The 125,959-nt window shown below is 45.2% G+C and overlaps 5 protein-coding genes across 19 annotated transcripts; 3 read left to right on the top strand and 2 right to left on the bottom strand.

Moving 5' to 3' along the window:
- Window positions 1-5,620: 5,620 nt before the first annotated feature.
- Window positions 5,621-104,744, bottom strand: C15H7orf50 (chromosome 15 C7orf50 homolog). 7 transcript variants are annotated; one of them, XM_048961505.1, is made up of 5 exons: window positions 104,659-104,744; window positions 102,940-103,069; window positions 26,078-26,253; window positions 12,164-12,245; window positions 5,621-8,238 (listed from the first exon to the last, which is right to left on the bottom strand). In XM_048961505.1, exons 2-5 carry the CDS (start codon window positions 103,066-103,068, stop codon window positions 8,056-8,058), a joined length of 570 nt encoding a protein of 189 aa, XP_048817462.1. In that variant the 5' UTR covers window position 103,069; window positions 104,659-104,744; the 3' UTR covers window positions 5,621-8,055. The 7 variants fall into 7 exon arrangements, with proteins under 7 accessions (XP_048817462.1, XP_048817463.1, XP_048817464.1 ...); XM_048961506.1 differs by lacking the exon at window positions 104,659-104,744 and adding an exon at window positions 104,545-104,652; XM_048961507.1 differs by lacking the exon at window positions 104,659-104,744 and adding an exon at window positions 104,013-104,034.
- Window positions 32,451-68,751, top strand: GPR146 (G protein-coupled receptor 146). 8 transcript variants are annotated; one of them, XM_048961479.1, is made up of 6 exons: window positions 32,458-33,046; window positions 39,800-39,951; window positions 45,867-45,908; window positions 54,645-54,752; window positions 56,288-56,360; window positions 63,558-68,751. In XM_048961479.1, the coding sequence occupies exons 4-6, from the start codon at window positions 54,699-54,701 to the stop codon at window positions 64,601-64,603; spliced, it is 1,173 nt and encodes a 390-aa protein (XP_048817436.1). In that variant the 5' UTR covers window positions 32,458-33,046; window positions 39,800-39,951; window positions 45,867-45,908; window positions 54,645-54,698; the 3' UTR covers window positions 64,604-68,751. The 8 variants fall into 8 exon arrangements, 7 of the variants coding, with proteins under 7 accessions (XP_048817436.1, XP_048817435.1, XP_048817439.1 ...); XM_048961478.1 differs by lacking the exon at window positions 39,800-39,951; XM_048961482.1 differs by lacking the exons at window positions 54,645-54,752; window positions 56,288-56,360 and having other exon boundaries at window positions 32,462-33,046; window positions 63,558-68,748.
- Window positions 75,369-81,564, top strand: LOC125700595 (uncharacterized). Its single transcript, XM_048961491.1, has 2 exons — window positions 75,369-75,619; window positions 79,891-81,564. The coding sequence occupies exon 2, from the start codon at window positions 79,935-79,937 to the stop codon at window positions 80,952-80,954; it is 1,020 nt and encodes a 339-aa protein (XP_048817448.1). The 5' UTR covers window positions 75,369-75,619; window positions 79,891-79,934; the 3' UTR covers window positions 80,955-81,564.
- Window positions 84,881-94,008, top strand: GPER1 (G protein-coupled estrogen receptor 1). Of its 2 annotated transcripts, XM_048961489.1 has the most exons (3): window positions 84,881-87,319; window positions 87,865-88,011; window positions 89,274-94,008. In XM_048961489.1, exon 3 carries the CDS (start codon window positions 89,710-89,712, stop codon window positions 90,781-90,783), a length of 1,074 nt encoding a protein of 357 aa, XP_048817446.1. In that variant the 5' UTR covers window positions 84,881-87,319; window positions 87,865-88,011; window positions 89,274-89,709; the 3' UTR covers window positions 90,784-94,008. The 2 variants fall into 2 exon arrangements, with proteins under 2 accessions (XP_048817446.1, XP_048817447.1); XM_048961490.1 differs by lacking the exon at window positions 84,881-87,319 and having other exon boundaries at window positions 87,351-88,011.
- A 2,294-nt stretch (window positions 104,745-107,038) lies between the features above and the next one.
- ZFAND2A (zinc finger AN1-type containing 2A) lies at window positions 107,039-108,643 on the bottom strand. The gene is made up of 4 exons (XM_048961511.1): window positions 108,561-108,643; window positions 108,206-108,357; window positions 107,565-107,654; window positions 107,039-107,143 (listed from the first exon to the last, which is right to left on the bottom strand). Exons 1-4 carry the CDS (start codon window positions 108,597-108,599, stop codon window positions 107,134-107,136), a joined length of 291 nt encoding a protein of 96 aa, XP_048817468.1. The 5' UTR covers window positions 108,600-108,643; the 3' UTR covers window positions 107,039-107,133.
- Between the last annotated feature and the right edge of the window lie 17,316 nt (window positions 108,644-125,959).

Raw genomic sequence — 125,959 nt, 5'->3', positions numbered from 1 at the left:
GTGTGTCTTGCAGAGCTGCTGCGTGGCTGTGTGCCAGGCCTGCTGCTCCCACTGACTGCAGTGAGAGCTGCCAGACAGAGGAGACCAAGCACAGCTCCCACCCCGCGGTGCTCCCTCCCAAACCCGCCCTCATTACACACAACAGCCTTTTCCTGCGGTGAGAGCAGGAGACCGGGAGTCTGGAGAAGTGCTGTGTGTCCCCGCGGGGACAAGGGCTGTCTGTGCAGCTCTGGGCAGAGCGCTGGGAGCAGAGGGCTCTGCTGTGAGGGCAGCCCTGTGCTGCAGCTCCCCTGGGGCTGAGCCATCATTGCTACTATCATTGCTGGAAGGTCTTTGGGGCTCCGTGTGAAGGCGGTGGTGTAGGAGCTGCACCTCCTCACACTGTGACACAGAACCACGTGGAGCCCAGCACTGGGTCCCAGCCCAGCAGAGGAATAGGGGTTACTCATTACCTCCTAGGTGAAGCAAGCCATGGAGGGGGCAAAGCTGGGCACAGATAACAGCATCTTGGATGGAATGCAAAAACACATTCCCATGAGATTTAAGGTTAAAAATTAAAATGAAAATTAATCTTTATCTAGGAGTAAACGAACCTTTTGAAAAGTCAAACCTCCCCGGGTCAAGCAGGGTCACGCAGCACAGGAGAGTCACAGGAAGAGAAGCCCTTACCCGGAGTGCCAACCACCCACCGGCCTGGGAAAGGAAGTCATTACCCTGGTGTTTGCAAAGCATTTGGAGGCTGAGCCCTTCCCAATTAACTGCTGTCTGACAGAGGACCAGAGCCAGCAGCTGAGCTCTCCTGCCTCAGCCCTGGGGCCAGTGAGGGGCAGTGGGGCACAGCGGCCTCATTTTGGGGGTGTCACACTGTAACTGCACAGCAAGGGGCAGGGGAACAACTCACTGCTTGAGCCCTGAGCAGTAGCACTAACACAGAGCCTCTCTGGGCACCCTGCGCCACTGTCTCACTGCCTGTATCATAAAAAACTTTTTCCTCATATCCAAATCTAAATCTGCCTTCTTTCAGTGTGAAACCATTTCCCCTTTGTCCTGTGACACAGAACCACTACAGAGCACATCCCCTTCCCTCCTGCAGCCCTTTCTGTACCGTACACAAACATGACACACAGACACAGGGCAACGACACCAGCAGAACGCAGCCCTGACTGTGGCCCTGCGAGCACGGAGGCAACCAGCTGCCCTTCCTTCAGAAGGAGATTGCCCCCAAACTGCTTCTCTGAGAGCCTTTAACATGGACTCTATTTGATGACTCAGTGCTGCGTTTCCAAACACTATTCCTCCCGTGCAGTTTGCTCTGCCTGTTTGGTTGGGTGGCATCCACACACTGCTTTTACTTTTTGACCCTGTTGCTTGTTTACGACATGGAGGAGCAATGTGGGAATAGAACAAAGCGAGCACAAACCCAAAGGCAACCCAAAGACCATCGATGGCACTGCTGGCCCCTCGGCCCCATTCTGCTGCACATCCCACTTGTGTCTGACTCACCACCACCCTCCCATACCTACTAGTTAAAATGCCAGCCTGCTCCCAAGCTGCCAACCTCGAGCCTGTGGCATGCTGTGAGAGGGAACATTTTGGGGAACACAAAGGTCTATTGATGGCTGTCACCACCGCATCCCTCCAGGCTTCCTTAAACACAGCAGTGGCAGTACTGCCCTACTGAACGCTGCTGTGTCAGCACAGACAGAGGGCCTGCACTGCTGGGTGCTGTGTCACCTCACTGCAAGCAGCCCCGACTCGAAGGGACAACCTGTGAGCAGGGCTGGTTTGAAAAAGGAAACGTTTCCCTGTATTTGCATTCGCATTACTAATACAGTCTGGCGGCCAGGTTCAGGGAGTGGAAACTAGGAGTGTGGTTTCTATTCCCAGCCCAGCCGCTGACTGCTTGCTGCTGCTGGCAAATCTTTTAATCTCCTTCCCTCCGCTTTTCCCTCCCACAGTAAGGGCTGGGCGGCCCCCAGGGAGCCCCCAATGGAACACAGCAAGGGCAGGGTGCCGGCACCACTCTGCGGGGCAAAGCCAGGCGCTCCCATACAGTTGCACTGCTCAGAGATCCCTTCCGCAGAACCACAGGATGGGTTGGAAGGGACCTCAAGGATCACGAATCTCCAACCTCCCTGCCACAGGCACACGCCCTGACACCACCAGCACTGATGTATCCACACATCACAGCAAACCTCGGGGCACTGAGACAACCGCATCCACAGCATCACCGCCTGGCACCTGCTCTGCCCCCCTGGGCAGATGTGCCCCTTCTCTCCAGCACGATTTCCCTCCAGCACCACTGGAGGATCCCAGCCCGCTGTCCCAGCACCAGAGTTCCCTCTGCTCTTCTGGTTGGCACAAGCAGCCATGCCAGGAGGTTTTGGGGAGGGTGTGGGGATCCTGGTGCTGAGCAGGTGCAACACAACGGCTGCAGGTGGGCACACGCATCCTCCTGCCCATCCCTTCCAATGTTAAAATGATTCTTAAACACTCTGTGCCGCGTCAGGTTGTGTGACAGCCCAGCTGCTCACTCCTTGCACAGCCTCTGGGACCCCGCCGAAATAACACACATATGCTTTTGGGGCAGAGGCCAGCATTTATCTTAAGAGGTGCTTTAGGATCAAAACAATCACCACTAATTCTTCCCGTTCACTACTGGGGATTACAGGACCACAAGTGACCTTTCAGATTCTTAGGATGTGGATTACGAGGGGCTTTATGGACTAATCCTAATGACTTGAGCACCCCCACGACCTCAGCAGGCCTGCAGGCACAGTGCTTCCCTCTGCCCACAGAGGAGCTCGGGGCAGATTTTGAACCCATTTCAAGAGAATGTCACATTGGTGCCCCTTATAACGATCCAGTTGAGTTGCAAGGGAGATAAGGTGACCTGGGTAAAGGTCATTGCCGAGTGAATGGCAGGACTGTTGGGATGAGCCAGCTGAGACATCAGCTAGCCTTCTGCTGAGACCACTGCTTTATCACTTTCAAATATTACCAAAAGACCCTGAAATGTTGCAGCACGTTTTAACCCACAGGGCTCCAGTAGTATAATGCAATCTTTGATATTTTCAGATTTCTACAGCAAAATGTTGCACACTATTGACAACACCTTTCCCACCACTGGCTGAACACCTTTCAGCTCTCTAAAAAACATCCCAGAATCAAACTCAAGCCCTGGCAATGCATAGGGCTGCTGACACCAGGGCATGCACATGGCAGCTCCCATCCCCCAGCACGGCAGCCCCATTTCCCATGCCCTCTGATGTCTGCCCACAGGCAATGCTGAGCAGCAGCTGTACAGAGGCTGCTAACAGACTTCTATGAGATGTGGAGGACCCTCACCCCACAGTGGTGCACACAAGGTCAGCTAGGAGCTGCCTCCTGTTGGCAGGATGGGAGCACCAGCAGCAGCCAAAGGGACTGCATCTGTCACAGCCCCTCCATTCCTCTCTCAGAGAAGTGACCATCCATGGCACTTGTGATGGGGACAGCATCAACCCGCGCTCACCTGCTGTGTTTTCATCTTCTGCTGGCACTGAAAATGCCACCCAGAAAGGGCTGAGACCGCCTGTCTGCTCCTCATTAGCTGCGTAATTCAACACAAGTCCATATTTTCTTATTAAACAATGTCAAAGATGTGCTCACCATCTCTCTGTGGTTAATTTTTTTTCCCCTTCCTTTGTCTAAAGACAGCTGAAATAATATAAAAAAGGATTCAGAAAACAAAAGGGAAACCCTTGGGTTTTTTTTTAAATATTTTCTAAGCCTGAACCAATTTCTGGAAGCAATTGGCAAGCTGGCTGCCACTTTCCTTCCAAGGACAGCATCCTGCAGCCTGGGCTGTGCAGAAGAAGATATGATACAACAACCATTGGTGTGCAGCCACACAGAGCTGTCAGACCACGCTGGCCACGCTCACACTCTGGGGCTGTTCGTGCTCCATGACAGTGTCAGCACAGATCTGTGAAATGCACGAAGTCTATTGGCACGTACCGATGCTAGCAGTCCTACGCTGCAGCTCAAGCTTTCAGCACACCCCAAGAGCTTGTAAACCAGCTGTTTGGTCAAGTTAAGCCCACAGAAAGCAGACAAATAAGAGGGCTGTGAGTCTCAACAGACCGGAACCCAGCATCAAGGCAAGGCAGGCGCCAGGCTGTGTGCACACACACTGCAGCCTCCCATCACAAAGCAGAGACGTGCTGCCCTTTGCTTGGCTGCATCAGATTTGGGCAATTTCATGGGGCTTAGGGAAGCCCGTCTGGTACAAAGGATGCTGGCAAAGGCTGCTGTACCTCAAGAAGAGCACACGGAAGCGTGGCCTTTCAACAGCCTTCTCCGGGCCCAATGGAGCTCCACAACCAGTAAGGATTTTGGCAGGGCTGCAGCCAGCCTGGCTATTTATAAAAGCAAATGAGAGGGACATATTCTGTATCCCATGGCTTACAGTTCTCTAAAATACAATGAGACCATAAAGAAAACAGACGTCAGTTGTGACAGCAAGAGGCTGTGTGCTACCTGAATTATCAAGAAACCTTCCAAACAATCAAAATCACTAAAACTGATAGGAAATTGCTGTGCACGGGGGCGTGAAGGGGAAAAACCTTCAGCTGAGCGCTCACATATTTGGGGGGTTTTATGTGTTTGTTTCGAACACAATTCCCCTTAACTCAGCCTCCAGGTTGGAGGCACAGAGAGGTAGGACCAGAATTCTTCTGGCCATGTATCTACATTTCCTGACCTTTCAGTATTTGATTCTGAAACCTATTTACATTTTTGACGTAGGTGTGTTTGTGGGTTTTATTGGGGAATGCCAACAATTTTCTGCATGTAGGAAAGAAGAGAAATCATTAAGAGCGACTGCATGAGTGCTCTGTGTTCATCCCAAGGTCCCTCCCTCCACCTCCCAGCCAAACTTTCCTCACAGCACAAGCTTCTTATTCAGCTTTGTTTGGACAAAGAAAGATAAACCACTGTTTTGCATCGCCCTCCCCCCGTCATTTATACATCAGCTGCATTTAGCATGGTATTCTCCACTCCTCGTAGGAAAAAGAGAAAACATAATTTGAGAAATAATTATTTTTGACCACGCTGAGTTGTTGACTCTGTAAGCTGTTATGAAGAAGTTAAAATAGAACGTAATTATAAATCATTGCTAAGCATCCTGCAAAGGCAAGGACGTTTAATTGTGTCCTTGTATGACTGCAGTCGCTGTACACAACTAATACTCCTATTTGCAGGCACAGAAATAACTGGCTCACTCAGCCATACAGAAAGGAAGACATAAAAGGAAACCAAAGCCCCAACGAGAATAAACCACTGGAAAGTTTTATGTCAACAAAGCTGAGTTTAAATTAAGTAACATCAATTCAGTATTTTGACTGTAAGTGAATCAGAACATTAAAGCATGTTTTGAAGGGAATGCTTGTGATGAAACTTCTGTGACTGGATCCTGCACTAAGTGAAACTAACAGGAAAGTTCCTACTGGCTTCTTCTGCGTAGCACCAAACCCACATAGCAGAGTTACTTTTCCAGCTTTAATGCTCATTCTGAAAATGAGAACAGCAGCAGAACTGGCAGGATAAATGCCAAATAAATGCCAAATAAATGACTTACCAGTTACAAGACAGTGGCAAACACAGCACCAATCCATCATGTTGCATATGAGTGATGAACTAAAATTAAATTCTATAAAGATTTTCCATTCTTATGTTTGCTAACTTTCCGAGTGCTGCCTTTGGAACCGAAGTCCCTTTCAGTATTGCTTTATCTGCTCTGACTCAGCAGCAAAAGTCAAAAACAAAACAAGCAGAACAAACCCAACCAACCAAAGCCCACCAAGCCCCAGTTGAAGTGCATTTCTGTACTGCCTGAAGGGGTGGGAGATAAGACAAGAGTCACCTTGCTTTAAGTGAACCAAAACACAGCAGAACTATTCTCCAGTAGGAGGAAATAAGGAAATAAATTACATGCCCAAACAGCCACAATATATCCCTTCCGAATGAGAAGAGAGGATTCATTGACTCAGTAATTTTACAACGATGATAACAAATTAAAACTGTGGAGACAGTGGAGAGCCAACAAGATATACAACCCACAGCCAGGATCAGTCAAATTAAAGGGAACTTTTCACGTCGTCAGATACTGAGTAATTAGTGCTGTCATTAGAGGCACAATTCCAGCTTTAAGCAATTTTGAGTAATTAATGTTCCTTTATTTTGCCTGGAAGCCCTGACTTCAGCACTCTCTTCAGACAGGATCCTTACAGCTGGAGCTCCACAAAGCAGATTAGCCCAAGAAGACGATCAGAGATGAAGACACAATTAGTCAGACTGTCCATGCACACTGTTACCTCCCGGCTGGGACTCAATTTTTATTAACACAGCAGCCATGGCATGGAAACCCAGACACGATTCTGCCCTGTCTGCAGCCATAAGATAGTCTAGGCTACAAACAACATTAACATCTGCAAACTCTACGTGACCAAAGGATGGAACAAAGTGAACGAAGTGATGGGTTGTGTCTGCCTGCACAGCTCTGAGCAGCTGCAGGAAACCCATAGCTGCAATTACCCACCCCATCATGTAAAAAAATACATGGAGGAAATCCCGATAAATATAATCATCAAGCAATGTAAATTTCTAGATTAAAATCCTAAGATGAGCAGGAAGCAGAAGCGAGAACAGCTCTTCTCTGACACCTAAAACGCAATTATAAAATCCCAACAAGACACTTAGAAAACTTCACCCCTTAGAATTCATCTTCTCTTCTGATGGAGAGAAAAAAGCATTGGTTTCTGCTTGGGCCAACAGCAGGTCTTCTTTGGTTGGAAACCTCACCTTCAAGAAGCACAGATCTTAGGTTATTTGTTACTAGGAATACATTTCATACTTCTGAAAGCTTGTAATAACCTGTGACTGTGAAGGCTGTCAAATCCACTCAAATGCTTCTTACTGAAAAATTAGGCCAGCATATCCATAGATTCTCCCCTCCTCCATCCATCCACATTAAAGCAGTAATTCCCAAAGACAGCCACTCTTCTAAAATACACATTCGATAAAGTTGTTGGTAATACAGCATGAACAATATCTGCAGGAAGATTAAAGAATCAGGTCAAGAACACAGCATTGAATGTAAGTGTTATTAAATCATAAGCCAATACTGCAACATTTGAATGATTGATGTCTTTGGTTCTCACTCGAAAGCCTCACTTTTAGCACATTCATAGGAGATAAATGCCCCATGTCAACGCAAATGAACGCAAATTTACTCTTCTGGACACCAATTACAGAGAAAAATGAAAACAACATTGGCAGGCGGCACTCAAAGTGTTGCTGTGCAGCACTTCTCATCACGGGGTGAGTTTGGGCACAATCAGATGATTTCACTACGCATGGTCAGAAGATCTGAGCTGTTCTATCTGTGCATTATCTGAGTATCTAAACAATTGCTGCAAAGCACTGAAAACCTTTGAAATAGACAAGGAAAACTAACAAAGCTGATGGTATCTCCTGATTACTGCGTGAAGTACTAATAAGGAACTGTGTTATACAACCCGTGCTCAACAGACTGAAAATGATCTTTCCCAAATCCAAATGACACACTTCTGAAGCTGAAAGTGACAGACTGCAGCTGGCTGAGCAAACACTGCACTGTATGCTAATGCTACAAGCTGCCATTGTAAAGGAGCCTCCAGGCTTTCTGTTGGCTGCTCTGCTCTTCTTGTTAAGAACTGCAAAGCTCCTCTTACTGAACAGTAATTAGACAGAGAGTTGGAGAAAAACTAACAAGAGAGGTGTATTTTTCCAAAGATGAGCAGTGAGATTGCTTTTAATCAATGCAGCATGTCTATGGATCATATATGGTGCTCAGTTTTGACTTCATCACCTCAAAACATGATAAATATTTGTAGCTGAAAACACGAGTACAAACTCAGAAAATGCAGTATTCAGATTCATTATCAAAATATGTCTTCACAACGAATTTGAAGTATTGCACGTGATGTTCAATGCTTCTTTCCATCAGAAAAGCACCGAGACACAGAACCGCTCTCAAGAGAGCAGCTGCAGAACTTGGCGTATGCGCTCGCACTTCTCCATCATGGTTGGGTCTTCTGCATCCGATCCATCCAACTCCTGCATCAGAGCTTCAGCTTTCTGCACAGTTGTGTCTCGTGCGCTGCCCTTAAGGCCCTGCAGATAGTCCAGTAAAATGGTGAAATGCTCATCTGGAACCTGTGAAGAAAAAAAAACCACAAGGAATTAAAAATACCTGCTTTGTTTTCTTCTCTTTCAATGTTCATCCACAGTCATGTCAAAGCATTACCTGAAAGGTGGTTAGGTGAACTGCACAGCCTTTTGCATCAGCTGATGCCCACCTTCAAATGGAAGAGTTTCTTGCCAATGCTCAAACTGCTAGGAAGGACAGATTGCAGTGAGAGAACTGTTGTGGGCTCAGATGGGCAAAGCATCTGAGGGGAAATGCTGAGCAGATGTGGAATTGATGATCAGCAAACGCAAACACTGCCTGAGAGAGAGATCCAGCTTGTGAGGGCTGCTGAAAGGGAAGAAGCATACTAGCCAGATCCTAGTTTTGGAAACATGTATGCAAACCTTACCAAATTCAGGAGAACGGCACGAATGCGTCCAAGGAAAGAATTTTGTGCAAGTATCCTCACTCCAACCCAAAACCATTTGTTTGCTACGATGAGATACCACCCAGCAGCACACAACAGATTCTGACTTTGACAGAATGCTTACACAAAGGAATTGGATGTAATTTGAAAAAATTGAGACATATGGAAATCATTTTTAAATCACGCTGACTAAAACTGATGCACTCCTTTAACACATCAGACATCAAAAGCAGTTTAGTTATCTGCTGTCGCCTTACCCCCGTTTTACTTCCTTTCTAATTAACCAGTAAAAGATTAAATTTTAGCTTGTCTGGTGCAACGTACAACTCCATTAAGAAATCCTGGCAATAACCTCACAAAGACTTCTGATGATTCTGCAGTATTTTGAACCAGCTTGCTGTCAACAGCGTTCAGTGCACAGATCTGTTTGAGGCATTTCACCTTGTGTATCTGTGGAACTGGTTGGAGCCAATGAGAGAATATTTTTACCATGAATCAGGAGATGTGACAGTGACCTCACCCTGCAAATATGTTTCTTTGTTTGACTTTACACACACAGCATCGCAAGGCGTACTCAGCGTGAGCAAAGCTGAACACATACGTAAGTATTTAAAGGCCTGGAGTCATTGCACGAGGGCTGCTCCAATCCTGTGCAGTACCGACACAGCAGAGAAGACAGAGCTTCAACAGACACTTAATTTACAGCTTATTTCTGCGGCGACATTTGGCAGCACAACTGTGATCACTAAAACTTCTATCGCTCTCAAAGAAGAGGAAGAAAAAATACTCCAGTGCTGCCTTAATCAATAGGGGATATTACAGAGCAGTGAATCAAAGGTGCAGCCTGCACTCATCTTCGTAACTCATGCCCTATGAAAATCTTTATGGACTTCACACAAACACTGCTGTGCTAAAGAAACAGTACAGATAAAAAAAAACATGAATTTTATAATGGCTAACACTGAAACTGATGATACATGAAGTGTGCCTGTAATATAAAACCAGCACATGAAAAATAATGAAAAACCCCAACACTTTTAGAACTGCTTTTATTCAGGGTAAACACACGCTGCTAACAGAGACAAATGCTGAGATGCAAACAGTGTCAGCATGATGGTCCTCCAGCACAGGTCTCAGCACCGCATGTTTAAAGCTCAGCCACATTTCTGTGCTCCACCTTAGCTAAATTAACTGCATCATTTGTACCCCCTGTGCTCAGACCTCGTGGCACAACCACAGCTCACTGCGTGCAATCACAGTTAGCTGGATTGGTTTTGGGGGTTGCAATGTCAGGGCCTCTTGGTGAGATTGTGGGAGCGCTGCCTGTCTTTAAGCTCCCAACAGGAGGAACAGGCTGAAATCGGGTACTGAGGTGGCCCATCAAAGTGCTGGCAAGCGAAGTGATGCCTACAGGATCTCACTGTGGTTGTTGTAACCCATTTTCCCTTTCTCTTGTTTCTTCTCTCTTGCTCACCCGCCTCGCCTCTGCCTGACTAACTAACTAACGTGACTAACTAACATGCATTGGAGCAGACTAACGTGGAAACAGCCAAACGTGACCCAATAACCATCAGCCCCTGAATGCTCAGGAACTATGTGACACCATGAAAATGGGGAAATGCTAACGAAGAACAGCAGGGAAAAAGCAGGTATCACTTGTCAATTACCCTGGCTTTTCTCATTGCCTTCTTCAGGAGCTCCACAACCCAGGGATGTGCAGCCCAGAGGCCGAGGACAATCGATGCAGTTACTTGCTGACAGTGCTGTGCCAAAGGACAACCAGCAACTGGTGATGCAGCATTCATTCAGTACAGGATGACAAAGAAGTGCACACACTGTAGGTATGCAGTCCTGAGCTCTGAAGCCTTCAGCCTACAGCAGATGGATTTTAAAGGTACTTAAAAAAATCGCCTTGTAAATGACTAGAAAACCTCTCTTTATATCTTACAGAAAGAAGAATAACAGTACAGGAAACTTAATTTAGCTCTTGGCATGGCTTTTCAGTAAGAATACAAGTGACACCAAGAGATCAAAGACGTGGCTTAGGAAGGAAGTCTCCTTTTGTATTGTAGCCATGCTCAGATATCCAACGGATTTTATTCTATAATGGACAGGAAATCAGATTTGGGTATAAAAACACAGGCAAAAGCAGCCCTGCCTTATCCTGACAATGAAAAAGACTTCATACATGCTTGATCATGAGCACTTGAGTGGCTCTGCTCATTGTTCTGAATCTGAATGCAGATGTTAATCATTATCTGTAGCTCATATACAACGCATCTTTGATTATTAAACAGTACAAAATACTGGGAATTTAAATAAATCATCACGCTTTCATCACGTGAAAAAAAAAACAACCCCACAACAAAACTAGGAAGGAGGTTTTCATTTCAGTGTCACAGAATAGGGAATGAAGCTGTGTTTTGATCTGTAACACAAGCACTACTTAGGGTTAATTATTTCCCAGTATGTTGCAACACAAAACCCCAAAGCAAACAGGTAAAAGAGCAAAAATGCCATTCTGCCCATAAAGCAGTTTCCAAGCAGAGTTAAAGAGCACACATTGACTTGGAAAGGTGGATAAACCTTTTAACAGCACAGCTTAAAAATAAAAGGCAATGCAAACAACTAGATACCTATTATCAAAAACGCACTTGGCAGCTCATTACGCTGTGTGAACATTTGTTGCTTTCACAAAGCTCTGCTTTTAATCATAGGGTCCTCTGAAAGTATTTTTAATCACAAAAGCAACACCTTCTGCCAGGTGGTTGGTGCAGTTAGGGTCAGGAAGATGGTGATGCTGAAGGGTGTAAGTGCACACACAGTCAGCCACACCTGACTGAATGCCAATGGAATGAATCAATAAGGAGCTGCTGTGCAAACAGAGATGTGTGCTCAGTTACACAACGGGAACATCAGCTGCAGTGCTCTGCTCTGCACTGCAATGCCCAGATGCTGACTGGAAGCTATGTGGATGTTGTTTTTTAAGTTATGAAATGAATGGATTTGGGTGACGATGAAAGGCTGGCTTCTGGTTACGCTTTCTACAATCAACATGAGGTTTCACTTCTAATGAGAAAGCTATTCTAGCATCTTGGCAATGTATCCGTACATCTTACATGAAGCAGAGATATCTGAAGCAATCCACGAGCTATGGCTCAGAGTCACAGTATCACCAAGGTTGGAAAAGGCCTCTAAAATCACCCAGACCAACCAGCCACCTGTCACCAATATTGCCCACTATTCCACAGCCAGAAATCAAGGATATGTTCAAATCTACCCTCATTAAGTTTCAGGTTTATACAAAGCGTCATTCCTCCTTCTGGCTGACGTGCTGTAGTCTAGTAGTGTCCACGGAACAACCACCCCAAAACAGAAAGGTGAATAGCAAGCAATCACAATGGCTGAGTATTTTAGCAAAGTGCACAGCTAATGCTAGTAACCTTGCATTAATAAATAATAGCTACAATTAACATATCAAACTTTACAACATTACCATTGTGAGAACATCTGATAATACAAACCTTCTCCTTCTCATACATGTGTGAGAGCAGCCAGGTCTGCCTCGTCTTTTGAAACTTCCACTCCTTTGGGTTTTCAGACCAGCTGCAATACATTAAAAAAGAAATAAAAAGCTTAAAATATCGCGTGATCAGAATATTTACTGTTCACACACTATTTCCTATAGGGATTCTAAGTAACTTTGCATGCTTGACCTTGTGTCGATGCACAACGTTGTGTTGGTGGGATATTAGCATGTGTTTTCCTACAAGTGGCAAAACAAGGCTAGATGGCTTTTGTGCAAGAAGTGAAAAGCTCATAGGAAGAGACCATGGCCAAGAGAGAGACCACGGCCAAGAATGTGAAGTATTTCCATCAGAAAGCACTGATTCCTCAGGTCAGAAATGAAGGCCCTCCTCCCCTCCGAGCTGTGAGCGCCATGAGCCCAGCACAGCCGAACTGCTGAGCACAGCTGAGTGCAAAGAACACATTTCTCAGTACGCTGCAAGGCTTTGCATAACCGTGTGAGCAAAGTGCTGAAGTTCACAGGACAGAAAATGCTTTGCTCCTCACTCCCCCCAGGAATTCTGATTTCATTCTTAGTCCCCAAATATCAGCCTGCATCCATGCTGCTGAAAGTGGGAAACGAGTGATTCACATCTGTAAAAGTTCTTTGTTTAGCAATCGAATTTCTAATAGGCAAGATTCTAGCTGGGTTAAAATGGCAATTCTATGTAGAACTTAAATATAATTTTACAACTGGTGTATCCTGCTTCAGGTGAAGAAAGAGGCACTTGGTCCACATACCCAGCTAGAAAACAAATATTAACTTTCAAAGCACGTGCCTGAAAATCAGCACCTTATTCTGTACAACATTTGTTAATGCACTGAAATATCACTGAAAGATCCAGCAGAAAACACACGGAGAAAACACAAAATTTTATACTTGATTTTTCTCTAAGGAAAGACAAGTCCCCAGAGGGAAGTTTGCAAGATGTCTTTAATGCTTCAGTTTGTTTTACACAGCGACAGAGAGCACAGAATCAATTGAAAAGCCAGCTGGGTATGAGAATTAGCATTGTTTAAACACTGTCAAGTCTAATAAAGCAAAAGAGCCTTCATATTTGGGGAATGCTGCACCAGCGAACGCATTGTTCAGCCCATCCAATGGAACAGAAAAAAACAAGACCACAAGTCTGGGAGCCTCCACAGAACTCCGTGCCCCATCCAAGTGCTTTCCTGACTCAGAAATTCAGCTTCAGGAAAAACTGGCAACAGCTCATTAGGGTAATCACGAGCCGAATCCCAAGCCAAAATACAAGCTAAATCGTGAGGCAAACGACAGCAAGCCGAAAAAGGACAAACATAACATCAGTGACTACAGCATAAGATATTTTACAGGATCAGAATCAATGCCACAAATGAAGCATGGGAACAGCTTATGTGACAACCTTTGCGAGGTGGCAAGAGCAAGCTGAACATCAGAGCTGCCTGCAAAGCAGCCCCTCTTCTAAGGACAACCTTTATTCAAGGCACTGCACACTTGTGATTTACATTGGTTGGTTAAATACACTGCCTAACCCTCCAAGTATTTCATCCTCTGCTGATTTTATGTTTCTATTCCTTATGCTATCACCAGAGTGCTAACAGGCACTAGCTTGAAAAACACAGCCTCATTTCCCTAATCTCCTATAAAGCTATATGATGTTACAATATCTTTATTATCCACTTTATAAACAACTGGGACTTACAAATGAGTGCACTGTGAGGTTAATTGCTCTTATTAGCCCATTACCGAAACCATATGCTCTCTTCCACACGTTGAGGCAGCCATCACTGTGCTGCACCCACAGCCACTTCCACTCCAGTGAATTCTCTTGTAGAAATGAACACGAGTTTCACCCAGTCTTCTAGAAAGGCTTCTCTCTGATAATTAGTGATATACCCATGGTAATGAACATAAACAAAGAGTTTAACATGACTGACTGCAGAAACGATGCTTGTGCCCATCACAGCACCAGAGGCTCTCAAACCATTTCCCCCGGTTTGCACTTTGCCCAACTGGGATCAAAGGCTAAAAGAATATGGGAAGAAGTTGCATTTCCCTTGACAGATGATAGAAGTGTTCATGTTTTCTCAAACTGCCATCAGATTTTTAACTGCTTCTCTCTCTTTGGCTTCATCAGTTCCTCTCTCTTGTCCCAGGAACTCGGCCCTTCTCCTGACCTGGTTTCCCCCCACACTGCAGCCAAATCCACCACAATGGATGTGCAACCAAGGCAAATAATGTGGCAGTTGCTCCCTGCAAATGGACCTCCCACGGTTATGAAAGTCTTTCACTGATTCCTATGACCACAGTGGCTTTTTCCCTATTCCTATGACAGCTTTAAAACCTATGGACAATGGCACTCGGTGACAATGTGAGCAGGACAGCCGTTCTTATCAGAATGACATAATTAGTGCATCCTTAGAAATGCTCAGCTTTCAAACCAAAGATCTTAGAGCTCTGTAATGCAGGAGAAGTCTCTTTTTGCTGTTTATATGCAGATAAGCTTTCCTGACATATTACAGCAGCAGAAAAGGACTTTCCCTGGAGTGATTAAATATACACAGTTATACTGTATTACACAACTACATTATAGAAAAAAAAGCTTATTAGAGACAGTAACAATGTCCTTCACAGCTTTGAATTCATTTGGTGGCCTTTAGATATATCCAAATCCAGATCTAATATAAGCTACAGAATTGGGCAGAAAACAGACATGTTTAAAACATGTATTTTTCCAGTGTGCCTAGGGCTAATTTCCAATATATTGTACAAACACTAATTGCCTTCTTTACACAGTTAATGTTTGAGTCTTTCTTATGAGCTCTATCTCATTGAAAAAACACATCAGCTGCCTTTAGTTAAAGGGAGCTTTCGTGTTTGTGCAAACGATCTTCCTAAATGGCTTTGAAATTGAAGATACAGAGGATATGAAACAAATGAATCAAGTTTCCAAAAGAGTTTTACATCTGAGTTTTTGGGTTTTTTTTAGCATCAGAGTGTTATGTAGAAGAGCTGCCCGAAATTCCCATTGGTCTATCATACAAATGAGTTTCAGCCTATACATTAAAATCACACATGGTTGCACTGGGCCTTCCCAGACACTCGCTGCAGATGCAATCTGCCTTTAAAATGCTTAATCCCATCCCTTTCACCACTGTGACAGAAAAAGAGCATTTCTGAGTCTTGGCAGCTAAGCAGGAACACAGAAGACAGCTGGCAGCATGCAGGGCAGAGCACTCCATGGGATGCTGTAGTACAGAAAGGGAAGGGAAAGCAGTCAGATTGGTTCCAGAAGCACAGTCAGAGAAAAACATTATTGTTACCAATTGAATTCAGGAAGATGACAATGCATCTGCTTAGACTGCTGGCCAGGACAAAACACCAGGAAGCTGTCCCAGCACTTATATAATCTCTTATGTGGAGAAAAGTACTGTTTGAGAGCCATCCATTTCACTCATTCAGCTGAAAAGATCATTGGGTCAAAGACAAGTGTCAAGAAATCAAAAAGGAAAGACAGACACACGACAGCCCATAACCAGCAGACAGCAGGAGAGCACTGCTGCATGCCAAACACAAGGACACCTACACTCATCTGTGTCTGCTGCCTGAGATGGGCACACAGCCCCAGCCTCCACACTGCTCCACAGGCTGCACAAAGCAAAGTTCCTGCCCTCGGTGCAACAGGTGCTTCCTCAACCAAGAGCACCAGCACTGAAAAATTCCCTCAAAGACATTTAAAGCCGTGCTGCAGTACTTGGAGCTCTGATTTGCTCTCCTGTGTCACAGTGCAATACATACAGCAGCACTGACTTTAACGCACCGTGTGCTTACATCCAGGTAAGATAACTGCCCTTACAAGGCACGAGTTTGGAAACTGAACAGTCATTTCAGGTCAGTTCAATGCTACATACAGGTGAGCATGGGAAGCTGGCACCTCACAGAGGCTCCCTGGGATTCCTGGAGCATCACGGGTGGAGCAGGAATTTGGCAGAGGCGTGGGAGAAGAGCCAGTGCAAGGGTGGAGCTTTCATATGGATACATAAAATATATGTGGATGTGGGTGCAAGTTTTATATGTGCTCTCCAGTGCACACAGCAAATTAGGAATAATAACTTTTTGTCCAGTCATAACACGTGCACTTATTTGAAGGGAAATGTTAAGGTGTTTATTTTTATCAGGGGTGTTCAGCATTTCTTTTCTTTCTCTCGGGGCATTTGAAACAACTGAGCGTTTAAAAAGGCAGGTTTCACATTTCTTTCATTGCCAGCACCAAACCCATGTACTGCACAGAGCAAAAGCTGCATCGACAGAAAGGGCTCCCAAGGACAGGGGCTGCTCCACAGCCCTGCATGCCAAGAGAGCCAGGCAGCAGCACGGGGCAAGCCTGGATGCAAGGTGAGAGGAAATCCCATCTCAGGTGTCTGTGTGATGCTGATTGCCCTCGTTTGGAAGAAATATCCAAAATTTACATTCTAAATTGATTTTCAAAGGCTTAAGCAGAATGGCTGTAATTAAAATCTACGCACTCATCTTTGGCAGGACCCAAGTACAGATGTAAGGAAGAGTCACAGCCCTTATTTTCAATGCGTTTTTCTCACATCATGGATGATTCTGTTATGTCCCAACTCCCATTCCTGGAAAAGTCAATACATTTACAGTGAGCTCTGAAATACAGCATGGAAGCTAATTAACTTCAAACTTAGAAAAAGGTTTTACTCATTTTCCTGGAAAAGAAGAAGAGACATTAATGGATCTCTTCTGCCAGAAGAAACTGTTTTAAAATTGTCAACAGATTTTAGCAGCAGTGCCACATTTTTGGTAGAAAATCCTGGCACCATTTCTTAATCTGTGGTTTAAAAACAGTTTTTAATGTATTCGTCCATCTGGGTTATAAGGAGCACTGTGACTACAGAACTGGGAAAGGGCAAGGGGAGAAAAAGGCCCATTTTTTTTTTTTAGCTTTCAGTTTTAGTTTAGGTATCACATGAACAGAGGAAGGAAAGAAACATCCTTTTTAGTACCTCATTTTGGTTCTATTGTCTAATTTAAGGACAGATCGTATCTGCACAGGGAATTACACAAATCAGAGAGCTTCCTTAGAAAGTATGTGCAAAGGAAAAGGAAAAAGCCTTTGTGCCTTAAAGCAAACCTTTGATTAGATCTACATTAGACGTTTATCACAGCGTATCCTTTATTATGTGCACTTTTATCACTTGCCATTATTTGTTACACTTTATATTACGCTCGCATCCTGAAGCTTCATCCAAGACAAAAATGCCCTTCCTGCTGCAGCACAGGCACCGCTCACACCCAGCACTGAGCATTCTGCAAGAGCCCAGGGCACAAACAGATGCCACAGGTGATAAGTGGAAGGCAAGTCGACCCAGAAAGCTGAAACAATGCCTCAAAAGCGTAACATATGTCATCAGTAGAGCTCACGCTTCTTATGTATGGTATAATACGTGCAGGGCATCTCAGCTGTGATTCAACTCGTCAGCTTTTCATAGACACCGACCTACCTGCAGCTGCCACCCGTGGTCCAATGGGGAAAAATAACCAATTAAAAAAAAACTAAACCTTTTCTAGCACTATTATTTAGTGGCTGGCATCTGTTTTAGCCTGTCTAGAAGAAAACTGCATTTGATTTGAAAATATATAGACTACGTAGAGAACATTCCCTTGTTTCCAGTAGCTACAGAGGAGCTGGAAAGCAGTAGGCTTAAAAAACTGAAGGTAATAGTGCCGTGCTGAATATGCTTCTTATTTTATACAGAGTTATAAAAAGAAGACAAAGTAGGAGTTGAATTATCACAGAAGGAGAGATTGATTTTGAGAGCAAGGAACTGAAAAGCGCAGCACAGCTGACAGCAGCCTTTTGGGCTTTCCCAATGGAGCTGCAGCGCCCAGCAGCGCCTGCCATGCACTGCGGGGTCCAGGACAGCATCACGCCGTCCTCCCCAGCACCCTGTGATGAGCAGTGTGTCACCAAGGCTGTAAATAACCTGCTTACAGACACCGACCTGCCCATGACTGCTTCCTGCAGGTGGCTCTCACTGCAAGCCGGTTTTATTCATATGAAAGTAATTACTGATACCTTTTGGGGCACCGCTGCATTTATTACTGTGTGAAGGAGACAAGTTTTAATAAGGATCCGGTTTTATTATTTGAAAAATATTGCTTGTTAGTGTAACTGGGGCTGGGGGGCTGTGATGGTTCCCTGGAGCTAACTGATTAATAATCATTGCCAACTGCATTTTAAATTTTAATTTTGGCCTTGGCTGACCTGCCTAAACGATTCCCTACAGCTACGAAACCACTTTCTAGTGTGAATGTTTGGGCACTGTCTGAATAGTTGAAGCGTGCTGGAGGTGCTAATTCTCCTACATGTCAATGTTATGGCACAGAGAAAACACACAGCCTTCCCTCTGCATTTCTGCCAAGCCAGGAGCATGGCCTGAACGGAACGATGTAGGTGATGGGAAATAGGAAGGAACGTCCTCTGTGAGTCCAGGATGGAACTGGTGGGCTTTCTGCTCAGTGAACACACTGCAAATATTTCATTCACTGAAAGGGAACCCGCTCTACAATCTGCTTTTGTTTAAAAGCATCAGCAGGTACCTGCAGAACACCGCCTGGTGATTACAAACTCCTGCTTCCAAACCTCTCTAATACCTCTTACAAGGTTACCAGAAGTCATTTCAGATGAAAGAATATATTAAAGCTGCTTCATTATTTAATTAGATGAAACATCTTTTGTATGATGCTGTGCACAGATGAAAGCAACTATCTAGTGACTACATTTAATAAGCTGTTAAGAAAATTCATTTATGCTAAATTTTATTTTACTGGAAATGAGCGTCATTAAGAAAGGATGCATTACATTTTCTTAATTAGGTTTGGAAACAAAGAAGTTATCTTCCAGGAAAGAGAATCAGGCAGAGGAACCTCAAGTATTTTACCTTGATACTTACAGGCTTAACACCTGTAATCTAATTTTCTCCACCTAAGGAAGCACTTAGACATATAGAAAGTATATGTTAGAAACAAGGGGTGCTCCTGCCCTCCCTGTCCTCTTACGCATAGACCTGGACAAAGACAGAAAGCTCTTTCAGAGTAGCTAGAATGGTCTGGAATATTACTCTCTATATGGCATGTGCACCCAGAAATCAGTGCAGATGTGGCCTTAGGAACATCCTGACAGAACACCACAGAAACAAATCCATGCAAGCTCCTCTTATATAACAAATAAGAAATGGAGATGTCATGTTAATGATGCTATCAAATACTGCACTTCTCCATGAGACTGCTGGAACCAAATGCCCAAGTAAATGTTGTGGCAGCTTTGTTTCACACTGTAAAATGGCAGAGCTGCAGACACAGAAGGTTTCCAAGGAAGACCCTCTGCAGCTCTTACTGAGAAACACTTTGAGAGGTGCCCTTGTGACCTTCAATAACATTAATTCAAAGATTTGGGAGGACAAGTGATTTGATTTGAAGCCGTAAAGCAGGATTAGAGTTTTTTAATCTATTTCTCCCTTTTTGTAAAATGTAGTGAGCATTTATGGAGAGGACAAGAAGAAATCTCCTTCCTCTGCCATAAACTAAATGGGATGATGAGCAGATTTAGCAAGACACAACATCCACGGACGGACAGGAATTTAGCACGGACATGAACCTCCTCCCTTCTCTTCTCCTCTTAAGCCACACGTAAGTGCTGAGCAAATGGGCCAGAAAGCTATTCCAAATCCTTTCCCTACATGAGATAGAAATGAGTTTCTTCAGAATGCTATTAATGGCTAACCCATAAGAGGGCTGGTGCAGGGAAAGACATGCGAGAGCAGCAGCTTTTCCAAAGCTCAGTTTAGTAAGCTGAATCACAAACCTCCACTAATTTTACTGGAACATCACATAATAGTGCATGTTATAATACTGCCTCCTTTTGAATGAGCTGGAAATAAGGAGGAAATATTTGCAGTACCTAAGAATTCCTACTTGAGCTAAACTTACAAGTCTTATAACCTGACATTTCAGAATCTTCAGTCCTCTGTTTTGTCTCCAGAAACCAGAGCTGCTTACTCAGATTTCTCAATACCTACGTTCTTCAAAACCTGATTTATTAATATGGACATTCCTTGCTGGAAATGACTGAAATGATGAAGTAAATAAACAAATAATCTAGCTCTGGCCATCTGGAACATTTCCAGGGCAGAGTTACCAGTACCCAGAATGTATTTCCAGGATTTTATTTTCTTTTTTTTTTCTGCCCAGAAACTCTTGGTAAGAATAGCCAAGATTGAGAGGCATGGCTTCTTATTTCAGATTCACCTGAGCCTTACCCTGGTACTCAACTCAGCTCCAGACCTGAGCCACAATTCCTGCACAGCACGGGGTCACTCTCCCTGCTCAGAGCCCTGCAGCCATCTCCTCACCCAGCACTGCAAGGCTGGGCTGCTGTGACACAGCTGCAGACCACAAATGTGGCCCTGCCATTTCCACTTCCACTTCCACACACAGCCTGCACCACTCTGTCTGCAGAGCTGCAGTGTTTACAGGTAGGAAAAAAAGACATCAGAACAGAAATCTGCAGGAAGTGGCTGAAGTAAAGGTAGATGTTAAAGAGCTTCTTGCAAAGTAGTGGAATTGTTGTACTGGGACTCTAAAAAGCAGTTTTAGAGTTTAACACCAAGGAGTTAATCATTAATGCTTTAAAAGCAGTTCCTGCACAACATGACATCCTGCAGGTGTCACGAGGGGGGTTAGGAGAAGGCTGGCAGGGCTCCAGCACAGCCCTGCACATCACTTGTCCCTGAGACACAGAGAAGTGAATGCAGAAGTCAGTGGATGCATCAGCAATCTTGGCACTGGGCTGCCAGACACCCCAATGGGACAGGCAGTGCTGTGTGCTGCTGTGACTGAGAGTGCAATGTGACTTTCACAGAATCCGAAATGCACAGATTGAATAATCAGATGCTGAGGACACTAATGTTAGGAAATGTACACGGTGAATGCAGCTCTGGAATGGCAGTGTGTCTGATTCGGTCACAGCCAGGCTGAAGCAGGACAAGAAGTGCTGCCTCTTCTACATTCAGAGCAACACTGCCTGTGGGTATGGTTGGTGTGCTCGTGCAGCTGCTGTCATCAGCACAAAACTGACCAATGGACTGGGGAAGGGGAAAAAAGCAAAGGTTTTCCACATGGGGCAAATAAAACACAAAATCACAAGGCGATGTGGCTGAGAGAAAGATGGAGCATTGCAGATCCTTCACTGGAGAGGCAGGGAGATTCAGAACTCTGAAGCAGCCAGGTGCAGGCCGTGCTCAGTGTGGGAAACACTGTGATTTACAAAACCCTGCTCAGTAACAGATCCACAACTGATTACCTTTTCTGCCTCACATACCCTTGCAAAAAAGGCAGCGTGCCTGTATGCCTTGCAGAAGAGCCCTATGCAGCACCAAACCTGGAGAGTGAGAATGCACTCTGCATCCACCCCGCAGGAATAGCTGTGGGCATACTGGCACCCTAAAAATAGCCGAGGTGTGGGTGCTGTGCTGACAGCTTTGTAGGGTTTGTGAGTAATGCTGGGGCTGCTAGGGAACTGCAAACAAACTGACCGGGCTCCAGCAGATGCCACAGGGGGCTGTAGGATGACGATAAGGTAACCCTACTCTCTTAATAAGACAAATCTAATTTCTCTGCCACTAACAGGGACAGAGACTTCCTTTACAATGAGGCAGATCTGTCCCACTGTTAAAATCAATGGGCTAACATTCCCTTTTACAGAGGGATTTGCATGCTCTGATTTAGGTCAAGAGGAGGAATACTGCTCAGAGGCAGGTAGAACTAAAAATCAGCGACAGAAAGTTGGAGCAGTCCTGAGACAAAAGCTCTGTTCTGTGCAGCATGAGGAGAAGTGCAAGCCTTTGAAATCAGATAGCAGCAAACGTCTGCCCAGGTTCACAAAAGCAGCCCAGAACGACGCCAAATGCAAATTTACCCTCTATCTGACTCCTGGATTCGGGCAGCTCCTTCTATAACTAAGGACTGCGAAAGCACACATGAATGCATCAATTACATCCATAGCTAACACTTGCCTCAGAACCTTCAAAAAACAACCCTCCAATAATTAAAGCAAAACCACCCTCCACCACCACAACCCCCTCATCTTTGAGGGAAAGCTGCTATTTCAGGACACCTTCACAGCCCAACTTTTGCTTTGGCTGAGATTTGCAATTCGATCAGTGCTGCAATAGCTGATGAACTTCAAGGTAACTGGTGAGCTCCTACATCGACTGCATCTCCCTGCCACGGGGAACACTCCCTGCCCTGGACTGGTGCTGTGTTTGCAATGAGACATTCCTGCTTGATGCAACAGTCAGTGTCAGGGCTCACAGAGCTCCATCTCACAGGCATTACATAAGACAGTCATTACATCCCAGGGACAATGGCAAATTCACAGTTCAATAAGTAAAACGTCTGCAAAGGAGATACCTCTAACAAGCATCTAGAGCAGCTCAGCAGCGCACAGACCGACGCACTGACACTACCTGCCACTCAGGTGTGTTAAGCTCTGCTAATCTTACATGGGGGAAGAAAAGACAACCTGTGATGTTCAGATTTCCGTGCACTGGTTACTCTTAGTACCTACAAGCTGAAGCCGTGGATGGGGAAACATCAATTGCAACTCTCAAAATGAAAGACACCTATTAATGCCCTTCTGCAGCCTGGCCCAGGATGGTGCTCTGCCTCCATCCTGCAGCCCAGCAGATGAAGGGCTGCCCCAGGCACTGCTCCAGCAGCACTCCTGCACAGTGCCACACCATTTCCCCACTCAGTGCCAAACTGTCTTACTTCTGTGTTCTGAAATGTGCCCTTGCTTTCTATCATTGTGGCAGCCATCTTATTTTTACTTACTTTCTTATTTTCTGAGGAAGTCTCTGACATGCTCACCTAAATTTAAGGCAGCGATACAAAAGCAGGCAGAGGAAACCAGAAAGACAACGCCTGGGAAAACACCCTGGTGACACACAGAGCTGGTGCCATATAAATCATGACAGAGGGAGAAGAAACGCACTCTAGCAGCTTATTTTTCCAATGTGAGCACATGGTAGGTAACATTCTAAGGCTCAGGTAATTCACAGCAATATCCACACAGTGCTGTTATCTGTTCCTTCTACAAGAGATGCCATCTTTGTAATTCCACGTGCTTGGGGTGACATCTGTTCTCATTTCTATTACTTTGACGGGTGATGGAGAAATCCATACGAGCCGATCCACAAAGCAACAACTTGCTGAGCTAAGTACAGCAATAGAAACATTTCTAGAGGAGAGCGACGTGCCAAGGCAAACAAGTTCTGCCATCGTTTCAGCACCACTAAAGGTCAGTTGGGATATAATTACGTCTAATTAGAATTCTCATGAACTGCAACGTCTTTTCACTTGAAGGCACTTACAGCTCAAAAAAGTATGAATTTTATTTCCTGTTTTCTAAGAATCAAAGAAAGGAGGCATTCTGACCTTGGATTCAGATGTGAATCATCCTAAAAGAAAAGAAGCACGTCATTGTTAGAAGGAAAAGGAAGAGCTCTGTGCAACCACCAACACCCAGCTCTTCCCTCCTGCTCTGCTGTTCCTTTCTTCCTGTTCAGTATCATTGTTTTTTGGTTTTTTTTTAAAGCATTATTCCTCATTTTTTTCTCCTTCTCATAGTTACATAACCCTTCTGTCTCCCTTTTTGCTTTAGCACCCTATTTCAGTCCTCTCCATCTTCAGAGCTGCCCGCCTGTTGTTCTTCCACGTAAGATGTTGGTATTTCTCCCTGACGTTACTGCTAGAAACAGAAATCCAGTTTTCTGCTGAAGAATTCCTCTTCATTTCATCCCACAGACCAGAAAAGAAGGCTCTGCTGTCTGAGAGAAGCACTACCTCTTAAAAATGTATGACCTACAAAACAAGCAGAATTTTCCCTTGCATGTCAAAAGTCTGCGTATAACAGAACTCTTTCAGTGAATGATTTTTAACGTTTTCCTTTGAAAGTTATCAAACTTATCAAGTTTGAAACTTTGAAAGTTATCAAACAAATTCCTGTCAAAGCTGAAGCCTCAGTTGTGCTCTCGTGCTGTGAACAGTCAGTCTCTTCACTAATAAAAATGACTGCTTTAATTATTATATGGTACTTCAAGTTCCACCTGTAATGCAGGAGATTCACTTGTCATCAGGGAATTAAGAGGCCACCTCACTTAGCACTATTTAATGTCAGGTTTTCTGCTGTAGGTGGGGCAAATCATAAGTCCACAGCGCCCTTTTGTTTACCTCCCACTGCACTGTGCTCCTGCATCTGTAGGATGACCTTATCCTTCCATGTGTCAGTCACACCTGTAGCCCCACAAAAACACACAGACTGAAATCCCTGACCCACTGAAGTCGTCAGGGCTTTTACAGTGGGCTCCCAAGGACACGAGGAGGCCACAGCACATATGGGGCAAAACGCACCCCATGGTTACGTTCATTTGGCAGTTCAGCATCTTACTGCTATCCCTGATAAGTGTACAAAATTCAAACCATCTGTTGCTGACATAACCCCAGACAACGTGCTGCCATACCCAGAGCTGTGGGGCTCTGCTATTACAAGACCATGCTGTGTAGCCAGCATACTGCTTCAAGGTCATTTGGTGCAGGTTAAACTCTGCAGTCAAATTAGTTCAAATATAGTTTCACTCTCATCTAACAAGGCACAAATCCATACAGATAGAAGCAGAATATCAACCAAAACCCCACAGCTTGTTCCTTTGCTTTCCAAACCTGAAAACCATTATGTCTAGATCCGCCACTTACTTGCACACATACCAGAGTACAGTTGGAGCAGATGGTTCAAAGATAACTTTCAATCCATCTGCAGTTCAAAACAGTGGTGAACCAATCCAGCTGTTTTCCAGATCAAAAATATTATTGTCATTGTGCTATCGCTGCGTGCTGAGGGTTATGTAACAAAAATGCACATGTCCCTCTGCCTGGAATGCAATTAATTTCCTCCCTCCCCACTGAGAGTGGTAAGTAACAACTCAGACAGTCTGCATGCTTCAGTTTTAAGCATGGCCAGAGATGCAGCGATGGAATTATTCCCCGTGGTAACCCACTGCTGGTAACACGCCAGCCCTCTGCAGGTCTTAGAGACAGGGTCTATTCTGTTCAGGGAAAAAACAAATACTACTTTCCTGCTTATACACGACCTCTTACTGTCTGCAGGGTACCATGAATGCTTTGTTTCAGCTATTTTAAACATAGATGTTTCTTTACGTTGGAATTCAAAGTATTCAAAATCAGTGTGCTAGCTAAAGTAATTGCTTCCGATCCGAAATAGGCCACTGGACTCCCTGGATACTTTGGTATGCAGAAGTGAGGCACTGTACACTATTCACTTTAACATGGTGGCACAATCGTGTCTTAATGTACAAATATCCAAATGTCATGCATTAGGTTAAGTGAGGAGTCCATAATGCAATTTGCTTACATCTAGAGAACACCCAAAACTCCTTTGCTTAAAACAGTGCACTTAAAACTAGTTTCCTCAATGCAGTATTTTCTGTAATACACCCTTCATCTCTGTGAGTGCAGCTAATCCAGAGATATTTATACCTGAACTATACGACATTCAGGAGAGGAACTGTCTGTCTATAAAACGTTTGTGCCGTGCTCAACATCCTTCAGTTGTTACTGCGCTATACATAAAACGAGGTGAAAGGGTGTCAACTGAAATGAAGCTTTAGCTTATAACTTAACTGCAGCAGTTTCCTTTAATGCCTTATTTCTTGGGTCAGCTTGTTCAGGATTGCTGGCTTGGTTTACAGCTTGTTTCTGCACGGAGCACCTGCAGTGCTGCTAGCAGCCTTACCTGGTTAAATAGGCCAGAGCCAGTTCAGATCCTGACAGCTTCTTGGGTTCTGCTTTCTTAGTAGAGATTCCAGCTTCCCTCATGAGCTTTTTTTCTTCTTTCTTGCGCTCCTTTTTCAATTTTCTTTCCAATTTCCTCCTTTCCTCTGGAGTAAGATCTTCCTCTTCATCTGCTGCCTGAAACAATAAACATTTAAATAAAGTGATTCTGTTTCTATAGGAAGGTGAACAAGACATTCACAAATGCAACTGAAGGGCACAGTTAATATTTTAACCCAGCAGCTTCAAGCTTCATACTTTTACCATACACCAAACTACGAAGCTTCCACGCTGTTCAGCTCACATAACTGTAAATGCTGCACTCTGCAGAAGTCCGCAGAGGCCTTTTCTGTCCTCTGTAGATGAGAGCACTGAGCTCAGCAGTACAGCAATCAGAGCAAGTGCTTCCTCTGCTCGGTATTAAACATCATTTCCAAGATTTGTTGTGCTGCTCGTGCTCTCATAGCAAGGGATATGAGCAGCAGAGGCTGTTCACAGTGGAGGCAGGGTATGGAATTTTTTAGCACATACACACGTATATGGGAACAGTGCTCCCTTAAGACTGGGACTGGAAGATCACACTGTCCTGGACTGAGAAAACCTCTCTCTTCCAACCATGGGCCTGAGTTCCCTTTTGCCAGAAGGGAAGATGTGACATCTACCATCTTCCTACAGCTCTAGGAGATCCTTTGGCAATCCTGAGTAAACATGCACAATCCTGCATAAACAGATCTACAGATATAAACCTCAAAGGTTGGAACTTCTACACACTTTCAGACAAAACAGTTCTTAATTCATCTTGAAAACCCAATCACTAAAAATTTATGCAGAACTATACTGAAAACGAAAACATTTGTTTCACGTGCAGCAGAGGAGCATTCAGCAAATACACTGAGTTGATCAGGGTAAGATCACGCAGTGTAGAAACAAAGAGCTGCTCCACAACAAGCCGAGGCATACCCCAGTGATTCCCAGCACTGCTCATTCATCTTTCCAGGCAGCAGTCCCTCTGACTTGTTAAGTACCAACTGGAAGCATGAAAAATTCCAGCTGAATGGCTGTTACTCAACGTTCCCCCGTGATTTCCACATCTCAGTACATTTTGTTTTCCTGTCTGAACACTCTGCAGTCCAAAACCAGCAGTGTCTGTGCTTCCTCTCCTCAGTGACGCTCCAGGATAAATGTCAGATCCACCGGGCCTTCAGATCTATCAGGTGTTCTGAGATCTAGCCTTTGCAGGGCTCTGTGGCTATCTTAGACAGACCTCCAGGACAATGCAGAGAAAGCATCTCAGGAAGCAGTGAGGAATTGGACGCAGCCAAACCACCTCTGCTGTGCAACTTCTCAGAAACAACTGAGCAACAACGACAACAACAAAACCATCAAGTTTGGCAAATGAGACTCTTACTCTCGGTTTGAACGTTTCCAAGATGAAGAGCAAAGGGATGGCGCTAATTCCTAGCTTACATGATCATCGTAGAATCATAGAATGGCCTGGGTTAAAAAGGACCTCAAAAATCACCTACTTTCAACCCCCCCTACTATGTGCAGGGTCACCAACCACCAGACCAGGCTGCCCAGAGCCACATCCAGCCTGATAGTTACAGAGCTCACACAGTCCCAAACAGAAGTGTGATGCCTTTGCTGTGGTTTAAGGACCCAACACTTCCCAGGCATGAGCACCAAGCACTCCCCAGCTGCTAAGCAGCGTTACTGCTGCTGACCTGCAAAGCAAAGGCCAGGTAAACAGGGCAGCACCTGAATGCAGTCTGATCTGGCAAAGGCACCTGCCGAGCACCACACGTTGGTTCAGTGTTAATTCCTGCATCAGCTAAGCCTACTTTGACCCACCCTTTCAACTCTGTGTTTTCAAAGACCAAATAAGGATGCGAAAGTGGAGGTCAGAATAAATGGCAGTAAAGAGGATTTGCTTTTTTGTTTGGTTTAAAATGCTTCTAATTTTTTGTTACGGAAAGCCAGCATTCACCCCCCCAAAAAAAACAATGCATGTTGCATTTGCCTGGCTAACAATTCATACCTCAAATAACATCTTGGAGAAGGTAGGTACGTAACTGTTCTGCAGGAAACAACAGTTTCATTGGAAAAGCCACGGTGGTACTCACTGAAATAACAGCCCCACCACAGCCCTGAGCACCGAGGGTGGTCGTGCATGAAGTGTTTGTGAAAGATGACTGCAGCAGCTGTCCGACAGACGACACACTACGCTTAATCTTCCTTTAAAAATAACGTAATGAATTTGTTTACTTTTCTGCAAGCCATGAAGCTTTCAAATAAAGTGCCCGTGGCACATCATTAGAGCTGCTCTGATAAAGAGGCCTCCGCTGCCTTGGACTTACAGTAACTGCTATCTCTGTACCTTCCCCTCCCCCACACATTCCTCACATTATCAAAAAGCTTTTTATCCCTCTCCCGACTGCTCCATTAAAAACAAAACAAGTTGCTCCCTCTCCATAAGTGGGTCCCAACATAAATACCAGGCCCTCACAACGCTTGTTTCCAGCCTAACAATTTGGGCACTGTTGGCCATCTGAAACATGAGCATTGTTCTCCCTCCGGGGCTGGAACCTTTCCAGGGCTGAACGAGTGAGGATTTACAGCTTAAGGTACCCTTCCCATAGCACATACCATCATTTGGTCCAACCGAAATGGGACTCGTGAGCTCCTGTTGGGAGTTCCCAGCACGCGTCCTGCAGTTTGCTCAGACATCTCTTGTTGCAGATGCACTCAGATCCGTGATTAGCACTGCGTACCACAGTCTGTCCTTGACTGGTTTTTAATGTGAAAACCTCAAGTCTCAGTTGGTTCATTAAATGTATGCGTTTGGGAGCACATTCTCCATTGAAGTTAGTTTTACCATAATTATAAAAGCAATCATAAAACGAACACAACACAGCACAACAGAAACCAATCTTCCCCAGAATGTGGGACTCAAAAGAAAGCAAACCCAAAGCTTGCCAGGAAATGGAAAGTCTCGCTGCTTTTCCTTCAACTTAAACGCCCTCTGCTATGGAACTCTACTGATGCATCTCTCCTTCAAGTCAGAAGCCTTATGTTTTCATCTTGCTTTCCCTGTCCCATTAGTGCGACTGCTGTTCTGGAAGATGCATCCAAAGTTTGTGAGCCATTCAGATTCCAACTCTTAGCAATAGCTCATTATTTAAATTAAAAGCAACACGAAGAAAAACTAACAGCAACCCAAACGCTAAACCCAAAAACCAACAGGGGACTCCATTGTGCCGAGGCCATAAATATCCCACGTTGTCTCCTTCTATATTTATAACGTGACACCGCAATTTGTAGCGCTGCAATTTATCCTCACTGCACCATTGTAAAGGCCCTGTCTGAGCGTGCCATACACTTGTTTATTGACGTGATAAATTTAAAACACGTGCGTACGAAAAACCACAACGCTTGCTTATGTGCAAAGCCTGCAGAGAGCTCCCGCAGCACCTTGGGCCGTGGGCTCATTAGGTCTCCATCTCCACGAGGTCAGGCCAGGTCAGCACACTTGAATGAGTGGCACTGAGAGGAGAGGCAGCGCTCTGGCATGATTAAGGAGGTGGGAGCCTTCCATTGGAAGTTTTCCAGAAGGCCTGAAAAGGGGCTGTAAAAGGGGGACTGCCATTGGGTGCCATGCTTTGAAAAGGACCCTCGGATCTTTAGCTTATGTGCTCAGAAAAATCACTGTCGTACTTCTGAGGGAAAGAAGACGTGAGCTCAGACGTCTTCAAGCAGATTGCAAGGGTTCGTGCCACACTACATCACTCTGCATGAGAAGGACTGGGACTGCCATAGAGCCTTTCATCAGTGCAAGCCTCAAAATTTCCAATTTGCATGTAGGCTTTATAATACAGAATAAATAAATAATCGGAGACATCTGACTCAAAAACTCCACAGGCCTCAGCTGTGGCAGTTTTAGAGATCAGTTAACACTTTCCATTGTTATTTGTTATCTGGAAATATCGCATATAAATACTTTACAGGTTGACTTTAGCAATGAGTTTACCTCTCATAAAGGGGGAACCATTTCAAACTGAAGTGAGCAGGGGATGTAGCAGTGTCACACAGAGGGTGGTGAGGCACTGGAACAGGTTGCCCCAGGAGGCTGTGGATGCCCCATCCCTGCAGGCATTCAAGGTCAGGCTGGATGTGGCTCTGGGCAGCCTGGGCTGCTGGTTGGTGACCCTGCACATAGCAAAGAGGTTGAAATCTTTGAGGTCCTTTTCAACTCAAGCCATTCTATGATTCGATGATTGATTAAGCAATCTTGCTAAGCAGTTCCAAACCGAGAATACCAACCCTTACAGTGAGAGGGACTGGAAAAGCAGAGGTGATAGAAGAGGAAACCTGGCAGAGGCGACAGGAAGAGGGCTGGAGAAAGGAAGGAAACCGAAGTGACTGTTAGCACCAATGAGCCCAGTTCCTCCAAAAGTCAGAGAGCTGCTATCTCCTTCTGCCAGCACAGCAGCAAAGCAAGCAACATCAGAAATTCGGGGGAATCAATTTTAGCATGCCTGACAGTGACAAACAAGGCTTATAAAGAAGGCTTCACGTTTGTGAACTCCAAAGAGAAAGAAGGTGGAGTGGGGATACAGCTCGCTGCACAGTAGCAGCACTGTGTCGCTCTGTTTGCTCATTAAGCCGATGTTATTTCATAACCTTTAATATAGAGCAATGTCAAAGGGGCTTTGTTTGCTGCCCAGGACGACTGGCCCCTCACACAACAGGCTCTGCCTACCTCCTGGCCCATGTGTGCCCTGCCTATCATCCCAGCACACAAAACGTTTCTGCCATACACAACGCACACAGCCATTCCCCAGCTCCACTGCAAAAAGCAGAATCTATAACCACGGATCAAAACCTGCAAAGAAGAAAAGCTGGCAAATCCTTCGATGCAAGGTTCGTAAAAGAAAGGCTGACAAATGATTTACTCTTTGAGGCTTGCCAAAGAGCCACACCGCAACCGCAGCTATAGAACTGACACTAAATAGCTCACAGTCACAGTGGATTTAAATAACTATGTTCTATCATTTAGCACCTTGTGAAAATAAAGGGCATACAACATTTCACTGCCACGCAGAAAGCAAGCTTTGATTCAAAGTAAATGGCTGTGGAAATACATTTCCTTATATCTCCTCTGTGGACTTACAGAGGGAGATTTTTTTTAATTACATATCGTACAAAGAAATAATTAACATTTTTCATGAAAGCCAGCTGTTGTTGACATCTCAGCTCTTGGCAACAGAAACACTGGGAATACATTACATTGAGTTGATTTGGAAAGGTTTGTATGGATGCAACCCAGGCAGAAAAGCCTCAAACAAGTTCTGCAGGAAGCCAGACTTAAATAAGAACAAGCTTTTTATCTTCCTGATCCAGGAAAGGGTTTTTTTTAGCAGTTGTGTCAATGTAAAGAGCAAAACAAACATGTCCTTACATACACAGGCACAGCAATCGGGGGCACTGGAATTTGCAGCTGTCATTTGCAATGGGTGCACCTTGAGATCAGACAATGAGCAGCGATGTGATCTTTACGTGTTGCACAGACCTACACCCCATTCTAAAGAGCACATCAAGTGTAATCATTAGGAACTGCTGAATAAGAAGAAATCCAGCTATTTACTAACTTAAATGAAAGCATTTACAGGCATGCAGAGCAATAAGCCTTACAAAAGGAGCTTGTTGCGTTCCACTTTATAGATTGTTTGCTCCTATAAAGTACATACTGTAACAGATGAAGCTCGAAAGCATAAATTAGGACCATATTCTATTTCTCATTTTTCTCCACCAGTATCAGAGTCCTAACTGCAACACAAATATTTAAGACAACGGCACGACTGCAGCTCAGGGAATGCAGTTCTGCTTCATTTGCAACTCCAGCACTGCCAGGAATGTTTGAATATTTGCAGAAGGATTTTGCTTACTAAGGCTGAGAACCCTTAATTAAAGCACATTCACCAATCGGGGCAAGAGAGAAATGAGAAAAAGGGGAAAACAAAAAAGGAACCCTCGGGAAGCATTTGTATCCACATCCCCGCGGCTCAACTGCAGCCCCCAAAGCCAGCAGTGCACGGAGGGATTTTCACAAGCAGATGAGGCTGTCTCAGCAGCCAGGCTGCTATCACACCATCGTCCCCCCCGGGTGCTGACGGCCCCTCCCGGCTCTATCTGGCTGTGGACTCAGCGAAGGTAGAGGCAGAGAAGCTGTTTTGAAATCAGTGCTGGAGGGGGGGGGGGGGGGAACAACAACAACAAAAAAACACACAACCAAAAAAACCCAACAAACCACGAGCTCCATCTCCTCCAATGAAAGAGGTACCACAGGGTGTAGGCAGGTTGCCAGGCGCGCTCGGCAGCGTGACCGCACTGCATTGAGTTTCTTTAATGAAAGCCAGGAAAGAACACATTACACAGTGTTTCTTCTGCGAGCTCGCTAGCCTCCAGTGATTGAAATCAATAAAAACAGTCGGCAAGGGGCCCAGTGGGGGAAGAGAGAAACCTCCACTACGGCATTCAGTTTGCTTTGCACTTTCTCCCTCCCCCCTGAAGTTAAACTCGGATCACCATGACGAGCTGCTCGGCTCCCAGCGCTCGCACCGGGCTTTGAGGGCAGGGAGCGCCTCGGCTCCTGCTGCCCTGCTCACAGAACCACGGCGTTGCGTGCAGATCGAATCCCTCCTGGAGAAGTTCGCCGGACAAGTGCACTGCCCCGCACCCAGAAGGGGAAAGCTCTGCAGGAGGATGGTAGGGGAGCACGGCGAAGAAGGAGCCATCTGAGCCAGCGGGAGCCCGCGTCCTGGTGAGGATGCCGAGCCAGGGGACCTGCGGATCTGCTGGCAGCCAGCAGCCCAGCTCACAGCGACCTGCACCGTAGGGCCCAGCGCTCAGCAGCACATCAGCGCAGAGCCAGGTAAGCAGGAGCCACGTTTAACCCTTCTCCGCTTTGCCCCCGGTATCGGACCGGGATCTCCGCGCCTCGCGTCCCTCCTGGTCCCCTCCCAGGTGTGCTGGCGCTAAACTCGTCCTGCCGGAAAGTTGCGTGGGGCCGCTGATCCTCGCTGAGCTACAAAACGCGCACAAAAGCCCTTTGTTTGCTAGTTTTGGGTCGGATTTGCTCGCTGACAAGGTGGTGCGGGGCCATTGCGTAACCCCCGCGCTGGAGCACAGCCCTGGGCTGCTCGCAGCGATGGGACGCAGCCGCGCTGAGGCTGCCAGTAATGAATTTCTAATGGGGTCCATACTTATCTTTGTTATTTATGTATTTTAATCGCCATAGCAGCCACACACTCCATACTTGCACCGAGCTCAATGTGCTGGTTTGTACCATGAAATACAACAACTTGCATGCACGTGGGTTTCTTGGGTTATTATACTGACAAAGAGTTTGTAACCATCCTTTAATACAGCCAAAGGGGCTTTGGGGCACACTGTCCAGGAACGATCAACATAGGTTTACTCAACACTTGTTTATCCTACCACGAATTCAGTGCATGCTGTTTTCCTATAGACCTGCCCTATAAAAATGGGAAAGATGCAGATCGTGACTGTGGACCCCCCAGTCCTTCACAAGTTTTTGGTCAGCTTTAAATAACATAATTACCTAGATACTGGCCAGGCATGGAGGGTGACATCAAAGCTTGCCTTTTGCTGGGTCAGCAAAAATGATGGTGGCTCCAGCTCTTTCCCAGCGATGGCAGGAGCTCAGTGGGATGTCCGAGCAGCTGGAACCTGCAGAGCCTCCATCCCATGAAGGCAGGCACAAGGTCTGACAGGCTGACAGCCCTCCCCATGCCTCCCACTGCAGTGCCCCAAGGCAGGGCGTAAGGCCGGAGCTCAACAAGTGCATCTGCATGGGGGCAGGTGCAGCTCTGCTTCTTCCCTGCAAAACAGCCTTTCAGGGGTGCCTGGATTTTACATGGAAATGTAAATGAGAGCCATGCTTTAAAGTGATGTAGAGAACATCTAGTGACTAGGACTTGTTTCTGTACAGAGATTTGCTGAAACTTCTTAAAGCACCGAACGTTGAGGAAGCAATCCTTAAACACCAAGAAGCTTTGCAACTGATTTTATCAGTCTAGTTTTGTACTCTTCACGAAAAACAGTCAAAAAATTACAGATCTAAGAAAATCAAGAACAAAAAAAACCCAAAGTAGCGATTCGGAAGAGAAAATGGTCCCTTCTGACTTTTGGGGCATACCCACCATTCGCTGTACTGTCACAGCGTTCAGAATCCGATCAGTGATCTGTCTGTCCCTGCAGAGCTCTTGCAGAAATCCCAGCACCCGTTGAAGGCTTCAGAGCAATCACATCCCCCCCAACCTGCAGGACTGCTTTCCATCGCTCTTAGGGCTAAATTTATCCTTATGCAGTGGAAGCCACTGAAGTCTTTTCTTAAAATCTCAAAAAAGAAAAGCTTGGGTGGGACAGACAATGCACATCATTCAAGTTCTAATGATATTCCTCCCCATCAGTCTGCCAGCAGAATACATACACATCATCTTTACAGCAGAGCGCAGGGGAATTTGTTGATAGCTGTATGTTTCAGAAGCAAAGTGGTCTCAGATTCCCTCATGCTGTTAACAGAACGTGTTCTTTTCAAGCACACAACAGAGAAAAAAAGCAGCATGCATTCTCTTAGAAGCAGCTTGAAGCAAACACAGGTACTGTAGCTGCCATACCACAGAGCAAGATTTGTCCCCATTTTTCAGTTGTCCAGTGGTATTTAAGCAGATTCACTGAGCAGTGACCCAGTCTTTCAAACCCTTCCTTTAGACTATGGAGATTGGGAAGAACCCCGTGTTGCTTCTTGAGCTGGATACAACAAAATAGGACCAGTGGGTCTTTCCCACATTTCTACTAGAATCATAGAATTAGAGCTAGCATTGATAACCTCTTATCATGAGAAGTACTTCGCCCTCAGCTGTCTTCAATATGGTCAAGAGATGCTAATAACACGACAGTTATCCATACAACAAAACACACTGGTAAAAGAGCTTTTTGAAAGCAGCATATAAGATTATGCAATCATCACCAAAGTAGGTGAAATACTTTCATAGGCACAAGGACAAACGCTTCGTTTTTATCTCTCCTCTCTACATCTTAATGAAAGGAAAGGTCTGGAATTCTACAAAACGATTTGAATGACTCTTCCACAGAGGCTGAAATTCAACAATGATGACAGCAACAAAGTGCAACTCTTGGGATGTGCTGGGCTCCAGGGTAAGCAGTCCTGGGCGAAACATAATACTTGTGTCTGCACTGGGAAAAAGAGAGTTTCCATCCCTTTTGAACCAGCATGATCTGATACCTCTTGAATACTGTAAAGCTTTGAGATATCTCCTTTCTTAATTACACCAGTGGATCGTGTTGACAGTGCTGGAGTCATTCAGTCGAGTATATTTAGTCTGCTCCATTTCAAGTGACAGCTTCCCTGTGATGTACCTATCCTGACAAAAAAAATGCAACGTAACTAAATATACAGTTGAAAAGGTGCATTTCCTCCCTAATCTACAGGAAAGACTAGTGAAACTGAAGATTAATTCTTAAATGAAAAACAGATGTGTACTGATCCCTAAGGAAGGCAGTTTACCTTATCATTCCAATAGGTTTGACTAAGGAAGAAATTTTTTGTTATAGGCAAAACACCTCCATCATCAACAGCTTCACTTCCCAATTCCTGTGAAATGATTATTCCTGTAAAATATGTATAATTTCCACGAATAGACCACCTGCGTGAACCTGTCTGAAGAAAGAAGTGCTGTAAAGCTGCACTCATACCTCCTGCACAGCTCCATTCCCACTGAACATTCCAATCCAAGTTTGGTCTCAAAGAGAAAGGGAAAGGAAGGATGTTTCCAGGAGACAGCACACACTGCAGCACCTCGCCTTCCTCCCGGCCTGCCTGCTGCCTCCCACCCACAATCACACCCTGGTTTGCTCACCTAGCTCCATCACCTGCCCTTGATGCAGCCCAGGATACAACCGGTCCCCTGGGCTGTGAGCACACCTTGCTGGCTCACATCAAGTCCTTCATCAGCTGAGCTGTTCTGGCTGACCAAACACAGCTGGTATGAAGAAAGAACCAGAACGCATGACTTGCCAGCTTGCTGTGGTCTCCTCAGAGTTCCTTAAGAAAACTCCATCCCCAGCTTCCTCGTTCTTAACGTCTCTGACATTAAAGTGCAATCTCTTCCTGAATCCTATTTAGCAACATTGCCCTTAATTCTGTTGTGAGTTTTTATAGCATCACGTGCGCCTTCATTATGGAGAAGGAGCAGAAAATTGAAAAACAATTATAATTTAAGACCCTACATTAAAACCCGCTGACTGTTTAGTAGAAAAACTCCACAAAAGCTGTTTGTGTTTCCAGGCTCCATACTAAAGAGTGAATACAGCACAAAACAAGTTGTGGTTGTTTTGAAATTAAGACAGCTAGCAAGTTACCCTACAATAACATTTGATTCATCTACATTTCAGTAACAACCAACTTACACATACTTATAAGGGTAACGCTATGATTTATGTGAACTGAATTTATAGCTCACTTTGGTTTTACACTGCTGTAATTCCCTATTGAAAATTAAGCTGAATATCAAGATGTTCCCTAAAATGCATTAATAAAATTGCAATTGCTAAATTGAAAGAAAATCTGCTTAGGCAAAGAGGTACTGCCTTCTTCCCTTCTGTTTTTTAAGCCATCTTTAGAGATCAGTATTTTCCCTTGGAACACTGGTAGCAAAAACCACACTGGAAGGTTGCAAGGTAGCACTGGTAGTATTGGCTTCCTCTCAACGAACCGTGACAAAAATATTTCACTTCTTACATCTTTACAAATCCCCTGCATGAACTCTGCATTTATTTACAGCTTCCACAAAATCTGCCATTGACTTCTGTTAATTGACTCACAAAATTCCAGGCCATCCTGGGATTGCCAACCTCCCTTCCACCCTACATGAGCATGATGTGCAAATCCACGATCGGTTCCAGCTTTCAAGTTACGAACAGCGCCACGATTCATGCTTTTCCTGCCTTGGAAAGTGTTTACAGCATCATTCCATTTTTCTGTACCTATGCACTCAGATCTTACTATAATTAGCTTTGGGATACAACTGGAAACAAAAGATAATATTCTGATTCATCAAATGCTGTCATGGCAGGAAGCATGGTTCATGTTGGCAGTTTTAAGGCAAACTCCACAACTTGCCCAAAGTAACAAATACAGAGCAGAGGTGGAACTCCTCACCTTCAAGTTTCCTAACTTTCAGGCATACGTCCAGCCAGAAAAATGTATTACAGAATGACATTCTCTCCTTCCACACAGTGCATCTTTAGACAAAAAAAAATCAAACATTCCCAAACTATTTTGCTTGGTATACCTTTTTGCAAGCCAGCTCTGCTGCCGGTTACTGCAGCTGCCCCAGCTGGCTGCGCTCACACAGCCCCAGTGCACCTCCACCCAGCAAACCCTGCAGCAGAGAAAGCCTGAAGAACAGCACGAAGCCGCTCAGGCAACACTCTTCTACATCTGCAACGGAATTTTGTAATTACTCTGAAGGTTCCTCCTGCTCCAAAGGAGGCCACAGGGCTGCAGGGATGGCCGCGTTCTATCCAAAGCGGCACGGCGCTACAAACTGGAGAACACAAACGTCACACAAAATGAAGAGAAAAATATGAACTGTGTACATGAGGCCCTCACTGACAGAACATATAGAATGCTCCTCAGCTGACAGCTTTATAACTCTAACTGGTTCTGCAAATGAAATCCAAACAAAAGAGCGGAGATGTTCTCTAAATCACTCAGCAATTGCTGTTTAGCAAAACCAGCAACCACGAACTCCAGCAAACAAAAGGAGGTACTTTAAGTGACCTTTATGAATGGGAAAAAAATGTCAGGATTCTTTCTTTCAGCTCTATTTTTCTATATTCTTGAACCTATACACACATATTGTACAACCAGCAATCAATCACATCGACTTTTTATACGTTGAGAGAAGTCAGATTCGGAGTGATAAAGCGAGTTCAGGCAGAGGGCACATGTTAAGCAGCTGTGAGTCCATTTAAGCTGGCTGTACACCCAAGCACTTAATGTCATTACCCTGAGCTCTGATTTCTTCCTTTCCCGCCTTACACTGAAATATCCATATTATATTCTAATAGGAATCATTACCTTACTGGAGGAAATATAGTCATGCAGTGACAGCAGCAGCCCAAACAATATGCTTGTAAATTAGATGTGGTGTATTTTGCTTACAGTAAAAGGTTATACAGCCACCTTCTCTGTTCTGTCTCTAAACAGAGCTTCTTGGTGAACAACAGGATCTCAGGTAATAGTTTCAGGAATGATTTAAGCCACCATAAGGTGGTCCTGCAGCCAAAAGACACGCTCTGTGCCCTCCTGCCTCTCTCCCTAATTGGCCCCAGTGTTGGTACAGGCTGTAAACTCTTCTGGGTTCAAACAACCTCCCCATTCCATGACCAAACCACGAACAAACCATGACACCCACCAAAAGCTGCTTCACACCCAAGCCTGGGAATGGCCGTGGCATAAAGGAGGTGATGTAAAGGGGGGAATCGTGTGGCTGGACAGACCATGGGATCATTTCTGCACTCTCTGCTTAAGACACCATTCCTTGAGAGAAGCAGAAGTGTAAAATATTTAATGTTGCCATGTGTATCCTTCCTTTTAAGCACAAGGAAGTGATGACTTTTTGCTTGCCAACCCAAATAATCACAGATCTTTTGGCATTCAAATTCAAAACAAGAATCGGTCTATCACGAATCCAATCCGACTCTTTTCTCCTTACCCTCGCAATTGCATTTCAGTGGGTGAACATTTGCAACAGGAATGGAACAACAAGGATGGAACAACAAGGATCAAATGCTTTTGCTACAACTACATTTTGAAAAAGCAATTTTTTTAGCAGACACAAGCAAGTAAATTCAAGCATTAACAACAGATAACCAATATAGCTATCTGTAGGTTTTTAGCCATAAGGATTTCCCCTTCTCACAACACTGAAATTACTCCCACACAAGGTGAGTCCCTCCGTGCTCCCAGCCCTGCTGGGTGAGCTGCTTGCTCCGTTCTTCCCTCTGTTCAGATGTGCTCAGGCTCTTGGAGCCGTTACTCCCCAGCTCGGCACACACCACGACTTCCTGCCATCCAGAGCTCCAAACCACATCCAGGAAACAAACAGCAACGGAAGCAGACAGACTCCAATGGGAGCTGTCAGGTTTTTAGCCACTTGAATTTATAGCAGGCACTGGTTAGCTTCTGCATTGTATGCTGCATGAAAAAAATGCCTCACGTTACCAGTGTTATAAAGCCTTCCCAAGTGAAACTACTAAAATTCAAACATACCTGTGCACTGTTTCAATGTGCGTGCAGCCAATAAGTGATGAGATTCATCCCAGTTGCAAAAGCATTTTGTTTTCATCAGAGGGCTCTTTCATTTTGACCCAAGTACTGAGAGTCATTGCAATAGGACCGATGACACAGAAAAGCATTCAGGTACAAAACGTTTGATTCTTTGAACATCAGGTTAATTTGTTTTATGAACTTAAACCAATATTTGAAGGGTTGAACAAATATTTGAAACGCTTTGGGCTAGTGACCTATTTAGAAAGAGAACAAATTGTTTCAAAAAGACTTTTTGCCCCTCAGGCAACACAGAGCCAAATTCAGACCGAGCTCATCACACCCTAAAGACGTTCAGCTGGTCCGAGCCAGATCCTTCCAACAGGTTGTTGTGAAGATGCCTGATAGGGTGAAATGAAATGCTTTAGGAACAGAAGTGCTCTAACAGGGAGGAACAGGTATGCCAAAATATGTAAAATATTAAATTAAAAAGTAAAACACATCGTGGAGGTGAAAGGAATACACATCAGTAGCAATACTTGTGTTAAATCTGTGCAAAATTTATGACCCAAAAAGAAAGCACAATGGCAAAACCATTGCCTGCCTTCTAAATAAAATCACTGCCTTCAGTCCCACACTGAGGGCTGTCAGAAACATCACCTATTTCAAAGTGCGTATGGGACTCTAAAGGCTTCTGAAATTCATCCCCCATAGCGAAAGCCTTACTATTTCCTGGTTTCATTTTAGATTTTTTAGAATGAGGTTGCATTTGGATGACAGTCAAAGCAGGCTGAATAGTTCTTGTGCTGCAACAGGGTCAGATAGAAGTCATGTCCATATCCCTGCCAAAGTGCGGTACGCAGCCTGTGTCCCTCACCAAGTTCAGCAGTTAAAGCAGGACACAAGCTGTAGGGTTTCAGATCTATCATAGAATCACAGAATGGCCTGGGTTGCAAAGGAGCACAGTGCTCATCCACTTACAACCCTCTGCTGTGTGCAGGTCACCAACCAGCAGCCCAGGCTGCCCAGAGCCACATCCAGCCTGGCCTTGAATGCCTGCAGGGATGGGGCATCCACAGCCTCCTTGGGCAACCTGTGCCAGTGCCTCACCACCCTGTGTGAAAAACTTACTCCTAATTTCCAACCTAAAGCTCCCCTGTCTCAGTTTAAAGCCATTCTCCCTTGTCCTATCACCATCCACCCTCACACACAGCCATTCCCACTCCTGTTTATGAGCTCCCTTCAAATACTGGAAGGCCACAATGCGGTCTCCCCGCAGCCTTCTCTTCTCCAAGCTCAACAAGCCCAGTTCCCTCCACCTTCCCTCATAGGAGAGCAGCTCCAGCCCTCTGATCACCTTAGTGGCCCTCCTCTGGACCGCTCCAAGAGCTCCCTGTCTTTCTTTCTATTTAAGAAATACTTTAAAAGTTAAAGTGAGGGAGATGCCATTGGTGAGTTCTGGTTTAGCATATGTTCGGTATATAAAGTTATTTGAGTGCTGTACAATAAATTACATGGCAACATACGCTTTCAACACGTTTGGAAGCTCAGTCATAAAAACAGTCTGATTTTGGCTAACGTGCAAAAAATCCACATGCAACAAATGCTGCAAAGGAGAAGCCACTAAAACCACTAAAAAGATGACAAGTTTTGCATCATTTCCGTGGCTCTTTCTCCAGACTGATAACCAGAATTTAAACAAACGAGGCTGCAAAACACTTTGCATACATACAAAAAGAGCCTTTAGTCTTCAGTCCTTTTAGCTGTGAAATAAAACATGCCTAATGGCACACACTAAGGAAGCCTCATCAGGGAAACAACCTGAAGTGACTTGCAAAACAGACTGTCCAGAAAGCACTGAGTGAGACAAACAGGGCTCTGAGAGCCACTGCTGAGATGTTCTAGCAAACAAAAATTCTTGATGATAAAGAATGAATTCTAACATTTAAAGGGCAAAGTAAAGAGACAGATGGCACTCTTTGTCAGACAAACCACGCTGATGGGTGCTGGGAGCTGAGAATGTTGTCACTTCTTCTGGACAATGAAACAAAACCACAGAAACCAACAGGAGCAGCAGCCAACTCTTACCACCCTATTTGGGCATTATGGGCCTATAAATACACACGGAGCATCTAAACAAGGGAAGGTTTTTCATTCCCTTGTAGGAAAATGATTAGCTGTAGCACACTAATAACACACTCGGAAATACCGATGGACAAGCATCAGTTTTCATGTCCTCATGCCAGAATGTGACTCGGCGCTGCGCTGGTACGGCTGCCATAAATGTGCAACAAGCATGAGCAGCACACGCTGACACACAGCAATCTTTTGCAGCACTGAAAGCTCCGTTTATGTCACGAAGAGAGGAACACAGAGTCACAGCAAAAGCATTTCATGAGAAAAACCCCTTGATTTCATCCAATCTAAAGATTTCATCTAATTTAAAGAGAGAAAGAAGCAATTTGGGCCAATGTGATACAGCGTCACAGCTCTGTTTGTCCACAAAAGCTTGTAGCACTGCCTATCATTCGGCTGCACAAGGATATTATCTAGCAGTTTCATAATTGAGATATTATTTACTACTGGAAATGATGTAAAGCAGGACAAGGACTACATTGAGCATTATCAAACGGGGCCTCAGAGTTATGATTTCTAGGCACAGGCAGGAATCGAGTAGCAAGGCAAAGTTTAAGAAAACAGTGATACTCTTGTGTATTAACAGAAGGCCTCTTCTGCTCTGTAGTGCACTACCCAAGACCATTTCCTTCCTTAGTATTAAAATTCTAATCAGCCTTCATTTCACCTAGAGAAATGCATGACCCAGGCAAAGCTCTGTGTATAGCTTTGGAAGCAAACAGCCCTGGAATGTGAGACCTGGTGTACTACAAACCCTTAATTCAACTGTCATCATCTGTACATGCACAAATGGGGAATATTAAAGACACCCAAGTGCCACTCTGTGTAACACAGTGCAAATGCCTTTATTTCTAAAGTAGCTGTATTAATTACAGATTTGATGTGAAGATGCTAGATATCAGCACTGAGGAAACTGGGCCCACTGCAGAGAAAAGGAGAATGGGCAGCTGTGAGAGGTACAGGCACTGCACAAAACCTTCATACATTTGTACTTTCTGGAGCTCTGCAAGGAAAACCAGGGAAATGCCAGCAGGGCAGAACTAAAGGTGAAATGGTGAAGTCTTCAAACAAAATATCAAACACCAAGCTCAGGCTTCAAAGCACAGCAGTGAATCTGGATTGCTACAGGTCTGAAACACTCACCTGGCCTTCATGCCTCTCCATAGCTTTAGCGTATTTATGTCAAAACAAAGGGGTGGGCCAATGAAACCTGTTTGCAGCAATATGGTGCTGCACCACTTCCACCTCGCTGTGAAATCCGCTTCTTCTGTTCGGTGTAACAACACTCAACCCTCCTCCCTTCGGTGCTTTTCCATTCAGAGCAGTGCAGGATGCTCCATCCCATCTTCTGCCTCCCTCCTGCAGTCCTCACCTCTACTGGTGCTATGTACCAATGCCAGACACAAAGCCAGCTCTCTCCTCTTCATTTTTAAATCACCCCATCCTTTCTGGAGCTACCTGTTGGGCACAGCACTTCTCCTGCCTGCCTTCCCAGGACTCAGGTGCCCCTAAATAAGGAAGAACAAACCAACAAGAAATAACCCCCCGCACAACTGTGATGTGCCTCCACCTCAGTGGGACAGAGGAAGCCAAGAAGAGTGGGCAAGAAAGAGGAACTGACATGCTTTATGCATGGGAACCAAGAATCAATCAGGACATTGCAGTATTAAAGTTGTTTACTGGTGGAATTAAGATTTCCGTCATACACAAATCACCTGTAAAGGCACCGAACCCTGGTGCTGTTATTTGCAGTGCCTGTATATGGATGCAGAGCAGACACATGTGGCTACAATGAAGCACCCACAGCAGCAAGCCTGCTGCTCCAGAGACTGCAAACCAGTGCCTGGGCTGAGCTCTGCACGCTGTAATATAGCAGAAAAGCACTGAGAAGCATATCAAGCCAGGCTTGTCAGCCTTAATATTTTCTGTGATTTGAACAGGGCCAGAGAATATGATAAGCATCTTTACAAATCCGGTTGGCTTTCCTTCAGATCCAGAAGCCTGTCTGTAAGCTACAGAAGAACAGGAGCCCACATGAAATCACATTTTGAACAGAGCCAGTCCTGCTCCTCAGCCTCTGTGCTGAACCCTGTCTGCAGCAACACCCCCATCAGCACGTGCAATTGCTCTTACAAGTACTGTTGCAGAGCTACACTCAGCTTCAGAAATACCTCTCTTACTTAAAAATCTTCTGTATTTCTTTTTAAGGTTATGTTGATGAAGTGTTTCCAATGAGTTAAAAATTGTGTCAGCTTTCCTTGCAGATTTCTTTTTTAATCAGGTTGGTAAGTGTCCCCCATTCATCAGTGCAAATCAGCTTCATTTGCTTAGGAGCTCAAACTCGGAGCACACAATGGTATTCTCAAACCAAATACATCACGTTAAAGTGAGGGCAGTTGTGGTTCATCTGAATCATATGGTCAGATTGCAAATCTAAGCTGAGGAAATAGAGGTTGTGACACCCCACAGCTGGGACAGCCTTTGGACAGCAGTGTTACATCACGGCCACGGGGCCAGCCGGGCGCTCGCCTGTGTGAAAGTGACAGATCCCATGAGAACATTAAAAAAAAGGAAAGGTTTTCGTGTCCTCGCCAAACCCCTTCCTTCACTTAATGATACCGCAGGCTGAGTTTCTTCAGAGCAAATGATTGCAGGAGGTTGCTGCCAAGCAATTGCTACTGATTTATTTTCATCCGATCACACAGCGCAGGAATTAAGCACTGTGCAAAACACATGGGTGACTTAATTACAAAAGGGATTCTCCTGCCATACAAACCAATGCCAAGCGACTGAGGCTGCTCACAGAGTGCCCTGACACGGCCCCAGCTCCGCATCACGGGACAGAGGGGCTCCAATGCCACACAGACACAGTGCCAGCAAACACAACACCCACACCTACTGCAAACGGAGCTGCTTCTCCTTCTGTCTTTTAAGCAGGGAGGATGAATGAGAGCAGTGCAGCTCGAGGCTCGGACAGCACTCTGTGGATGCCAGAGCCATGCTGTGTGAACACGTGTGTCCATCAGACAACTGTCAGGAGTGGTGAATTCTAAATCTGAGCCAGTGATAGGGGGAAAAAAAAAGGTGGGGTGTGAAACCACACCTGGAAAATGCTGCAGGCATTAGAAGTAAGTACAGTGTGAGCAGTGCTGTGCTGGACGGCCTGCAGCCCAGGAGCTGGTGCAGCATGCTACCTTATAACGTTTCTTTGGAAATGCTCTGCTTCCCTCAACATTCAGTCACTGTTAAGTACTTGAACTAATTAATCTTTCTTTATAGGGGAAAACACACATTTGACACCATGGGTTCATTCATTTATCTAAGCTAAAATGCTTAAACCTTTTTAATTGTTGAGTCACCATCCCTGGATGTGTTTAGAAACCATCTGGATGTGGTGCTCAGGACATGACTTAGAGGACGGTTGTTAAAACCAGGATAGTATGGTTAGGTTGTGGTTGGACTTGATCTTCAAGGTCTTTTCCAACATGAGCAACTCTGTGATTCTATGAATGTATTTATTTATTTTTATTTTACTGTAAGAAACAGGTAAATCAGTGCTTTACTTCATGCCTCTCCTTCAGATAAGTTACATCAGCACACTGAAATGCTGCCCACGCTCTAAGCAGCCACACATCCCTCCCTCGTGTGGCTGCAGCTCACTCACCTTAACTCTCTCCATCACTTTTCCCACTGCACAAAGCAGCAGACACATCCTGGCTAACCCAAGTGATGGAGCACAACACAGCGTGCCAAAACCACTGCCCTGTGCAGTAACAACGGAGCTGACATCTGTCACAGCATCTCCTTACATGTCAGATACTTCATACTGGAAATGCTGCGCTTCAGCTCTCACCCAGCATGGTGAGCTGTCAGGGAGAAGGAAGCTGTGTGTTTCTATCTTCACATCAATACACAGCTTTTGCTCAGGAACCTCAATTCACCTCAGAAATGTAAATACTGCCATTGACACCACAGTGATTCACTCACTTTATCATCAGTTCAGCTGTGTCAGTTGGCAGTATTGCGCAGCAATTCAATGCCAAGCATGCAAACAATTATGTTCTCAACTTTCTGATACAACTCTCAGTATTGTAAATACTAAAAAAGTGCTAAAAAGCGTGATATGGTGGAAGGGAAGATAAATAAAACCTATTTCTCTTTATCAGAATGGATGAAATTTGCTTCTCAACCACTTAGGAGCAATTGTTTCACCTTTTTGTTTTGTTTTCCTTTCCAGTGGTTCCATCTTCAAGTGACGTCCTTCTGGGCTGCACCTCATGTGAGTACAGGCTTTATTGTATGTTTTCTATCAATGTACAACAGTGAAAATATTGACCAGCATTGCGATTTCTATTTTCTATTTACTTCTGTGAAGTTGTACTGGCAAATTCACTCAGTCCCCCTGGAGGGGTTAGTGAAGGCAGCTGCTGTTCACTCCCAGCTGCACCTCCTCCTCAGAGCTCAAACAGGTCGCCCATGTAGGCTCATACAGAGATTCCTCCAATGTCCTACAGCTATAGCTTTGGGAAATTTAGACTTGGGGGATGCAGCCCATGATCCTCAGGCACTCAAGGACTCGAGAGAAGTCCCGAAATCCAGAGAAACTGCAGAAATAGACTGGAGGAACATCAGCACCTGGAGGAGTGAATTGGCATCACCTCTGCGAGCTGCTTGTCCTCCCTGCCAAGAAGGAATGGAGGCAGTCATGCTCTCCTCCCCACCTCCACCAGCAGGCCACCACAGCAGCTAACACTGGAAGCCCACAGCCCACATGAAAGGCTTTTACGCGCTGACAAAGGCTGCCCAGAGCGCGCTGCTCTCGCTGCTTAATGAGCCAAGGACCAGAGCCAGGAATCATTTAATGCTAACACCGGCCCTGCCAGCACCGAGTGCAGCTCTGCAGCTCAGCAAACCACTCTGACTTCTTCATTTTCTCCTCTGCACAACGAACACAACATTTCTGCACCCAACAACCATCTCCTCACTGTTTAAATCCCAATTTGATGCTCAAGCTGTGAACGCACCGCCTCCCTTCCTTTCACTTTGATAAAGTATAGTCAGTATCAACAGGCAACACTTTCTAAAAACTTATTTCCAGCTATTGTGAAACAGGAGCTGAATGTTTATGGAGTAGTTACTTTTTATGTCAGTTTACCATAGGGCCTCTTTAGCCACAAGCTTACAGCCGGAGGCCCCGAGGCATTTTTGGGAATGGAAACTTTTGGAGCTCAGCTCTTTACAAATTTCCAGCCCACAGCATGTTTTTCATTAGTCTACATGGTGTTATAATAAATGATGCACTTCCTCTTTCATTTTATGATTTTTTTAAACATGCAACAATTTTTTTCTGTCTGTTTTCTATTACTTTAAAATACTCAACCACAATCACCATCCAGTCTGCTCCGTGTATAACGACAGGAGGGATATATTGAGTAAGATATCAGCTAGAACAAGACAAGCTTCTCATTCAAATTCGTCACTGAAGGCCAATCATAAATGCATTCAGTGCATTTTTAGGGGCCATTGTTACAAAAAACAGTAGTAAGTCTGGCATTCCAGAAGCTGAAGTTGGCCCAGAAGAGGCTCCTTACCTGCAGGACACAGCTGAAGCAGTGTGAGCTCGCTAGCCAGATGCTAAAGCCATGAAAAACTCCCCATGCCTTTGCATAGCAGAATTACACAAAGGGCTTTTTTTGCATAAGGAGATATAAAGCTGACGCTCAGCTCCCTTCCCTGAGTGCAGCTCTGAGAGGTGTTAGCTCTCATTTTCCTGGGGCAAAGCACCAGGATTCCTCAACTGCTGCGGTGGGTCCTTTACATTAGAGTAGAATTAGACCCCAGGAAGGACACACATAATTGTCTCCTTCAAAAGTTTATAAACAAGAGATAACGGCATCCCAAACAAAAACGTTGTAAAGTTATCACTCTAAACAAAACAGAGTACAAAGGGAAAGAGAAAGTGTCTAAAAAAAAAAGAGAGAAAAGAAAGGAGCCAAGCACACAGCGTTTGAGAATGTAACTGCATCCTAACAGCACGACTACCCACATTTAAAGCAAGCCAAAGCTCTTTGCACTGCCTTGTTCCTCTCAGCCCAAACGAGTTTGGTGAGCTCTGCAGGCAGTCAAGGAAAATCAAAACCAAATGTCTGAAACATCTCAGAGCTGATGTCTGAGAACGCTGCGTTATCAAGAAATGCTCATCTCCCTTTGGGCTCCCCTGCACTCACTGCTGGTAGTAACTGAGCTCAGCACATCTGTAGCAGACAAAGCATAGGGACAAGAACGTCCATACATTTGTTCAGTAATACTGTAATTCAGTATTACTGTAATTCAGTAATACTGGGGGACGTCTGTAGGTGAAAGCCTGAGAACTGAGAAAAAGGAGGAAGCAATGCTAAAGAGTCCCCAGCAAACAAAGGCCGTGGGGTGATGGGCTACAGGTTGGAGTGGCTGATCTCAGTCACCTTTTCCAACCTCAGTGATCCCAAGATCAGCCTTTAATGCTGAGGAGATGGAACCTTCCAACCTCTTTTTAACACAGAAAAGAAAGTGAAGGCCATCTGTTGCCACTGCCAGCAAGGAAGGAGGGCTGAATTAAGCAGATCCAGCTAATGACAGCACCCAGGAAGGAGAAAGGATTATCATTACACAGCATTCAGTTGTCTGATCCACTTCACCAGATTTAAAACAAAACAAAACAAAACAAAAATCAGAAGAAATACAAGTTTCATAATCACACCTCAAAATAACAACTAATTAGACACCGCAATTGCTTAATGGCAGAAAAGTACTTACTAATGGGAGCAGCAGCTCTCGACTACGTGCCCAAATCTATATTTGAATATTTTTCAGATGATATATGGTTGATACATTTATTTTTAGAGAGCCTTTTAATGCTCACCCTCTATAAATAATTCTCAATAAGAACACACTCCCAGGGCTGGCAGCACCAGGAAAACCAGGCTATGCCAACAAGAAGGCATTCCAGTCCAACTTCATCACGTCTAGCACACCAAGTTTCATTTACAAATCTTTGATTTCCAGATGAATGGCAGTTCAAAGTACATTTTAAAGACAGCTACTTTCTGCCTATGTATGTAGAGATTGCTAGAGATTAAGTCACTTTAATTACAGACTTCAGCAGGTGTAACTTTGTGATACTCTTTGAATTTGGTTTAAACTGATGAATGTTCTGTGATTAGCCAGCAGTGAGCTTTAAAAACATCAGAGATCTCCCAAATGCAGCAAAGGAAATCTACTGATGGTCTGAAGTTTGGTGCTGCTCTGTCATTTACTTAACATACACATAACTGAGTTGGAAGCAGCACTCTGAAATGCGCAGCAATACAGAAAAGCCCTGGAAGCAGCTGTGGGAGGGAAGCCCAGACCACGGCAGACCAACACATTGCAGTGGGCTTCTGTCCTGGTTTTCATATATGTATTAAAAGACCCAAAGTTAACTTGCAGTGTTAAGGCCTACAGGATTTAAATTAGAAGCATTTGGGATTGAAATGGTTTAAACATGAAAATGGAATTATTTCTAACTCATTCTTCTCTCGGTGTCATGTTTTAGGGTGATAGCAATACGAATCCCCTGTTTCTCCATTACTCGAAGGTTCTTTCTTGGGAAAAAAAAAAAAAAAAAAAAAAGTAATCCAAAGATTAATTCTAAGCTATCAGATAAAAATACCATAGTATTTACCTTAACATTTTTTGAATATATACTGAATTCAAGTGAAGCGATTTCAAAAGTTACCCTGGATGCTTTTCTCATTTGAAGACATTAAATATTGGCTCTCACAGATTTCCATTATACATTGTCTGACAATATTTGCTGCTGCTGATTACAGGAGCTGACTGAATTCTTACAGTGCTAATGACAAAGTCTTGTACAAGTTGGGCACAGATGACATTTCAGAGTTTCATACTTAGTGCAGATATAATTGCACATAAGTGTAAAAATTGGTAGTGCTAAATGCATAAATTCCCTTTTGATCCTTTTTGAATAATTAAATCAACAGCTACCTTCAAACCTGTCTCCTAATCCTGCTTTAAATGATCATTTACTGCTGACACCTGAAGACAAGGGAAGGGCACAGACACACTTATATAATCCAGAGCACAGGGAACTTGCGAATCCCAGACTGAAGTCCCAAAGCCACAACAAAGCCATGGACAGAGCAGGGGGAGAAACCAGCATGGAAGCAGACAGCAATCCAGCAGCTTAGGGTCAATGCATGGCATGTGGTGCAACAGCTCAAAGGCAAGGCTTATAGTGGATGATTTGCAGGAGGCACAATTCTGGGAGCTGCAACTTATCCGAAAGAAACAACTGCACGGTTCTGAAAAAAATCACATTTTCATGTTTTTCTCTTCATCAACTGCACCGATGCTGCAGGAGAGAGAAAAATGACAAACAGAAAGGGACAGAAAGAAGCCGTGTTCTGTTGCTTCAGCAGAAAGGCGCAAATCTGGAGTGACTGCAAAGGTTTGAGTGGCCAACAGGTGCTGTGTGACTGCGTGCTCCAGCTGGCTGCACAGCTCCTCAACCAGAGATTGCAGCAGGGCTCGCCCTTGGCCAGAAAGGGAAAAGCACCACAGGTAGGGAAGGTCCTTTCAGTACCCACATCAGGCACAGCTTAATAAGAGAACCTCACAGGGCTGCTCCACCTCCAGGTTTACTCGCTGGCGGCTGGTTGTGTAACTAACAACAGAAAGGAGCCATTTCCAGCTCATTTTGCCTTGTGAGCCCCAGGCTGCCAGGAGGAAGCATGGAGCTCAGGAGCAGCTTTCCTGCCTGCCTTGCTGGGTGTTCCCCTTTGAAGAGGCACCCAAGCAGCAGCTCACTCACCTGTTCTGTAGGGTCGTCTTTAAAGCAATGCTTTCCACCCTTTGAGGTTAACTACAGAGACATGCAATTAATTAAGCAAGTTAGTGGCGTATAACTCCAGCCTTTTATTTCTACTGGGTGTCAGAGCAGGACACAAGTCCTGTCTGTAGCAGGGTTTTGGAGGCTCCACAGAAAATGCTGTACTTTACAGATCGATCTGATAGGGTTTGTGCAACACCAGCCCAACCTGTGTCAGAGGAAACCAAATAGCTATCAATTAAAGGAACCCAACAGCCTGTGCTGCTACTGTGAGGTATGGAGCTGGTGCATTAAACATTTGTTCTCACATCCTTTTTTTTTTTTTTTAAATGACTTTTTATGCTCAAATGAAGAGCAAGTGAATTTTAAGTGGACTGCCTCCAAATTGGACAGGCTAACAAATCTTCATTTGTTAACAAACAAATGGACCCCCATTGGCCATGGGGGCTGCAATGCTGCATAAGAAATGCATCGAAAGCTGCTCCTAGCAGTAGTATCCAAACACCACGTTACTGCTTCCCAAATATTTTCCTGGGCTACAATGTTTGCAAACCGAGCCCTTTCTTCTTGCAAAGCTGCCAGGAACATTCTCAACAGTTTCAGTTCTTAATAACAACAACAACAAAAAAATTAACAAAAAACATCCCCACATTATTAAAAAAAAAATTATGGAGAAAAGATGGCAAGGAATCTATCCTAATATAATGGCTCTCCCATTTCCACATAGCGTGTGTGCTGTTTGTTTTCATTCTTGAAGACCAGGATTTTATAGCTGTAATTACCTCATTTTCTCATGGTACAAACAGTCCAATTTTTATTCATTCTGATAGCATTCTTCCCCTGGTTTTTCTTCCCCTTAAAGCTTGCTATTAACATCAAATACAATAGATTCATACAATCAAAATACCTGTTGGGGGAGAGATTCATTAATAAATTGTATTTTCAAATCAGCTTAGAGCACAAGTGTCAATATGAAAATGAATAACTAGAGGGAATGATGCTTTAACTGACTCCTGAAGTGTGAAGCATATTATGGTGGTTCTATTTTTAAATTAATATCATTTAAAAGATAGTTTCTCAAGCATAGCCTTATCTTAAAAGATTTCTGTGCAGTAATTTTCCCCATAATCTGGAGGGCGTTGAGAGGTAATGTTCAATTGAGCAGACCCTGGAAGCAAGGAGGTGCTTCATGGTCAGCTGGCTGTGAAATCCTGTAGCTGCCTGCAGCCCTGCATGCAACCCTGCTGCTTTAGGTCTAAGATTATTTTAAGTGTTTAAGGACAAGGAGCTGCACCCCACTATTTATCAAGGACAGCCCTGCTTAAACAGCACCTGTGTTATTTCCCCGTGCTGGGAAGCAAGCCGTAGCACCTGCAGGTGCAAGACCTGTGGTCTCTGCAGAGCAAGCAGAGGAGGAAAGCTGTTCCCCTCCACAACCACCTGAGGTCTGCAGAAGGAAGAACTTCTGAGAGCCCGGTGGCAGGGAAAGGTCAGGAGCAGGGTATTATATTCTGCATGTTTGGATTAGCACACAATGGTTAACTAAACTGACTTAATATCTAATGACATTTTCAAACAATAGCTCATACAATTATCCAAAGTATGCAGAAATAAAACACGCAGACAAACACCACTGTGGTCCCTCAGACATCCACACAGCAGTGCGTGTCAGCGCTCTGGCCGTGCAGATCAGAGGTCAGGTATAAATGAGCCTGAGTGAAGAATCCCCTGAACAGAAAAGGCAGAAGCACTCCTTCCTGCTTTGCCCGTTATTTTCAGACCCACTTGTATGCAATGATCAGTTTCTGTCCCATGCTTTTCACCATGTTTTTGGAAACAGAATCACTGTGTTTAAAAAAACTAAAAAGCATGTTACTGAAATGAATCACAAGCTCAGAACGCTCCCAGAAAGCCGCTGGGAATTAGCTGGGTTAGCAGGTCTGAGGGATTGTCACTAAAACCACATCAGCATCCTGAGTCACGTCAGCTGGGGAAGGCGCTGTGATGGGGCAGATGCTGTCGCTGCTCTCCAACTGCTCTGCACTGCTCCCTTACCAATGGAGCCGGCGTTAGGAATATTAAACTCAGGCACCTGTCTCAGCAGCTTGGGCTGCTTGTGAGGCACCCTCAAAAGTACAGCTTTGTGGTCCCTTTTGAAACCAAGCTGCTGATGCTACAAGCAGGGCTGCCAGCTTCACCACAGCCCTGGGAGAAGCTGCTTGAAATGCCCAAAGCAGGCACTTCTGGTGAAGGATTAGTGAGCAACCACTGTGCTGCAGCTCAGGTAAAACTGTGCTCTCCTTTAAGGGGCAACAAGCTGTGCTCATACAAAAGACATCTCTAAAGCAACTCATCTGATATTTGCTGGGAAGTCTTGCTTGCTTCAGCTGATTTGCAAATACAATTTATTTATTTTAGGTAATTACCAAAGCATTTTTGGGCACGTTAAGCCAAATATGAACTTGCTGAATTCTCATACTAAGGTAAAACACAGATAACACAAGTCCTGAGTAGATTCCCTTCACGTTACTTCTTAGTTCAACACTTACACTGAAAAACAGGAAAAAGCATCCATCGGTGACTGCAAGCATCTGTGCAATGGAACAAGGAGATACCTGCCCACATTGCAACCTCTCTATCAAACACCAGTGAGGGCTGTTGGCAATCCTCCGAAGGCACCGTGATGTCAGCTTGGACTCAAAGCACGCTGAGGTTCTGACAACCCTTCCAGTTAAAACTATTCTTTATAGACAACTTCCACATGGGTAGCAAAGGCCCAGACACACACCCACTAAATTCACTGATGCCACAGTGATGCTTGAACAAAACCACTTCAGCTCACAAAAGCAATACCCTACCAACCACAGTCCTCAATAACTACTTCTACGTTACCCTTGTGAATTGCTTAATCCCTCCTGAGCAGTGGCTCTACCTAATGCTGAATTACTGTTCCAAGCACTCCTAAAAGATCAACCTTGGTGAACAAAACTGAACTTGTGTGTCTTTGTCTCACTTAGCTGCCACAAATAGAAAATCAGAGCAGAACTGCCCGTCAGTTTGTAGCAGCTGTCAGAGGTGACAGCACCTCAAACACACCGTGCCTCCGCTTTGCAGCACCGCAGAGCAGGGTGCAGACATACATGTGTATTATGTGCACATTCATCATTCATTTTAGGCGTCAGCTCCTTTTGGGTTAACAAGGAAAAGCATCCACTACGCTTCTCTGCTGTGGGCAGGGAGAAAATTATAAATTAATTCTTCATTACAGTTTTACAAAGCAAATTATTTAGCGGCAATTTGTATTCAAGCTAAGCACACAGAATCATGATATTACACTCTTTTTATTCAAATGAAAGGAATTTACATTCACCTACAATCTCGCTAAAGTAAGAATAATGAAGCATTTTCCTTTTTTCTTTTCTTTCTTTTTTTAATGAAAGCGTTCTTTCTGAATGCTTAAAATAATTCTGAGGTTTATATTTTAGTATTTTTTCAAATACAGGTTGGCTCTGCTTCAGGTCTAACGCAGCTTTCTGTTTAAACTCCCAAGCCAGCTGGATGCTGCAGGCTTCTGCTGCACAGCAGTGCTTTGCAGAGCTGGGCAGGGTTTGGCTCCTGACAAATACAGCTGGGAGAGCTGTAAGGGAAGTTCAGCTCACTGTGCCCAGGGTTTGCTCTGCTGTTGGCACGCACGGCCTTGCAGAATAGCTACTTCCCTGGTAAAAAGTCCTTTCTGGTACAAAAGCAGCTCCTCCAATGGATGCAGACACTATTTGTCGCTGGTTATGCAACTTTAGCAAGGGCTGGGCTATTCCTGAATCACAGTCACATCCTTCCAGTTTGTACTTCAGAAACAACAACAAAACCCTTGCGTGGTGACACAGTGGCACACAGAACAGACCTTCTGGCAGCACTGGGCCCTGTGCCCAGCACCCCTGCACCCCTCTGCCACCACTGCACCGCGATATCGCTGCGGTTTTGCAACCACCCTCTCCGCCAATAGCAGCGTGCAGCTGAAGCTTAAAGGATTATGTGTATGTATGTGCAGGGGAAGTCACATGTAAATACAGACTCAGTGCCATGAACAGGGCTGGTGCAGCCGTCGGCAGGCTGCTGCTAAGCCTCCCTATTGTTTACTCTTGCTAGAGAAATGAGAGGTCGGAGTTTCTGCTGAGCTTACCTTGGAAGGGTTCTGACTTGATGGACAAAATGTTTCTGCCAGCCTTCAAGGAACAGCAGGGCAGTGCCTACCAGGTGAGATTCTTAATAGTTCGCCTTCTGGAATGCTTTTGCTTTCTTTCTGAGTCTGGGAACAATTCGTGTTAATGCGTACGAGCTTTGGGTTGGCACAAATGAACAGCTCCACCGTTACAAAGCAGTGGTCAGTTTTTAGAGAGCAGCTCTTCAGGAAAAACATTGATGTATAAATGTGCCATCCTGCTACTTAGACCTGCTCGTCCAGAAGAAAGTCACAGAGGGCTTCTTTAAGCACAGCAGTTTTCACTCTCTTACTCATTATGCTGGGCTTCTCACTTACTGCTGCTTCTTTATATAAGTATGTGCTTCTAAGTTTTTCTTATAGTTGTTCTGAATATATGAGATCTTAATTATTTACTTTATGTTAAATCCTGAATGGTACAGCAGAGATATAGCAGAGAAATCGATCAGATATTAATCTGATTAGTCTTTAATAAAGAAACAAAGTTGCCAGTGAAAGTGAGGTACTTGTGGATCTTCTATTCATGGCACAATAAAAAAGCACGCAGCAAACCATACTGTGAAAAACTACTGCAAAGCAGCTAAAAGACACTGCTAATTAACTAATTAATTACAATTAAGCTGCATTTTCATTTATATTATAAAAGAAGGTAAGCCAAAGGCAAACATCAAAGCAGCAGAAATTTCCTGCTTTCAGCAGAAGCTCTGAATAAGCAGAATGACTGCTGTCCTTTTCAGCCTCCATAAGCATTTTCAGCTATGCTAATCACCACAATATTTGCAAATCTGTTTTCTACTGCACTTAGCACAAGACCTACTTCGCTTTAGGGCTCTGCCTGCTGAACTTTACGTCCCTTTCATATAAATGCTAAAGCAGCATAAAAAGGCAGCACGCTATTTCTTACACCAGCATCGCGTTCTGAACGTGTTTGATTGGCCCAGTGATTTAAGCCAAAGCAGCTTCCTGTGGATTCCAACAGAATTTGAATCGATTCTGAAATTATGAACAAAAAGAAGTTAATCAAATGTCTGGACAAAGAGATTCATGTGAATGTCTGCCTTCATGATCTGTACATCAGAATGATTCACTTTAGCTGCTCCCTTCTGGGTCTGAACAGCACATAAGACTTTCTCAGAATCTCAGCATATTTTCCACAGCAGCCAAAACACAGAGCTCACGTACATCAGGATGGACTGGGCAGCCCCAGCAACCTCCTACAAACACTGCTGTAGTGCTGGTATGCACCCTGTATCTGTGGGCCATGTAACAACAACCATTTATCAATCATTACTAAGAAACTGGCTCTGTGACAAACTAATTACTCCTCAGGCTTCCACCCATTAGCACAGAAGGAAGCAGACACTCAAGGTGCATTTATAATCAAGGCTTTATACAGCTCTGCAGTAACAAAATCTGCTGCAGAGGTTGTGCTTTGGAAGGTTTCTTAAAATGTATACACCTAAATCTGCTCAAAGGACAAATCACTGTTAAGTGCTTCATGGTATGTGAATCACTACAATTAGTAAGCAGTAGCCCCTATTTGATGTCATTTATCGGGCTGTCTTCCCAGGGACGTGTGAAAACCTTAACCAGTGCTTCTCATCCTGTGGGCTGGACAGAACACGGGCTAGCAGGTGTCACAGGTAGTACCCTCACCATAAGTGTATCACTGATGTTTCTGCAATGAGAGAATCCATATGGAGAACCCTGGGTTACTGAGCCCCAAGACTCCTTTGCACACTTGGTGGGAAGCAACTCCCACCTGCACACCTGTGAAGGCAAACTGAGCACTGCCACGTCTCCAGTGCCCAGCAAACGTCCTACAGCAGTCAGCCATCAGGGTCAGCGCTGCCTTCATGGAGTCTGATGGATTGTTCCATACATGTAGTGCTGCAGGGAGCCCTGTAAGTGATTAACACTATCAATCAACTGAAAATGTTGATGAACAGCAGGCAAACCCCCCAGCGCTGGTGTAGTGGAGAAGGGAGCTGCAGCAGACAAGCAATAGGCGGACAAATCCGAACCTTCTGTGCCAATGAGATGCCTTGATTAATTTCAAGCTCCTTGTAAATGAAATTCCTACTCCAGATCTTCATAAGAACAGTCATCCTAACGTCAGCATTAATATTATACTAGCCCTCCTAAAACCTTCAGTTAAAATACTGTATTCAGCAATTACAAGTGGAGTACAACTAAATCAGTACATGTGCCAGTTCATCTCAAGGAGGCAGCTGGAAAATGGCATTTCCTTCACCGAGCAAAAGAAATCAAAAGCCACAGGAGTGTCAGGAACAAGAGGTCTCAGACTTTAGCTGACAATTATCAGGAAGGTATCTGTTTATCGTCAACGGATGTGACAAATCTTGAAGCCATTTCAGCCATAGTAGAGCTCTGCTAAGGGGCAGACTGTTCTCTTCAAACTCCAGACTCAAACCGGTCTCATACTTACTGTTATCTTGAAAAGAGCTATGTCAATATTTCTGCATTTACGAGAAACCTGAGTGTTTCACAAGAGATTCCTCCGCAGCCAACACGATGCCTTGTTGATCAGACACGGTGTTGGCTTTCACATGTGCCTCTAGTTGGAAATGGCATGATGTTAGAGCTTCCAGGAAAACTACCATCTGTGCTTCCTGCCATTCAGGCAGGAGAATGCCTGCAGAGAATGCTTCCATGCTGCCAGCTCTGAGCAGCATTTCCCATCACAAGCCCTGAGCATGGGAGAAGCCAGCAACAAAGGTTAAGATAAGGGCTCACTCACAGCCATCCCAGCAGGATCCCAGCCTCTCACACTGCCCTGCAGCAAGCTCAGCCCACAAAGAATAGGGATAGTTCACTCTAATTTGGATAGGCAAGGACTGGTCTTCTTTAACAGAATGATGCTGATTTAAATCATAACACTCGGCTCATAGGCACTGCTTGCTCCTGCAATCCTGAGTAATGCTGGAGATTCAGAGATTCAACCATGTGCAAACCTGTGATCTAAGTGAAGATATTTAGCATAAAGATGCTTTGTAATTTTCTCTTTCCTCAAGTTAATATTTATATATATATGTCTCCATGATCTGATCTTTACACACACACAAAAAAAGAACATCTGTGTTTCAAATGCTGGTAGCCACTATCTGAGCTGATCCATGTCATGCACTGTGCTGGGCAGGTTGGCCTTCCTGTACGAGCAGAAAGAGACCCCACCTCATGCCACAGGACATTCAGTGTGCATTAGGAGCTGCACTTTGCTCTGTGGCAAAGCCCTCCCCATCACACACAGATGGCACAGACAAGGGACGGTGAGATTTCCAGGCAGATGCTCTGTTGGAATTCAGAGATAAAGGAAAGTCAGGAAGAGGTGGAGCATGAGAGCAGTCAGACTCACTCATCTGATATTTGGGCACTAAGATAAGGGACAGCCAGCAAGTGACAGAGTTAACCCCTGCGGAGCCCTGGGCAGCAGCTGCTGAGCACACAGAGCACTGTTGGCAGTGCAGCTCTTGCTGGGGCTGGATTCTTAACTGCATAAAGGCAGATGTGCCTGGCAGACAGCAGCTGTCTCTGCACACGGGGCTCCTCCTGCACAATCTGCAGTGCCCTTAGTGCAGGGCTATCTCTCCCTCACAAGCTTTACTTTGCCATTAGCTAAAAATAAATTTTCCTTTTTCTTCCAAAGGAGCACCTGAACTCACCTGATGCATACTGATCTGTGAGGGCAATCTGCAGACAGCTTAGCTCTGATGTGCCCTTAAGTGAACTCAGGTTCCCAAGGAAAGAGATTAACAATCTAAACAAAGTGTGCTAATGGGACTTTGTTAATATTTTGCATTTGGAGGGCACTACATGTATTTATACAGTAGTAATAGAATAATGTAAAGAAAACATTGAAAGGGAAGTGAAAAACTGCATTTACGGTTGGTAGGTTGCTACCAGGCAGCAGAAGTGGGCTCTGAATTATGCTGGAGCTGCAATGCAATGATTTACCACAATGATGCTGTCTATGGAATAAAGGAACAAACAGATTACAGTGGTCGCAAACCATCTGCAGAACAGCAAAAGACTTCACATCACAAGAGCGGGGCCCATGGGAAGGAGCCGAATTGTGAAGTGTTCTCAGGCAGATGTTTGTTTAGAATTTGTGAAAAAGCAGTGAGATGGGCGAGCAATCTCAAAGGATGACCGACGCACAGTGAGAAGAGTGACTTCAGAAGCCTGAGCAACTGTGTGCTCACTCCACATGTGACGGAAATACACCCATCCTTTCTGAGAATTCCGTTCTCGTTGCTGGCTTGACATGCCTAAGAATGCATCGAAGGCAGCCCAGGAAGTCCCATAGGAACGAGAGAAGAAAGAAATGACGAGTATCATCTGAAGAACCTCGTGCTCCCTCTGCCAGGACCGGAACGGAAAGCGGTACTGCAAGAGGAAGAAAACCACCCCACCCCCACTGATCTGCTCCTGCTCTTTTGTTTGTATGCTTTAAGCATCCCAGGCAGGATGTCAGATTTAATGCTACTTTATGCATCAGTTATTACTGTAATCCACTCATGGCTTCCTTCACGTTGTACTGCATGGGATCAACTACATTATAAAATGAAACTGATATCAATTATAAGCATACCACCCGTCAAACTGGTCAATGATTGCACCACGAAGACGCAAATGATGGGGTTGGCAGAGGCCTGTTTTTCTCAGCCCAGCACCCAGTATCAAGCAGGATTTTCTTCTACACTAATGTTTAAAGCATTTTATCTGAGCCATATCATTATATTCCAAACAATAGCAGCTCAGCAGCCACACAAAAAAAGAATATTCGGTTTCTTACTTGCCTGCACTGCAGCATTTTTCCCCTCTCATCTAACCTGGACAATCTAGTTTTACTTTTCTGTACAGCCAGCCAACGACTCCTCTGTTAACCCTTACGACACGTATATCAACTGGTAAGCTGAAGAAAACATCACGTAATGCAGACTTGGAGGTAACAGCAACGTGAGACGGCTTTCTCTCACACTTCAGAGTTCAGAGCGTGCTCCCCCTGGGGCACAACTAATGGCAGGGGTGCTATTCTTCTGCAATACCTATCATCCACTATTTAAATGTTTAAGGAGTAACCCATAAATAATACTTAGCATGTCACTTTCTAAATGCACCTTACAGACCCTGATGAGTAGCCAGAATCTACTAAGCCATGGTTCATGCAACGCTTCTGGCAAAGACTTCCAGTTTTCTGCTTCTGCAAACCCCTGCAGTCCCACAATGCCTCCCCACGCAGCACGCTTTGCTTTCAGTCCCTGCAGAAATTAAGAGATCCTTTGGGAACTCTATAGGACCTGAGGAAGGTATGAATGCTCAGCATCTGCAGAGACTTCATTTGTTGGCAACAGCTTTATAGCTACATATGGCTCATAATGACATTACAGTTTGTGAAAAAGAATATCCAGAGGTTGGATTATCTGTTTAAGGGCACTGTCGCATACAGGTCAAGCAGACAAAAGCATTTCTTTACTAAACTAAACATCTGGACAGCAAGAGGGGGCTACAGCAGAACACAAAATTCAGCACACCATTAACGATCAACCTACAGCTCAGAAACTCTGCAAAAGAAACGATCCACTTTAAGGACAGACAGAACACACGCACACCACTGCTTGTGTGCAACGCTCAAACACAGTGAGCTCAGTCATCTTTCCAGCTTCTCAAAGAAAGGAAACACGATGGGATCTGTGACACCATCACAAAGTGGGGGCCCTGTCGTATCCTCGCAACACTGAAGCAATCTCTGAATTCCACATCAGTGCCCAGAAACCTGCCTCCCCAGCTTCCAGAGCTCGCCCTGTGAGCAGGACAAGCAGCGGGATGCTTCTTAGCACAGTGTGCTCAACCACTGCCTGTTCAGGACGTATGGCCTGTAAAAGCGAAACCTCAAAGCCGTATATTCTTATCACAGGTTAAAAATAAAACACTTGCTCTTGAGCAAGAGCGGTGGATCGCAGGGCAGGGAATGGGCTCCCAGATGTCCCCAGGGAACCTGAGCACAGATGACAACCCCCAACAGCTCTGATTGCTGCCGCAGCCCAAGCATTCTGGGCAGTAAGTCGGAAACCCAGTGGCTGAAGCCCAGCCTCTTGCTTCTTGAGCGGGGCTGTAAACAGCCAAAGGGAGGGGCCTCGCACAGCCAAGCCGAGCCCAGAGTGGTGAGTAAGTCACCGAAGGAAAAACAAGTGCAGCATGCAGCACTGGGGCTGGGAGGCAATGGGCTGCGGTGAGGCGCTCCGGCTGCTGCCCTCCCCGCATGCCCTCCACGCACGTCCCCTGCAATGCCCTCCATGCAAGTGCTGCCCAGGAGAGCCTGCAGGGCTGTGAGGTGAAGGTAAGGCTGGAGGGGTGCGAGCGGCGGGCGGGACACGCGCCTTGCTCTCGGTTTTCCATTTCAAGCGCTGAGGTTGATCGCAATACGATAAAAGTGTGAGCCCAGACAGCACGAGGGGGAAGCACTGGGGACGGCTGAGTCAGAGCACAGTAAACAAGAGCACTGCAGCATCAGCCTACCCAACACAGCCAACCTGGGACTGAGAAAAAACTGCCTTTCGCCAGAGAAGTGCTCAGTGGGGATCTGTGGAATCCTGCCCATGGAGACTGGTGAGGACTGGCCCAGGGGGCCCAGTGCCTTTGTGGGGAGAAAAGGTGAGCAGTCAGTGCGCCTCACCTGGCCGCCAGGAATGGGTAACAAAGTGTGGTTATTTGGCGTGGGTTTTATTTGCGCTCCTTTTTAGGTGGGTTTTGCCATTTCAGAAAGTTACTATTTAACAGATATCCTGCTTCTTCTCTCATTAAAACGGAGCTGACTAATTTACCTGCAGTTAGAGAACGTCAAGAAAATGGAGCAATTATTACACACAGTTGCGAAACCAGACATCCCACCAATCTATAAAACACAAAGCAAACACACACACAGAATGCAAAGGCTGCTGACTTCCTTCTGAGACAATACACAGGCAAGTGCTCACGGCTGATGTAACTCAGTCTGTAGTAATCAAAGTTATGTGCTTAAGGGTAAACCTACATAATGGAACTACATGATTGTACCCATGCCTGTGCTTAGTCAGCCTTGCACTCACTGTAATGCATATATTTGCAATATCTTCTTCCAGTCTGCTGCATTGCTTGAATCAAGCCAGAGCAGTTCAATGAGATGGAATTTTGGTTGCCTTTGACTGTGCAGGACAGCTTTTCTTCTTCTTTTTTCAAGTTTTAACACACCAGATGCTTCCTGAAGACTCACTGGGTTGTTTACAGTGTTCAAAATAGAATGAGGATTAAGGGACAGTATAAAGATACCACGGTTTGTACATCTATGCAACACTCATGCTAAAGAACTGGTCTGAGAACGCAAACAAAAAGGAGGTTTTTATCCACAGGTGAAATAAATCTTTGCATACAACAGACCTGCATCTTGTGCTCCTGTTAAAGACATCTCTTACCTGAGAAAATCTGGCATCAGACTGTGAAATAAAGGCTTATCTGCCTAGCTAAGTGGCTGTATTTTATCCTGCTATCTGGCTGTGCTTACTTAGAAGAAAGTGCACACAAAACAACTGCAGTGGGAAATAAAATTGAACTGGACATGATTCTGGAACATATTCTTCTGGACTTCAGCTGAAGTGTCAGAGGATTAACGCTACAGAGATGGAACTGCACATCTCCCAGTGGTTGCAAAACCCACAGTGTATCATTCAGCCATATGGTTCACTGAGTACAGTATGTTGTCTAGTGACATTCATTTTAATTGCACAATGCTTCATGTGGATTCAATTTAATCTTGTTCTCTCGCTGGAAAGAATGCATTTGTGTACTTTTCTGTACCTGCTGAAAGAACACAGTGCTGCATATCTGAGCATCTCAGACTACATCTGACACGTGAAATCGCCAGCCACGCTGTCCTAGGAAAGGAATGACAGCCATGATCTGAAGGCCTTGAATGTTGCCAGTTGTACCTTAGAGATTGCTTTAGAGATTTCTTATTTCTGCATTTCAGAAAGAGACGATGGCTTTGAGGAGTCTTCTGAATTCTGATGACAAAGGACAGCTGGACAATGACTACTGATATTAGCTTACTTTTTGAGGAATTTAAGCTATTTCAGGAGGAAATGATAGTTAATTCCTGTCGTTTTAGAAATACAGGCTGCCCTCCTATTAGGTTCCCTAGACTACAGAGGTCCATTGTTTTTCCAGTACTAAATGGTTGTAGGTTTGAAATCTGAATAGAAACTTGTAAGGAAAAGCCAGCAAAAAAAAAACCCAAACCTTCCACCTCACTTCCCAGTTTCCTCTTGCCTTACCAGTGACTGATCCAGCATCCATTCACCAGACTGCCTCAGCTGTGCCTTCTAACAATCACTTCCAGAGAAAACTTGTTTGTATTTACTACATAAAACCATGCAGATTTTTCTATTTTCCATCTTATTGCTGAGATCTGTAGCTCCTCTTATATGTAGCTCCTTCAGCAACTACATTTGCACAGTATTAAATAAAGGCGCTGTTTCGTAATTTTAAGAAGTACTGGTATTGCTGTGCATCACACTGGTATTTCTTTTTTTTCAGCTCATTGCCACTGATTTCCTCTTAAGGAACTGAAACTTGTACATTCATTTAGCAGTCACCTGAAATTTTTGAAAAACGGGTGACTTCCTATAGTGAGATGGAAAAGAATTTCCATCGCTGACCTTAAACCGGTCAGTTTGGTCATTGGTTACGCGAGCTGCGTGATCTTAAGTGTGTTTTCTTCACATAACATTGCGTTTCACTTACACTGCAATATCTGAATGCTATTCCTGTTTCTCTCTCTACAGAAAAGCTGGTAACCAGCAGAGAAGATACAAGAGCTAAAATCACTATGTGGAGCTGTGAAACCTTAAACAGTACTGACAACAGCGAGGACCAGCATCTCTGCCAGGACTTCCACTTCGTGCTGTCCATCTTTTCCCTACTCTACCTCATCATATGTTTCCCAATTGGCCTGTGCTACAACGGCCTGCTGGTCCTGGTCAACCTGTACAACAAAGCGACCATGACGATGCCCGATGTTTACTTTGTCAATATCGCCATTGCTGGTCTCATCATCAACACCCTGGCACCAATGTACCTCCTAGGTCTTGCCAACACAAAATGGGCCATCTGGAATTCTAACAACGAAGTTTATATCACGTTGCTTATTTTGTTCAACGTCTCATCTTTGGTTACCATGTACTCTACCACATTGCTCAGTCTGGACTACTACATCGAACGCGCCCTACCCAGAACTTACATGTCCAGCGTGTACAACACCAAGCACGTCTGTGGATTCATATGGGGAGGAGCCATGCTCACGAGTTTCTCATCTCTTCTGTTCTACGTCTGCAACCACGTATCCACTAAAATAATTGAATGTTCCAAGATGCAGAACAAAGAGGCAGCGGATGCCATCATGGTGTTTATCGGGTACGTCGTTCCGGCTGTCGCAGTACTGTATGCACTTATTCTGATCCTGAGGATACGCAAAGAGGCGACACCTCTGGATCAAGACACTGGACGATTAGATCCATCGGTGCACAGGCTTTTGATTGCCACAGTCTGTACACAGTTCACGTTATGGACACCCTATTACATTACCCTTTTGGTAAGCACATTTACTTACGCACGAGGAAGACCTGCAGATGAAAACTACAGTCGGATATTACATTTTACCAAGGTTTTATCCAAATTCTTGGCTTTCTCGAGCAGCTTCGTGATGCCTTTGCTTTATAGATACATCAACAAAAACTTTCCCAACAAATTACGACGGCTGCTCAAAAAGATACACTGTGGGAACCAGGGGTGTTCTCACGAACGCACAGCAGTACAGCAAGTCATGACGTAGGCACTGAGCACCTCTGGTGCTGTTACTGCAGTACTCAGACTGCGATGTGGCTGCGTTGGCACTCAAAGTCACCGACGTGACAGCCCCAACCAGGAGGAGCCTTTAATGAGTGAAAGAGTCTTAACTTTCCAAATGTGTTTGCTGAGATCTGTAAGACTCTGGCTATGTGCTGTAATACCTGTGACATCTAACACTCTCAGTGCACTGAACTGCTTACAAAGCGTAAGCTCTGTCTTCATCATTCTAATACTCCTGTCTGAACAAATCACTAAGCAGATGATGGAAATCCTGACTGAACACACAGCACCTTGTAGGGGAAAAGGCATTACCTTGTTTTCTGTGCAAAGAAGTAACAGCGCTATCCTTGATGAAGTAAATAGTATTTTTCAATGAAGATGATACGGGTGATCTTTGCTAAAGGGCGTATCACCCAATTAAACATGTCCGAATAGTAAATGTTAATTATAAATTAAATTATTTAATTTCCTCTCCATCATCAAATTCCCTACTCTACCATTTTCAGAAGCTATATTCTCACACTCTCTAACCTAAGCTATTAACACGTACGACGAATCAGATTTTTCCTAGACACAACAGTAACATGTTTTATTCTTCCGGTGCTTTGTTTGCATCCTAAGGCATTTCAGGAATTCAAAAAATATTTATTAACTAATTCTAGGGGAATTGAGAGATTTTTGTTCCACATGTTAAAATGAAGGACACAATGGTTTACAAACTTAAATCAAAACTGAACGAGTAAAGAATGTCTGGCTAAGTGTTATGGTCCACATATGTTCATCTGTAACGAGAGTAATTATCTTAAAAATAAATATGTTTATGATTAACATTTCTTATTTTCAAGGGATATGTTTCTCTACAAATAAACTGAAATCTCTTTAATCTCAGGGATCACTGGAAGTTCGGAACCCAGGAAAAAAAAAACCTTTCAATGCATGCAAGATTTTAGGATGGGAATAATACGAGGGATGCTCCAAAAGTAATGCCTCCTATTTTATTTTGTTGGTCCACGATGTCAGAGGTGGATGTTGGTGGGATGGCAGTAGAGGCTGAACCTCCCCAGCAATTTTCTGTGACGTGCTGTTGCCGTGTGACAGATGGCAGCAGAGGGGCACTCTGACAAAGTGGCATCGGACATTGGAAGTGTGTACAGAACAAAGGTGTTTCGAAATAAATAGCACTCACTGACATTTTTCAACGCTTGCTGAAGGTTTGTGGAGACCAAACAGTGGGTGTGAGCACTGACAGGGGTGGGCAACGCATTCCAGCAGTGACACTGACTCTGGTCGCTCACACGGGTGTGGATTTTAACAAGTGCAGTATGCAGGTGCTTGTTGTTTGCTGGCAAAAATGCACAGCTCACGGTGGTGACCGTGTTGAAAAATAGTTTGGTGGCTGAGAATTTGCTCTACCAAGCACTGTTGTTATGCTCTTTGTATCTGCAGTGCTTTCCATGGCAAAAAAATAGGAGGCATTACATCTGGAGCGACCTACATACATATGAATTCCACTCAACATCAGCTTCTTGCTGACCTGGGGAAAAATGCAGTGTCTCCCAATGTGATTCACAAATACACAGCGAAAGTACAGTTTCTGTATTTCACAGTGGGGATGGAAAAAACCAACACAGCTCAGAGTGTTTGAAGAACATGAGAAATACAAAAAGCTGCTGGAAACAAAACTACCCTGATCCAAACAACCACCTGCTGCTGTTGTTGCATTAGTGACAGCGGAGGGGACAGAAGTTATGCTAACATTCTCCCATTGGCTGATGGCTAGCAGGACTTCTTTGCCACTGGCCCTGCAACAAATCATTTCTTTGCTTTATCTGTCACAACACAAATCATTCAGCAAGACTTCAGCCAAAAAAAATCAGGGGTTTTCAGCCTCTGTTATAGAAAAACCATAGAGTAAAAACAGAATTAAATCTTTTCTATTGCATCATCTGATCTAATAGCTGGTCACAATTTATGAGCATAGGAAAATGGTTAAGTTTAAGTGAGAAGGAGATGAGGAACAGACTTTTCTCAGATCTTTTCCCCTCTTTTCACCATCATTTGAGTCATTCTTCTCACTGCCATCTTCGCTTACCTGGTTCGTATACAGTCATCATTTACATTATCAACATCCTGCTCACCCCTTCCCCTTTTGCTTTCAATACTGTTTTCTATCTCAGTGAACTTGTTTAACCATTGAAACCCTACACAGCAAGTCATCTATTTGTGTGGTGGTTTCTCCCCATGAAAGCTAGCCAGCATAATCGCATTACTTTGCTTCACAGTGTCAGCCTGTGGATTAAAACCAGGTCACAGAAGGAAGCCTTTCCTTACCACCACGTCCATTCACACACTAACCTATGCCTCTGCAGACACAATACTGGCTTCTTGGTTTTCATAACCATTTTTTGGTTTCATTTTTCTCTTAACTTGAGATATATTCTAAGAATTGCAAGTTACACTCATTTGAAGCAGTCAAGCTCACACCCACAGCCATTCATAGCAAATCTTTCCTTGGAACTGCTGAGTAAACGGAGACTCATCTTCCCTCCGGGGAACACTGGGCATCCTGCAGCACCACGTCACATCTCTCACGTCAAAACTGTTCAACAAATTGTGACCCACGGGGCAGGAAAACAAACAGCAGCAGAGAGGAGCTGGCAAACCTGGGTGTGAGCAGAGCCTCGTGGGGCTGGGACACGGCCAGGGCAGCGGGCTGAGCAGGCAGCACAAGGGCAGCTGTAACTGCTGTGCTGCTGCCCTGCGTCCATTTCCCCTCTTCCTAAGATGCACCACACTACTTCCCATGTCTAAGCACTTGTCACATTTATTTCTGTTCAGGTTAAATCACCAGGCCACGGCTCTTTCATCACCTCTTTCTGTTATTCCCCTCGTCTCCTTCAGTTCTCTACCCAAACATGCTATTCCATTTCATTCTGCTCCTGATCCTTTTGTGCTTGGCCTTGTACACGTGGTAATTCCCAAGACCACCTCCTCCATGACAACTCAACCTCCATCCAACGATTTGGCATTACAAATGGAACTGCACGGAAAATGGAAGCTGCAACTTAACAGGAGAAAGAAAAGTCTTCTATCATCTACCCTTCAAACCTCAACTTTGATTTTTTTCCTCAAGATCCTTTTTATTGCAGCAGAATTAAGTTTGTGCATATCCTCAATAATCTACTAAATGTGATGGCAATCATACAGGCAAGGAGTGCTGATAACTTCACGAACAAGACTGACAGAAACTCAAGGATTTTTAAGAGTGAATTTGATCATTTGCCTCAAAGAAACCGTGCCATGGAATGGGCTGGCTGCTGTTCCTCTAAATTCTGAACTTGATTCCAGTGCTCTCATGTGGTGTCCCTTAAAAAGCAATATCCCACAAAGCAAGAACTTCACAGTATTTATAGAAGCAGGACATGAGCAAGCGCATTAAAATACTCAAGGAAATGCACCATAATGTAACTATGGAGGAACCTTTATGGGCTAATTTCTAAAATACAAAGTTCTCAGGGACGAGGCCTTTCCATTTCGATACCCAAAGGTTTTGATGACTGTAAATAGGGGCATGCCTACTTTGCATCTAAATAAATATGAATAAAATACTGTATATATGCATGATAAAAATCAGCCTACTGATGAAAAAATAATTTTGAAGTAATTCATTAAATTATTTCTTAAAGCAAGTGTATCATTAAATGCAAACCTCTGGACAGTCAAGTGTACTGTATGTTCCGGTATGTACATACTGGCATTAGAAAGTAAGCACTTGTTAAGCGCCATTATTAACAGCGTTATTTTCTCACAAAATTCAACTTCATGCTCGAGATGAGCTGTGACTTAAAGGCCACTTCCTGAAGAGCCAATTAAGTCAAATCTGTGAACTAACAAAGATGTTCGTCTCTGCTTCTGCTGAAGGTATTAACACAGCCAGTTCAAGTCAGGTCTGTGTTGACAAACCCAGTAGGCGTCCTGGTTTCAAAAGTTTCCATTTAGAAATCAAATTGAGATGCTCTATGAAGATGCAATGTTCAGTTAAGGAAAGAAAGCGACCAACCACTGGAGAATTCCTGGTTCTACTTGAAATAAAGAAATGAGGTCCCTCCATATTATATCCAAGAACGACATGAAATGGACTTTTGGCAAAGCTTCACAAAGAAACCACCGACTCCTAAGACTCTAAATAGAAAAATTGTTAAAGCCCATCTGATTGGTAAGAGGTGTGGGCTCTTCTTTTTGACAAAAGGGCTACTTGCAGGCAAGGCTAATGCTGTGCTCCTTCACAGGACCAAAACATCACAACTTTGTGACTTGGATGTCAAACCAGGGGTGGTGAAATACCTAGATTTTCTAGGTCACAATTTTTACATCGTTAACATCTAATTATGCATCAGCATGAAGTCGGCTGGGAATGAAGGCAAAAAGTCATAGGTTTTTTCAGCATAGTGAATCCTACAACTAATAGGACAGAAAAATTGGTGCAAAAAATACAAAGTTGTTGGTTAATGTGTACACTGGCTGTGTGTTTGTCACTTCTTTGTGCAAGTGAACCCAACTGATCATCAGTGTAAACTCAGTGTACCATCCAGGCAAGTCAGTAGGTTTACATGAGGCTGAACTGTACCAATATGCAGCAGAATCAGCCCTTGTCTGTGAGCACAGGGAGACCTCAATGAGGACAACCATATTTTGGCACCGAGACAGAAAGCACTGAACTGTTCTATTACAGGAAAACAGGTTACAGCACCGAGGTTAGCAGGAAAATAGAACACCCATATCAGAAAGAGGGGAAGTAACACTGAAAAAAATAATAACCAAGATTCGGTTCTCTTTTTCTGTGCACGTACACAGTTAAGAACTTACTTGTTGCTAAATACAAATGAAAGCAGGCCGCTGGCCAGGCTGGAGACCTACACATGAGCTGCCCTGCAATGGCACAGGGCTGGGAACAGAAAACAAAAGCAGAACCTGGCCAAGTGCCACTCTCAGTTCTTCTCTTAACGGAGCACTTCAAGAAGCACTGATTTGGGCCTCAGCTTCTGCAGCTGCAAAGTGCTCAACACACTGAGGAATCTGAAACATATGCTCTAAGATTAATTCTTGCAGCTTTTTGATAAGTAAAACCTTGTGTATTTCTTAACCATATCATGCAATACTTTTTCCAAGTGAAAGCAACTGAATGCACAAAACCAGCTGTGCAGACTCAAGTGTGAAATGTTTCCCATCATATTTCCCTTAACTTTCCATTACCTATCAAAACACTTTGGCATATTTTGAATACATTCTCATCCCGCAGGAGAGCAGTGCATTTATTATCTATTTTGTCACTCCACTTCCTTCCTACCAAGTCTTTGCCTTACCTGGGAAGTGTAGGCCATTTCCTTCGACTCCTCCCTTCTAAAGAACAGCACATTGACAGAATGCTCACATTTCCTTGCAATCCCCAGCAGAAAGCTCACGTGTTGTTACAAACCATGACAGGAAAAGGCTTAAACGATACCAGATTCCTATCAGAGCATTAACAATTCAATACACAAACGTTTACAAAAAGACAAACCTTCCTTTCAGAAGTTCCCCAGAACAAATGAGTTTTTAAACCAGATGAAATGGATTCACTTTCTGGTTATAAAACACCTGAAGATACTTTGTGTGTGTGAGATACTGTGTTTTCAGTGTGAAAACAGAAATAAGCAGCAGCACAGAAACTCTCAGCTCAGAGGGCTGGAGAAAAGATTGTTAGGAAAGGGAACAGGTTCCCAATTAGAGCCATCCTAAGGTACCTGTGAGCATACTTAGAGCAAACAGCAGGAATAATGCTGCCATTATACAGGAAAGCTCTCAACTCCAATCAAGTTAACATCTAAAACTGCAGAATTGATCCCCTAATTTAAAGGGGTTTTTAAAATCATAAATCCCCCCTAGGAGGTTCTTTGATTTATCACTTCTATGCAAGTCTATGTGTTACCAATAATACAACAAAACTATAACCCTAATTTTAGCATGTACATCTGCAAATTTAAGCTAAAATTTATCTTGAAGCTGGTAGAATTCCCACACTTGTTTTCATCTCACCTCCCAGATAAATGGTATTTTTGATGTTAATTCTGGGATCAAAACTGTTGTACAAACACCACCTGGTGGTCACTAACAGAACAATCCTGCGTGTCACAAAGATGGTTTGATCCACAGAACGAGTCAAACCATGCATGTTCACAATGGAAACAAGATCAGACCAGCTGCTGGTTATAAATGAATGTACCAGCAGGTCCTGTCTGCAAGCACATGGAAGGAGACACAAAATTAGCCATCGCTTCTACAGCACTGCTGAGACAGCGAGGTACATAAAATTCTGTTGCAAGAAACAATCCTCAACAATGTTCAATGTGTTTTTTAACCTCACGGGATATTTAACCAGACTATGAAATCTGATTATTGAAAAGACATAAATATTTATTAAATTTAAAAAAAAAGAGCATGTGTTTCTTGTGTTTGTTCTGAAACAGCTGGTACCAAGCACTGCATAGAGAAGATGCTCAGAGATCAAAAGCAGTGCCATTCCCAGCCAGCTCCAGAGCATCGTAATTCTTCCTAATTAAGTTACGCTTTCACTAATTCAAAATGAAATAGATTTCATTCATTATTAATAGAGAAGTTTCTGAAACCTTTCAGCTCAGCCTATGTAAATTAAATAGCCATTCTAACACCTGCAGTGCTACACGGAGCCCCCTTCCTTTATAGAAGCTGCTGTTAGACAAAGATGTTTTCCACCCCTCATTAAGGCATTATTTGGAAATACAGCCATTTTCAGCCCCCACTGAGGAGTTACCTGCACATCTACCCACACAGAGGAATTTATTTTGAGACTGATGGAAACATCACTGCAGAGTAACAATAAGAAAATACTGTTTATAGAACAGCAAACAATGCCCAAATAAGCCAATATAAAATCACTAATGGGGAATCATGGGTGAGCAATCCTGAGATGTGACGGCCGTGGTAACGCAGCACAGAGCACGGCTGTTCTACAATAAGAGGCTCAGTGTTGATTTAGGAGCAGCCTCAGAGGCGCAGGCAATTATTAATCCCAGTGCCTATGTACCCACATCACCAGCTCCTGCTTTTTTAACCCTACCCAAGCAGACAGCTTAAATTCCACAAATCCACATGGCTCCACGTACCTTACAATCAGTCTGTCTATCTAATGAGGAGATGAACCAGCTGTGCAGTGGGCTGACCAAAGGAGCTCAAAGCATCCACATATCCAAATGCCACCCTGAAACCCATCTGCTGCAGTTACATGGCAGAAGCAGACACATCTCAGTTCCACTTACAGATCAAGATATCAGGAAGCCAACAAGCAAACAAAAACCCAAAAACATGCAGCAAACACAGAAAAAACAAAGACATGGCTTTTATTCTAAAATTCATCCTCAAGCAGAACTCCTTCAGTTCTCCAAGCTGGCAACTCCTGACTCTGTGCACAGATTCCGTTGTTGTTCTGTTTGCCTTTATGTTTCACCTCAAAGGCCTGAAGTTCCATGATCTTTTAATTGAGGACTCAAATTTGCTTGCTGCTGAATAGCTGACTAAGCAAGAAGAACAATTTCAGAGTGACTCTGTAACTGTATGTCAATATAACAAGAAACTTAGAATAGATGCTCTTCTCAAAAAAAAAAAAAACCAAAAAACCCTAACAGTAATAATAATAATAATACATCTGAATAGATTATTCAAGAAAATGTCAGCCCAAGGCAGCTCCCCCATGCAGGAATCAGGAGTCAGCACACTGACACAAGCAGCCCCGTGGTGCCCAAGTGCCACCAAGAGAAACTCTGCACAGCCAGCTCAGCCCCTGAGCAGCACACTGAACCTCCCCCAACCTCCTGTGGTGAGCATCCCACCCACACCCAGGTTATTTTTTGTTGGATAATTACATTAGAGGAATAACTGAGATGGAAATACATGATAGTTTATGAAAAATAACTTCAGGGAAAAACGTGGATTATTTTTCAGTTCGTAATTCCAGTAACACAACATTGCTTTTCATCACAGCACGCTGTGGAATGGGCAGTAACAGCCATTGGATGTTCCAAAACAAAGGGACTTTCCTTAATAGCCCTCCATCAGAAAGGCAAGAGAAGCTGCCTCAGCCCTATGCAGAACATCATTACCACGCTCACCTCATCCACTGAGAGCACACACACGTGCTAATCATTAATCAACATCACTCATACAAATAGTGCTAAAAGAATGCAAACAGACATTTAACCACCTTTGTTTTCGCACTTTTCTGAAGGTTCACACAACCCCACACCAGTTTGCCACTGTTCTCATGACTTGTGCCCTGTGATCATTTAAGCAGACGGAACTGAACTGATCCATTGTTTAAGAGAAGACCCAGCTGGTCTCACAACAGCAACATCTCGCTTTTCTTTCAGTAGTGCAGAAACTGTGAAAGTAACAGCAAAGTAACAGCACCCTGGGCTGCTGCCAAAACCACCCTGCGTAGCTGTTAGGATGCCAACGGGGCAGAATACGGAGTAAGAAGTTGGGAAACCTTGATTTCCTGACCTCTGTTTCTCTTATGGCTCTCAGTTTCTTCCATCCATTTGGGACACCAAATTTCTCAGTACCCAAACTTCTCCACCCATAGAATGTGGACACTTTCTGATGTTCTTCTTTGAATCAGTGCACGTATTCTGAAACTGTAACATGCTGCTTGCTCCCAAGTCGAAGCATGATAAGCGTTCTTTCCTTTAGGTACAGCTGGATAATAACACACGATACGGAATAACATTTGTAAACATGAACATAAATTTGGAGATGCAAGCTTTCCCTTTGTTTTTTGTTGTCGTTAAAAAGGGATGTGTAAGAAATAGCTTTTCTCTTTCCTAGTTCTCTCTGTATAATTTTTCTCATTAGAAGACAAGCTCCCTCCAAGCTCTTCTTCACACCTTGCATTAGCAGAAAAGCTGCTACTGAAACACAGGAAATGCAGTCTCAATGCTGATGTGCTGGGCTTTCTTCACTCCAGTTACTCCTCCTTCACCAACTGGCTGCTAATTACCTCAGAATAAAGCTTTACAAAGGGCAATCTGAATCACCCTTAAACTTTTGGTGCAGGCACTGATTTTTCTCTATCTTACTGGTAGTCACAAAGGGTGCATTGGGAACAGATGAACCCCAGCAGGTTGTCCCAGCCAGAACCAAGTGCTGGTGAGGGACTGCTGTCAGAGCAGGGCAGATGCTGGGCTGTTCAGTGTTACCCCATGTGTGCACACAGTCCGTTCTGAAACCCAAAAAGGCAGGTTAGTATCTCCTAGTTGAGGACCAGACACTTGCTAAAATTTTCTTGCCTTTCCAGCATAACCACTGGATTGTTCATGCAGTTCAGTGCATTCTCTGTGCAGCCCTACGTCCTGTATGAAGGATAAGGTGACACTCCAAATTTGCTTAGCTCATGGAAAATCAACAGTAAAACACATTTGCCTGACTTGCACTCATTTACCCTTGCTTATTATGTGAAATTGATACCACCAGAAGAAACAAGGACTTGGGGACACCTCCAGACCGGCTGTGCCATACAGAACATGTACACCACCCAGCCAGCTTCAAGCTTTTCAGAAGCAATTTGGAAACACTATTAAGAATGAAAGGGAAACAATGCACCCAGTCCAACAAACAACCATGCTGAGATGTTCAAAAACAAAGCTACGTGGGAGTTGGGGTGTTCTGAACAACAAGTGCAAGCTCCTAGAAAACCACATTTCACAGAGCTGCTGAGCTACTGAAGAACTGTTTTGGAGCACAGCTACTTCACAGAGCCTGAAGCAACCCACATCTGGTTTGAGAGAAGTGCTTGCAGCAGCAATGCTCACCCTCAGGTGGAAGCACAAACCTCAGCTGACATTGTGCCTCCAGCCAACCTGCAAGCCCCATTCTGAGCCCTGCACTCTGGTGCATTGGTTTTATTCCATTTTCTTGAAGTGTTTTGGATTTTTCCAAGTATTTTTCAGTAAAGCTTGCTAAAGCACAACAGGTAAAACACCATGGAGACAGGAAGCACTGACCAAAGCTACAGCAGATTATTAAAGATTAGAAAAAAACATGCTTTGCCACTGATGTGCTCCTTTGAGGAAGCACGGTGCAGCTGATGCCTTCCAAGCAACAAGGCTGTGTGCACAGGAATAATCATGAGCCAAGCCTTTCTTGCTCATTTCCATCTAAGGTTTTGAGAATACTATTAAGCAGTCACTGAGAAGATTGATGCTTAGCCCAACTCAAAACATATTACGGACTCAAAATCGTGGCTTTTAGCACCTCATGGTCATTGCAGAGCATCTGGAAATGTAGTTTGTTGAATGCGCACAACCCTGGGGGTGTTCCAAGAGCCAGAACCCATGCAGAAATAGAAATACACTGTATTTTTAAACCATGACACAAAGTATTTTGTTGTCACGTAGCTGCCCAGTTCAGTATGGGCTTTGAATCTGCACTTATTCAATTGGCTTTCCTTTTTCAAGAGCCCTAGGAATTAAAACAGCACACTTACCAAAAAAAGTAATTGCAAAGGCTGGGCAACGCGTGTAGGACTGCTTCATGAGCAGGAAAAAAATTCCACTGGATGGCCTCACAGACTCAGAAATGGCTGCAACAAACACTACTTTTCTGTTCTAAAATATCTCCCTGCAGAGGATAATTTGAACTTTAAAGTCACATGGTGAAATCATAGGTTTGCTAAGCATGCAACGTGTACGGTTTGAATGATGTAAACCCAGTTCCTGTTTCCCTTGCAGAACTGAATGTTTTTGTAGTCAGCAAGCAACTGGAGTTTTCATCGCGATTTATAACAGCCAAAGAAGTTACTGTGATATACACACGCTGCTGTCTGCATAAATAGAAAGGGCTACATCCTCCAAACAGTAACTGTAATTCATCTGACTACTCACAGTGGAAGTCTCAGCTAATTGTATCTGTGGAGCATTTTCCTGGAAAGGTAAGTGCTTTATCTTACTTCAGATATGCGATGTTTTATTCATCACCAGAGGATCAAATGGTGAAGCTGTGGTTGTCTTTCACAAAGTTTTTAATGTTTGCTTCTTTAACAAGATTTGAACGAGACAAAATGAAACAGTGCCTCTGAGAAACACCCTTGTAAAGCTGAATAAAGCCGAGCATTAAACAGAGTGAATCTGACAACTGCTTTCTGCTAACTGCATTACTCCCACTGAAGTGACACGGACAGATGATGAAATCCCATTCAGTGGTGTGGATGAGGGACTCCACAATTCCCTAGGAGCAGTCTGCTGAGAGATGGACGTTTTGAGATAATCCTAACAGCGCTGCAAGGGTTCTATAGGCAGGAAACGCATCCGCAGTGCTGGTGTAGATTATGCTCAGTTATAGCTGATTCATATTCTGGGAAAGGGAAAAGAAAAGCATTCAGTTTCTCAGCAGTCATGGTTAGGATTTCTGAAGTCTTTAGCCTCAAATACTTTCCAAAGCGTAGGAATTTTGCACTACAACAAGAAGAAGGTGGCATTTCAGTGCCATCATCTTATTTTTTTCCCACCATTTGGCAGACCTAGCCAGAGCAGGAAGGACAAATCCACACGTGTGAACCCCCCACCCCCAAAGTGCCAGCATCGCTTCTGCGGGGCGGTGCAGCCCATGCCCACTCACACAAGGAGTGCTGTGTGCACTGCTGGACGATGGGGGGAAAGAATTTTCTCCTTCTCTGAGCTGCTGGCAGACCAACTGCCCTGCCCAAGCTTTTTATAGAGGGAGAGCTCAGCTGCCAGCAAGAAACTCCCTGTTTTAGGGACTCTTCTTTCTAGACTTTAAATAAACAGAAGTTTCCTTGAGACCAAGCTCTCCAACCGCAGCAGTTAACCATCCATTGCATGGGAGGGTAAGAAAGCAATGGAACCTTGCAGACTGGATCCCCTCATTACTGAAAGCTGCTTTTCACAGCTTGCTATTTTTCCAACTACTTCTGAACATGGTGCTCATTTCCTCAGCTTCACCTGTGGGAAGTGAAGTAGAATGCATGAGCTGTGCTTCAGAAAGTGGAAATTAAATATATTCACTTCAATCTCTGGCACAAAAGGCAGGGTGGACACAAATGGGGAAACAGTGCCAGAGACAAACCCCAGAGAACCAAAATTGAAGCTACATGAAGGAAGGACTAACAGTGTGCAAATGATTGTCAAATAAAACAAAGTGGGGAGGAAACAGAGGTGAGGAAGAGGATGGGCTTTTAGAGAAAGGCAATGCAGGAAACCACAATGCAAACAGCGTGTTGTGACTTTCCCTCATTAATTAACCCGAGGAAAAGGCCTGAGTTCTGCATAGCTTCCATGTACGAGAGCTCTGATGGGATATTTTGGTAGTGGTCTCAGTCACCAGTGCCTAAATAGAAATGATGAAGTCAGTTCTCCCCTGATAAGCTGAGAGGAAGAACTCATCCACATCCTGAGGCATTTACAGGGCACAATGGCAGCTCCAGGAAGCAGAAAAGGACCCGGCCCAGCAAGCACAGCACAAACGTGACGTGCTGGGAGCAACCACATTCAGTTCAGTGCAAGGAATGAACTTAGAACATTGGGAACGTTTCAAAACCGTCAAGACTTAGAATTTCTAACAGTTGTTTCCTACAGTAGAGAAGCGCTGAGGCTGAAGGGCTCCCTAAAGCTCTAGATACAAACAGATGCACAGAAAGGTTACACCATCTGTCCCAGTTTTATTCAGCCCCAGATGCAGGATGTGAGGGATGGGGGGGCTGCTGGCAGGGCCTCAGCCACAGGGGCCAACACAGCAACTGCAGGAGGTGACGAGCAGCACTCCCTGCTAAGAGCCATTTCCCCAAGAAGGTACAAGGAGACAAGACATGGCAGAAAACAAGCAGCGTTAGGGGATGGTGTCATACAGCAGGAATGGACATCTGTGTGAGTGCACTGCAGACAAAAAGCATCCCAGTATTAGCTTGCAGGAAATATCAGGCACGTTTGTTTGCAACCATGGGCACACAAGTCTTTCCTAGCACATCCAGAATGCAAAACTGCCATTTGCTCTCTCCTTCAAATACTTAGTGAGGCATCAAAATCAAATAAGAGAACAATCTGACATTACCATTGTGACTTTCTAAAAGCAGAACAGAGACAGCGCTTGGAATAACTTAAGAAAGAGTAACAATCTGCATTATAAACTTTAATCTTATTTGACTAGCCTGCAAGGATTTCAGAATATACTACAACTGCTAGCAATGATCAACAGAAAATGGAGCTATTTTTCTTCTGCACGAACACTTGATTGACTTCCAGCAAGCATCCTGCATGTACAGACTGAACACCACAGGGCTGCCAACAGCTCAGTGCTTTGGCAAGATTTTGGTAATATGGATAATTTTCTGGAATTTCCCATTAAGACAATGCATCCAGAATTTTTCCTTTTGTCCAAACTTTAACTTCTACAGTTGCAGTATTATTTTCCCCTGAATTGAAATTCAATTAATGAAGGAAATTAAAAAGAAATACCTTCAAAGATGAACCCAGTATCAGAACCAAAGTCAGATCCTGAGCGCATTTCAACAACTTTTGGCGCCTTGTTTTTCCTGCAATCTGGTGGAAGGCCGTATGATTTCCTGTGAAACCTGAAGTTGCTTCCTTTGTTTCCTTGGCAATTCTGCTACTCTGAGATGCTGTGCAAGGCCAGTGAGTGCAGCCCGGGATGGAAGCTGTCAGGAAGACAACAGAAACCTTCACAGAGCCAGAACTCCATGGAAATACTTGGTTCTGCATCAGGGCCAACAGGACTGGAAGGAGACCCCAGGAGACTCTGGCAGGAGAGCTGCTCAAAGCAGAAGTGTTTCTTAACCTCCTGAAAGTACTGTGTGGGATGCTGGCTTCCCATAAGAGCAGGAAGGTTTCTGGGGATGCTCAAGTGGTTCACATCCTCTGCAATCCTGGCACTGGATCAGGCTATGCTTCACACCTCTCTTTTAATGGAAGGTCAAAATTTGACTTACACTGCTTGCTGAGTATTTAAGAAGGGATGCATTACAGAAGTCAGACATTGGTGGCCTTCGGATTTCCAGGCAATGAAGAGAAATTGAAGCAGCAGATGGAGGCCAGGAGAAGGTCTGACAAGCTCTGTGGCTGCAGTGACTGTGTAGAATTGAAAGGTGAGACAGGCACATTCAAACATGCAGGTCAACATGAAAGAACAGCCATGGAGCCAAGGGGAGTGGACTGCATGGCAGCTGCTTGATTAATGAGGAATTTACTGGTATTTAAAGCCCAGCATATTGGGCCTTATCCTCAAACACTTTGCATCTAAATCTACACGGACCAAAGCCAACTGCTCCTCTGTGGCACAGAACTTCCCCATGCATGTCCTGCATTCCTGCCTGGAACAGCACCTCCAGAAAGGGAAAACTGACTTCAAAGAGAGGGAAAGAACGCTGCTTAATCAAAACATAACTCTATGGTTTGATAGAAATGCAATTATAATTACATAAGATTATACATATACACTTAATCAGAGTCACTTCGATAAGTCAACTTTTTGAATTAAAGTATTAGAATTCCAATTTTGAGGAGCGATTAAAAATATCAGCAATGTGAAGTAGTGTCAGAGGTAACAACACAAACGAACTGCCAAGCAGCATTAAGGCACTGACTTATCTATAATGAGCACTGCCTAAAAACACCCATATATCTTCATGAACTTTCACCAATTTAAAGTTACTTCCACTGCAAGAGCTAAAATCACCAGAATACTCGGAGGAAAGATGCCTTAAGCACAGCTGCGAGTGTAGCACTCTTGTTATTAATTGTTACTGAGTCTGTTATTTTCCGAACCCACCTGCACAACAAAGTGTCTCAATTTTGCTTTTAATGGTATATAAAACATATATACATGTATCTACTACACTGGGTTTTTCTTGAGTACATACAATGTTTCCCTACAAAGCTTATGGGCTGCAGATGGATCCTGCGAACACCAAGAGGTATCACAATTACTGTATCAATACATCCCAGGGTCACTGAGAGCCAGCAGCCCATCCGTGCTGCTGTTAAATCTCAGCAGCTCAGAACTCAGCTGCAAAAATCGTTCTATGGCAGAACTTCATTGGGAGGCTTATGATGCACTGCTGATCATTTTCTCATGCTTGAGCACTTGCAAAAAATTTCCATTTTCTGCAAAGTATGTAATGCACAAATGAAAAGCCATTAACACCTGTTTCTCCTTCCTTTTCCATTTCAGTTTCTAACTTCCCCGGGCAGGAACAAGCAGGTTGTGCAGAAAGGATGAGCGCTCACAACATGACGTGGATCAGCTACCCAAGCAAGAGCCTGGCTTCCACCTCCCTGGAAGAAATTGAAGCATTCATAGCTTCACAAAACATCATATCCAGACTTATGCACTGTTACATTGCCTTCTTTGTGCCAACAGGGCTGATAGCTGGCGTGTGCATTTTGGTCATTTTCATAAAGAATTATGTGCAGAACAAAGCCATGGAACACTTAGACCTGCTTCTCCTACACTTCACCATCAGCAACATCACAATGATTCTGTTGTCATTCACAGTCATCAACAGACCTGACTACACAAGAGTGACCCACCTGGCCTGCAGCGTTCTGTCATTTCTGTTCAACTTCAGTTATTTCAGCTCTCAGCACTCTTTGGTGCTGATGCTTCTCATGCTGTTACTGAAGAGATTTCCACCAAGGACTGCTCTGAGCACAGTAACCCAGCGCCCCATTCTGTGCGTTGGATGCCTACTGCTATGTGCCTTCTGCTTGGCTCTGACAGAGGCAGTGCTGGTTGGCACAGAGAACTACCACTTGGAAACAGACTGCCAGCTAGATCCGTTATTTGCATGGCCTGAATATGAGATCGTTAAATTCACCCTTGGATTCGGAATCCCATCATTTCTTCAGATACTCTCTTTTATCACCCTCCTTGCTAAAGAAGCCCCTGCTGAAGCTCCAGCCTTACAGCAGCACATCCGTGCTTACCTTGCTGTGTTCATTATAAGCATAACTACATTTATATGCCGTCTATTTTACAACATTATGATTCTCTTCAGGACAACACTGAAATTACAGAAGAGCATTGGAACTCCAAAGGACGAGCTTGTGATGAACATTGCTGAAATAGTACTGTTCTCTGAGAGCTGTGCTAGCCTGGTACTCATCCTCTGTTTGCACAAACCATGCAAGGACAGAATACTTCAAGTCATACGGAGCTGCCGAAGGGCACCCAGCACCCCCAGCCACCTCGACATCCCAGTAGCGCCCACAAGCCCTGAAATGATGTCTCAGTAACACCTGCTCTTCTCAGAGCTCTCAATCTACTCCTATGGCTTTTCTTCTTTCTAAAGGACAGTTGTTCTTCCTTTTGATCCCAAACTTGGACTATCACACAGCTAGCAGGACTGAGAGAAACATGTATTTATCTGCTATCTGCAGTGACCTAGCATGTAGAAACATGCAGGACTTGGGGGTCTGTTCTTATGTGCGTGTAAATATTTTTTCATCTCCTTCCTTTGCACTTTACTTCAAAAGCGAGCAGAAAGTATTGCAGCCATAGAAGCATGCTTCTGTAATAGAACCAATGCCTTAGTGAGGATGAGCATCAAAACATATCCCAGAGCAACTAGGAACTAAGGTAAAAATCTGCAGCCAAAGCATTTTCTCAGGTTTGCTTCCTCTTTGGACTGGGATTTCTTGCCCTGCAAGCCACCCATATTTTTGTAACACTGCTTAATTCCAGTAACAACAGCAGTGAAGCAGGGGTTAAGAGTCCATTACAATCCCAAAACAGCGATACTGCAAGTCTATTTCACAGCTTGCTTGTACCATGTATGCACACAGAATGGGGTTTTCCTTCCTTTCTTTTCCTGTTTTTCTCTTCTACACTTGCTGGAACCTCAAAGGTTTTTATCTGAATTCTTGCATGCACAAAAAAAAAAAACAAAAAAACCAACAAACCAACAACACAAAACCCCTCAAATTAATGGAAACGTTGGTCCATAAAGAACTTTGTGTCCTTTCTGAGGCACTGAACTGGAAAGATGGACAGGATGGCTAATTAAAACTTTGTGCAAGAATGAAAGCTTTTTGTTAAAGTATGCTCAGCTTCAGCTCCGCATTACGACTTCATGCAATTATTGATTTAAGCCATTCTTGATGAGTTCATTCAGAAGTATGAAGTCGCATGCCTTGAATAGTCACATTCCATTACACCTTCACTAAAAAAATGAGAAAAACCAGGCCCAGAACAGTGGAACTGCTTTTAAAAAGGCAAAAATAAGAATAGCCCCAGATCCAGGCAGAAATCAAGGCTTTGCTGGAGATAGGAGAGGAACGTTACATATTTGAGATGAGAATTCACAGAGAAATAGTGCAAAATGGAGAAAGAAATCCAAATCTGAGCATCCCACAGCAGCCATGGCACTGCAGCCTATGGAAGCAGCCACTGGTGCAGGCAGAGCCTCAGGTGCAGGGCTGTGATGCTGGCTGTGAGAGCACCATTGCTGTAACCCAGGTGGGCCCAAAGCCCTTTTACACGTTTGGCTTCAGTCTCAGACTTCCTTCCAGGGAGGAGAGAACAGAAAAAACAAGGAAGGCACGGGGCTGTTCTGCATCTCGGATAAAGATGTGGAGTTGGAGTACAAGTTAAAACAAGAAATACAGAGAGGTGATAAGCAGGGCTCAAGTGACCTGAAGGGTCTGTAAGAAAAAACACTCTGATACTTAAACACGTTTGTGTAGCACTGAAGGCAAAATTTACCTGATCAGACATGGCACCTGTTCTATGCTAAAGGATGCTAAAGGAAGCAAGAGATTTTATAGGAAAAATCTTGGAAAGTTATCTTGATAAGGTTCAGATCTGTGTGCAGTCAGTGCAAATTGGAAGGGGCTGCCCGAAATACAGCAAAGTGGCACTGATCCACCAACAGGAACACGTTCTGCTAGGATTGCCAAGTGGAAGACTAAAGGACATCTGCCCAAATGTAGCGTGCATAGATCTGGAATGTATTTACATGGCTCTAGTCCTGAAATACAGTCAGAATCATGAATTCCAGGACTTCTATCACGTGCAAAGAGAGGGCAATCATCCCACCATGACCATAAGGACCAACTTTTCCACAAGATGTAAGAATCAACTGGTGAAATATCTGCACTGCATTATGTCAGCTTGTTCTCCCACTCAGCTCTGCCCCACTGCCAGCACCAGCAGATGGATAAATAGGGAACATCACGTAGAAACAGGGCATTATTAGACACTGGTCAGAAAATACGTAGATAAGAATCAGCTCTTCAAATAGAAGAGTTATTATATAGTTGTGAAAGGATTTCTCAGATGACATCTGAAGTTTTGCTTTGCATCCGAGGGAGTTTAAACAACAAGGTCTGAACATCAGCCCTGCAGAGAGGAGCTGTAAGAGCAGCACATCAGCAAAGAAAGCTGACAGACTGAGTGAAAGGATGTGTCAGAAGATGTAAGCTGTTTATTTCAGTTCAGGCAGCGAACATCACACTTCCACAGCTAAGTATGTTATTTTCTAGAATGGGAATTATGCACAAAGGATTCTACTTTATTCACTGCTTCCATATATTGAAAGGATGAAAGAATAAATATCGTATTGTTTCTGAGTTCTGTGTTACTGTTCAAGGTGCCTGAAAGTAAACCCAGCCAGCAAATGCACAGGACCTGGTTAGAGAACACTGGCTGGGCCCTGGGAAGTGGTCTGATGTGAGCAAATCACACCATCCTGCAGGAACCTGGAGGCTCAGCACAGGTAGCATGCATGACAGCACTGCAGCATTTAGCTCAAGCAGAACCACATCAAATATCTCAGAAATAAAGCCTGTGGGATCGACTGACAGAGCTGACACTTGGAAAAGAGCAAGAACCACTGCTGCAGAGCTGTGAGTGCTGGGTACAGCTCCTGCTGCTGTCTGTGTGATGTGAATCGGTGAGCTCTGGTCTCTTCCCTCTCCTCAGCTGCTGCATGGGGACAAAAAGTATTTTCTGCATAGCTGGTGATATTGTCATAATGTCTACATACAGGAAAAGACTAACTGAAAGGCAGAAAACAAAAGGAATCAGGAGAGAAGAGGTTGAAACGTGAAACAAAAATCCAAGCTCTCATTAATATAATTCACAGCAATACAAAAATGTTTTGTTAAATGGTTCTTGATAAAGTTACACAGAATTGCCATTAAAATTCAAAACAATTTACATGTAGTCCTAGAGGAGATCTACTTTTGATTCATCTAGAACATGGGGGTAGATACCTCTATCTGCAATGTGAAATGGACAGAATTAGTCCCAAAAACCCAGTATAAAACAGGCAAATTTGTGGTAGAAGAGCAGCTTTGGCTTGGATTAACAGTGATTATTTTTAAATGATTAATAAATTGAAATGCTTTTTTTTCTTTTTTTCTTTTTTTTTTAAGAATAAAATTAAATCTGCCTACTCTCTCTCTTTTTTTTTTTTCCCATCCATACCAGAAACAGCTTTGCTGCCCACTTTCTTCCAGGCTTCACCCAATTCTGAGCAGTACATTCCAGAAGAAACACAGCACAGATATTTTTGTAGCCACGCTGTAAAAAATAACTAATGCCATATATTGGAAATTTGAAAGAATGCTTTATTTCTGTTCTGATAGCACACACATCTAAGGCCAGCTTAGATGAAAAAAACACCAAAAACCTTCAGTTCCAAAAACTAAGAGAAATGAGCAGGCTGCTGAAGGGTAAGCATGCACTTCTGAATGGGTAACACGCTGTAAAAAGATTATGTAGAGACTAAAGACTCATCTTTCCCGAACCAGCTGGCTCCAATCTGATCTGGTCCAATTGCAAAACAACATCTGAGCTAAAGAGAGACAGGATTTGCACAGCTGAATCATAACTTGAGCTGCTACACCCCTATTTGTATTGCTAAGGCCAGCCTCCAAAGCATTTGAATTTCAAACTTATAGACCTAGAAAAGGCTCCAGCATCATTTGTGTTGACTTTGAGGTAGCTGCAGGTCTCAGTATGGTGAAAGCTCAAGCAATTTAGCCATAACAAGTATGCTATGTAACTTTTACACCATATACTTTGCACAAACAGTTGATTCACTAAATGCCAGGTATGAAAGAATGTGTTTTGCTTCCACAGTACTGTAATCCTTATTCTCTCGTTTAGGATCAGTTAGTGACAACTATGAAATCCTTTCATTTGGACAAGTGGAGAGGCGAAGCACCCAGGAAGGACTGCCAGACTGCTGGAGTCGGAAAGGATTGCTGCTTTGTGAATTCTATTTTATCACATCTGGATGGAGACTGGAGTGCTATGATGACATCCTCCACTTTTACATCATGTTGTGGTCCAGTTACAGAAAATCTGGATGTGTTTCTCCTCTCTTCGAAGTGTTTTGCAACATACAGCGCCAGAGAAACAAAAAGATTCTACCAAACAGTTTGAATGGGTACAAGTGCTGTCCCTGCAAAGGCTGAACTTTAAAAAAACGTATTTTTAGTAAGAAAAATGCGTTCTCAGAATAATTGGCAACTAAAAAGGCTGAACAAACAAACACACTCCAGGCAAGGTTTTCTGCAGGCACAGAACACAATCATTTGTTCCAATCCAAACTATGCTTGATTACGTGCAAGAAAAGTAGCGATCCTGTGACTGGTCAGGATAAAATCCAGAGGTACTGCAGAGGAGGGCAACAGCTCCAGGCAGATGTCACACAGTGGATGGATAAGGTCACAGGTGCTGCTCATGCTAACAGAATGATGAGACAGCCCTGGAGGGGGAGTTCCATCTACACGCACAACTTGAACTTTACAGCAGCATCTGTTCCTCCTCCACTCACCTCCCACTTTGCTCTTCCTCTACTATCACACTCCTTTGGTAACACAGCAGTCCTATGCTGACGCTTGCTAAATTACCTCCAGCAGCCTATATTATCATATTATCCTCACTCCGAGCCTCTTGCTACACCTCAGCACATCACAATCACACCAGTGCTCCTTCAACACAATGCAGAGCCAGATATGTTTATTGAGGCATATACAGCATTTAAGAAGTTGACTACTGCAGATTTAAAAACAACTGCCAGGAAAAACACTAAAGGCTGGATTACTGCAGTAGGACATGGCAGGAAGGCTAGCACACCAGTTGCTTCCATGCTTGTTCTCAGCAGCAGTTGCAATAAGGCACAACAGGCAGGGCTGTAATACTGTCACAATTCAGTTCAATATACAGATCACGGAGGCACTCGTTATGAAGTCCTACGGGATATCAGCAAATGAAGGAGGAAAAGGGACTGAGGTATTCAGCAGCTGTTAAAATTTGTTGTAAGCACTTTGTGACCCTTTTCAATGGGGAAGTGCTGAACGGTGAGATTAAGATAGATTAATCAGTAACAATAACTTGATTGCATAAACAAGAGCCTGGAGATGCTGTCATTTGTTTTAGGAAACAAAATTCAGAGAATTCACATGACCGTCTCATAAAATATTTACTGAAACACAGAAGTCACTAATTACAGTGTAATCATATTAGACGTGGCCTCTTCTTATGCTTCATAGCTCTCCTAGCAGGAGAAACAGCTACTTCAGGGCTTTTTCAGAAGGACATTTCCTACCTACACTTGAAGCGTGGCAGAAGGACACATTTCTTGTCCTAAATTCAAACGAGAAAATCAGCACTGATAACTGCATTATACATTCTGATAGCAAATCAGCTGATGCTCGCAGTTAGAAAACCAGGGGCAGACAGAGCAGCTGATTGCTGGAGCAGGACCCCAACATAACAAACATGAACACCCAGAAACCACCTCTAGGCATAAAGGGAAACACTGATCCTGCTGGCCCTTACAAGATCAGTGCAAGTTCTGAAGGACAGAATGAAGCAGACGAAACCACATGATCCATGAGCAACAAGAAAGACTCTTTATAATCCTGCTCTTAGAACAGAGGAAAAACAGCCCATCAAAGCTGGTATCACAAGACTTTCCAACACGACAATTACTGCAGTCCTATAACCCAACCGCAGCTCTGCACTTCTCAAAGCAAAGCACTCTAAGGCCCTCTGTCCCCATTTCCCCATCAGGAAGACTCCAGAAATCCATCTGTGTGCACATTCTCTTCAGCTAAGCAGTAATGCATTCCCAAACCATCCACAAACAGTCACTGTGCAGGAACAACGACACGATAACTTCATGCCTCTGAACTGATAACACTGATTTCTTGGAACCCTGATGTTGAGATCCAATCCACTTTTTTAATAGCAGCAGAACATCACATTGAAGCACGGCCTGCCCATTAATGACACTTAACTTTAAGTTAGCAGATCAATATCACCTTAAAAAGTGAACCACGCAAAGACAAAATTGCTCTTTCAGGAGAAAAACACATTTCCTTTCAGCCTTCAGAACTGTAGCCACCAGTAGGTGGTGTTTCTGAAATGTCAGAGCACTTCTTCTCCCTTACAGATGAAATGCAAAACTCCACCTGCACTACTGCTGCTTTTCATGCAGGACTCCACGCTCACTGCTGCTCCACGTTCACTGCAAAGAAACCTATTTCATCTGAGGGCCTTTGAGCAGAACGATTCTACCACGCGTCAAGATGACAACACACACCTGAAAATGTAAATATACAGACGACACAGGACTGACTCGCAGGTAGGAAAATGGAAATCTGTAAAGCCAGCTTAGTAAATGACCCTCCTTAGCTGCTACATTTCACTCCATCCAATATTTTCCTCTTAACTGTCCCGGGGGGTTTAAGAATATCTTGTATAACAGAAATTGTTGCTTTGTGTGCGTGTAAAATCGGCTCAGTTGTGACTTGCAAATGCATCTCTTAACAATTGATCAGCTGAGCTCTAGGTTTGAATACTCTGCCCTGCCTGCAAAAATGCTGAAGGCAAAAGGAGAGCCAAAGGAACGGTACGCAAAAGAAAAGTGACAAATAAGAGACAGCAGCTGCGTGAGTAGATGCAGCAAAAAAGAAACCAGCAGAAACAGGGTTAATTCCAGCCCTATGAGGCTGTTCAGCAGCACTTTGAACACAAATTAGAACAACCCTGGGAATCTATAAAGCTTGTTTTATTACCAAGGACGTGCAGCAAGATCTGCATTTTGCTGTTGTAATCTATCCTTTATTTAAGGCATTTTAAAACAGGACAGACTTTGAAATGATGTTTTCACTGCTGAATTGTCAACAGGTGACATTCCCTGCAGCTCTGCACACCTAAAGGCAAGTTTATCCTGGCACGGCAGTGGAAGCTGACACATCCATTAAGTGAGTACCTGAGCGAGAAGCAGCCTTCTGCTGTCTGCAGGAAAACCAGCTCTGGAAAAATGGAATTAAGGTAAAAATGAAGTGTTTCACAGTCTGGGGTTACCTGTAACGTTTGCAGTAGCTTGGGTTTCAGTGGGCTCTCAGACTTTACTGAAGCCTGAGCACGGGGCTGCCATGCAGAATCAATTGCTTTGACTCATAACTTAACCTTCCTTTTATTTACAGCATTTTACTGCCTAACTCAAAGATAAAAGGGTGTTACATGAAAGACAGTGGTCCGTGCCTCACTGGTATCTGCTTGAAACAAACACCAAACCTTCTTCAAATACATGTAATTTCACATGGATATTTTAGCATGCAGATTTACCTTATGAAAACGCTTCAAAGCACAGCAACAGTGACAGCGAACTTGCAGCTCTCACTGGGAAGTAAAAGCTCTTTTGATTCACGTATCTGCTGGCTACTTCTAACAAAATGAATACATTGAAGCAAACTGAGGCGTGCCTTTCTGACTACAAATACTGTAAGGCTCCTTCTCCATTCACGGTTTGCTCCTTCTGTGCATCAGCGCTACTTGAAATCATTAAAACGTGGAACTGAGCGCTAATTTTACCAGTTTTGCTGATAGGATGAAGGTTAAAGCAATTCAAAATATCTAACGTTTAACACAAGCTACCCTGGGTTACCATTTCCATGCTATTTGTGTAGCATTTTATTTAAATAAACTTCCAGCAATGCTCCGAGTCCACAGCATTCAGCGTTCATAGGAAACAAATAGGATTACCGATGTTTTCATTCCCTTCCAGAAATCAACGTAGCATAATTAATTGCAAAGAAAAGCAAACTGATGTCGGTGTAAATCCATGTGCTGCTTATACTACCTTCATTTCTAAAGTCTGCATTTCCTTCCCTCTGCAAGCAATAGGAACCAACTGCTGTTCGTCTCCGCTGCTTTCTCAGCCACTCTCCTACTCATTAAGCTTACGAGCTGCTGATGAACTGAACACACACACACACACACCATACACACATGCAATATAAACTTTATATTCATAGACCCTCTTCATTAGGCCAAATTCTCCCGTTTGATTTCTGTCTTTCCACATATTCCAACACTGAATGGTTTACGATTTATAACGCCCTACCAGACCTACCCTCACAACACAATATCGCCTCCAGCTAATTGCAATCCTTTTAACAGAACAGTGGAACATCCCTTCCTACCCGACACTTCCTACAGCCTCAGCTGCACGCCTGAAGTTAGAAGCAGCACACTGTGCGTGGCAGAATGCTGCACTATGAGATTAACAGTATTCCATTTGCAAATTGCAGGTCCAAGGATGTGCAATGAGTATTAACGGAACACAAATGGAGCTAGACTTCTGCCATCTTCCGACCTGCACGGAGGAGAACTGCTGATGAAAACCTTTCTTTGAAATGATCCAAGTACCATTATGGTAAAAAGATCCCGACGTGATCTTACAGCGTACAGGAACTGCAAGGGCTCTCATCTGCAATGCATATAGTGTCTTGTAAGAAAACAAGAAAGAAAGAAATGTACTTCTTGTACTGTTGTATTTCAGTCAATTTCAAGTCTAATTAATTTGGCTTCTGAAGAATTTGAATTTCCTATTTATAAGTGCGGGCTTTCTTCCATTCCAAACAAAATGCTTCCGATTCACTGCTTTGAAAACACCCCAAATCCTCATCCTTTTGGCATTACTACCAAACTGTGAGTGCTGTTATCTTTTGTGCAGGTATTTTAACCATGGAAACCTACTCTGCCTCAGTCCCACCTGTCATATGTAACAGCACAACTTTCAACCTCAACGGATCGCATCTGTGTAACGAGAGCCTGTCTTCTAGATTAGCAGATAAATCAGAACACCAACAGTACATTATTGGGCTTTTCTTATCGTGTCTTTACACAATATTCCTTTTTCCCATCGGTTTTGTAGGAAACATTCTGATTCTGGTGGTGAACATAAGCTTTCGTGAGAAGATGACTATCCCAGACCTTTACTTCATCAACCTCGCGGTGGCCGACCTCATTTTAGTTGCTGATTCTCTCATTGAGGTTTTTAATCTTGACGAAAAGTATTACGATATCACTATCATATGCACCTTTATGTCTCTGTTCCTTCAGATCAACATGTACAGCAGCATTTTCTTTCTGACGTGGATGAGTTTTGACAGATACATAGCACTGGCAAAAGTAATGAGGTCCAACCTATTTCGCACTATGCAACACGCCAGGTTGAGCTGTGGTCTCATATGGATGGCATCCATTTCTGCAGCACTGGTGCCATTCACGGCTGTGCACTTACAACACACCGGAGAGGTCTACTTTTGTTTCGCAGACGTAAAAGAAATCCAGTGGCTAGAAATAACCCTGGGGTTTATCATCCCCTTTGTGATCATCGGCCTTTGTTACTCGTTAATCGTTCGAGTCCTTATAAAAGCACACAAGCACAGGAGCCTTCGCCTCCGCCGACAGAAGGCTCTTCGAATGATATTCGTTGTGGTCCTGGTTTTCTTTATCTGCTGGCTCCCTGAAAACGTCTTCATTAGCGTCCAGCTCCTGCAAAAGAAAAGTGAGCCCGCCTCGTCCAGCAGCCCGTCCTTCAGACACGACTACCCTCTCACAGGACACATTGTGAACCTGGCAGCTTTCTCCAACAGCTGTTTGAACCCTTTAATTTACAGTTTCCTAGGGGAAACCTTCAGAGACAAACTGCGGCTGTACATTGAGCAGAAAACCAAGATGTCCACGTTACATCGGTTCTGCCAGGCTGCCCTGACGTCTGTCATCCCCGACAGTAATGAGCAATCCGAGGTCTGATTTAGGGCTGTTGTGCAGAACGTCTGACTGTGAAGCTGTGCAAATAGTGAACAAAATGCTTACTACTAACAGCAAGAAGCGTGCCCGCCTGTGTATATATTGCACTGCTCTACTGAGCGTGGAAGGTTTATGTTCAGAATGTTTTTATGACAACTTTAACGTAGAGGAATATGCTATAGTCAGATTTATATTTAATTAAGAGCAGGATTATTAAAAGCTGAGCACTGGAGGAGCTTTATTTTATATAATACATGCATGAATGATAATATAGAAGAAAATTTTATCAAGCTAGGAAGACTCCAGATGTAACTTGATTATCAGAGATGTTGTTTTGCTGGTGTATAGAAGGCACTTCCACTTAAACAACCAAACTGCAGTAAGAGTGGGGAAAAATCATTACAACACATTGATGTGGAGATGCAGAAAACAGTTTGATCTTTACCCAAATGTGTTAAGTTAAATGGCTTTGCTTTTGAGAACTATATAGTATTATCATCATTGTATTCCAGCATGTCTTCCACAATTAACTTTTTCTGATCTTAATACAATCTAGAATGGTGATGAGCTTTCGTCTCATAAATCTGATCTGCTGTTTACATCAGCGCTTGATCAAAGCTGTAATCATCTGTCACTGTATGGTTCATCTCAAAGAACTCAACTGCAGTGAAATGTAATGCTGTGCTCTTCTGAGGATTCCCCAGGACAGCATTTCTCAGGATGGATATAAATGGGCCTTTTGTCAAAAAAGCAAGCACATATATGTGCATCCATATCTCCCTTCAGACTCAAACAGAAGTCATGTAAGATCTGTCTCCACTTAGCAGACCCATTCAGATGGTAGAACAACATCCTGTGGCTTTAAAGCAGTCACATCCTGCAAAAGACTGCAAGAATTGCTTACAAAAATGAAAAAGCCTCTTTTTTTTTTTTCTCTCTTTTTTTTCTTTTTAAAGAAGAACTTCTGCAAAGGTGAACATATCAGATCTGCACTTGGTGCCCTGCCCACCCCACCCCCAGAAAGCACAGGTCTTGGGAACCTTACAATGCACGTTGGTTGTTCTGTTCATTTGAAGACAAACGATGCTAAGAAAACAAACGTCAGCTAGAAAACAACAGCTTCTAATTTCTTTTAGAAAATAACTGGCTTTTAAATCTGGATGACGCTTAGTGTAGGTTACTGCTGAACTTCCCCAGAGGAAGCCATAAAGTTCCTAGAGATTTGTGCACAAGGTCATTAAACCGTCACACACTGCAGCTGTGAAATACACAAACTAATTCCACCTCTGTGCTCACCAAGTCGAGCACCAGAACTCCAGAGAATGTGCCGATCTGCCCCACTTTCAAACATCACAAATGAGCCAATTAGCACATTAAAGGAGTTTTAAAAAGCAGACACTTAAAACCATGAGTAGAGTATTAAGCAACAAAGGGAATGGCGATTGCACTCATATTTCTCACAAAATAGTCATTTTGATAGTGAAGCTGCAGCCACAAAAGGTTTGACCTGTGAGCAGAGAGGCCCCAAGATGATGCTGCATTGGAACTAGCTGGATGTTCCTGAAACAGCGAAATAGGAACAGCACAGAGGAGTTTGCCCAACAGCTGACCACTTCCAAGGGAATGTTAATCATCAGCTAAGGAGAAATTCCCATTTACTCCCATCTTTCTGGTAGAGCACTAATTATATTTTCTCTTTGAAAGATACAAGCACTGCCATGCCTTCTCTGTACGGAAGCTTCTTGACAACACAGAGCAGCACATCTCATGCTGCTCCAAATGATACATATGTCCATTTTCCCTCATTAATTTCACCTTTGGAATTAGCAACAATCATCCCAGTCCCAGACAGACACCCCTGTGACAGACAGCTCTTTCAAACAGCACAAACAAAGGAACAGATCACACTTCCAGCAATGCATTTCCATCGAGCCCCAGCACAGCATACCAGCTTTGGGTAATCCCAGCACTTTCCACGAATAAACCAACTTCTCTTAGGTTGCAGCAGCACAGTTTCCAGAACAGAATTCCTCCATCCAACATCCCATTATATGGCTAAAAGCACATCGCACACCTGAGCTACCAGAGGAGCTTCCTGCTGCTGGTATTTCGGTTCAGGTTTACGAGCGGTACCTGAAATGACTAAATTTAAACATGCTATTGTAAATAAATGACAAGTGTTGTCCCAGGTGAAAAAATGACACCTCTTCACAGAAGCTCGTGGTGTTTTTTTCCTCTAATGTGTAATTCAATCACACAAAGTTGCTTTCACTGCATCCTTTCAGCAGTTTGACATTTACTACACGGTGATTGTGCAGGCATGAAAAGCAGAGACGGTCAGTCTTGAGATGAAGTCTGTTTAATTTGTGAAAAGCATTGATGATGTGAATGTGGTGAGGAATTTGAGTCAGTGGGTCAAACAACCCCAGATCCTGCATGGGACAGACGAGATGCAGAGAATAACAGCCCCTTCCTTTCCCCTTCTGGTCCACACAAAAACCAAAGGCTCGCATCCAAAAACGCTTCACCCATCCATTCCAAAAGGGAACAGCTGCTACAGAACAAATTGAGAAAGCAAAAAGCAGAAATCTTGAAACACAATTGTCTTCAATATTGCTTCTATCAACTGGAAAAAATACCACCTCTTCTGACATTGCCCTATTGCTGTAGTTCATCAGCTGTTCATTAAGACTGCAAAAGGGAGGAGGTTACCTGGATAACTCTGAGCGGTTAGGACTGTTGCTTTCTGTGTCAAAATGTGGTTTACAGGAGGTGAAAGTACACAGAATTCAACCTTGAGCATGATTTAATTCCATCTGAACTTGTTTCTACACAAAAAGGAGAAACAGATGCACACACAGAAGGCAGGTTTGAATGTTAATAGTTATTCATGAAAACAGATCAATGAATTTATTTCATTTTGCTTGAAAACAGGGGTGTGATTTGAATTGAGGGGACTCTGCCCTTCCCTTCCGATTCAAAAGCCTCTCCCCGCTCATTCAGAACACTGCACAGATGTCTGGGACTTCCAACACAGAAGAGCACAGAGCTAAATTCATGGCTGAATTCAATCAATCAAATTATCTCTTTGCAACAAGTTTACTCTCATGTTACCAATTACTCTTACAGCAGCCCGTCACTACACAGCCAGACACAGACATTTCTCGTTCAGACTGTTTAGATTAAGCTATTATTATTATTATTACATTCTGTTTATTAAGCATGTCTCCAATAAACATTTCCACCTCAGAAATGCATTTTATCTTTTTTTTTTTTCTCTTAATGTTTCATCTGCAGTAACATATGATAGGGAACAAGCCATTTTTAAGATGTGTGCACAGACGACCTTGCCTGTACTCTCAAACTCTGCTGTCAGAGAGGTTCACAGTGATAGGCAGTGACCCGTGCCATGAGCTGCATCTTACAGACACACACCGGATTTGAAAATCTGAGCACTCCCCAATCACGTTTATAATTTTGATGTCTTCCCTACCATTGGAAAAAATGGTATTTTCCAAACTATTTATTCTCCATTGACATATGATAAGTGGAAGTTTTAGCCCTTGCCTTTTAGCTTCCATTCCACCACACAGCAGTGTGACACAGCCAGGAGCCAAGAAGGAACAGCTGCAGATTGAGCCAGCCACCCAAGCTGACAACAAGAAAGCAGTGCCTTCTCAGGACCTCAGGCCCTGCAGGATCAGCTCGCTGCCTTTCACTCAGCATCTCGCGTGCTGCCTTGGTTATTTACATCACACAGCTCATTCCACTGCAACAGATCCAGAGATGCTTGTCTCAGCCTCATCAAGTAGCCTGTGTGTTTAGGAAGGATTCAAAGTCACTTAACTCCAGTGATAAAATCAAGCCAAGTTTTCAACCTGCTTTTCCAAATCCCTCAAGCACTGTCTCCCACAAACATACACAGAAATTTGTAAGTTCTAACTTCACAAACTACTGAGTTATTCACTATAAAAAAAACCATCCCTACATTTTTAAATGCACATACCCTAAGTAAGGATGTAATGCAGCAGGATAAGCTATTCAAAAGCAATGACTCTGTTTAGAAATCTCCATGCTTGACCTGCAAGCAAAATCATTCCAAAGGCTTAAAATCCTCTCAAACTGTACAACATGTTTTCTGGAAGGACTTCAGCAACACTCTGTAACAAAGACATAATAGAGAAACAGGAAAAATGTTGGGGTACTGTTAAATTAGCCCTAGCAATGGCATGAAGGCTATTCTGACAGGAGTTCACTGGTTGTCTAATAGCAGCAGAGATGGATGCCTTCTGCCTCAACCACAGCAACATTTCCGTTACTGGATATTCTCTCAATAGAAACAGAAATATAATGGCAAATGAGATTTTCTTCTATTCATTCTCTTCCACTCAGAACTGAAGAGAAATAGCCTTACCTGACTGCAGCAACTGTTTAACTCTTGTGTGCCACTACTCAGTTACAAGTGCAAATGGGGAGAAACCCAAGAAAGATCTCTCTCAGTGTTATCCCATGCTCCAAACATCAACCTGTGGGCTGGCCAAGACAGAAAGGAGATGCAAAGAGCGATACCTGCAAGAACTTAATTTAGAAGCTTTCTTGGTTTTCAAAGACAGGAGTTCAGAAGAATTACTTCTGATATCAATAAAAGCTGAACACTCTTAGAACAGCAAGACAAGCAATGAGCTATTTCCTTATGGTGGTGCAGGAGAGGTGGTGATGTGGCACTGCAGAGGTGATCACAAGCGCAGAGCTGCAGGCTGGGAGCTGCTGACACTGACAGCAGATGGCACAGGAGCTAAGCATGTGCTCAGCCCACAACAGGGACTGCGGGAGCATCCTTGGCAATCCTGCCCCTGGTCCCTGAGACTTCTGCTCCACTCAACATCCCCTGCTACAGGGTAAAGCCTTTCAGCTCTCAGCCAGAAGGTGCTCCTGTATGACCAACAGGTTTGGGACAGCTGGCCATTGCTATTGTAAACCCAAACTAGAGCATGACTTAATCCAGACCACTCTTTGTAAAGAGGGAAATACATTTTAAATGAAGATAGTTCACTAACCCTAACTGTGATATAAGAACACGTGGTTATTAAAATAAAGCTGTCAGAATATAAAACACAAATTGTTTAAATTTATTATTAGCTATGTTGGAATGTAAAGGTAGAATAGGTAGAATAGAACGACAGTTATTAAAAACATGCATCTTCCTTGCATGCTGTCATATAAACTCCATGCTCCATTTCAGGTGATGCAGCTCTAATTCTTCAGCACGTTGTCTGAATGGCTCTGAGGTGCTTCAAACACAAAGGGTGTAGGGGCAGAGCTCTCCATCTTCCCCTGTGTACATTTGCTGTTTGCAAAGCCTGCCTCACAGATGCAAATTATTAAGATAATGCTGAAAATTCAATAAAACATCGTATGATGATCATCTGCTTCATGTCCTACAGAACTCTAGTGGGATTCAATTAGAAGTAGGGAAATGCATTCAAAGGCAGGGTCTGGTTCTTTAGGTAAGAGGCTCTCCTGTCAAATACCTTCATGCTTGTACACGCAACACTTCAGGCAGCTTCTACAAGTCCAAAGATTAATTTTCTGTTCTAATTACTTGTTGGATGTAACACAGGCATTTTATAAGAATTTATTAATCTACATGGCTTTGATCTCCTACACAAGAGCCATGTTATCTATACTGTGATTTATCAATTAACATATACAAACATACACTGCTCTTTCGCATGGCTCTCAATTTTGCCTCTTAAATGCAAAGGGGATTCTGGAGAAGGAAAACCCAGGTGAAATAATGCCAGTTCCTCATCCATACTGCAGAAGCAGCCATCGCTGCCCCTATCTACTCAGAAAGGCTTTGTGTTGTATAATAGATTCCATCAAATAATTAGTATTTCATAAAAATCCTCGTTATGCCCATTTGGTTTTCAAAAGCAGCAGCATTCTGTCAAGGACTGGGAAAGCTGCTGATTTTAACACTGACCTGACTTTAAACATTCAAGTCTGCGCCTTTTTTTCTTTTTTAGATAAATTAACATTTATAAAACTGTACCCAGCAGCAATCAAGAGGAAGGAGCAGATCTAAGGATTCAGTCTGCAGTCCTGTCACAGTGCACACACTCCATGCCCCCAGCCCTACCAAGAGCAATACGTAGCAAACATTCATCCTCTCAAGCTTACAGCGTAACTTCTTGCCAAGTAGAATGTTTTGAGAATTCACACATATAATCAGATGCATTTTATTTCTGAAGATTGGGGCCTATTTTTTGATATTAGGTAATTCAGGCCTTTTCTAGCAGTTTCCAGTCATCTTGCCTCTATGATGAGCTAGAACCAGAAACAGAGAATGAGTCAACCACAGTTGACAAAGGCACAACAGCAGCGTTCTCCATTGAGTGGAGCTGGGTGGCATGCACTCACTATCACCTGCCCCTGCTCCTGACCTCAGCGATTCTCAGCATCCACAGAAGCTTCAGCCATCAGTGGGAACCCTGCCCTGAGCTCCAGTTTCCTGAAAATATGTGCAGCTAAGTCATGAAAGCAAGGATTTATATTGGAAGCCTAGCAAGAACAGTCAAGGAAAGTTCTCACCACTGAGTAAAGAGCGAGAGCGGAAAGGAAACGTCAGTTGTGCTCCAAGAAGAGAAAGAATTTCCCCTCTTGATGGCAAACCAGGAACGGTTGTGTTTCCACCCCTGAACTCTCATCACCTCAATCCCTGGGCACGAGGAAAAGTAAAGAACTACATTTGGACGTATACAGATTAATGCAAATACCCAGAGTGAGCACAGCACTTTTGCTGGTTAATAAGTGCTGAAAAATGCCCAATTCCTTTAAACCAAAGTAAGAAATGCACCACGCGTTGTTTATCCCAAACACAGTTGGGGACGTGAGCCTTTCGCCTGGGAAAACCATCTTCAAAGCAGCAACTGTTTTCCCAGCTGTGAACACTCTTTCCTGGGAAATCGACTCGTACCATTACAAAAATAATTTTCAAAGGAATGTGAAATTATTCTGCCTAATCTATGCATATCCGTATGTCAGACATTATTTTGTACCTTCTTAGACATGTTTGTTTACAGAAGGCCTCGCGTTCCCTACAAACACGATGTGGTGTGACAAAAAAATTCACTTCTTTTAGAAGATAAATAAACACGTGGTTAATTCAATCAAATGATTTGTACCAACTCTACCAATATTCTAAGAAAGAAGTGTTAGCAGGAAGCAAAGAGCTCTGTCCCATAAGCAGCTGCCCTCTGAGTTTGTTTTTTTATTCCCTTTCCCCTAATTTGAATAATATCGCATAGATATTAAGAAAGCAGACAAAACACGTAGGATCCCACACAGCAAGTCACAAATGGGGTCCCGGTTTGGTAATTGCTTTCAGCCATCACAGGGCTGTCCTGTGGAGCAGCAGTCAGAAGTTCAGGGCCAGCAGGGAGACCTTGGAGCAAGGCAGAGAATGACTGACATCAGTAACAGCAACCAGCAGGAAGGAGAGAGAATGGGCCCAACGTCTCCATTGCAGGCTGGCCAAGACCAGCAGGCTAACGAAAGTTCATTAACATCCCCACTGACATTTAGGTTTGCCTTGAGAAGGAGCTATCTTCCCCTCCTTATCACCAGAAAGAGAGATTAATTCACCAGAGTTATCCCTCCCAACAAAACAACTGCTGGTGCACCCCTGCGTCGAGGCAGGGATGAAAGATTGTGTCATCTTCTCTTCATAACACACACAGCTCTATTTGCACATTAGAAATGCAAGCTGTGTTGTCAGAAAACACTACAAGATCCTCACTTTAGCTAAAAATATATATTCAGTAATCTATTTTCCTTTTATTTTTTCCCCCAATGTGGAAGACCAGTTCTCTAAATATCTCTTTAAAATGACCACATGGATAACATTAAGCACAGCACGCAGGATTAAGTTAGTAAAGCAAAACTGTACAAATGCAGGAGGACCTGCACTGAGGTGCAACTTCACAACGCAGCTCAGGGTGGAAAATGCAGCTTATTTTGGTGGTTACGCAAAAGGCTTCACATCATCCAAAATGAACCAATAAATCAATCAAAGTAACAAGACAGGACTCATAGACTGTCTGCAAGCCATCCACAGCTCTTTATTCCAGCAACAGGCTTTAGTATGAATCAGTGGGCTGCCAAAGAAAGAAATACACTTTCTGATGAGAGCTTTACATTATCTGCTTGATGGATCTTACACCACAAACGTCTGGTTTGCATTCATTAACCATTCATATTACTCCCCCAGTTACCTGATTACAAGCAGCACTAGAGATCGTATCAAAGTAGCACTCCTAAGCATTCCACCAAGCTCACACCAGAATTGTTCACCTCCACAGCTGAAACACTGTGGTCTGTGGGGGGTTTTCCTCTCCTGCACACAAAACAATGATTTTAGAGAATCACTTTTCGTGGTTGGCTTTGCTGCAGGATGAGTTTAGTACCTCCTTGTTGGTCTTTATCACAATCCCCAAAAGGCTGAAGAGAAAAACACTTTCCCTACTAAGTTTGCCATTTTCCATTTAGCAAACAGAGCTTACTGTTTGGGCACCTGCACAGCAGCCCTCTGATTAAAGAAACGCTCTGAGCTACTTGTTTATTTGCCATTGTTTGTACTGCCTGTATGGAATCTCAAAAATTAAATTCCTTTCCCACTGATTTTGCCTTTATCTGGGGGAAACGTTGACTCCTCCTCCTCCAACCACCAGCACTGCTGAAGATGACAAGGAACAGACAATGCTGCATGAGCATTACACAAAATACCCTTCAACCACAAACAACAGGATTTGATTTATAATGACCTGACTGGCTCTTACTCAATTTTCCTTGAAGTTACAACATTTGCTAGACTAAATAGGGAAGGAAGAGGAAATTAACGTTGTTTTCTATGGATTATCAATTTTGAGTCTCTTGCTTAATAGATGTTCAACTCTGGAAGAATTTCTTACTGTTCTGCAGGAAGCCTGCAGCTCTGAGAACAGCCCTGGAGGAACAGCAGCCCTTATGTCCCAAGGTCAAAAGATCCTTTGGTACGGCGAGGTCGTTCTCAGCACAGCGCCAACAGCCTTCACAACCAAAGCCACCACTGCACCACGTTCCTTGCCTACAAGGCTCCTAACGTCAGTTCTGCTTTCCAGTACGCTTCCATAGCACCGAGGCAGCTGAAATCTGAAGGGTGAAGAAATCCATGAACAGAAGCAAGGCACGAGTGACTGCAAACAAGCACTTCCAATGCTTCTGTTACTCCAACACGACAGATAAAAATCATGAATATTCTTGCCATGGAGCCGAGACAAAATTTGTCACAGACAAGGCCCATCAGAAAGTTCTTCTTTAAGAAGCCAGCATTCAGCTCCAGACCACCAGTCTAGGAGGCATACTTCAAATTTCTTTTCTTTATGCCTATATTATCTGACAATATAAAGAATAATCTCCAATTACAGTACGGTTTAATGTAAGGCTGTGTTGGTAAGCTACAAAATCATTAAGAACACAGACACTAATGCCCAGGCGTTTTAAAAATCAATGTTGAAGACACGTGGGTTTTATTGCCAAGTAGCTCAATAGAACAGCAATGTTATGAAAATCAGTAAAGATACATAAATAACACAAAGGAAATTCAATCTAAAAACTTGCATTGCTGAGCCCCACTCGGATTTGGCACGCAGAGCCACGTGGTTCTGAGATCATTCACGGAAACACTTCTGTTGTACCTGAATCACTCACTGCTATTCAACGTAAAGAAAAGAAACTGAGAAGATGAAAATCAATAAGGCATCAAGATTGCTCCAAAAGGTCAAGCTGTTCCAAGGAAAAATGCTTTCATCTCAGGCTGCTGAAAATTTCTGAGATAAATTCCATGAAGGAATAATCAATGTGTAATAAATTCGGTCACTTAAGACAGATTCCAACGCGCCTGCCTGCAGCTCTGTCACAAAATCATTTAGAGATTTACATTTTCCGCTTTGCAGACTGAAAGTGCTGTAACAGAATAGGACAAAAAGTAAATCATGGGAAAGAAAAGTGACTGAATGACCCAGTGGAAACTCCCCCTCCACAAGCAGCGTGCCATGCTGCTATCTTCTGACCTACTTCCATCACATGAGACTCCTTGGAAGGAACTGGGACCTACCAATTCTTGCCTTAAGAACACCAAAAAAAAGTTCTCTTCACTTCAGTTCCTGCATTAGAAGTCCACCGCAGCACAGAATGCAGCACAGAATCAGAATCCAGCTGTCATACTTCAGCAATTCCAGCAGGTCTATCAGAGGTTAAGCTTACTTTAAAGTAGCAGAGCATTCCCAGCAGTTGTCTTTGTTCCATCCAGCTACCAGAGCCATCACTCTGCAGCTTGCTTCTCTCGAGTGCTCCTTCTCACCTTCCTATATATGCACAGCAAATTTGACTTGTTTTCAGCTGCATCTTGCACACTGACAAGACCTGATTGCCAAAGCATTTTAAAGCACACCACTGTGACTTAACTGCTATTTCACACTAATTTGGGAGTGCACATGAGCAACAGTCAAAGTGGGATACAGCTGACACTCATTGACCATTTCTGCAGTAAAATTGCTTAAGATTTGCCTGATGTTTTTCATCCTTGCCAGCCATTTCAAATAAAAAATGTGGTCTACTGACTTACACTTTCCTACTATCAACAGTTATAGTTTATAAAGCTGATGCCAAAAAATAGCTTCTCGTAGACCTTATATGGCATTCCCTAAAACTAACACCAGATACATGTTTAAGCCACCCTCTGACACCAACATTTATAGTCCTAAGAACGCTGTGCCTAGCCATGCTCCCTAGCAGCACTAAGAAGCCTGCTTTCCATTTCATATTTGCTCTCTCTTTCACTGTCCTACAGCCTGCAAGGACAACAAGAGCTGATCCAGGCCTCCTACAAGCTGACCAGGTGACATCAGATGGTCCAAAAAGAAAGATCAGACAACATCACCTTAATTTTGACTTTCCATTTCACATTTCTTACCCTGGAAAATCATTTCTACACAAACTGAATTACATTATAATGAATCTGAAGTCTGTAATGCACATCTTACAAAGGGAAGGAGAAACATTTCCTTTTATGAAGCTACACATAAGTGACTTGCCATTTTACTTTGGAATAGACCAAAGTGCACTGTGCACTCTTTCCTTACTTCAGCACATTCCTGCTGTGTTCAAAACCACAGGTATTTACAGACCTCCAAACAGCTGCTGCTGCCCATAGGTTGGCTTTTCTCGTGGTTCACAACAACTGCAGACACATGCAGTACTTGCACACAAGCAAAAGCTCTCAGAAAGAAGTAGCACTGCCAGTATGCTCAGGTAGAGCACAGCAATAAAATAGGTAGTGGTATATTCTAGTTGTGATCTCTATTGAATCACACATCTCATGGTAATGACAGCAACACACAGCTCTCACATTTATGTCAGGTAACCGTGTCCTATGAGACCATGGCTTATCCTAAGTAACAGAACTTCACCTTTTGTTCTCCACTTTGCAATATCATCAAACCACGTTCCTTCCTTTGATCCACGTTCCACATTAAGCACTTGGAAGAACTGAATTAAGTCACCTTGTTTATGCACCGTTTCCATTAGAAAAAAAAATGAACACCCTTTAGTTTCTACTTAACATCTCAATATTGTTAACCTCATTATCATAAAATCAATTCATCAAATATTTCATTACACAAAGAGACTGCTGACACCTTCTGGCCATTCGACATTCTGTACAAATACCAACAGGATTTCCATGAAAAAAACCTTTATGCTTTTCCAGCCACTCAGAATCACATGAAGGCTTCAGCTACGCCTCCATTGCCATATGACAGCTGATCAGAGCCATTGGGCTCCCCTCTCACCCACACGCTCTCACTCATCCTTTGTCTTTCACAAAAGCATTCAGACGAGAGACTCTGACTGCTACAAGTATTCCAAACCATCAGACACAGCCCAAGATGTTTGCTCCATTTACCTTCTCTTTTTCACTTTCACTCCAGGCAAAAGTGGAATCCCCCATACATGTCCCCTATACAAGGGACAACTGCAACTGAATCACATGGGGAACACCACAGGTAACAACCTACCCACACTGCACTGAATTGAACAGTGAAAACCAGTACGACCTACCTGGAGACTTCGTTTCTTTTTCTTGGGTTCGGCCTCTGACTCCAGCTCTCCCTTTTGGGTCACACGTCGCTTTAGCTTTTTTCTTTTCTCTTCTTTCATTTCCTTGATTTGTATATTCTTCTTCGCCATTCTGAAAAAGAATATTGTCTAATTACCAACAATCAAAGCACCGTTACAACTCTTCATTTTGTGGTTTTGGTTGTTTTTCTTTTTAAATCTAAAAAGTACAAACCTCATACACAGGGTCTACACTAGCACAAGAATTATATCTTAACTAGGAAAATGCTCGTTTGCACTGAACTTCAATTAACTTGGGGGCATTCTCAGCTTTTTCCTTTCATAATACGATCCAGTTCAGCTGCTGCAAAACCAGAATATCACTCCCCTGTTAAAAAACTCCATGGCTTCTGTTCTCTGTGAGAGCCCAGCACCCACAACTGATGCAGTCTGTGCTGCACTCAGCAGCAGGGCAGCAGAGCTGTGCAGCATTGGGAAGCAGGTCAGTAGCAGCATGCCTTGCCACCTGTAGGCAGCACAGTAGGGCTGCTCTGAAAGTAATGCCTCCTATTTTGTTACATTGGCCCCCAATGTCAGACACGGACGTTGGTGGGATGGCAGTAAAAGCTGAAACTTCCCACCAAGATCCCATGAGTTTTTACTGCTGTGTGACAGATGGCAGCAGAAGGGCCACCTGACATGGAAGTGAACATGAAGTAAAAATACATCTCTTAGTTCCTTCATGTAGAAGAAACGGCACTCATTAACACTCATTGATGCTTGCTGAATACTTGTGGAGACTATGCAGTGGGTGTGAGCACAGTCGGGAGGTGGGTGGTGTGTTTCTGCAGTGGTGACACCTACATTGGTGTAGATTTCCTATAAGCACGGCATGCAGGCTCTTGTTCATTGGCGGTAAAAGCGCACAGCTTTCTGTGCACAGGACACAGGTGGTTGTAACACGATGGAAAGTGCAGCAATGACAGCACAGCAGCAAGGTCCCAGGCTGCAGCAGGCGAGGGCTTGCTCAAATGCAACAGCCATGAGCATAGAAATAATGGAAAGAAGCTGCTTACTTTTCAGAAAGCCTCAGGCAGGGATCTCCAGTGAGAAGCTCTCACCTCCACTGCCAGCCCTTACATGAGGGCTGTGTCCCGGCTCCACCCCTCGGATCACACAGCTGCATTGCACTGCATGCACCTGAGCCACCCTGGTCTGGCCCTGCCTTCCCACCAGGTGTTTATCAGTGCCTCAAGCCACGACTCAGCATTTCTGCTACAGCGCTGGATGTGCCGGCACGCAGCGTTCTGTAGCTGAGAACTCGCTCTGTCCAGCAGCGTTACGGCACTCCTCGCATCCGTCGCCATTTCCACGCAGATAACCAGGAGGCACTACTTTCGGAGCACTCTCGTGCCCAGCCGGCGGCACCACGTGACTTCCGGCCTGCACTGCGCCCCCTACTCCCCCCCCCGCCTCACCCCACGAGCCGCTGCACCGCGCGCCCCTCTGCTCCCGCAGCGCGCGCAAATCCCCGCACATCAGAAGCCCTCGCGGTTCCACTTCCCCACCACACCGACACGAGCGAAACGCCACACGGCAGGCCCGCACCTGCGGCCAGGCCCGCGCGGGGCAGAGAGGCCTCGGGGCCCCGCACCCGCCGCGGATACGCATTAGAAGGACCCGAGGCGCCGCACGGCCGCATCCCCGAACGCCGCCACGCACCTTTCCCCGGGCCCGCCTCCTCCTCACATTTAACTGAGCCTCACGCTTGGCGCCGCAGCCCGCCCCCTCTCTCCCATTGGCTGCAGGGAGAGAATCTGCGCATCTGGTTGGCTCTCGGTGTGCCAATCTTAAGAGCGACCAATAGGAAGCGGAGCTCCGCTGTAGAACGCCCACTCAGAGGGCGCATGCCGGGAGCCCGGCCGGCTCGCGGAGGGCAGCCGTGACGTCATTTCCCCTCGCCGAGCTGCTGTGTGCTGGCGGCCGTCTGCCTCCACGTGCGGCGACACGGAGCTCGCCCCGCCCGCCGTTGCCCTGGTGAAGGCACCCAGCGCAGCTTACACAGCTATTGTGGGCTGACAGGAAACACCTCCCAGGGCAGGGCTTCCCGGCAGCGTGCCAATGCCCATCGCTATAAATACCGCATGCACAAAGCGCTCCGTGGTAATTTACGGGCAGGGACAGTTAAGGAAAACAACCGTGTCACCGGAACGCTTCCTTGTGGGCTGCAGGCAACGCCTCCCGGCACCTCACCTACGGGAGGAGGCAAACCTTCACGCTCCTCAGCGCCGCCCCCACGTCCTCCTCACCTCACAGCACGCCAACCCGGCCAGCGCCCGCTGCTGCTCCCCCCGCAGCCCCTTCCCCTACCGGGGCACAGCGCCAGCCCCGTGCAACGTACAGGGATTACAAAGTCCTGCCAGCAGCGCGGCGCCGGAGCTGAGCGCAGCGGGCGGCCCGCAGGGGGCGCTGTCTAAAAAGCAGAGCTGTCCTTTCAGCTTTGTTCTATCGCGGATGGAAGCGCGCTCTACGCTTAGCCGTCTCAGCATCAGATTTTATTACGCGTCCTATTGCGCCACCCTGTGGTTAAACGCGGTATTACAGACATTGGCCTATCACAATTCAGACCTCACGACTGTGTAAAATTAGGCTGCATGGAATTAGCGGCGGTAACTCGTACCGCCCGGCTTCACGAATTTTATTTGGCCAGCCGAAAGCTTTACAGGGCTTTAATCGCTCTCCAAAAAACACGTCACTGTATGAGATGAAATCCCACTAGGTGAGATGTGAACAGAGCTAGCACGCTCATTTATTGTTCCATGCCATCAAGAAATTACCTTATCTCTGCCCTGACAAAAAGCCTGCATGTCAGTACTTTGGCCACGTATTCAGTTTTCCTATAAGGAACCATAAAGGCATGCTTCCCTTTAGCATTCATACTCTAAGGAGTCTTTTTGAAAAGAGAGAAGCAGCGCACCATGATCTACACACAAACGTGGCAGAGCACAAGGTTGAATGTACGTGCATTAACTGCAGTTGTGCTCTCATCTCCTGCTGAATTATCAACGATTATTTTTCCCAGGTCAAGGAATGCAACATTTTCTGCTACGCTATTCCTCCCACCTCAGCAGAACGGCATTGGAAGCTCATAGCTGCAGGTGATTTGAGGGACTGCAATTACCCTTCAGTTAGTCCTAAGCCAAGGCTCCAGCCTACCAGCCCCAGAGTGCAGAGGAATAGCTCCAATGACACATGAAATTGAGGTCTTAACCCCCTGACATCATCAGTAAGCTTTGGCATTTTTCTCACAATTAGTTGGATGAGAGGTCTACTTAGATCGCAGCTGGGGAATTAGCACTGTTCATTAACAGCACATTTCCATTTCATCAAGCTGCAATACTTCAGGCCCCAAGCTAAGCAGCTGGATGTTCCTGCAGTTTAAAGAGCAGAGCCTCTAGGTAATACAGCTGATGAAGATAATAGATGTCGCATATCTGTTATGCCTTTGTTTAAGCCTTTCAGGAAGAAAGCAAGAGTAAGCTCCTTCCACAATGCTGCATTTCAGCCTCATTATATGCAACAAGAAACAGTTAATAGCTGTTTTGCTTCCCTTTTTGCCCCAACCACAAGGAAACACCCACACCATTCTACATTCCTACCTAGGGGGCAATAAATTATGAAGAATTATGCTGTGCATGCCTCTGTGAGCACTATCCTTTCAGTGAATTGCTTAGGGAGGGCCCAGGAAAACTGAATATGGCTTTATAAATCAAGTACTCCAAACAACATCCAGAAACAGAGAGACATTATAGAATACTAGCTTCACATTGATAGATGTTGTTTGTCAAGGAGAACGCTGCATTGTGTGCCAATTGATTTCCAAAAGGATTGAGAGCTATGTCAGCAGCCTGTATTTCAGGCTCCCATCTTAGGAGACACTCAGTTTAGCCTTGCTTGACCTAAACAAAGCTGGCCGTGTTTCAACTTAATTTTAGCGTTCTTACTATTATTTCCTCAAGTGTTTTTCTTAGAAGAAAAGCTGTAATATCATGAAAGAAACAAAGTCTTAGAAAGGGTGACAGATTATTGAAAGGCTAAGAGATTGCACGAAAAATAAATTACTTGCATAGAAAAGAGCTTCTGATGAGATTAACTTAAAAGTAGACAAAGGTTTGATCCAGATGTGAAGAGCCTCTATCATCTGCACCTGAAAGACATAAGAATGCACTGTGAGAGCCACACCACTAAAACCTGTGGTCACAAGGAGATACACCATGGCAGGGAAGGCCTCAGGCCATTCATTCAGAGGCTCACTGTGCTTTTCAGCATTCAGAAGCAGCACCAGCTCTCAAAACTGAACCAAAAGCCTCATACTGAGCCAGCGGGAGACAACCTGCTGGCCCAATGAGCAACTCTGTGTCCTCATGCCTGCATCTACACAGCCATTTTAATTCCTGCAGTGTGGAGAAGCATTCCCCCGTGCTACCAGAACCCTGCTGCATTCCTGATCAAAGGTCGACTACCAACCCTGCAGCAGCTCAAGGTGTGACAGCAGCACTGCTATGCTGTGCTGACATAAAAGCGTTCTATAAACCTCGTTCATCTTTCCCTCGTTCCACAGCTCACACCTGTTGTGCTGAAGGTTCCCATTAGATGGCACTGCAATTGCTCCCATTGACTTGAAGGCAGTTTGAGAGGCTCGCATCAGAGCTGGGGATCTGCAAAGAAACACGGCCAGGCTCAGCACCACTTAAACACACCCACAGTCTCATTCGTCCATCCAGTTTAATTATCTGCATCTGACATCCAGACTTTACACTCCTACTGCACAGAACAAGGATGTTTTGTCTGCCTGCAAGAGATGTTTTAAGTTTAAAATTAGGTTAGTAAGCTAATTAGGTTAGTAAGCTATTGATTTTATTCCCGGTTACTTTAAGGTTCTGTGCAAAGCTTTAAGATTCCAGTATTTAGATCAAGAGCCCAAACAGTGCTGCAGATGGCCAGCACCTGTTCTCAGGGCTTTTTAAAAAAGTCATGCTATCAAGTTAAGCAAACTTGGGAGAATTTTAGGAAGTTGTTTGAGAAGAAACTTTTTTCCTTGGCTCAGACTATCAAGAATTATGCCCAAGATTCAAAGAGGAACTAAGGGCTGTTTAACTCAGGTGACCAGTGGTCTACGTTGCTCCTTGTTTGCCTGAGCTCCCCACCAAGCCCTGATCTGAGCTCTGAGGTTTCAGCTTGAGCTCTGAGTACCACAGCTGCAGCTCACCCAGCCTTGGAGATGGGGCGGCTGCTTGCTTTGCAGTCATGATCCAGAGGATGCCGATGCTTTATGCAGAAGTTGCCACCACACTGCTCACAAACTACTTTCATAATCTCTTTCCTTTTGCAGCCTGGCTTTAAACACTTGTTTGTGAAGATCTAGATAACAGAGGACACGAAGTTAACAATGATTGTTTGCTTTCTGTGATCAGCTTCCCAGGTAACAACGAAGCTGAAGCATGAATGCTGGATTGCCCTTAAAACAGAGATTGAACAGCAAGCTCCTGCATGCTCTGCTGTCAGAAGACCTAGCTTGACAAGCATTAAGCAGGCTGCTTAGATTCCAACAGCAGTTTCCTTACCTTTTGCTGTGCTGGATTGTATTTGCAGTCCTTATCCATGTGGGCTCCAACCACAATACCTCGTACTTCACCCTTCTGTACAGGGACAGGTGCTTTACAGAGTGGACACGCAGGATCCTGCACATCCTGAGAGCACACACACCAATCAGAAGCCTGACAATTGTTGCTTTGCCCTTCCCTTTCTCTTACCCATGGGTGATGGGAAGTATATTCATAAGTATGTTATGTTCTATTCATTAATTCTCTTGAAGAGGATTTTCAGGAAGGCAGTTGCAAATCTGTATCCAAAAGGCCAGAAGTGCTTTGCCAAATGAGTTTATAGCAGCATATCCAATAAATTCATTTTAAATATGATTCTGGAGTACTGAGCACTACATGCACTCGAGTATCAGCCAGAGATCAGCATTCTCCCTCACTCAATTTATTTCTTCTGCTGTAAGTCTTAGGCCACAGTACATTGCTGAGAGTATCAAGCACTCCTCTTTGTGAAGAAGCAAAACGAGCGAGAAGAAAGACAGTCTAGAAGTGAGCTCAGAAAGGCTGTGCTTCAATACAGCTGCAATTCTGCTGCATCATTAGCTGCTGTCCCGTGGTTTTTCTACCTGCTTTCATAGAAACCACAGGTGAAGGCTCAGAGCAGCCCTCCTGCATGACTCGGTGACGTGCAGTGGTGCTCACTGACTCACACCCAGGAACTCACTGCCTTGCAGGCAGAGCTACAGCTGTGCTCATCGTAGCAGATGTGGTCCTTACAGAAGACTTCTCCACACACATCACATTTCAGAGGAAGGAAATCTGGGAGATGAGAAGAGACAAAAAATGGATTCTCATGGAGCAGAGCTGACTGCTTTACAGCATAATGCTGGAGGCACGTTACAAAGCAAGGTGTTTTTTTTTGCCCAAACTCTTCCTGCTGATACCTGCGTTTTGTCATTCCCCACCAATAGTGAACAGGATTAAGAGGCAGCTTAATGCAGGCAGACCAAGCACAAGCCACGTGTAGCTCAGGACACTCAGCAAGGCATCAGTCATAAAACAGAGGCTGAAATACAAAGCCATGGCCCGGAGCAGAAGCCATTCATTAAAAAGTAGGAGATCCTTAAGTTCATTAACAACATCTCAGAACAAAACACTGTGCTATTCTATTCTATTCTACTCTATTCTATGCAATGCATTGCATTGAGAAGAATTGCACAGTATTTTGTAAGTAAGAAAGCCACGCAATGCAACGCAACGCAATGCAATGGCCGCGCCTCCCGGCCACCCCCGATGACGTCACGGAGGAACGAGCCAATGGCGTCCCTCCGTCACCGCCCGCGCTGCTCGTTAGGTGCGGAACCAATCAGCTGCCGGAACGGCGCTGCTGAGTCATGCGCGGGGAGACGGGGCGGTGGCCGAGCGCAAGGGGCGCGGGGCGCAGGGCAGCGCGGCTTGGTGGCGGATGCTGCGGTTCCAGCTGGAGCTGCGGAGTGTCCCCACGTGCTCCGCCTGCCGGCTGCTCGCTTTGCGTGGAGGCAGGGGCTGTCGGCTCAGTGATGTTGGGTACTGCAGCAGTGCCACGTGGCGTTCATGTGACTGCTGGGTGTGCGCTGACATCACGCCCCGCTGGATGGAACCGAAGCCAGGCACTCTGTAGGTTCATTTTCCTACCCGGACTCAAGATGTTACCAACGATCTTCATTTAAAGCCCTTTCTCCAATGAACAGCTGCAATGGCGGTACAGTGCAGCCTCCCGCAGTCCTTTGGGTTGTGCTTCCATCTCCCTGCCTGCGGCACAGGGGTTCCTTGGGTGGATGTGCCGCATCCAGGTTGGGCTCAGCTCACAGCTCACCGTGGGACATGGTGCAGCCCCATGGGATGTCCTCGTTTGGGTGGCAGTGGTGTGTAAGGCAGTGCTGAAGCCAGCTGAGTGCTGCCCTGCTGCCCAGCATGGCTGCAGGAACTTGGGTAGAGAAGCCTGGTGTCAGAAGAGACTTCCTGGGTCATCACACTCAGCATCCATTGCGCACGTAACAACTTCATGGAATTCCCTTCAGGAAAAAAACTAGCATTAAAACTTTATTCCCATCAGAAGGCTGTCCCACATCCCCAGTGATCTCATGACAAAAAAAAACAAAAAATAAAAAACTCTTGAAGTTTCCAGTTTAAAAGCTTCCCTGGCCACCTGCCCTCAAGGCAGCCTTGATCCTGGCTTATTTTCTCCTCGCCGTGTTTGGGCAAGCAGCAGCTGAACCAGGTTGACATTGCTTTGAATTTCTAAGGCTGTCATCTGCCTTTGTCCTAGAAGAGAATTCTGTAATTGTGGTGGATGTTTCCATCAGATGTCACACAGTGTTGATCTGCTGGTGGATGTTTCCATCACCATCACACACTGTTGGTCTGCTGATGGTCAGTTCCTCAGGTTGGGTTTGATGCAGATGCTGGTGGTTCCAAGTCCAAGGAGAGCCTGAGCAGTTTGTCCTCTTCTCAGCACACAGACATGTCTGGCATGGGGCAGTGCAGTCACACAGCATCTTCCACCAGGTTCACTTGGCCATTGCCGTGTGGTTAAAAGGATTTCTTGGCTGAGCTGAGTCAGCTTCATCATTTTCATTGGGGATGAGGCCAGGGCATGGCCTCCCCCACGTTGTTCTTATCTTGTTTGGTTTCTGACAGCTGGGGATGGGACAGTGTTGAAAAGCATGACAGAACAGCAAAACAAAAAAACCCAAATAAAAACTACACTGAAAAGTCCAGCCTCACAAGGAGCTTCAAGACCTTCACTGCATTATACGTGTATTCATCAGCACCCTTACACTGTTTACAGAATATTCCAGGACATGGGAAGCACAAAGAAAATTCCACACCCACCCAGCACCCAAGGGGACTGGGACCCCAAAATCTGATGGGGAAGGCTTGCCCAGAGGAGTGGGGTGAGCGGGGCAGGACGAAGAGGCTGATGCTGGCACGTGGGCTCAGGCACTGTGCAGCCTGCAGAGCCGCTGTGAAAGGGATCGAGTTGTGTGGTGGGAAGGAGGAGCCCGCTGGTGGATGACAATGGGAACGGCTGTGCACAGATTAGATACTCTTAAGGAAGTCTGTAAATCCCGAGTCTGGAAACCCGTGAAGCACAGGCAGCCATCTTAATAGAAACGAGGATTAGAAATTAGCCGAGGTCTTTAGTGATATTTTTAGAAGTTTGCTCCTGACAGGTTAGGCTGCTGAGAACGGGAGGAACGCGCCGAACCCCGCATTACTCGGGAAGGGATCAGAGTGCAGCGTGTGATTAGAGGCTGGCTAGCTTAGCGACAAGGGGGATAGGTGGGTTAGAACTGGTTCAGGAGGAATTAGCAAGGGAAATTGCTTGAGAAGCAGAATTTGATTAAGGGCAGCCAACATGGATTTGTGAACGGAGAGCTCCGTGTAACCAACTCGCTGGGTCTGGGGGAGCTGTGGATGCTGTGCAGCCTGAGCTGCAGAGGGCCTTCAGTGCAGTGGTGATGCTGGGGGGGACGGATGGGGTCACCTGCCTTCCTCCTCTTTTTCCTCTCCACCCCTTCTACTTCTTTTCAGCATTTCAGTGTTTTCTTTTCTCCGTGGCTCTGCTCTTTGTCCTCTCCCTGTCTCCCTTGGGATTCCCTCTTGGTAGCTCTGCAGTTGGTAAATTGCCATCATCCATCCCACCTCACCAATGTGGGATGTCTTTGAAACCATACAGCATTCTAAGGGTGAATAAAACACCTCAGAAGACATTCATGCCCTTTCCCAGCTTTCTGAATGTCTGTTCTTTCAAACAGGGCCCCCAGAACAATTTGGTCTGGAGAAGGACAGAAATGGCCCCTTCCTGCCAAGCTGACATACAATGAACCAAGATGCCCGCAGCCCAGGCATGCTGACATCCATCTCCTCTCCTCCCTGTGTGCCCCAACACACCAGGCAGACACACACAACTGCCTGTCCATGGTGTCCCCAAGGCCACCTGCTCCCCCATACCCACCTGCACCAGCCAGAGGCAGCCTGGTGGCCCCGTTAACATTCAGCTGCCCCTGGTTCACCTTTCCCTCTTCCAGGTCCCTGAACTCCCATCCCATCATCCTGCTTTTCTGCTCGTAATTCCATACCGAGCTTTTAAAACAGAATATTATTTTTATTGCAATGACCCCATGGTGCTACCAGTCCCTCTGTGGAGCAGATGAGACATCTCCATTACATAGCTCAGATAAGTGTCTTAAAGAGACCACACACGGAGGAACCTAATGGTACCTATTTTTATTAGGATTATTACAGGAGGGGAAGTAAAGCAGCCCCGTCTCCCCACAGGATACTCCATTCACAGCAGCAGACAGAGAGGAGAGATCTGTGGAGGCGGATCAGTTTTCCAAGAATATTAGCTACTGCTGCTCTAAAATTAGAGTCTAGGGAGAGCAGACAGGTTGACATAATTGAAAGGGCTGTCTTATGGGATGACATAGTTAAACGAGCCCATGATCAGCTTTGGAGTGACAGCTCAGCGCCTTCTTCTAATCCCCAAAGGAGCACCCAGTTGCAGGGCTGTGATTTAACCAGTCCTGGATCTTATCTTGTGACGGTGCCAGTATTATTAGAACTCATTTCTAAAGAGTTGTCTCCAAAATCACTGTATGTGAACAGACGGCTTTCACAGGCACGGCTCTCTGCAGCTTCACCCTGCAAAGCTCAGCACGGATGCAAACGCTCCTCTGCTGCCCATCTCACAGACCCCAAATCATCCCCGTAGGCTGAACTGCAGGGGCAGACCCAGAAACAGGATTAAGAGCCTCATTTCAGGATGAGGCTGAAAAATGTCCTTGAGCCGCACATTTTATTCAGCATAATTTAATATCAAACACAAACTAACAAAGTTAGAGGTGAAATATAATAGCAGGAACCCCATAAAAAGTAACCTAATCTGTAAGATAAATAGACAACACTTTAGCCTGGGGAGATGGCAAATAAAAGAGAAATATGAGCAGAGCCGTTCTCAATTCATAAGTAACTTTAAAGAGAAGTAATGAAGATGACTTCTCCAACTTTTAATGTCCTAAAATTCCTCTCAACAACAACAACGAGAGGCAATTTTAATGCTTTCTTCATAAACTCTCACAGGGAGGATGGCTGCAGCCAAGTGGCCCAGACCATTCCTGCAGGGGCAAACACACCTGTTGGCAGGAGCAAGCAGAAGAGATGGATGGAATGGCTCAGAGGGGCCAACCTGCAACCTCTGGTGGGGCCAAAGAGATGGAGCTCTGCTCATCCCATGCTGCTTGCCCATGGCCACCTCCTGCTGCTTGGTTTCAGGTGCAGAACTCAGAGGATGCAGCGCCTGCATGGCAGCCTTAGCCAGACTCATTTTATTTCACTTTTTAGCTCGTTTTTGTTAGTGATTACTTAAGCTTCAAAGGCTGGGATTTTCCTAGCAGCCTAATGCATTTAGGCACCTAAATCCCATTGCACTTTGGGGCTGTATCAGGCCTTCGGCTGCTTGGTGGATCCCTGCTGAGTGCCTAAGGCGACCTCCCCAGTAAAGCACCAGATTGACACAGATATCACTGTATCAGCATGAGCTCCTTTCTTCCATAGAAGAGCTTCGTGTTTAAACCCCCTTCCTAAAATGACAAAGCAAACTTGTCTTCTGGGTGATTTCCAGCAGTACGTACCTGCAGGGAGAATGTTACATTCTCTCCTCAGGTTATACTGAAGGTAAGCTTTGCTTTGTAGGCTGAACTTCTTCAATTAAAGAGAACAAGCCCTCCTAATCCCCTGCTCTTAGCTCTCCCAGGGAAACCTCAGGGCTGCTAAGGAGGAACAAATTTGTTGATTTAGAGGCAAAACACAAACTTACTGTGCCTCCCGCCGCCCTCCAACCCCTGCTATAGATTCAGCCCGTCAGAGCATCCAGGCAGAGAGGAAGGAAGGGGCTTTTCCATCTTCAGTATTGCTGTATAATATAGGAGGAAAAAAACCCAGCAGAACTGGGCCACATTTATAATAGCAATGGAAAAAATAATCCAGTGTTGGGTGGTTTCTGGTTGCAGATCAAACACTGACATCTTACAGCAGCACTGCAGAGATGTAGCAGGGAACCGACCTGGATCTCGGTGATGACCTTTGCAGGATAATGACTGCACTTCCATTGGGTTTGCACTGCGCCTGGCACAGCAGTGGACCCAGCTCATTCGTACCGAGCCCCACATGCCAGCACACAGCCATGGTGCCATCCATCACACCCTAAATCCTGCCTGTGCACTGCCCTGCTGCTTTTGTAGCAAAGCATTTCACTGAAAACTGACGTATTTGGGGTCACACCCTTCTTTGCATCTGCTATCAGGACTAGGGGATGGGGCAGCATCATTAGCCCTGTTTCTTGTGTTCTGGAGATGGGTCCCCATCGCGCACCTCCTGCTGCCAGCTACTCACGGTGTGGCCACAGGAGCAGCGGTGGAGCTCCCACGGGATGGCATTCTCTTGGAAGGGTGCCCTCCCAGCAGGGACACGGCTGTGTGACACTCAGAGCCGCGTGCCACGAGGTGGCACCATGTCCCTTCTCACCCACACAGCGGGGTCACTCCTGCGGCCGAGCAGAACCCACAGGGCTGCTCTAACCCGGCCAATTCCCCTCGCTGAGCCTTCTTTGAGTGATACCTGAGCAGCCCTTACCCCGCAGCACCCAGCTGATGGAGGAGGTGATGCCACCTCCCTGTGCCACAGGATAGGGGTCCTATGGGTTCTGCATCTCCTGCACCTTCAGCTGAGGGGACACTGCTCACAGCCGCTCCCTGGGATAGACCTCCCATCCCTGCCATCTCAGCTGGGTGTTGGCACTGAGAGGGACAGCAGTGTCACGGCATTGGTGGCACCTGGCTGGCTTTGTACACAAGAGAGCTCATTTCTCACATGGAGCTGAAGGGAGGGAGGATCCCATTGCACAAAGCATGCACCCGCTGGAGAAATTAAAACTTCACATCTTGGCATGCCTCCACAGTGGGAGCTGACATGTGTCCCAGAGGAAGGAGCAACTGAGTGGTTTTCCTGAGCGAGGTTCCACTGTACATCAGGAACTGCTGCCCAGAGCTGTGGGTGCCCCATCCCCGGAGGTGCCTGAGGATGGGTTGTATGGGGCCCTGAGCAGCGGCCAGCCCATGGCAGGGGGACAGAACTAGGTAATCTTTACTGTCCCTCCCAGCCTAAGCCACTCAATGATTCTGTGGTCTGTTTTGGGGTGCACTCTGGCTCTACTTGTCTCACAGTCGCCTCTCCCCCAGTCTGGGCTGTCCCCTGCACTGCACTCATGGAACAGAGCTGGCAACTCATTAGCACAAATTGTTCCCACTTGTCCACTCTCATCCTCTTTTCACAAGGAAACGGGAGCGGATCTGCCTATGAGCAGAAAATCCCCCGATGGACGAAGTTCCTGCAGTGCCCAAGGAAGGGGCAGGAAGCTGCTCCTGCTCTCACTGAGGGGCACTGAGCTCCTGGCCAAGAAATGGGTGAAGAGGAAACAGAAGGAGCTGCTTGAAGTGAGCTGTGCTGAATGGGTTCTGCTGGCCCTGAGCGTGCCTGGTGCTGACACAGAGACTGGTAATACCTGCATTATTCCTGACACAACGCTCTGCAGCTGAACAATACATTTGCCAATTCAATTTATTCAAACAAGTTCCTTAGGAAGAAAGCAAAGCAAATCCAGGTGGCAATTACAGAATTCAGACTTTGCTGCAGCATCAGGAAACAAAGGGACAAGATATGAGAGAATAGCAGGTTTGGCTGGAAAACCCACGGCCACAGAATCCTGAGAGCTTTCATCACGTGCTTTCTGGTATTCAGCTGCAGAACCCAGTGTCATTGGGCAAGGAGACAGCAGTGCTGCCATTGCTCTGCTCTAATGCCCTGCACTTTGGAACATAGTTACTACAGTTTTTTTCTTCTTGTTGGAAAGCACACTGATATTTGTGTTCCACAGCCCACTGCAGTGAGCTGTAATTGAAGAATGAGCACATCCAGCAGCTACCAAGACCATCAGTGTGGCAAATCCCGCTGCATCGCGTGCTGTGTGATGGTGCTGCGAGGCAGAGGTTGCCTATAAGCTTGGGTGAAGCATTCACACATTCAAAGCTTGGTGTGATGCCCTCTGCCATGTGCTGAGGCTCTGCAGATCCCAAACCAGGCCACTCTGGATGTGCAAGAAGGAAAATTTGCTTGCAGGTGTACAGTCATGAGAAATTCCCCTCTATTAGAGCCTGCAAACCCCACAGCATCATCTCCCCCACCCATGTCACCCCAACTCCTGCATCTCCCAAGCCCACCCCATCCCCCCAGCAGCACCAGGGATGGATGTGGCCCAGATGTAGAATTAAGTGAAGCCAAAAGGTGGCAGCATCTTATACAGTATCGATTTTGCATGAATATTTCTCCTATTAGCCATTTTTCTTTCTAATCATGGAATGTGAGTTTGTAAATTACAGAGGTGGAGAGTAAATGTATTGCAACCTCTGGCAAATTGATATTATTGCAAGAGCGGTAAACTTCTCCTGATGGCAGATAATTGAAGGGAACAAGAGTCACATAAAATTCATAAAGATTCAGACCTGCTGGAATAAGACCAATGATGTTGAATGTTTAGAGTTGTAAAGTAATTATGCCAGATGCCAACATAATTAATACACGGGCACAATAAAGGGAGTTGGGCTGATGGGTGCCTCGGTCCTCTCCCTTGATGCAGGGCAGCTGCCCAGGTCAGGGTCACCGAGTCCAACTGCCAGCCCATCACCAGCCAGGAGTGCACCTCCCATTGTGTGGTCAGCAGTGAGCAGGGAGAGCTGCAGCCCCTGGTGAAACCCTCCTCCTCCATCACTGTCCTCAGGGCTGGGCTCATTTCCCCACCAAACCCCAAAGCAGAAGTTATTGATCTCTATCCAGCTGCTACTCCATCCCCAGCAGCTGGGAACGACCAGGAGACACCAAGGAACCAACTTGTTCCCCTTAGCACTGTGATGGGCAGCAAACCAGTAACCCTTCACCCATCGCATCGCCTTCACTGCACGCAGCATCTCTCTGTGCTTCCAGGCACATCCAAAGCTCACCAAGAAAACCTGGCAGTGCCCTGTCCTACTGCACAAAGCTGGATATTGCTGCAGACTTCTGTGGAGAGATATGCGCAGAGCTGAAAAGCTGCTGATGCAGGCAGGCAGCATGAAATCCCATCTGCCCCACGGCCAAACGTTGCACCGGGCTGGGGGGGGTCCTGACCTGACCCTTCTGCTGGGCTCCCCCGACACACTCAGCTCTCAGCCCCCACCAACACAACCCCATCCCCACTCTGCTGCCGCTGCTCCTGTGCCTCTGCCCCTGTGAAGAACTTGCTTAGAAATTCATCAGCAATTATGCGAGCTTTAGTATTAAAAAATGCACGTGGTTGTGAAAGCAAATACGAAGCTGCTGCTGTAACACTAGCTTTCAGCTGTCTCCAGTCCCTAGAAATTCTCAGTGGGATGTTTGAGAAGGATGTATATGTGTTGACAACATTAAATGATCCATGGCTCAAGGACAGAATTGAAACCATACATCTAACTTCACGCGGGCACTGATCACTGGGAGAGTGTTTTTCTTCAACAGCCCACGAAGGGCAGCACCCATCCCGCCCGCACAGACGGTGCACACACGCTCACATCGCATGCCGGTGCGTAACAGAGCTCCAGTGAGAAGGGAGAGACACATGGACGCCATCAGCGGGAAAAATGTGCTCGTGGCTGCCCCATCTTGGAGGGAAATTGAGCATGTCACCCCAGTGCATCACCCTCTTCTCATCGCCTCCCGGCAGGCAGCACACAGCCCCGCAACATCTGGTGATGGGATGAGGAGGGGAGGGATGCTGGGACACAGCCTGGGGGTTTTCTGGGGCAAAAATGTGCCTGTTCTGCATTCGGTGCACCAGAACGCAGCTCTGGATGGCCACGAGGCTCAGTGCCTGCAGCTGTGAGCAGCCAGCAGCACCGCTCTCAGCACTGCCTCCAGAAAGCAGCCTTTTCTAGATGTGAAATTCCCAAGGACGAGGAAAAACTGGCAGACAACATGGAGGATTAGGTGGTTCCCCGAGGAACACGAGAAGCACTGCACAGGACTGTATCGTCGCCCATGTCAGCAGGGCGATTAGGTGGTATTTGATGCTGGGAGGATGATTTCTGGTAGGAGGCTATTTTGCAAGCGTTAGCCCAGCTATTAGCAGTGGGAAGCCACGTTTCCCTGAATGCAATAAAGGCAGGCTCCTTGTGCCTGCAATCTCCTTACCCCAAATCCAGCCTGCTGCAGCCAGCGCTATTCCCAAGGGAAGATCTCTCCTGGCTGCCCCAGCTTGCAGTGTTTTGCTGGCCCACAGCACATTGCAGCAGGAAACCTGGCGCTGCTGCTGCTGCTCCAGCCCTCTCCCCGTGCCTCCAAGCTTAGGGCCCAGCTTCCATCTTTTCAGCCATTACCAAACTAAAGGGTATTTCTTCGCTCCCTCGTTTACACTGAATGTTTATTTAATAAGCTGGCCAGCTTCAATTAGGTCTGTGATCACTCACAGGTGACAGCTTCAGCATAACAGTGCTTATTCCCAAACTGTACCTCCAACTGAAAGCTTGGGATATATTTGAGGAGAAGTTACAAAGCCATTAATTTGAGGTATCTCTATCCATAGGAGTGAGCTCTCCTTTATACCCAAATGGTCACCAGGTAAAAATGGGCTGGGGTTATCGACTCCTCTCTGCCAGAGGTTGAGTGGCCCTGGTGGAATCCCCATTTGCTTGAGATCTCCAAACCTCTTTGCTCTATCACTGAGATGCAGAACTCCTTGCTGGAGGATCCGTGTTGTCTAACATAAAGTTTCACAGCTGTAAGCACACTTTCTGCTCTGTGTCTGGATAAAAGTCTGGCGTGGTTGTCCCCATTGCACCCTGACCAACACCGCAGTGCAGTGCCATCAGATCAGGGGTGTCCCCTGAGTTGCCTGGAGTGCCATGGCTGAGCATGTATTGCAAAAGGGAAATCCAAGTCTGAAGTCTGCTGCCTTCGTGTGGCACTGCAAGTTGCCCAAAGAAGCTGTGGGTGCCCCCAGGTGCAGGTGTCAAGGCCAGCCTGAGCTGTGGCACTGCACAGCACTGGGGTTGGAAATGGGTGGTCTTTAAGATCCCTTCCAACTTAAGCAATTCTATGACTGAGTATGGTTTTACTTCTCAGAAAAAGACATTGCGAGTTTCTGATCTCCTTGGTTCTGAAAATTCCAATTTCAGACCCTGGAGTCCCTGCAAGTTTGGTACCCAATCCTTCAGCCAGCCAAAATCAAAAGGACAGGAGGGCAGCTGTGAGATAGTTCTCCCCGTCCCCTCAGCCAAGTGTTGGTAGCAGCTCTATTGAGGCTCCCATGGAGCATCCTGCCTGTCTTGCAGTCCCCTACAATGGGAACAGCTTCCTCACATCTCTGCAGGCTAACTGCCAGCCTAGAGTATTGCATGTCAAATGCTCCTATCGAAATGACGTGGGTGTCAGGTGTGAGGCCAGGCATCCCGAAGTCTTGTCCAGCTCCTGCCCAGGATGCAGCCAGACCATAGGGGAGGTCTCAGCAGATGGCCGTGACCAGGAGAGGGCATTGGAAGTGAAGGTTTAGGAGAGCTAGAAAACTTCCTGCTTTAATTCACCCAACTCTTTTGTTTCAGCCACATTTAATATCCTAGAAATTACGAGTGGAGGGGACCCGGTTGAGCCGAAGGAGAAGGTGTGATCTGTGAGGCCAATTAAGAGGCCGATGGCACACAGTGAAGCTGAGCCCCTCGGGGGAGGCCAAGGTTACATAAATAAGCGCGTGAAGGAGCCGCTCTGAATCTGCAGGCACTCAGCCACCAGTGATGCCCCTTTGAGTCTGGGAAAATTAAATATAAATAATAAATGTTTAACCACACAGCAAATAAATACAATGAGGCACCTTTAAAAATTATACTAATAAACAGCAAGCTGTTGTCCTTCTGCCCGGGGTGGCTGAGCATCCTCTGCTGATCGGAGACAAAGAGCAGAGCAGTGGGGTGTTTGTGGGCTCTGCTTGGCTGCGTTGTCCTCGTCCCCATAACACCACAAGCCCCAGAACAGCGTGGAATGAAACAACACAGCAGCTCTTAGCAGTGCGTAGCTCTGGTGGTGGTGGCAGGTCTTCCTCTCCCCTCTGCCCATGTGGGGCCCGCTGGTTGTTCTGGGGTCCCCAAGGGTGGGATGAGAGCTCTCACCTGGGAGGAAAAGCTCAGAGCCCCATTGCAGCCATATACAGATGTCAGAGGAGAGCTGCAAAGTCCCCAGAATTGCTCGGTGCCAGCACACACTGTACAATAGGAGCCCTGCTTCCCAGCTTCCCTGTTTTACAGCTTCCTCAGAAGAAGGGGCAAAAAAATGAAATGGAGATATAAAAAATAAAGGGGTCATTTATAGTTAAGCACATTAGGATGGGAGTGAGCAAATAAAGCGGTGCAAACAGCTGGGGACACATTTGCTGTATGCACACTCTTTGCTCGGTCGCTTGAACCCTTTGTGCTGCAGTGCTGCGCTCAGCCCTGGGCTGTGCATCACAAGGGGCTGCTGTCAGCCCCCAGAGCTGCACTGCTCCCTTGTTGTCCTCTATGGGTGACTTTATAGGTGGCCAAAGCAGTCCTCATGTATGGCATCACGGCACCTCAGGGACAGCGAGGGCCTCACCAGCCGCTCCACACTGCTAATTAAACGCAGTTCCTTTCCGTGATGTAATTTCATTTCTCCCCAAATTCTGCAGGGAAAGAGAGGGACAAAAGGCCTTCCTTGCTGTGATTATACATTTCTGGGCCATTTAATTACATCCTTCAGCTCCTTACACACTCACACAGTCAGCCCACGGAGAACCACGGTTGGTTCCTGATTTCTCTCCCAGCACTGGGATGTGGTTCTGCATTGCCTGCAGGTCACTGTGGCCACGTTCCCCATTGGGCTGAGTTTGCCCCTTGGGTCAGTGCTGTCACTGGTGACACCAGGGTCTGCTTCCCTTCTGACCCACTTTCTGGGGCCACCTCCAGCTCCTGTGTCCCACATAGGGCTTCACAGCACGCAGCTCCAGCAGTCTGAGTCCCCACATAGCACCAGCTTCAGCTCTCAGAGCACCCCTGGGGACAGGACTCACCATCACACGCAGGAGCTGCCCGATTCCGATGGCAAATGCAGTGCCTGGAGCTCAGTGCAGGCTCTGACACTTGAGCACAGGCACAAATGTTCTCCAGCCTTTACATCTTTTCTCCGTTTTAACTCACGGTCTCATTAGACTAATTTGTTTCCAGGTTGGAGGATGAATAATGAGCCCCAGCCTGTGGGTGCATAATTAAGTTTTGATAGCAAATGTTTTTATCTAACCTCATTTTCAGTTTCATCCTCGGCACCTGAATTACGTGGCTGTGACTCGGGGCTGAGGTCCTGCCTTTGCATTAGACCCGCAGCTCAGCACCCACACGAGACGCAGCAGTGCTCCACCACCACCCAGGGGGAGGACAGCCACACCAGGGAGAGCAGCGACACTGTGAGGTGCCATGAAGAGAGAGAGAAATAATTAACAACGTGAATTTTCCATGCCATGGTCAATATAAGCTCCTTCCTTGGCCAGTGGTCCTTGCAGGGTCTGCACGCCACTCCCAGAGAGATGGGACATCCCTATGGATGCAGTGGTCCTGCTGCATTTGCCAGTGTCATCATCCCCCAGTGCAATCATCTTTGTTCCTGCAGTTATCACACAACCCTACAAGCTCTGCAGTCTCGCTGCCCCACGCCCCACAGGTTAGCATTAATGCCCCCTGAAGTCTCCGTGCTCCTCACAAGCCATTTCCTCCAGCCTTCCCCTTGTTCTCTTCAGCTCCGCAGGGTTCCTGCCAGGCTTCCCCGCTGATCTTTTTGCCCTCTCACTGCTCCTACCGTTGTCACGAGGCTTTTCCCTAATTCCCTACCCGCAGGGGTGGGTTAGGGCTAAGGAAGCACAGCGGTTGTGTAGAGCCCAGAGGAAGCACACAGAGGAGGTCAGAGCGCAGCGCATCCCACAGCCAGACTGCGGGCACAGCCGGAGCACGGCGGCCGCCCGGGCAGGTACTTAGTGCAGATGTTAATAGCACCATTGTTTATACTGCAGGATTGGAAAGGGTCTCCTGGGTCATCTGGGGCATTGCCCTTCAGTAACTCAGTCTGTGCTCAAACTATCCCACGGGTATTTTTAGTCGATTCATGAATCCTTTTAGGAATTCGGCCCGGCGACCTCCGTCAGCAAACAATTCTTTTGCCTAATTGACTTCACTTTCTGCACACCCCGCTTTAATGCTGCCTTTAAAGTTTCAGGCTTTTTCTTCCTCTCACAGAGGCTCACCACTCGCACAGTGGCTCTTTTTCCCTCTTCCAACTCTTACACTGGCGCGTGGAAGAGGGTCTCCTCCAGCAGACATGGGCTGCTCCAGGCTGGGCGGTGACCCCAGCGCCCAGCATCCCCAACCTCCACAACCCAGCAGCAGCAGGGCTGGGATCAGAGCTGCAGGGTCAGTTAGCTCTCAGTTTTGATAACCTGACTCGAGCCATTCAGTGTATGTTGCAGTTCCAGAGATGTAACCTCTGGTATGGAGGAGCAGTGGGGAGTAGCACTTCTGTCAGCACTGGCACCTCCCAAACCCATCCTACACCCATTTTCCTTTCTGTTTTCTCCAGTTTTGGCAAAAGAAGAAGGTGGGCAACATGTGATGCACTGATTCAGCTGCCAGCTTAGCAGAGCACCTACCCTGGGAGGAGCTGTTTTCTGTGCTCAGCTCCAATATGAGGAGACAAGGGAGGAGCAGTGTGGTGCTGGGACCAGCATGGTCACAATGGGGCTTGAATGACCTCCGTGAGTCCTTGGGATCAGTCAAGCAGAATTTCCTTTAAAGAAACTATGCAAAAGTGCAAGCTGCAGAAGACAATTTATTTTGCCAAGGAAAGCTACATTATAGAGGGGAAAAAAAAAAAGAAAAGGAAGATGGCCTGATGTGATGAAGCCAGCAGAGCTGTGGGCAGGATGAGGGCAGAGCTCTCCAACTCTCCACCAGAGCCAGCTGGTAGGTTGGCTGCTTTAAGCAATCAGCTGAAAGGTTCCCCCGTTCCCACTGTACCACTGTTTCTGCAGATCACTTTATTGTACTGACAAGCAGAAATCTAAATCCAGACAGTTTTTTATTTGAAAACTAAGGAGGAAAAAAAAAAAAGTCATTAAAAATAATAAAAACATGGAATGTGGTTTAATGAAGAGCTTTCTAATCTGCCCCTAAACAGTTCTGTACTTAGAAAGCACGGCTCAGAGTATTTTTGTGTAGTGGTATCTGCCCTCTGCCAAGCATGTGAATCACACCAGCACCAAAGGGCTCACAGGGCAGAGGTGAGCAGCTCTCAGCCCTTCCTCTTTCTTCACCTCACCCAATGGCGCAGCCATGACTTGGGGTGTTGGCATGGGACTGGAACCCAGCACAAACTGGGGGTGCACAGACAGAGCCAAGCAGTGCAGTGTGCACTGGGACAGAGCCCTGAGAAGTCCTGGGACCTTCATCCTTGGGGATGCTCATGTGGCTGCAAGAAGCCACGGCCAGCCCGGCTCAGAGCTCAATTTGGCCTTCAGGTTTGACCTCCAGATGCCAGCAACCCGGGGTTCTGCAATTCTCAATGCCCTCGTTTCAGTGCATGACCTTCAAGGCAGACACAGGGGCTTCCCGTGGCGTTTGGTCCCCAATAAGGCCGGGGCTGAGCTCCCCCAGAATCCCTGTTGCCCGCTTCCCAAAGCGCCTCGAGCTTTCCAGGAGGAGGAAGGGAATATTCAAAGCATTTCCAAATTACAGAGGGGCCTTTGTTATTTTAAGAGACTTTCACTCCCTCTCTCTCCGTTTGACTTTGTTACCTGATGCTCAAGGAATGCATTTTCCCCTCTATTAAATGTTTTAACCGTGTACGAATTCCATCTTAATGTTAGCATCTTTAATAGTAGAATATTACCATATTAATTGCTATTGTGAACCAGAAGATACTTATATCATCCAGGCTTTCATTACCGTCATGGAAGGATTTTTCCTACTGAGTCAAAAGTGACCACTTTCCTTAATCCCCTTCAGAAGCCCCGCGATTCCTCCCGACGTGCCCGGGATGAGGGGTGGGCGATGCTTTCCCAGGGACAAACTTGGAATCGCGGCCATTCGTTTCCCGGGGAGCCGCAGCCCCCCTCCCGACCCTCCGCGGCTCTCGGGCAGTCCGTTTTTTAGCAATTAAGGAGCAGCCGCCCCCCCAAACCCCCCCGAGCCTCCCCTGCCCGTGGCGAGGAAGGGAGGACAAGGGGGAATTAGCCGGGAGAACAATGGGGATTCAATAAAGCCCGGATCAGGTTGCAGCCCTTTGTCGCCGGGACTCGTGCCGGGGGTTAATGGGGCAGAAGGAGATGGGAGCGGGGCTGGGACACAAAGGGCAGAACACACGAGCTCCGAGGGGGACAGATGGGGACAGGGGCGGAAATTTGGGAGGGGGGGGGAGGCCGGGGAGGGAGGGTGAGCTGGAGGGAATGAAGGGCTCCATCGGTGAGCGGAGCGGGGAGGCCCGATCCCTGCGGGGATCCCCATTTTTCCCGCAGCCCCCCCCAGGTGCCTCCCACCCACAGCTCCCCACCCCCCCGTATCCCGGCTGGTCCTCGCCGGCCGCATCCCACCATCTTTTGATCCCGTAACAAACGCAGCCGCTGGCGGCCAGGGCGCGGAGACTGAGGGGTGGGGGGCGGGAGGGGGGGCATTTGCCTGCGTCCCCCCCCATCGGCACAGTCGGACTCCCCCCCCCTCCCCAAATCCCGGCTCCGGGGCTGCAGGGCCTCGGGCCGCCCCTAGCAGGCGCTGCCTGCCCTCCGAGCGCTCACAATGCAGCCCGGTGCTGTTTAATTAACGTGCAAATCGCGTAGATTAAACGACTCTAAATAATTAGCCACAGATCCTATAAACAGGATAACATATTTAATTAAGCGGCGATGTAGATTTTGGAAACAGTTAATGCATTTTTAGAAGGGCCGCTCGCATCTCCTCTTTTCCCTTGCAACTTCAAGCGGCGGCCGAACCCGGCCCGGAGAGGGGGGCGATCCGTGGGCCTGGGGGGGGGTCCGGGAGGGGGGATCTGAGCTCAGCCCCACGGTGCTGCCCTGCTCTGCCCGCGGCCCTGGGCCTGGGCAGCAATGGGGGGTAGGGGGTGCTAAAAGGGGGGGAGGGGGGGGGGGGGGGGGCGGGGGGAAGGGAGAAGGTAAGTGAAAATAAAATCCAATTTCATTATATCAATCAAATTTAATTGGCAATTTGTATAAGCAATGACCAGGCTGGCTTTAGGTAAAACTATTAGAGGAA

This window comes from Lagopus muta, chromosome 15 (genome assembly GCF_023343835.1).
Source record: "Lagopus muta isolate bLagMut1 chromosome 15, bLagMut1 primary, whole genome shotgun sequence".
NCBI lineage: Eukaryota > Metazoa > Chordata > Aves > Galliformes > Phasianidae > Lagopus > Lagopus muta.
Note: the sequence above shows the minus strand (reverse complement) of the source record. Positions and strands in the feature narration are given on the sequence as shown.

Excerpts from the sequence above, each read along its gene's own strand:
- LOC125700595 (XM_048961491.1), top strand. The coding sequence starts at position 79,935 with ATGAGCGCTCACAACATGACGTGGATCAGCTACCCAAGCAAGAGCCTG.
- GPER1 (XM_048961489.1), top strand. The coding sequence starts at position 89,710 with ATGGAAACCTACTCTGCCTCAGTCCCACCTGTCATATGTAACAGCACA.
- ZFAND2A (XM_048961511.1), bottom strand. The coding sequence starts at position 108,599 with ATGGATAAGGACTGCAAATACAATCCAGCACAGCAAAAG. Across the intron at positions 108,358-108,560 it reads ACAATCCAGCACAGCAAAAG|ATCTTCACAAACAAGTGTTT; the intron begins GTAAGGAAACTG and ends TCTGTTATCTAG. Across the intron at positions 107,655-108,205 it reads CGCCCCATCTCCAAGGCTGG|ATCCCCAGCTCTGATGCGAG; the intron begins GTGAGCTGCAGC and ends GTTTCTTTGCAG.
- GPR146 (XM_048961478.1), top strand. The coding sequence starts at position 54,699 with ATGGACAAAATGTTTCTGCCAGCCTTCAAGGAACAGCAGGGCAGTGCC. Across the intron at positions 54,753-56,287 it reads AGCAGGGCAGTGCCTACCAG|GGACGTGTGAAAACCTTAAC; the intron begins GTGAGATTCTTA and ends CTGTCTTCCCAG. Across the intron at positions 56,361-63,557 it reads CGGGCTAGCAGGTGTCACAG|AAAAGCTGGTAACCAGCAGA; the intron begins GTAGTACCCTCA and ends CTCTCTCTACAG.
- C15H7orf50 (XM_048961502.1), bottom strand. The coding sequence starts at position 33,375 with ATGGACCCCATTAGAAATTCATTACTGGCAGCCTCAGCGCGGCTGCGT. Across the intron at positions 26,254-33,111 it reads GGGACCAGGAGGGACGCGAG|GCAGCAGATGAAGAGGAAGA; the intron begins GCGCGGAGATCC and ends TTATTGTTTCAG. Across the intron at positions 12,246-26,077 it reads GCTCTGGCCTATTTAACCAG|CTGGTCTGAAAACCCAAAGG; the intron begins GTAAGGCTGCTA and ends AATGTATTGCAG.